This window comes from Salvelinus sp. IW2-2015, linkage group LG12 (assembly GCF_002910315.2).
Source record: "Salvelinus sp. IW2-2015 linkage group LG12, ASM291031v2, whole genome shotgun sequence".
NCBI lineage: Eukaryota > Metazoa > Chordata > Actinopteri > Salmoniformes > Salmonidae > Salvelinus > Salvelinus sp. IW2-2015.
In genome coordinates, this window is record NC_036852.1 from 790,732 (window position 1) to 934,910 (window position 144,179).

The following is a 144,179-nucleotide window of genomic DNA, read 5'->3' on the forward strand; positions in this document are numbered from 1 at the left end:
ATGTTCCGTTATGTTTCTTGACAGAACGGTATGATTTTCATGTACCGTCTCCCTATCTATTTCCGCCTCCAGGAAGGGCGTGGTTACTACTTGCAGACGGGTGTAGGTCCGTTGCCAGTGGTGATGTACAACGGAATGCCGTACCAGCGAGAACAGCTAGACCCAGAGGAGCTAGAAACTGTCACCATGCACAAAATACTGGAGACTACCAGCTTCTACCAACGGGCTGTCTACATGGTGAGTTACACACACAGAAACACACACACACACACACACACACAGAAACACACACACACACACTGACCTCTTGTTGTGTCTTCCTAGGGTGAGCTGGCCACTGATCAAGATGTGGTGGATTTCATCATGACCCAACCCAACGTTGTCCCTCGTATCAACCCCCGAATCCTGTCGACTGCCAGGACGTACCTGGACCTATCTAATACTAGTGAGTTACACACACACACACACACACACACACACACACACACACACACAGACGGAACCATCTTAACCACCTCTCTCTTTCCTGACAGATAACCATTTCATAGACCAGTACGCTCGCTTTCTGTTCCTGGACACCAGAGAGAAGAGCACTGCTGTGGCTAACAGCATGAACTACATGACCAAGAAGGGTAAGATATATATATATATATATACACAGCTACACATACAGACCTTCATCTTATTGAGCTAAACATTATGTGCTCCTACTTTTCAGCCCTAAATCTCTTGTCTATCTATTCTCTTCTTTCTCCTCTGTATGTTTGTTTTTGTTCTGTCAGGGATGGCCCCCAAGGACCACRATGGTAACCCTTATTTCCTTTTCTGCACTTCCTCTCTTTCTCTCTCAACAGACAGTATTACGATCCATAGTTCTGTGAATCCACCATATCTCACTCCTCATCAACATTATCACACCATCTTGCATCTCTGTGAGATGACATGCTTGGATGTGTTTGTGTTTGTTTCTGCCAACTGCCTTTGCTCGAGAGAGTCTTGCTCAAAGACTAAGAATTGAGATGGCACTGCAACATCAAACCGCATACATTTCAGGGTTAAGGAGGTCTGTGACCCTTTACTCTCTTCTCCTCCTCTTCAACTCCCTCTCCCTCTCCCTTCTCTCCTCTAGATGATGGCTACATCCGTCCAGTCACGTTCTGGGTTGTGGGAGATTTTGACCAACCTTCGGGACGCCAGCTACTATACGATGCCATCAGACACATGGTATGATGATGTCACACTGATACGAGCACACATGATGTCACTATAACACGACCCAAAAAATCCACACACAAAAAAACCTACCATCTGACGGATTCTCCTAAATCTGCCTTCAACAGAAAACCAGTAACAACGTGCGATTGGGCCTGATCAACAACCCTAGCGACAGCCCATCCGAGGAGAACAGTCGTGTTGCCAGGGCGATATGGGCCGCCATACAGACCCAGACAGCTAACAACGCTAAAAACTACATCACCAAGCTGGCTAAAGAAGAGACCGCTAAGGCACTGGAGACTGGGGGCGATGTCACACAGTTCACTGTCGGGGTAGAGTCATACACACACATTATACACCGTTCTGTCTCACCCTTTACTATACTGTCCTATACTCTAAAAACAATCCTATTTTTCTCCATCTCTCCAGGGTATGGACGTTGCCTTGTTTAAGAGTGCGTTTGAAGGTCCTAAGTTTGACTTCCTGCTGTCTCACGCTGTCTACTGCCGAGACGTTCTCAAGCTGGGGAAAGGACAGAGAGCAGTCATCAGCAACGGACGGGTGAGTGGGCAACACACACACAACACACACATACACACACACACTAGCACGCTTCCTACTGTGATCGAAGTGTCACAATGGTGTTTCTCTCTCTGCCGACAGCTCATTGGTCCGCTAGAGGATGGGGAGGTCTTTAACCAAGATGACTTCCTCCTATTGGAGAGTATCATTTTGAAGACCTCGGGAGAGCGAATCAAAAGCAAGGTCCAGCAGTTTGGGGTGGAGGAGGACAGGGCCAGTGACCTGGTGATGAAGATCGACTCTCTGCTCTCCTCTCAGCCCAAAGGAGAGGCCAGGATAGAACATGCCTTTGCTGATGACCGATACAGGTACTGTAACTAATAAAACATTTTACTTCATGTTTTTATTCATTGCCTATATACTTTCTGTTTACCTCTGTCTGGTCTATGATTGGTCCACAGTGCTGTAAAGATCCGGCCCGCAGAGGGAGACGTCTACTTTGACATGGTTGCCGTGATAGACCCCGTAACCAGGGACGCCCAGAAACTAGCTCCGCTCCTATTGGTTCGTACCGCTTCAAATAACTGTCACTTAGGAGTTCTGACTCACTCCAAATACTCTGTCTCACGGCCATCTTTCTCTCCATGCTTCTCTTTCTCCACCAGGTGTTGAAGAAGCTGGTCAATGTGAACCTGCGGGTGTTTATGAACTGCCAGTCCAAACTCTCAGACCTGCCTCTCAAAAGGTGAGCAGACCCCAGCTACACTGTTTCACTCCATGCAGGTCATCCTTTTTTAACTGTTGAGACCTCATTTCTGTTGTCTTAGTTTTCTTACCCTGAGAAGTCCCTGATAGTATTTGAGGGTTTTTCCTGTGTGTGTCTCTAAACCATCCTCTCTTCTCCCAGTTTCTACCGGTATGTGTTGGAGCCTGAGGTGTTGTTCCAGACTGACGGTAGTTTCTCCCCTGGTCCCCTGGCTAAGTTCCTGGACATGCCRCAAACTCCCCTCTTCACACTCAACCTCAACACCCCTGAGAGCTGGATGGTGGAGTCTATACGCACTCGATATGACCTGGACAATATCTACCTGGAAGAGGTGTGTTTTCTGTGCTGTTTTGTTTTAGGATTGTGTTATTTATAACACGGTTGCCTTGGCTAATGTTTTCCTTCACCTCTTCAGTTGGAGAGTGTAGTGACTGTGGACTGAGTATTCTGGTATTTGTTTAATTGTTGTGTTAAAGTAGTTTTTTAAAGGGTTAATAATGGTTCTCTATTCTCCCTGTCTAGGTGGACAGTATAGTAGCAGCAGAATACGAGTTGGAACATCTGCTGCTGGAGGGTCACTGTTTTGACGTGAGTACAGGTCAGCCCCCCAGAGGACTCCAGTTCACCCTGGGAACCCCCTCCGACCCTGTCATCGTCGACACCATCGTCATGGCCAACCTGGTGAGTCACCTCTGACGTCTGACTCTGTCGTCATTGCCAACCCTGACCTCTAACCCTAACCTCTGTTGATAGTCAGACACCTTTCTATTCTCCGTTGTTGTGGTTGAACGAGGGCGTTGTGTTGTCGTCGTCCTCAGGGTTATTTCCAGTTGAAGGCTAACCCAGGAGCCTGGATCCTGAAGCTGAGGAAAGGACGGTCTGACGAAATCTACAAGATCTACAGGTACTGAAGATCACATCTCGACATATCACGCCGTCTTCAGTTTAGCACATGACTAGTGGAACCAGGCGTGTTAGTGCTGGGCTGGAACGAAAGCCTGCACACCCTCTTGTTCCTCTCTCTGACCTCACATCCTCTCTTCCAGTCACGATGGAACAGACTCTCCAGCAGACGCTGATGACCTCATCGTGGTGCTCAACAACTTCAAGAGCCGGATCATCAAAGTCAAGGTACTGCTCTGATCCCAGCTGTAGAGTACAGCTTTCATATTGTTGGTTGCTGTCAGGTCCCAATAAAGCTTAGGTTGAATTCAAATTGATCATTAAGTCCATTGCTAAGTAACGTATTGGTCGTGTGTTGATCAGGTCCAGAAGAGGCCAGAGAAGTTCAGTGAGGAGCTGTTGAGTGATGGATCCCAGGAGAACGACTCTGGCTTCTGGGAGTCACTCACCAGGTATCTCTCACTAAGCATCCAGCTCCACCGTTTACATCACTGTCTACTGTTTCATACCTATTTGATCTCTGCTGGATTTGATGGTGTCGTTCTCTTTCTCTCTCCAGAGGGTTTACAGGAGGTGTGAAGACGGAGGAGAGTAAACAGGAGAAGGATGATGTCATCAACATCTTCTCTGTGGCCTCTGGACACCTCTACGAACGTTTCCTCAGGTACTTGTGTGTGTGTGCGTGTGTGGTTTTTCCAAATGTTTGTCTGTTGTAATCCCACAATTTTTTCTCTCTCTTAGGATCATGATGTTGTCTGTTCTAAAGAACACCAAAACACCAGTCAAGTTCTGGTTCCTCAAAAACTACCTGTCCCCGGCATTTAAGGTAGTTAAGTATAAAATAGAAATATTCTCTCCTCTAGGAGTTTACTTTGAATGTGGCGGTATGAATAGGGTTTCCAATATTGAGTTTTCATTGAGTTTACTCCAGAATAAATGTTATTCCCACAGGAGTTTATRCCGTACATGGCAGAGCAGTATGGRTTCCAGTATGAACTAGTCCAGTATAAGTGGCCGCGGTGGTTACACCAGCAGACCGAGAAACAGAGGATCATCTGGGGTTACAAGATCCTCTTCCTGGATGTCCTGTTCCCTCTGTCCGTCGACAAGTTCTTATTCGTGGACGCAGATCAGGTACACACACGCGCGCACACACACACTCTGAATGTCCATGTCTCTGATTTGCATAAAGCTGAGAAGAACTCTCTCTCCTCCTACAGATAGTGCGTACCGACCTGAAGGAGCTCCGAGACTTTGACCTTGAAGGAGCGCCGTATGGATACACACCGTTCTGTGAGAGCCGGAGAGAGATGGACGGCTTCCGCTTCTGGAAGTCCGGCTACTGGGCGAGTCACCTCGCTGGACGCAAATATCACATCAGGTAACTGAGTGTGTGTGTGTGTGTGGTAGAAGGGTGTGTGTGTGTGTACATACTGACGTGTGTGTAACCCTCTGTCTCACCAGTGCTCTGTATGTGGTAGATCTGAAGAAGTTCCGTAAGATAGCAGCAGGAGACAGACTGAGAGGACAATACCAAGGCCTGAGTCAAGACCCCAACAGCCTGTCCAACCTCGACCAGGTGTGTGTGGGGGGGTGTGTGTGTGTGTATTAAAAGTGAATATGGGTGTATAACATTCAGATTTTCCTAACATTTTATATTCCCAAATAACCTTTTGTGAAGTTAAATATGCTCCAACTCTATATTTATTATATTGTCCTATTTTCTCTCTCTCTCTCCAGGATCTGCCTAATAATATGATCCACCAGGTGCCTATCAAGTCTCTACCTCAGGAGTGGCTCTGGTGTGAGACTTGGTGTGACGACAACTCTAAGAAAAAGGCCAAGACTATAGATCTGGTARGAAGTGTGTGTGCAGATTCTAGTCATGTCTGTGTTTTTACACTCCACTCRGTGTTTATTTGGACAGTGAAGCTAAAATGTTTAACCCTTCCTCCAGTGRAACAACCCCCAGACCAAGGAGCCCAAGTTGCAGGCAGCTGTTCGTATCGTAGCAGAGTGGAGCGACTACGACCAGGAGATCAAACGCCTGCAGAACAGAGTCCAGGAGAGAGGAGCAGAGAACCACACCACACAGAAGGACAAGCCAGGTATACATACATACATACATACATACATACATACATACATACATACATACATACATACATACATAACAATGATTGGCAAACATATAGAGTTGACTAATCCCTCTCCTTCCTCCCCTCTCTCTCCCAGATGATACACATACAGAGTTGTGAGACCAGTGGATGGAATAGTGGCTGTAGCAGCAACAAAAGATGGAACCATGTTCGACAATGCTGTTCTCCTTTGGAACAGCATTGACAGAGGGACTGCAAACCAATAACCATTCAATCATTCATTTTCCATTTATTTGTATTTTCTCTGTTGTGAGAGTGGTGAGGATACGGGATAGGGGTGCTGGGTGGGGATGATATGGGGTGACTGTTAGTGGATGATAGAGATGTGTGTGTGGGTGGGTCTGTGAAAAATCAAACATTTTCAACAGTCCCCCCCCCCAATATTTTTGATCCATCCGTGTTTGCACTGATTAGGACACCTTTTATAACAACTGTCTGTGGGTAGAGGTTTGGGCTTAGGAGTTAAATCACACTGATAAATAGCAGCTTAAGTTATGAGATGAGAGTTTTGTCCTGTTCTATGCCTTCTGTTTCTGTGCTTTAGACTTCAGTTGTCCATGGCCTGTGTCAAACTCAGGGAAAGATGGTTTTGGCCAATCGACCCGATTCAAACTCTTAATGACAATACAAAGAGGACTGGAGTGACATTTTATTTAATTTAAAACAGACATTAGTTCTGTCATGTAGTAAAATAGGGATTCATACCTCTACAATTCAATTTACCTGCAACATTCAGAACGTTGCATCCTTGTGAGCATGATGTGGAGTTAAGGGATGTGTGGATGAGGACATATCAGCGACAGACGGCACTGGGAGTTCCATGATCACTCAAATTGATTGTAACAGCGACTTGAAAGGCAGCAGGGTTTTGACTAGAATGCTGTAGTTCAGGGTGGCCAATCTTATCCACAAAAGGTCTGTGGGTGCAGGGTTTTGTTCTCGCAACACACCCATTTCATTTAGTCAGTCTAATGAAGATGATGATTAATGGGCTTGTTGAATCAGACTGCTTGACTGGAACAAAAGCCTGGGTCAGATTGGCCACCCCTGTTGTAGTAACTCCTGTTTTCTCCGCTGTGGTCTGTTCTGGAGTAAACACTTAGTCATCCATTACCAACCGCTGGCTGTTTCCGTTCTTTGTTTTGGCTAAATATGTACTGTTAATTGTGGGAAATCAATATTTTGTAATAAAAATCAAGGAGCCCAACACTGGTCGTTTAGTGACCCCGATCCCTCTTCTGCGTGTTGGTGTTTCCTTTCTCTGTTTGTTTTACTGGTAAGACATTTGGATTATACTCTTATAGACTGTGCCATCTATAAGAATACAGTAATGGCTGGAGAATGACTACAGATTTGCTATTAAAAGGCTGGACTTACACAGGCAGACCAATTCTGGGGTGTGTTCAGTACAGAGAGGAAGAGGCAAAGCGAGAGGGATAACTGGGCCCAAAATCTGTGTTCTCCAGCAGGTGAGTTTTTGTATGGAGGTCAATGAGTGTCAAATTTAATTAACACAAAATGTAATGGCTTATTTGATCTAATAACAGTTTTGAAATGCTTAGGTCCTTGGTTGTTACGAGTGTACTGATATAAGTAGGACACGTGACATCCCGGCGGAAACTTTTAGAAACAACACTTTATATCGGCTGTGCCTGTTGTTCACATTATTATTTTTTTAACCTTTATTTAACTAGGCAAGTCAGTTAAGAACAAATTCTTATTTACAACGACTGCCTAGGAACAGTGGGTTAACTGCCTTGATCGGGCAGAACGACAGATTTGTACCTTGTCAGCTCGGGGATTCGATCTTGCAACCTTTTGGTTACTAGTCCAACACTCTAACCACTAGGCTACGCTGCCACCCAATCTGTCCTCTCATTGGCTAGAATGGTCCCCCACCTGATCTTACGTTCTACTTTTGAAGACATTTTTTTTCATTGTTAGAGCGGCCACTTGAGTATCTTGTCAATATAACTGATAATCTGTGGTTTAATTAAACAAACAGTACTGTACTGAATGGCTGTTGAAGAACGGTGTGTACCGTTTTGGGAAAACGTGTCATTCAGTACAAACCGTCACACAACGTAGCAACCTTTGAAATAACTGAATGCACCCCAGAATTGGGCTGCCTGTGTAAACACATCCAAAGAGTCTCCCCAACATTTGAACTATGCCCTACTTATCTTTTATTCAAAATTCTAGTTTGCAATGCAGATTGTATAACACAGGGGGAACAACAATATACAAATAAGAACATGATTAAAAGCAAAAACATGTTAATGTGAACATCTTCCCCCTCTAGTGACATTTAAAAGCCTAACTAATGACGCTATTGGGTTGCCTGACGACACCCTGAACCTAATTCTGCTGCTCTATCTATCGCTACATACATTGGCTTCATAAAGTATTGATACCACTTGACCACATTGTGTTAGCCTGAATTCAACTTTTTTTTTTTACTTAAAAAAAATCCCGCCCATCTACCGAAAATGAAAAAAGTGATAACATGTTTTTAAAAATGTATTGAAAATTAAATCTCGAATTTACATAATTCACACCCCTGAGGCAATACTTTGTAGAAGCACCTTTGGCGGCAATTCCATCTTTGAGTCGTGTTGGGTATATCTGCATCAGCGTGGCACATCTGGATTTTCTCCCATTCTTCCTTGCAGATTTTCTCAACCTCAAGTTAGATGGGGAGTGGCAGTGAACAGCAATCTTAAAGTTTTTCTACAGATTTTCAATGGGATTCAAGTCTGGGCCACTCAAGGACTCACAGTCTTGTTCTGAAGCCATTCCAGCATTGCATTGGCTGTATGCTTGGGGTCATTGTCCTGTTGGAACGTAAATCTTCACCCCAGTCTAAGGTCGTTTGCACACTGAAGTGAAGCAGGTTCTCATCAAGGATTTGCCTGTATCTGGCTCCATTCATTGTTCCCTCCATCCTTACAAGTCTCCTAGTCCATGCCGCTGAAAAGCATCCACATAGCAGGATGCTGCCATTATCATGCTTCACAAAAGGGATGGTGTTAGACGGGTGATGAGTTGTCCCTGGTTTTCTCCAGACATAGCGCTTTGCATTCAGGCCAAAGAGTAAAAATGATCTTATCATACCACAGAATCTTTTGCCTTATTCTTTCAGTCCTTTTCTGCAAACTCCAGGGGTGCTGTCATGTGCCTTTTTCTCAGGAGTGGCTTCTGTCTGGCCACGCTCCCGTAAATCCCAGATTGGTGAAGTGCTGTAGAGACCGTCGTCCTTCTGACAGGTTTTTCATCTCAGTCAAGGAACTCTAGCTCTTTCAGAGTGGTCATTGGATTCTTGGTCACCTCCCTGACCAAGGTCCTTTTTACCCGGTTGCTCAGTTTAGTCGGAAGGCCAGCTCTAGGCAGTCTGGGTAGTTCCGCATTTTTTCAATTTTCCAATGATGGAGACCACTGTGCTTTTGGAAACGTTCAACACTCTAGAAATTGTTTTATACGATACCCTTTCCAGGATATATGCCTCATCACAATTCTCTCTGAGATCTATGGACAGTTACTTGGACTTCATGGTATAGTTTCTGCTCTGACATGCACGGTCAACTGTGGGACCTTTAGCAAGAAACACACCTGTCTATATAAAGCCACAGGTGGACTCCAATTAAGTTGTAGTGACATCTCAAGGATGATCGAAGGAAATTGGATCCACATGAACTCAAATTTGGAGTGCCATATGAAAGGGGTGTAAATTCTGTATTTCATTTTCTATAAATTTGCTAACATTTCAAAAAACATGTTTTCACATTGTCATTATGGGGTAATGTGTGTAGATGGGGGAGGGAAAAAATCAATTTAGAATTCAGGCTGTAACACAACAGACTGTGGCATAAGTCAAGGGGTATGAATACTTTCTGAAGGCATTGCCAACCTAGAAGTCATTTGTGCGACTTCAAAATGAGGAGCATTGTACAAAACAAATTAATCAGCGATTGGATAGTCTAACAAATCTTAACCATGCAAAGTTGATAACATCATCATGGAGGCTGGCGTTGGGCCAACCCATCGATTTCTGGGATCAATCAGAACGGTCAGAACGTGTTCGTATTCTAGAAATCTAAGGCAAATCCAGACTCATCGTGGAGAAGAAACGTCAGTTGGCTGGATCGATGTAAATGGGAAGCCAGGCAAGGTATTAAGGTATTGGGTTTTGTCTGTAGTGTTCAGTGGTGCATCTGATCTGTAGATGCCCGCCCTGCCCTAACTCCGGGTCGCTGATACCTCATTGGTGGCAGCCAGCTGGAGAATTTGTTTGACCTCTGCAGCTTAAGAGCACATTCCAGACAAACGTATACACTCGCTGAAGGCCGTAGTTGGGAACCTTTCATAGGCATTATTTCAAAGTAGCGTGTGGCCCACCTGATAATCAAAATATCAACATTAAAGCTGCAATATGTAACTTCTTGGGCGACCTGACCAAATTCACATAAATGTGTGTTATAGATCTGTAATTCTCATCGAAATCAAGTCTAAGAAGCGATAGATTTCTACGCTTCCCATTCGGAAGTTGCCCTCTTTTACTTTCGGTTTTGGACACGAGCTGAAAATACATTATTTTTGGTTCTGGAAAATATATTTCACAACCGGTATAGATGGTACAATTGTACACTATCCTTGCTTGTTATGTCACATAAACTGAAATTAAGCGATCTATTAGAATTTTAGCAACCAGGAAAATTGTGGAGCGATATCTGCATTGTGCATCTTTAATACAATATAGCTGACTGCAAATCACCAATGGGGAAGGCCCATAATTGAACAATGACCCCTATTGATAGTATACTATGCTTTTGTTGAAACAAAATATTAAAACACATTTAAAATAAGACTTTTGAAAAAAAAGAAATACTGCTATGCTAACAGTAATACTCAGACTTGTTGTGTATCAGCTACAGTCTGTGGTGGCAATTCCAGGCCACCTGGAGGCGAAAGAACAACTGGTTAGAAATCACACTGGGTGGATTCCTGCAATGCCAAACACCACTTCTGCATTATAGATCGAGGAAATCTGAGACACCAGAGTAGTGCCTCTTCTCGTGACGTTTTCTGTCGCCATCTTGGGAGAAGCGTTGCCCACAGACAGAGCATTGGTATGGTTTCTCTCCAGTGTGAACTAGACTGTGTCTCTTCAATGACTCTTTTCGAAAGAATCTTTTCCCACAGTCTCCGCACTGATGATTTCTCTCTCCAGTATGAACCCTCCTCACGTGTCTCACCATGCCATCTATGCGAGTAAATGTCTTTCCACATTCCAAACAAGGATAGGTTGCTCTTTCTCCAGAGGTATGTGTTAATATATGTGTTTTGTACGATTTTGTATATGCAAAACTCTTCCCACACTCAGTGCAGTGATATGGTTTCTCTCCCGTGTGTACTCGCATGTGTATTTTAAAGTTGTGAATTTCCTTCCCACATATTGTGCAGAGAAATTTTTCTCTTTTTCTCAAATGTGTTCTCCTGTGTCTTTCAAAAAGTCCCTTGTATAAGAACTGCTTATCGCAGTCAGGACAGTGGAGGATCTCTCTGTGTACTAAAAAGTGTGCTTTCCAGTCAACCAGGTCTGAAAACCTTTCCTCACACTTTGAACAGCTGTAACTTTTCTTGTGTGTTAGCTGATGTTTTTCAAGCTGTTCCAATCGGACAAAGCTTTTCACACAGTCAGCGCAGTGGAAATTACGTTCCTCCTTCATGTGTGTTTTTTGGTGTGACTTAACATGATCTAATCGCGCAAAACTTTTGTCACAGTCAGGGCAGTCGTAAGGCTTCTCTCCTGTATGTGTTCGCTGATGTCTTATAAGACGATTCTCTAGTCTGAAGCTCTTACCACAGTCGGAGCAGATGTATGGCTTCTCTACAGTTCTGACACTCTTGGTCCAGTTATCAGAAGTACCTTCAGGATCCTCTTCATTCTCCTGCGTTGTTTGGGATTGTTGCAGTTTTTCTGAGTGTTGATTCTTTCGAACTGAACTTCTGTAAGTGGAGTCTTTGCCTGGCTGTGACTGGACCATTTCCCCCCCTGGTGCACTAGCTCGCATTTTACTCTTCTGCCTGCCTCTGCTGGCTGTTCTCTGCTGTGTGTGCAAACAGTCAACATTCATTTTAGTTTGATGGTTCAGCGTGACATGTTCCTCTTTAATATGGATTTTTTGGTGTAATTTAAGATTATCTAATCGAGCAAAACTTCTCTCACAATCAGGGCAGTGGTGAGGCTTCACTCCTGTATGTATTTCTTGGTGTAATTTAAGTTTYTCTAATCTAGCGAAYGTTCTGTCACAAACAGGGCAGTGGTGAGGCTTCTCTCCTGTATGTGTTCGCTGGTGTCTTATAAGATCCCTCACTTTTCTAAAGCTCTTACCGCAGTCAAAGCAGTAGTGAGGCTTCTCTCCTCCAGGACCGAAACTCTCAATCCAATCATCAGAGTCATCAGTATCTAGGGGCTCCTCTTCCTTCTCATGCATTGTTTTGCTATGTGATGGTGTTCTCTTTCCGGGAGCTCTAGCTCGTATTTTACTCGGCTGCCTTTTACTCTCTCTGACTTTGCTGAATGTTCTCTGCTGTGTGAGCACACGATCTACATTGGATGCACTGCTGGTAGCTTTGAAGGTATTCTCCAGCTGGTGTTTTTCAAGCTTCTCCAATAGGACAAAGCTTTTCACACAGTCAGAGGAGTGAAAAATATGTTTGTCTTTTGCATGTATTTTTTGGTGTGACTTAAGCTTATCTAAACGAGTAAAACCTCTGTTGCAATCAGGGCAGTGGTGAGACTTCACTCCTATATGCATTTCTTGGTGGATCTTTAGCTTATCTAATCGAGCAAAACTTCTGTCGCAATCAGGGCAGTGGTGAGGCTTCTCTCCAGTATGTGTTCGCTGATGTAATTTAAGCTTATCTAATCGAGCAAAACTTCTGTCGCAATCAGGGCAGTGGTGAGGCTTCTCTCCAGTATGCGTTCGCTGGTGTCTTATAAGATCCCTCACTTTTTGAAAGCTCCTACTGCAGTAAGCGCAGTAGTGACGCTTTTCTCCTCCAGGACTGAAGCCATCAGTGTCATCAGTATCTAGGGGATCTTCTGCATTCTCCTGTGTTGTTTGGGGTTGTTGTGGTCTTTCTGAGTTTTGATTCTTCTTCTCTGATTGGCACTGGACATTGGCTGGGCATTGATGCTTTCTATATGAAAGCACACGGCTTTCATTTTCTCTGCTGCTGGCAGCTTTGAAGTTATTCTCCGGCAGGTCCTGTTGCTTTTTCACAATTTCAGTTTGACGAATGCGTGTGACAGCTTTATCCAGTGTTAGTTCTGGGTCCATTTGTAATTGCTTGGACAGTCTTCTGTCAAGTAAGCCTGCGACTAGTCGGTCTCTTATCATCTCACTGAGCAGAGCTCCATAACCACAATGTTCTGACAAACAATGAAGTGCAGTGATAAAATCATCAGCTGTCTCTCCTGCTTCCTGTTGTCTTTGGTTGAATTTAGTTCGTTCTAATATTACGTTCCTCCTAACTACCAAATGTGCATCTTGCTGTTCATTATTAGAACTGTGGAAGTGTTCCTGCTTGATCAGGTTGTCATCTTGCAGGTCTTCTGAGGTGTCCATCTCCTCTGCCTGGAAATACATTTAAAGTTGCATAATTACTAGTAGGCCTAGTGTTCTCTAAAACATTCATTTTGTAATAGATAATATAGCCTACTTTTCGATACGGTTAAAGTCCAAAATAGAATAGATAGCATTCAATAAATAGCTAAACAAATAACTTAGGTCTATACATTTTTACAGTAGTAGCTAGTTCTAATAATTTGAAATACCTAGCAGTATCAACATTATAATGTATTGTTTTTCATTAGGTCTAGAGATCACCATAGCATAGGCTACCCAGCGGGCATATGACATGATAAATACGTCTTTTTCCTGGTTGAAATCTGTTCAGGACGTATTTTTTATGACATCTTTTTGACGTCATGAAAAATACTTCCTATTTGGGTTGAAATCTGATTGATCTACTGACCAGTTATCTAAAGCATGAAACACACTGAGAATCTCACTGCCGATAGATATTTATCACTGAGGGAGACCTTCTCTTGCAAGAACAAAAGCAGTACCTGCTGCGTGCCAACCCGGTAGCGACAAACCTATCGTTTCTACTCGTAGAATCGCAATAATTGTCAGTGGCCAACAACTTGACTTTAACCCAATCAGACAGCATGAACCACCACTTGGGGGACCAACAGGAGTGACAACAAAAAGGAAAGAAAAATAGGAAATTGTCTCCGTACATCCACAGACGAGCCAGTCACACTTCAAATGCAATGGGATGGTAGCTAGCTAAGTGCACAGACACCATTGAATACTTACTGCTTATTACACATCAAATCTCCTATTCGTGGTCAGTATCTTTCAAGCCCAGAGCAGACTTGTTTAGAAAGAACAGTGTGTTAGAAAGAATAAAGTTGTCTGACTCTCTGATGCAGCGGTCCAGTAGGTGCTGAGTAGAATGAGCTGCTTATCAGCTAGCTAGCCAACTTTACATACTATAGAAAACCAAAGCCTTCGTTGACACGAGAGTTCACAGAGCAGACTGTTAATTACAAACAAAACAGAGAAAGCACGGTCGTCGTGGGAAAGAGCAATCGTTAAAAACATTTGTAAACAACTGGTTGCAGTTCAGAGCCAACCTAGATATTAAGGAGATCCTGAAGGAAATCTACGAGTATCAACAGCTTTATGCTATGGAGGAACAACATACTCCATTGTGGAAATTTCCGGCTACCTCACAAACACTGGACAGAGGAACTCTGGCTAGAAGGTCAGAATCCTGGAGTCGCCTCTTCACTGTTGACGTTGAGACTGGTGTTTTGCGGGTACTACTTAATGAAGCTGCCAGTTGAGAACTTGTGAGGCGTCTGTTTCTCAAACTAGACACTAATATACTTGTCCTCTTGCTCAGTTGTGCACCGTGGCCTCCCACTCCTCTTTCTATTCTGGTTAGAGCGCTGTTCTGTGAAGGGAGTAGTACACAGCGTTGTACGAGATCTTCAGTTCCTTGGGAATTTCCTCGAATGGAATAGCCTTCATTTCTCAGAACAAGAATAGACTGACGAGTTTCAGAAGAAAGTTCTTTGTTTCTGGCCATTTTGAGCCTGTAATCGAACCCACAATTGCTGATGCTCCAGATACTCAACTGGTCTAGGCGGACAATTTTATTGCTTCTTTAAAATCAGAACAACAGTTTTCAGCTGTGCTAACATAATTGCAAAAGGATTTTCTAATGATCAATTAGCCTTTTAAAATGATAAACTTGGATTAGCTAACAAAACGTGCCATTGGAACACAGGAGTGATGGTTGCTGATAATGGGCCTCTGTACGCCTATGTAGATATTCATTTTTTTTTTTTATCTGCCGTTTCCAGCTACAATAGTCATTTACAACATTAACTATGTCTACACTGTATTTCTGATCAATTTTATGTTATTTTAATGGACAAAACAATGACATTTCTAAGTGACCCCAAACTTTTGAATGGTAGTGTACATGGAGGAGACTTAACCAAGCTAGTCATCTTGACTATTTTCTTGTCTCTTTCATCAAAAAGTTAAAAAACTTTTAATAGGAGACAGAATGCGATTGGATCATCATCTAATTGGCCTTCACATAACTCTTATAGAATTTCCACGCGGATGGGGATATTGGACATTTTATCAAAGTTAACTGGAGGACAATGTATTTTTAACTAAAACAAAATAATGTATAACTGAATTTTTCCAGTATAAGATAGGTTCAGCAAATCCCCTTATTGTTTGGGATACCTTTATAAATGTACCTTCAGATGTTATTCATGAATAATAAAATGTAAAAAATTAAAAACCTATTCAATATTCATCAATAATAAAAAGCTATTTCTGGCTGAAGAGACAAGACTAACAAGGGAAATACATGATCTAATAGTACAGGTAGATAGCAATAAAAATGATACTACAGAGAAAAACAAAAAGAACTGGAACTTATTCAAGAACGATCTAATGTAATCTATTCCAAAAATAAACCAAACTGGATGGAATATGGAGAAAGATGCACCAAATTCTTCCTGAATCTCCAACACAGGAATGCTAACAAAAACAATTTGCAGAAGCTCGTTACTTAAGACGGAGTCATCTATGACTCGCCAAATTCTATTTTAAAAGAGGAAGCTAAATATTTTAAGCAGATGTTCTCTTTTCCGTCTCATCCTCACCCACTGAATGATGATTATGGTAAAGAATTCTTTCCAGATATTTTTTATTTGTTTTGAAAATTAACAAAATGTACAGAAAGATCAGTGCGAATGCCAAATTACAGAGGCATAACTTTGAGGCTATTAAATCCTTTCAGTCTGGAAAAACCCCAGGGCTTGATGGCATACCGGTAGAGATATATCAAGCCTTTTTTGATAAAACAAGCTAACAATGGAGCTTTGAGTATAACTACTCCTATAGAAATGGTAATCTGTCAGGTACTCAGCAGGAAGGTCTAATTTCCGTTATTAAAACAAGACCCAGGCAAATATAAAGATCCAGTCTAATTAAAAAACTGGAGGCATCTTACATTTCAATGTTGTGATGCAAAAATACTAGTGAAATGCATAGCACTCAGAATTAAAAAAGGTTTTACCAGGTATTGTTCATCCTGGTCAGACAGGTTTTTTACATGGACGATACATTGGAGATAATGTACGACAACTACTGGAAATAATAGAACATAATGAAACATCTAAGAAGCCAGGCCTGGTATTTATAGCAGATTTTGAAAAGGCCTTTGATAAAGTAAGACTGGATCTTATTTATAAATTCCTGGACTTTTTAAATTTCGGTGATTCTCTTATAAAATGGGTAAAAGTAACGTATAGCAACCCCAGGTGTAAAATAGTAAATAGTAGCTACTTCTCAGAGAGTTTTGAATTGTCAAGAGGAGTTAAATAAGGGTGTCCGCTGTCACCATATCTATTCGTTATGGCCATCCAAGGCTTAAAAACAAAAGGTGTCAATGTATGCCGATGACTCAAGTCCGCAAGCTAGATCCCTGCAATGTGTCATTGAAGATCTAGATAACTTTTCTGGACTAAAACCTAATTATGATAAGTGTACAATATTACGTATTGGATCTTTAAAAAAAAAAATTAACTTTTACATTACCCTGCAGTTTACCAATAAAATGGGCTGACGGTGAAGTAGACATACCTTGTACTCATATCACAAAATATATAAATGAGCTCTCCACAATGAATTTCAATAAACTTGTATAAATCTGTATTACCAGTCATGCCAAATCCATAGATTACGGCCCAATGAATTTAATTAAATTGACTGACTAACTCAGTAAAATATTTGAAATTGGTGCATGTTGCGTTTATATTTTTGTTCAGCATATATAAACAAGTGCATAGTGTTTCTGGGCCATGCACCAATTGGATATAAGACACTAGAACCATTACAATTAATACAATTGGAGTAATGTTGTTTTTCAGCAGGGTTTACATGATTCAGCTTAGCACAGTTGGCAAACCACAGCTGAAGGAGCGCACCAAAGCGGATTAGGGTCTCATGGCATACTGTACCCAGTCAACACGCTGGGCTCAGGCATATTTCGTTTGAGACTCGGGGGACTCTGCATGGACTCAGACTCTTCCCGAGTCCGGCAGAATCATATTACTCAGTGCTCCGTCTAATGGTACTCGGGGCGAGTCCACTTAATAGGCCTAGGTCTTTTATTTCAATATCCTACTACAATACACCAGGATTTACAAAACCCTATTTTTAGCGCATTTATTTCCATCAATAAATAAATTATTGCACCTGAATTTTACCCTGAAAATATGACTTTTATATTTCCCCTTAAAGCTTTTAAGCAAATAACAACACATGCAGTAATTTTATTTTAGTAGACAAGTAAGGAGCTAGGCATTTCAGTTCCAGCTAAAACTTGGATTGGAATCACTGCACGCAGGTAGCCTGCCTTGTTCAAGTGTTAACATTCCATATGGCTGTTGGGACAGAGTGCCTGGTAGGCAACACAACAACAGAGCTAGAAGACAACAGTTTTAGAAATTTACACACAAAAATCTTCGAAAAGACTTGACTGCTAAGTGGTAGCCCGTGCTCTCCTGCATTCTTGTTTTACTTTTGTAAGTAAAGTGGCAGTTTGTTGGGGAGAAGAACATCAAGGAAATATTGGCTAGCTAGAGTTAGCTAACTTAACTGGCTAATGACATTTTTACCTGTTGTAGCCATTGGTTGTAGCTAGTTAGCATTGACACCTGTTTATTTAGTGACAGTAAATGTGTATGTTCTCTGTGTGTGTGAGAGAGATGATCACAATAACTTTAGAAAACATTGTCATGTCAGGTAGCTGTCAGGTAGCTGTCAGGTAGCCTCAATAAATAGACAAAGATGTTGTTGAACAAGTCATTGCATGTATTTGGGACTCGGTCCTTGTGACTTGTTTGTGACCCTTTACACATACTTAGTTTTGCATTTACCTTTCTTTTTTTAAGACTGCCAAGCTGTCCTCGAATGGGGGAACCTCTGTCCGGGACAATGTCCTCAGGATTATGGAGCGGTGTGTTTATAAAAAGTTGTTTTAATATTACAACATGTATGAGGAGGTTTAAGCACAACTTTACCCTTTAGAGATGAGTTAAACATTTTCATTATCCAACTACTGTCTAATTTTGATATCCTCTCTTAAAATGTTCCAGACTGATGACCAATGAATGAATGTCCCACGTCAATATGAATGGACAGAGGAAAAAACAAGCCTTTGCTACCCCTCGTGTGTGTTCGATTGTACAGTCGTGGCCAAAAGTTTTGAGATTGACACAAATATTCATTTTCACAAAGTCTGCTGCCTCAGTGTCTATAGATATTTTTGTCAGATGTTACTATGGAATACTGAAGTATAATTACAAGCATTTCATACGTGTCAAAAGGCCTTTATTGACAACTACTTGAAGTTAATGCATAGAGTCAATATTTGCAGTGTTGACCCTTCTTTTTCAAGACCTCTGCAATCCGCCCTGGCATGCTGTCAATTAACTTCTGGGCCACATCCTGACTGATGGCAGCCCATTCTTCCATAATCAATGCTTGGAGTTTGTCAGAATTTGTGGGTTTTTGTTTGTCCACCTGCCTCTTGAGGATTGACCACAAATTCAATGGGATTAAGGTCTGGGGAGTTTCCTGGCCATGGACCCAAAATATCAATGTTTTGTTCCCCTAGCCACTTAGTTATCACTTTTGCCTTATGGCAAGGTCCTCCATCATGCTGGAAAACAGATTGTTCATCACCAAACTGTTCCTGGATGGTTGGGAGAAGTTGCTCTCGGAGGATGTGTTGGTACCATTCTTTATTCATGGCTGTGTTCTTAGGCAAAATTGTGAGTGAGCCCACTCCCTTGGCTGAGAAGCAACCCCACACATGAATGGTCTTAGGATGCTTTACTGTTGGCATGACACAGGACTGATGGTAGAGCTCACCTTGTCTTCTCCGGACAAGCTTTTTTCTAGATGCCTCAAACAATCGGAAAGGGGCTTCAGAGAAAATGACTTTACCCCAGTCCTCAGCAGTCCAATCCCTGTACCTTTTGCAGAATATCAGTCTGTTCCTGATGTTTTTCCTGGAGAGAAGTGGCTTCTTTGCTGCCCTTCTTGACACCAGGCCATCCTCCAAAATTCTTCACCTCACTGTGCATGCAGATGCACTCACACCTGCCTGCTGCCATTCCTGAGCAAGCTACGTCGTGGTGGTGCCCCAATCCCGCAGCTGAATCAACTTTAGGAGACGGTCCTGGCGCTTGCTGGACTTCCTTGGGCGCCCTGAAGCCTTCTTCACAACAATTGAACCGCTCTCCTTGAAGTTCTTGATGATCCGATAAATGGTTGATTTAGGTGCAATCTTACTGGCAGCAATATCCTTGCCTGTGAAGCCCTTTTTGTGCAAAGCAATGGTGACGGCATGTGTTTCCTTGCAGGTAACCATGGTTGACAGAGGAAGAACAAAGATTCCAAGCACCACCCTCCTTTTGAAGCTTCCAGTCTGTTATTCGAACTCAATCAGCATGACAGAGTGATCTCCAGCCTTGTCCTCGTCAACACTCACACCTGTGTTAACGAGAGAATCACTGACATGATGCCAGCTGGTCCTTTTGTGGCAGGGCTGAAATGCAGTGGAAATGTTTTTGGGGGATTCAGTTCATTTGCATGACAAAGAGGGACTTTGCAATTAATTGCAAGTCATCTGATGACTCTTCATAACATTCCGGAGTATATACAAATTGCCATCATGCAAACTGAGGCAGCAGACTTTGTGAAAATTAATATGTGTGTCATTCTCAAAACTTTGGCCACGACTGTAGTTGGTAAGAAAATGTGAGCAGTTGAGACATGACATAGACAACGAGACAAATATTTACACTAGAGGTCAACCGATTAAATCGGAATGGCCGACTAATTAGGGCTGATTTCAAGTTTTCATAACAATCGGTAATTTGCATTTTTGAACGCCGATTATATTGCAATCGACGAGGAGACTGCGTGGCATGCTGACCATCTGTTACGTGAGTGCAGGCAGCAAGGAGCCATGGTAAGTTGCTAGCTAGCATTAAACTTATCTTATAAAAAACAATCAATCTTAACATAATCACTAGTTAACTACACATGGTTGATGATATTACTAGTTTATCTAGCTTGTCCTGCGTTGCATATAATCAATGTGGTGCCTGAAATTGGGTCACTTCTCTTGCGTTCGTTGTAAGCAGAGTCAGGGTTTATGCAGCAGTTTGGGCCGCCTGGATTGTTGCGAACTGTGTGAAGAACATTTCTTCCTAAGAAAGACCGTAATTAATTTGCCGGAATTTTACATAATTATGACATAACATTGAATGCTGTGCAATGTAACAGCAATATTTAGACTTAGGGTTGCCACCCGTTCGATAAAATACAGAACGGTTCTGTATTTCACTGAAAGAATAAACGTTTTGTTTTCGAAATGATAGTTTCCGGATTTGACCATATTAATGAACTAAGGCTCGTATTTCTGTGTGTTTATTATATTATAATTATGATTTGATAGAGCAGTCTGAGCGGTGGTAGGCAGCAGCCGGCTCGTAAGCATTCATTCATAGAGCACTTTCCTGCGTTTGCCAGCAGCCCTTCGCAATGCTTGAAGCACAGCGCTGTTGTCACGTTCCTGACCTGTTCTGTTAGTTTTTGTATGTGTTAGTTGGTCAGGACGTGAGTGTGGGTGGGCAGTCTATGTGTTCTGTTTCTATGTTGGTTTATGGGTACCTGATATGGTTCTCAATTAGAGGCAGGTGGTTTTCATCTCCTCTGATTGAGAATCATATTAAGGTAGGTGTTTTCACATGGTTTGTGGTGGGTGGTTGTCTCCTGTGTCTGTGTTTGTTTGCACCATACGGGACTGTTTCGTTCGTTCGTCGTTTTGTGTAGTCATTTTCCTGTTCGTGAGTTCTTCGTTGTATGTAAGTTCGCATGTCCAGGTCTGTCTACTCCGTTTTGTTATTTTGTTAGTTATCAAGTGTTCTTCGTGTTTTCGTTCCTTGTTTAAATAAATCATGTATTATCACAACGCTGCGCCTTGGTTCAATCCCTGCTCTTCCTCTTCGGATGAAGAGGAGGAGGAACGCCGTTACAGCTGTTTATGACTTCAAGCCTATCAACTCCCGAGATTAGGCTGGCAATACTAAAGTGCCTATAAGAACATTCAATAGTCAAAGGTATATGAAATACAAATGGTATAGAGAGAAATAGTCCTATAATAACAACAACCTAAAACTTCTTAACTGGGAATATTGAAGACTCATGTTAAAAGGAACCGCCAGCTTTCATATGTTCTCATGTTCTGAGCAAGGAACTTAAACGTTAGCTTTCTTACATGGCACATATTGCACTTTTTTCCAACACTGTGTTTTTGCATTATTTAAACTAAATTGAACAGGTTCCATTATTTATTTGAAACTAAATTGATTTTATTTATGTATTATATTAAGTTCAAATATAGTGTTCATTCAGTATTGTTGTAATTGTCATTATTACACATACATATATACACACAAATCAGCCGATTAATCGGTATTGGCTTTTTCTGGTCCTCCAATAAAATCGGTATCGTATCGGCGTTGAAAAATTATAAAATCGGTCGACCTCTAATTTTACACGTTAAGTTTGCTGAAAATAAACGCAGTGAGAGGACGTTTCTTTTTTTGCTGAGTTTAGTACCATGGAAATAGTTTTAGCCAGCTGAGTCTACAAAGTTTATTCAGGAAGTTACTTTTCTAGTTCAAATTGATAAAGTTGTAATGCGCTGATTCTCGTCACTGCAGATCTGAGACATCACACCACTATGCTCCAGATCACCTTCTGTGCTCAGAGGTTCTTGAGGATCCTACCCCTTAACACCACTCTTATTAATCATTAATAAAATAAAACAACGGCCCTTTATATACCCTGTGTCCCAGTCTTCTATGCATGTCTGTGGGTGAATTATTTTTATTTTATTTAACCTTTATTTAACCAGGTAGGCTAGTTCAGAACAAGTTCTCATTTACAACTGCGATCTGGCCAAGATAAAGCACAGCAGTTCGACACATACAACAACAGAGTTACACATGAAATAAACAAACATGCAGTAAATAATACAATAGAAAAAATAAAAATAAAAGTCTATATACAGTGAGTGCAAATGAGGTAAGATAAGGGAGGTAAGGCAATAAATAGGCCATGGTGGCAAAGTAATTACAATATAGCAATTAAACACTGGAATGGTAGATGTGCAGAAGATGAATGTGCAAGTAGAGATACTGGGGTGCCAAGGAGCAAGATAAATTAATAAATACAGTATGGGGATGAGGTAGTTGGAAGGGCTATTTACAGATGGGCTATGTACAGGTGCAGTGATCTGTGATCTGCTCTGACAGCTGGTGCTTAAAGCTAGCGAGGGAGATATGAGTCTCCAGCWTCTGTGATTTTTGCAGTGCGTTCCAGTCATTAGCAGCAGAAAACTGGAAGGAAAGGCGGCCGAAGGAGGAATAGMCTTTGGGGGTGACCAGTGAGATATACCTGCTGGAGCGCGTGCTACGGGTGGGTGCTGCTATGGTGACCAGTGAGCTGAGATAAGGCAGGGCTTTACCTAGCAAAGACTTGTAGATGACCTGGAGCCAGTGGGTTTGGCGACGGGTATGAAGCGAGGGCCAGCCAACGAGAGCGTACAGGTCGCAGTGGTGCGTAGTATATGGGGCTTTGGTGACAAAACGGATGGCACTGTGATAGACTGCATCCAATTTGTTGAGTAGAGTGTTGGAGGTTATTTTATAAATGACATCGCTGAAGTCGAGGATCGGTAGGATGGTCAGTTTTACGAGGGTATATTTGGCAGCATGAGTGAAGGATGCTTTTTTGCGGAATAGGAAGCCGATTCTAGAGTTAATTTTGGATTGGAGATGCTTAATGTGAGCCTGGAAGGAGAGTTTACAGTCTAACCAGACACCTAGGTATTTGTAGTTGTCCACATATTCTAAGTCAGAACCGTCCAGAGTAGTGATGCTGGACGGGCGGGCAGGTGCGGGCAGTGATCGGTTGAAGAGCATGCATTTAGTTTTACTTGCATTTAAGAGCAGTTGGAGGCCACGGAAGGAGAGTTGTATGGCATTGAAGCTCATCTGGAGGTTAGTTAACACAGTGTCCAAAGAAGGGCCAGAAGTATGCAGAATGGTGTCGTCAACGTAGAGGTGGATCAGAGAATCACCAGCTGCAAGAGCGACATCCTTGATGTATACAGAGAAGAGTCGGCCCGAGAATTGAACACTGTGGCACCCCCATAGAGACTGCCAGAGGTCCGGACAACAGGCCCTCCGATTTGACACACTGAACTCTGTCTGAGAAGTAGTTGGTGAACCAGGCGAGGCAATCATTTGAGAAACCAAGGCTGTTGAGTCTGCCAATAAGAATGTGGTGATTGACAGAGTCYAAAGCCTTGGCCAGGTCGATGAATACGGCTGCACAGTAATGTCTCTTATCGATGGCGTTTATGATATCGTTTAGGACCTTGAGCGTGGCTGAGGTGCACCCATGACCAGCTCTGAAACCAGATTGCATAGTGGAGAAAGTACGGTGGGATTCGAAATGGTTGGTAATCTGTTTGTTAACTTGGCTTTCGAAGACCTTAGAAAGGCAGGGTAGGATAGATATTGGTCTGTAGCAGCATTATGAAACAGTTACTGTACGCAGATATGCAAAAAAATAGATTTGTTTTTTCCATTTCTTGATCTATTTGAAATGTAAGAATATGTTGCAGAATTAAAAACTTTAATTGGTGCCTATGGAAACAAATAGAAATATAATGAACAATCCAACTTTCACTATCCAACTTTCTCCAATGAAATACTTTTTACAGTATGTAATAAACTGTAGTCAAGTGGTCATTACCAGGTTATGATGGTCTTAACTATGACCAGTACATAATATAGTGGACAGAATTATGACCAAATGGTCCTATGGTGGTCAGTAAAATACGTCATACCCTGGTCAGTAAAAAGGCGTAACAAAAAAACACATTCAAACAGTGACGTCTTTTCAACCAGGTTTTGCCCACTGTGTAGTGATCTGGGTTAGAGAAGGTTAATTGACAGGAGAAGTATCTTTACCTGTGGATAGTCTGACTTCGTCTCCTTGTGTTTTATATAGCCAGACAGCCAGGACAGTGTGGTGAGTATTTGTGTTTGTATTCCTGATGCTGCATCCCCACTCTTCCCCTTAATTTTCCTCCTCAGTCTGACATATCTGTCTCTCAATTTCTTCCATTTCGTCCTGCAAATCTGTTCTTCTACTCTCAGAGTTTGGGCTATCTCCTTCCAGCTGTTACTGGTTATTGTGAAGTCTTTATAGTCTTTCAATGAGGTGTTGTACAAATTGTTGTACCTTCTGACCTCTTCAATTAGCTTTTCCTCGAAACTTGCGTCGTCTTGCYTCTTGCTTGTCTTAGTGTCATCAGTATAATGGGGCTCATCTTCATCTTGGTTCTCATGCATTGTTTGGTTCAGTCCTTCCTTCTCAAGTTCCGCCATTTTCTCTGATGTGTTATATATCCGAACAGAAAGAGTGCGGATAAAACCAGAGGCTGCAAACCAACGAAGTCTGGTGTGCTATTCTATAAACAACATTTTTGTCTGCTTCTGCAGGTAGCAATTGAAGCTTTGGTTAGATTTGATTCAAAGAAAATAAAAATCCTATCATCATCTCACACGATCCAAGGCTTGTTGTTGCTACTGCATATCTATCCTACTGTCTACGGTATGCTATTCCTCTCTCCACACCAGACGCAGTGTGGTCAGGTTTAGAAAGAACTAGACAAACACAGCAACCTAAACTACCGATTGATAACGAATCTAGCTAACTATTTTCTGCAATCATTGGCACTTGAGAGTTGGCATTTTACATGATCCGATATGCAAATCACATGCACGGCGAAATGTCGTAAAATGCATGCAGACGTTTCACTTTACTTCTCAATGCAGAGTATGGAAAGTCCAAAGGGCCAATAAGTGGGGTCATCACTAGTTACCACAGCCACAAAGTAAAAATGTCTAAACCCCGCCTATTTAAAACATTTATATTTTTAAAATCTGATTTTAAACCTAACCTTAACCYTAACCACACTCTTAACCTTTTGTCTAACCTTAAATTAGCACCAAAAAGTTTTTTTGTTTATCTGATTTTTTACTCTGGACACTTTTGACTTTGTGGCTGTGGTAACTAGTGGCAACCCAAAAAGTGTGCAGAAGAGAAAACTCGGGAGACCGACCCCAGTTGATAAACCTGGTTGAAAAGACCTCAGTATGATGTATTTTTATGAAGTCTTATTCTGGTCGCAAACTGGTTGAAAAGTATATTATTTTTATTATTATTATTTTTTTTTACGACCACCATAATTGTGAACTATCTTACCAGCTGGTCATAATTCTGACCACTATATTATGTGCTATATTATGTAGCCTACTGGTCATAGTTAAGACCTCATCATAACCTGGTAATGACCACCTGACTACAGCTGATTATCAACATTCTTAGAAAAAAGGGTTCTTTGGCTGTCCCCATTAGAGAACCCTTTTTGGTTCCAGGGTGAAGCCTTTTTGGTTCCACATACAACCCTTTTGTGTTCCATGTAGAACCATCTGTGGAAAGGGTTCTACCTGGGACCAAAAAGGGTTCTTCAAAGGTTTCTCCTATGGGGACAGCCGAATAACCCCTTTAGGGTCTAGATGACACCTTTTTTTCTAKGAGTGTACTGTAAAAAGTATTGCAGAGGATAAAGTTGGATATTGAAAACATTGTTCATTAAATTTATATTTGTTTCCATAACCACCATAATCTGCAACATATTCTTACATTTAAAATAGATCAAGCAATGGCAAAAACAAATCCATGTCACAGTTTTTTGCACATCTGCAGTAATTGTTTCATAATTCACCCACAGACACCTACAGACATTACATGCATAGAAATACTGGAACACAGTATATAACGGCCCATTGTTTCAGTTGATTAATAGGAGTGGTGTGATGGGGTAGATCGTCATCAAGGACCTCTGAGCACAGAAGGTGAACTGGAGCGTAGAGTCATGTGACTCTCTTGAAGAGTCATGTGATGGGTCAGATCTGCAGTGAAGAGAATCCTTTTGTGGAATAGACACTGCCTGGAATGCGGTTTTAACCAATCGGCATTCAGGATTAGAACCACCCGTTGTATAAAAAAGGGCATCTAACACCGGATCCGGAAGTTCGAATTTCGTCGCTAGCTAGAGTAAAAGAAATAGTGCTTCGTCCRGTTTTGCTTGGTAAACTAATGTGGCTCCTCAAGACACCTAATGGATATACACTACACAAGGCGGACTTCCTCTCTGGGCGTAACGCAAGAGTCCGCTGCCCCCCAAAACGACTCCACCCACGAACATGCACGCACGTAAACCGTGTAACCACATATAGAGATGTCTTCAAAAAAGAGCAACTTGCTCATACTTTGCATCCTTTTCCACCACTATGGCAGGAGCATATTTGAGGACTCCAGAGGGCCCGCAACACACCAACCTCCTGAGTTTTCATGACAATTACTGTCAGCATAGAAAATAAATTAACTATTGGCATAATGTGGGCATGCCGGACACAACAGAACAGTAACTCACAGTAAAATATTTAAGTCAGAATCTACTAGTGTTGGGCGATTAACCGAAATTTCGTTTTGTTTTATTATTAAACAACTAATTAACCGATGACGCTTCAATTACTTGAATTGCATTTCGTTTGTTTTGTGTATGTGAGCCTAACGCACTGTTTCTCTAATCATTCAAGTCAGAAATCAAGTCAGGATCTGTGGGACGCAGAGTTGTYGTTTTTATTAAGAAAATATTCAACCTWGTTTAACTCAAACGTGGTAAATAACTACAATGACCATAATCAATTTTGATATCTGTTTAGAACATCTTTCCTTGATGTTCTTCTCCAAACATGCCGCTGCTTTACTTACAAATGTAAAACAAGATTGCAAGAGAACAGGGACTACCACAGCAGTCAAATCTTTTCTTAGTTTTGTGTACATTTTGAGAAACAGTCTTTGTTTTCCAGCTGTTTTGTTGTGTAGACTACCTGCGCTCTGTCCCAACTGCTGTWTGGAATGTTGACCGATGCACTCCAGCAAGAAGGCTGCCTGCATGCAGATATCTATTACTGCTAGTGAGGCAAAGACTCCAATCTAAATTACTGCACACATTGTTAATTGCTGAAAAGCTTTTTGGGAAAATATATAATAGTACTATTTTCAGGGTCAAATTCAGGTGCAACTAATTATTTGTGGAAATTCTTACACAGGAACTCAAAGTCAATCTTAAATGAATCCTTGTTTATTTGTCAGCACACTGGAGAGGTTCCAACTAACTCAATGCACCATAGTACACATGTTAATCAGGAGCTCTCCCTGGGCAGTCCCAACTCAATGCACCATAGTACACATGTTAATCAGGAGCTCTCCCTGGGCAGTCCCAACTCAATGCACCATAGTACACATGTTAATCAGGAGCTCTCCCTGGGCAGTCCCAGCAGTTGTCTTATATATGGCTCTACACAGACAAGTTATATTTGCATGATTTAGCATAATTAATTAATCATTGCTGTTTTGTTTCATTCATGTGACCGACCAATAGTGGTTCATAACATGTGACAGACTAACACCTCACGAGGCTTCTCTCTAAACAGAGACATCTTTTGTTTGTTCTCAAAACAAGGTCTGGGTGTACTGCCAAATTGCWGTTACTGATAAGAGGATTTGTTCAGTCAAKCACTTGAAATTGGTTGAACACAGAAATTGGTTTCTAGAACAGCACATAAATAGAACAKAGAAATTAGTTATAAGAAAAGCACAAACATTAAAATTCCCATTACAATAGGGTTTTGTAAATCTTACYCAAGACGACACAAGTTTGGAGGAAAAGGTAATTGAAGAGGTCAGAAGGTACAACAATAGGGTTTTGTAAATCCTAATAATCTGTTAACATTTTAGTTAACAGATTATTAGATTATGTCAGTGTTTAYGTAGGTTCCCACTTCCTGCAATGCCAAACACCACTTCTGCATTATAGATCGAGGAAATCTGAGACACCAGAGTAGTGCCTCTTCTCGTGGTGTTTTCTGTCGCCATCTTGGGAGAAGCGTTGCCCACAGACAGKGCATTGGTATGGTTTCTCTCCAGTGTGAACTAGCATGTGTACCTTAAGTTTCTCTTTTCGAAAGAATCGTTTCCCACAGTATCTGCACTGATGATTTCTCTCTCCAGTATGAACCCTCCTCACGTGCATCACCATGCCATCTTTGCGAGTAAATGTCTTTCCGCATTCCAAACAAGGATAGGTTGCTCTTTCTCCAGAGGTATGTGTTAGTATGTGTCTTTGGTACGATTTTATGTATGGAAAACTCTTCCCACACTCAGTGCAGTGATACGGTGTCTCTCCAGTGTGTACTCGCATGTGTATTTTGATGTTGCGATACTCCTTCCCACATATTGTGCAGAGAAATGTTTCTATTTTACTCAAATGTGTTCTTCTGTGTCTTTCAAAAAGTCCCTTGTACAAGAACTGCTTATCGCAGTCAGGACAGTGGAGGYTCTCTCTGTGTACTAAAAAGTGTGCTTTCCAGTCAACCAGGTCTGAAAACCTTTCCTCACACTTTGAACAGCTGTAACTTTTCTTGTGTGTTAGCTMATGTTTTTCAAGCTGCTCCAATAGGACAAAGCTTTTCACACAGTCAGAGCAGTGGAAATTACGTTCCTCCTTKATGTGTGTTTTTTGGTGTAATTTAAGATMATCTAATCGAGCAAAACTTTTGTCACAGTCAGGGCAGTCGTAAGGCTTCTCTCCTGTATGTGTTCGCTGATGTCTTATAAGACGATTCTCTTGTTTGAAGCTCTTACCACAGTCGGAGCAAACGTAGGGCTTCTCTACAGTTCTGAAACTCTCAGTCCAGTCATCAGGAGRATCTTCAGGATCCTCTTCATTCTCCTGCGTTGTTTGGGGTTGTTGTCCTTTAACTAAGTGTTGATTCTTCCTAACAGAACTTTTGCAAGGCGAGTCTTRGCCTGCCTGTGACTGGACCATTTTRCCCCCTGGTGCACTAGCTTGAATTTTACTCTTCTGCCTGCCTCTGCTGGCTGTTCTCTGCGGTGTGTGCACACGGTCTACATTCAGTTCAGCCTGTTCGATCCYTGTGACATGTTCCTCTTTCATATGTCTTTTTGTGTGTAATTTAGGCTTATCTAATTGAGCAAAACTTTTGTCACAAACAGGGTAGTGGTGAGGCTTCTCTCCAGTATGTGATCGCTGGTGTCTTATAAGATCCCTCACTTTTCTAAAGCTCTTACTGCAGTCGGAGCAGTAGTGTGGCTTCTCTCCTCCAGGACTGAAACCCTCGATCCAATCATCAGAGTCATCAGTATCTAGGGGCTCCTCTTCCTTRTCCTGCATTGTTTTGCTGTGTGTTGGTGTTCTCTTTCCTGGAGCTCTAGCTCGTATTTTACTCCTAACTAGAAAATGTCCATCTTGCTGCTCATTATTAGAACTGTGGAAGTGTTCCTGCTTGATCAGGTTGTCATCTTGCAGGTCTTCTGAGGTGTCCATCTCCTCTGCCTGGAAATACATTTAAAATTGCATAATTACTAGTGTGCCTTCCGTCTCTGTTCTCTAAAACATTKGTTTTGTAATACATAATATAGTCTACTTTTCAATACATTTAAAGTCCAAATTAGAATAGATAGCATACAATYAATACCTAAACAAATAACTTACATTTGTACAGTAGTAGCTAGGTCTAATCATTTGAAATACCTAGCAGTGTCAACATGATAATGATGATTTGTTTGTCATTAGGCCTAGAGATCKCCATAGGCTAGTGATCTAGGCAAGAGAAGGTTCATTGACAGTAGTAGTCTTTACCTTCGTCTCCTTGTGTTTAATGAAGCCAGACAGCCAGGACAGTGTGGTGAGTATTTGTGGTTGTATTTCTGATGCTGCATCACCACTCTTCCCCTTCATTTTCCTCCTCAGTCGAACATATCTGTCTCTCAAGTTCTTCCATTTCGTCCTGCAAATCTGTTCTTCTACTCTGAGAGTTTTGGCTATCTCCTTCCAGCTGTTGTTGGTCATGGTGAAGTCTTTATAGTCTTTCAATGAGGTGTTGTACAAATTGTTGTACCTTCTGACCTCCTCAATTACCTTTTCCTCCAAACTTGCGTCGTCTTGCYTCTTGCTTGGCTTAGCGTCATAAGTATATTGGGGCTCCTCGTCATCTTGGTTCTCCTGCATTGTTTGGGGCAGTCCTTCGTCCTTCTCAAAGTCCGCCATTTTCCTTGATGTGCGTTTTGTATCTGATCAGAGGGGGTGTGGGTAAAACCACAAGCRGCAAACGAAGTCTGCTGTGCTATTTTATACACAACAGCTGTCTACTTTTTCTTGTAACAATTTAAGCTTTTGGTTAGATTTGATTCGTAGTGAAACAAAATAAAAAGCCCATCATCTCACACGATCCTTGTTGTTGCTACTGCATATATATCCCACTGGCTGGTTAGGTAGTCCTCTCTCCACACCAGACGCAGCGTGATGAGGTTTAGAAAGAACAAGACAAACACAGAAAGCTAAACTACCGATTGAAAACGAATCTAGACGACTAGAACGGATATACAAATCACATGCATGTTGAAACGTCAAAATGCCACTTCTTCGGGATTGTGTTAGCGGATCGCATCCAATTTAAGATGCATACACCGCCACCTACTGTACTGGAGTTTGAGGCCATTCACYGCCTYCCTACATTAAATAATTTGTGATATGGTCCTATACAATTTGGGGAGAGTAAAAATTACTCTGCCAACTCTTMTTGTTGTTGTTGTATTACCCTACCAACGGCCTGGGAGGASAGAACACTACCACTCAACACCCCCTGCAACTGGTCTGCAGTAAAACCTTGCAATCCCAAGTATTTATCTGCCGCTGCCACCACAACCTCTATTTTCTGGGACTTTCGATCKATTTCTGCAGTACAATTGACAACCATAGCTACTGTATGAATGACAATAAACCTACCTTACTGAAGCACATATTCTTTCCGTCACTCTCTATTAGTCTATGACCACTCACAGGAATCCTCTCAGGATCCCATTATAGTGAATGGGGAAATGGTCAATATTCGTMTTTTTTTTTTTTTTAAGATAATCATGGTACCAACAATTGCTTCTATTACACAAGATGCAACGTTATGTCCTTGAACCGATTATTTTAATATCGCATATTACAGAATAAGTTATAAAGATAATTTAGTTGCTCCACCAGCTTGCAGTATCCCGTCGGCCATCATCTTGAAATACTGGTTGTGTCCGAATACCGTACTTACCGTACTTGGAAGTGAAATAACATTTTTAAAAAGCCCATGCCTGTGACTTTCCCCACAGTCCAGTTAGGGTGATTTCTCTTGGCTTCCTGGTTTKCACCAATCAGAGTGCCCGAATGCACATTTGGACTCTGACCCCTCCCACTCCAGGACAGAGTGGCCAAAGATTTTTATAACTAAACCAATATGGATCACAGTCCGTCGTTTCAAACAGAACAAATTAGTCATAGTGGGCAGAARAGGCATGGAGATGGGCAAAGCCAAGCACAATCCTATTTGCGCGTTCTAGCATTCATGTGCATATTTCTGTTAGGGAACGCCTACTCTGAAGTGTGCGTGTACAATAACTCAATTTGCCTTTGCACTCCTAAACACAGCAATTTTTTAAAACTTTGGCAAAGGGTAAAGTCTACAAAACGTAATACACTCTGTTCGTAACATATTTTATTTTGGGAACATAAAATTGTATTGAGATCAAATGTTTAATCGATTCGAAAATTAACATTATGTCGGCCAAAATCCATCTCGTTCAATCTTCTCCCACTGCTGGCTACTGGGCTTCCTCTCACTACCATATTTGGTAGTGAGTGGAAACCCAAGCAGATGCTTCACATTTATACATCCAGTGAAATATCGGTCTGTGGAGTGGCTATTTTTTWWTTTTTTTAACTAGGCAAGTCAGTTAAGAACAAATTCTTATTTACAATGACGGTTTACCAAAAAGGCAAAAGGCCTCCTGTGGGGATGGGGGTTGGGATTAAAAATATAAATTAATTAAAATATAGGACAAAACACACATCATGAGAAGAGAGTAGAGTCGCAAAGGGTCGGAAACTTTTGCCGTAATTTTCCAATGGGAAGTTAAGCCCGGGAATTTGGGGAATTTTGCTTAAATTCATCAAAAAAGTTAGCTTATAACAGTGAACCTTTTTTGTGGGATATACATAAGGTAATTCAAGGGTATTGTGGKATATTTTGGTTAAACTATCCCCAATTCAATGGAATTGCAACCCTCTGCATGCACAGTGCATTCCTCCATCACATGTAGAGCTGATTCTCAAGATCTTGCACACTAATGAGACACAACACACACATTAAAGCACCCAACAGGCTGATGTAATAAATATCATTTATTATAACACAAGCATATTGTTATTACATTGTTATAACTAACTTCTTTCCAAACAGGGTTTCTCACAAACTCATAAGCAGATACTGAGACCCACACACACCCAGAGACAGGTGGCTGACCCAAACCCCACATAAACACTGATAAGAAAAAGGGTGCCTGGTACTGCATATCACGAGATAATGAGACACACACACATACCCAAGGACAGAGGGCTGACGCAAACCTTTCATAAACACTGATAAGACAGGAACATCTACGCACACACAAAATCTCCTCTTCAGTCTGAACATTTTACAGAGACACACAGAAATGTCAAAATAGGAACATCTACGCACACACCTAATCTCCTGTTTTAGCTGAACATTTCTGAAGACAAAGAAATCTACTCAGAGCCAATGAGACAGTGATACTAGCCTGAAGGGGACCTCGCCCAACTCATCAGGACCAACCAGAGGACAAGAACTTCCAGACTCAACCTACTTGCTATTCTTTGTATAAAATGTCTATGCACTCTGTTATCTGGCTTCTTTCGGATAGTTCCATTTGAGCTTGATGAAAGGGTCCGTGCACGCTATTTCAGATATCTTACCTCTGAATAAATTGCTTTTAATTAAACCTTATCCACCCTGTCCAGAGTCTCTACTTTGTCTCAGTTCTCCAGTAAACTTGTGATATCAACACTGACCAATACAGGGGTTGAAAAATTGGTGGCCATCCAGGCAAATTTGAAGCTTTTGAGCCTGACAACGAGCCATCCTCAAAAAGTTGGAAAGTGACAGTGAAGATGAGGCCTCAGAGTCTGATGTTCAAGAGGTGGACATTGAGGAGGTCCAGGGAGAAGACATGGAAGCCTGAGAGGAAGACAACCAAAGCTTTAGTTTCTAGACTATCATTTTACAGACATATGTTGAAAACGTTTTTGGGAGATGCGATGGATCATTGGGATCATTCAATATTCCCTTTCTTTTGTTGTTCAGTGAAATCATCCCATGTGAAGAGTCAACTCATTTAATTAAATTCAAACTAAATAGTTTTTAAAAATTTCTATGGAAGGATTTATAATTTTTACAATTGTGTCTACGTATAAAGGTAAAAGGTTTATGTTTCTGTCTCCATATGATATGGTAAATATATCCAATGCAAAAAAACATCTACATTTAAATGACATTATTTTGCATATATTCCCCTTAATTCCCACAGAAAGTTTCCACCTCTGAATACTCCCCAAAATGTGCAACCCTAGAAGAGACAACACAACACTACATAATGAGAGACCTAAGACGACAACATAGCAATGCAGCAACACATGACAACACAGCATGGTAGGAACACAACATGGTAGCAACACAACATGGTAGCAGCACAAAACAGGGTACAAACATTGTGCTGTTGTCTGTGCCCAACAAAGTGCAAGGTAGACAACAATACATCACTCAAAGCAGCCARAARTYTCAGTAAGAGTGTCCATGATTGAGTCTTTGAATGAAGAGATTGAGATGAAACTGTCKKGTTTGAGTGTTTGTTGCAGCTCGTRCCAGTCGCTAGCTGCAGCYAACTGAAAAGACGAGCAACCCAGCGATGTGTATGCTTTGGGGACCTTTACCAGAATGTGACTGGCAGAACAAGTGTTGTATGTAGAGGAGCTGCAGTAGATATCTCAGATAAGGTTTTATAAATAAGCAACCACCAGTGGCTCTTGCAACGGGTATACAGAGATGAGCAGTTTACAGAAGAGTATAGAGTGCAGTGATGTGTCCTATAAGTAGCAAATCTGATGGCCGAATGGTAAAGAACATCTAGAGCACCCTTACCTGCCGATCTATAAATTACGTCTCCATAATCTAGCATGGGTAGGATGGTCATCTGAATCGTTGTCGGCAAATGAAGACGCAAGTTTGGATGCCGGTAGGGTTATCAGTGTGTTTGAGGAAGATTGTTTGTGCATCCAATAAGTGAGTTGTGGGGTTTATTGTATAGAGAGGGTTAATGCTATGTTATGGTGATTGACTGAAAGCAATTAATTCAGGCCTAATTCGGTGGAGGCTGCTGAGGGGAGGACGGCTCTTAATAATGTCTGCAAAGGAGAAAATGGAATGGCATCGAACACATGGAAACCGTAGCTGTGTTCGAATACTCATACTAACTGCACTAACCATACTATTTGTGACGTGAATTGAGTATATAGTATGCTTATTGGTCATAGTTAGTATGCCAAAAGTTCCCGGATGTCGTACTAAATACGCCAAAATACATATTCATTGCTTTATCTAATTATGAAAAATGTTAAGAAAATGTTGAGCAATGTAATAAAGTAATGACTTTTCAAATAAGTTACATTACACATTATGTTGCCTGACAATGTTAGCTACGCTATCCTTACGAACCGCATAGGATTACAGCAGTATGTACCGGTATGTTAGCTAGCTACCTAACGTTAGTTGGCTACTAATACATCAAACTTGCCAGGCAGTATATTAACTATCTAACTAACCACCCAACGTTTATTGACTTGATTATTGCCATTATTCTTCGCTAAGTAGTATAGTCGTTATGTGTGTCGATGGACATTGTTCATTCTGTCTATCTACTCTGATTCTTAAAATGTTAGCTCGTCATTTGTTATGCTAACAAGCAAGCAAGAGGTTGCATAGCAACTGCATCAACTTCCGGTATACAGACAAAGTTCTAGTACACTCAACTGAAACGATACCGTTTGTTTACAGTATACTAAAATAAACTAATAGTATATAGTATGTAGTATATATTCATTACGTATGCAGTATGTTAGTATGGGTATTCGAACACAGCTCGTGTGTTTGATTTATTTTATACCATTCCACTGATTCCACTCCAGCCATTACAAAAAGCCTGTCCTCCCCAATTAAGGTGCCACCAACCTCCTGTGTAATTACATTGTTACATTTGTAGCTGTATAGTACTGCTGCAGCTTATGTACATTTCAGATACTCAATGTCGTTTATAAGTGCTTGTATTTCATTGATTGCATGTGTTTTGCATTAGATGTTATTGTTTAGAGTTGGTCAATTCCTATAGCCTGTACACGCACTTTACCACTGCGTTTTCATAGTTCACGCTAGTGTTAAGTCATGGCCAGAGATTCTAGAACTTTCAGACTGTCCTCAGCGCTCCCGCTACACAGTATAATCTATTACTCTGTGGCACCAGACACGGATCAGAGCTCCACCAGAGTGCCATACATCTCGCCTGTCTAAGTAATTAGTTCTCTCGCTCTCTGCGAGATGTTTATGCATGTGTGCTGTTATGTGAATATCCCTGTAAAGATGCTATGCCATTCTTTCCTGTGTAGATATTCCTATTGCATAGCTTACAACATTATTTGTTCTTACCTTTCAGAACCACAAGTCCATCCTATGCACAAAAATACTTATATGGTGTGTGTGCGCAACTGTGTGGTGGTGACCAAGGTAAAATAAACATTGGATATGCAAATCACATGCATGTTGATATGTCATAAAGTGCTGGCAGACGTTTTCACTTTGTCTGAATGCCGACTATAGAAAGTCCAAAAGTGTCCTTGGCTCCCGCCTGCCTTCATTGCCGTTAACAGAATTGCAGGAAAACTGTGCCCAACAGGCTGGGGCGAAGTACAGTGCACCGGTCGCCCATGCATCTCAGCTAGCGGCCTGCTGTGTACCGGAGTTCTGCTTGCTAGCTAGCGACACCGGTAGACGGTGTCCTTCGCTCCCGCCTGCCCTCACCGTCGTTAACAGAACTCTGATTGGTACAGTCGTTAACAGAACAGGTGGAGGCGAAGGACACTGTCCACCGGTCGTACCCGCCTCCCGCTAGCACAACAAGTGGGTGGCTGGGGCGACACGTGTACTAACTAGCTTGATAGTTAGCTAGCACACGGCATCGCCCCTGCCTCCCACCTGCTGTGTACTGAAGTCTTCCTTATGACAAGCTGGCTAAGCTAGCACAGTGTCCTTTGCTCCAGCCTGCCGAACATCTGCCCTCGCGGTCGTTAACAGAACTAGAAGAAAAAGGTGCCCGACTGGCGAGGGGCGAAGGACACTGTCTACCGGTGTATTGTTAGCTGGCTACCTTTGTCGCCCCCTCCCCTTCTTCTGTGGGGTTTATCGGCGGCTGGCATCCAACGTTATTGTGCATTAATGCCATCTACTGTACTGGAGCGCCCCGGCCTCCCGTAACTTAAAAATGTACCAATAGAAGTATAAAGAGGGGTTCGAACGCCCCGAATTGCAGGCCGCAATTGCACCCTGCTCACGAAGTTCAAGGCCGACGACATTACTGCAGGCTGTTTCCAGAAAACAGTATCCGCCATTATAGTGAATGGGAAAATGGTAATCATGGTACCAAAATTGCTTATATTATATCAGACATAACGTTATGTCCTTGAACAGATTCTTTTAAAATCACACAAAAGAAATTGAGGATAATTTAGTTGCTACCACCAGCCTGCAGTACTCTGGTCGGCCTTCCAGTGAAAATACTGGAAGTGTCTGAATAACCGTACTTGCGTTCTAAATAGTAGGCATTTTGTGTATGCGAGAAAAAAGCTTTATAGTATGTCAAATTTTGAAAATTCCTTGCATACCCAATACCATAGTTAGTTCGGCTTTTCAAAACAGACACTAGATGCAGTAGATGTTCATTAAAGAGCGACTGCCTTTAAACAGCAATGAATCCTTTGAAAACGGTCTGTGTGGCATCCATAGTCAGAAACAGTTATTCTACTGTCAAAATTGACTACAAAGTGTAACTAAGATAGTTTTGGTCATGAAGTCAGTCTGGTCTAAAACGGAGTTTGGAACATCCGTGCATCACAACGGGTACCTGAAGGTTGGGTTTTGATTTGAGGATGTCTATTTGCCCATTAACATGGTGTGAATAGCTGCAGTGATTGCTCTCTAACCAATAGCATAGACAGGGAGACAGACCTGCCAAGCAGTTTTCATAAGACAACTCATCGCGCATTTAACTTGAGAAATACTGCACCAAACACCTTAGTTAGATGGAAAATTGAGCAAATAAACATCCTCTGCAAAAATGTTCAAATGAATTACAGATTTCTGGAGTTAACTTCGATTCATTCTGGGGATTTTGAGGAAGTGAAATAAGCTTCTGCGTCTACAGTGTATCATGGGAGACAAACATGATCCAAACGTGGAATCAGTCAGGAAACGCACATCCAAGACTAAAATCAAAATGTTCTAATGCACAACAGAAAAACACGTGCCAATCGGCGTGTTCAGTGGCTCCTTAATAAAAACATACAAAATGTGAACATTATGGTGGAAATTACAAGCTTATGTTATAATACTTTTATTGCATCAAATGGTTGTTTTATGCAACAGAATAGAGGGTTCTTATAACTATTGTGTCTGTGTGAACTGAAAGTGGGCCTCTGGGAGATAACACTGACAGGAGATTTATGTCATCTTTGGGGATACCACATTCCAGAGCATGAGTTAATGTTTCTGTTCTATACGGTACCAGGGAGACATGGCTCCAGTATGGAGTTGGGGGGCCAGACACTGGTCTCTACACAATGCTGTTACAGCAGATACTGTTGAAAACTCGAAGTATTTTTCATACAAATCTTAACCTTGTGACCCATTCCATACATCTGTTGTGTCATGTAAACTGAAGGAGGATGGACTTTGCTATAAAATGCTGTGGCTCGAACCAACTCGTTGAGTTCTCAGTGATCACCTCCAGGGGTAATTACCGACCAGCTCCATTACTGCACTAATTAAATAATAAAGTTTGATTGTTTTGAAGAAATCTAAAAGTCCCTCCTTTTGATTACAATAATTCCACCACAACATCTACCCCATCTAGTGTCCGTTTAAAAGTCTAACGATGGTATTGGGTTGCCTGACGACACCCCGAATTAAGCAAATTTCAGACAAATGTATAAACTCACTGAAGGTTGTAGCTGTGAACCTTTCATTGACTTGTTTTTAAACTAGCTTATGGCCCACTTGATAATCAAAACAATATAAACATTAATACAATATGAACTAACTGAACCACCAATGGGGAATTACCAACGTTCAACAATGACTGCTATTGGTAGTATACTGTAATATGCTTTTGTTGAAACAAAATATTCAAATACCTTTAAAAAAATATATATATTTTTTTTTAAACAAGGGTCGGAACTGAAATTATTTTCCAATCATTTCGTTCTGAACATGACTTTTTCTTTCTCCACTGTTCCGACCAATTGAATAAGTCAATCCATAATTTTTATTAAACAGCTCTGCCTATTTTCTGAATTACACTTGTTTTGTCATCAGTAGGCTACAGTAACCTATGCATCAGAGGGGAGGGGCAGGTATCCAAAACACACGCACACTGGAATACGTTTCTGAGTGACAGTGAGGGCTTTGCATATGCGCTTTGTCTACGATTTTTGTGGGACTGGAAAACTTTAAATAATGTTATTAACCGGTTCCCATGCTTTTTAAATAATGGTTCTGTTCCGGAACAGTATAGATCACTTTAGATTTCGGTTAGTGTTACTCAAATAATGTAGTTATTTTCCATATTTTAAGTCCGGTTCCCTGAACCACCCTTGATTTAAAATAACCAACTTTTGAAAACAATAAATACTGCTATGAAGACAGTAATATATCAGCAACAGACTGTCTTGTGAGTCTCTTCAATAATCTGTGGTGACAATTCCAGGCCACCAACATTGTAGTTAACAGATTATTAGATTATCAAGTCACAGTGATTAGGTAGGTTCCCACTTCCTGCAATGCCAAACACATTTTACATGACATTTTAGTCATTTAGCACTCTTATTCAAGGCGATTTACAGGAGCAATAAGTGCCTAACCCAAGGGCACCGACAGATTCTTCACCTAGTAAGTTCGGGGATTTGAACCAGCAACCTTTCGGTTACTAGCCCAATGCTCTTAACCACTAGGCTACTGTACCTCCACCACCTCTGCATTATAAATCGAGGAAATTTGAGACACCAGAGTAGTGCCTCTTCTCGTGGCGTTTTCTGTCTCCATCTTGGGAGAAGGGTTGACCACAGATAGAGCATTGGTATGGTTTCTCTCNGGTTGTTTTATGCAACAGAATAGAGGGTTCTTATAACTATTGTGTCTGTGTGAACTGAAAGTGGGCCTCTGGGAGATAACACTGACAGGAGATTTATGTCATCTTTGGGGATACCACATTCCAGAGCATGAGTTAATGTTTCTGTTCTATACGGTACCAGGGAGACATGGCTCCAGTATGGAGTTGGGGGGCCAGACACTGGTCTCTACACAATGCTGTTACAGCAGATACTGTTGAAAACTCGAAGTATTTTTCATACAAATCTTAACCTTGTGACCCATTCCATACATCTGTTGTGTCATGTAAACTGAAGGAGGATGGACTTTGCTATAAAATGCTGTGGCTCGAACCAACTCGTTGAGTTCTCAGTGATCACCTCCAGGGGTAATTACCGACCAGCTCCATTACTGCACTAATTAAATAATAAAGTTTGATTGTTTTGAAGAAATCTAAAAGTCCCTCCTTTTGATTACAATAATTCCACCACAACATCTACCCCATCTAGTGTCCGTTTAAAAGTCTAACGATGGTATTGGGTTGCCTGACGACACCCCGAATTAAGCAAATTTCAGACAAATGTATAAACTCACTGAAGGTTGTAGCTGTGAACCTTTCATTGACTTGTTTTTAAACTAGCTTATGGCCCACTTGATAATCAAAACAATATAAACATTAATACAATATGAACTAACTGAACCACCAATGGGGAATTACCAACGTTCAACAATGACTGCTATTGGTAGTATACTGTAATATGCTTTTGTTGAAACAAAATATTCAAATACCTTTAAAAAAAAATATATATTTTTTTTTAAACAAGGGTCGGAACTGAAATTATTTTCCAATCATTTCGTTCTGAACATGACTTTTTCTTTCTCCACTGTTCCGACCAATTGAATAAGTCAATCCATAATTTTTATTAAACAGCTCTGCCTATTTTCTGAATTACACTTGTTTTGTCATCAGTAGGCTACAGTAACCTATGCATCAGAGGGGAGGGGCAGGTATCCAAAACACACGCACACTTACTGGCAAAGACTTCCAACTGGCAGGCAGACGCTGGAATACGTTTCTGAGTGACAGTGAGGGCTTTGCATATGCGCTTTGTCTACGATTTTTGTGGGACTGGAAAACTTTAAATAATGTTATTAACCGGTTCCCATGCTTTTTAAATAATGGTTCTGTTCCGGAACAGTATAGATCACTTTAGATTTCGGTTAGTGTTACTCAAATAATGTAGTTATTTTCCATATTTTAAGTCCGGTTCCCTGAACCACCCTTGATTTAAAATAACCAACTTTTGAAAACAATAAATACTGCTATGAAGACAGTAATATATCAGCAACAGACTGTCTTGTGAGTCTCTTCAATAATCTGTGGTGACAATTCCAGGCCACCAACATTGTAGTTAACAGATTATTAGATTATCAAGTCACAGTGATTAGGTAGGTTCCCACTTCCTGCAATGCCAAACACATTTTACATGACATTTTAGTCATTTAGCACTCTTATTCAAGGCGATTTACAGGAGCAATAAGTGCCTAACCCAAGGGCACCGACAGATTCTTCACCTAGTAAGTTCGGGGATTTGAACCAGCAACCTTTCGGTTACTAGCCCAATGCTCTTAACCACTAGGCTACTGTACCTCCACCACCTCTGCATTATAAATCGAGGAAATCTGAGACACCAGAGTAGTGCCTCTTCTCGTGGCGTTTTCTGTCTCCATCTTGGGAGAAGGGTTGACCACAGATAGAGCATTGGTATGGTTTCTCTCCAGTGTGAACTAGCATGTGTCTCTTCAGTGTCTCTTTTCGAAAGAATCTCTTTCCACAGTCTCTGCACTGATGATTTCTCTCTCCAGTATGAATCCTCCTCACGTGTCTCAACATGCCATCTCTGCGAGTAAAACACTTTCCACATTCCAAACAAGGATAGGTTGCTCTTTCTCCAGAGGTATGTGTTAGTATGTGTCTTTGGTATGATTTTGTATATGGAAAACTCTTCCCACACTCAGTGCAGAGATACGGTGTCTCTCCAGTGTGTATTCGCATGTGTATTTTCATGTTGCGACACTCCTTCCCGCAAATTGTGCAGAGAAATTGTTTTCTTTTGCTCAAATGTATTCTGTGTCTTTCAAAACTTTTCTTGTGTGTTAGCTGATGTTTTTCAAGCTGCTTCAGTCGGACYAAGCTTTTCACACAGTCAGAGCAGTGGAAATTACATTCCTCCTTCATATGTGTTTTTTGGTGTAATTTAAGATTATCTAATCGAGCAAAACTTTTGTCACAGTCAGGGCAGTCGTAAGGCTTCTCTCCTGTATGTGTTCGTTGATGTCTTATAAGACGATTCGCTTGTTTGAAGCTCTTACCACAGTCGGAGCAGATGTATGGCTTCTCTACAGTACTGAAACTCTCGGTCCAGTCATCAGAAGTATCTTCAGGATCCTCTTCATTCTCCTGCATTGTTTGGGGTTGTTGCAGTTTTTCTGAGTGTTGAGTCTTTCTAGTTAAACTTTTGCAAGACAATTCTTTTCCTGGCTGTGACTGGACAATTTTTCCTGGTGTTTCTGCACGCATTTTACTCTTCTGCCTGCCTCTGCTGGCGGTTCTTTGCTGTGTGTGCACACGGTCTACCTTCAGTTTAGTTTCTTCTGTCTGTGTGACATGTTTCTCTTTCATATGCATTTTTTTGTGTAATTTAAGCTTATCTAATCGAGCAAAATTTCTGTCGCAAACAGGGCAGTGGTGAGGCTTCTCTCCAGTATGTGATCTCTGGTGTCTTATAAGATCCCTCACTTTTCTAAAGCTCTTACTGCAGTCGGAGCAGTAGTGTGGCTTCTCTCCTCCAGGACTGAAACCCTCGATCCACTCATCAGAGTCATCAGTATCTAGGGGCTCCTCTCCATTCTCCTGCGTTGTTTGAGGTTGTGGTCTTTCTGAGTTTTGCTTCTTCTCTGATTGGCACTGGGTATTGGCTGGGCATTGCGGTTTGCTATGTGAAAGCACAACGTCTACATTTGCTGTACTGCTGGCAACTTTGAAGTTATTCTCCGGCAGGTCCTGTTGCTTTTTCACAAGTTCAGTTTGACGAATGCGTGTGACAGCTTTATCCAGTGTTAGTTCTGGGTCCATTTGTAATTGCTCGGACAGTCTTCTGTCACGTAACCCCATGACTAGTCTATTTCTTATCATCTCACTGAGCAGAGCTCCATAACCACAATGTTCTGACAAACAATGAAGTGCAGTGATAAAATCATCAGCTGTCTCTCCTGCTTCCTGTTGTCTTTGGTTGAATTTAGTTCGTTCTAATATTACGTTCCTCCTAACTGCCAAATGTCCATCTTGCTGCTCATTATTAGAACTGTGGAAGTGTTCCTGCTCGATCAGGTTGTCATCTTGCAGGTCTTCTGAGGTGTCCATCTCCTCTGCCTGGAAAAACATTTAAAGTTGCATAATTACTAGTAGGCCTATTGTCCCTGTTCTTTAAAACAACATTAATTTTGCAATACATAAAATAGCCTACTTTGATACAGTTAAAGTCCAAATTAGAATAGATAGCATATACAATAAATAGCTAAACAAATAACTTAGGTTATTTTACAGTAGTAGCTAGGTCTAATAATTTGAAATACCTAGCAGTATCAACATGATAATGATGATTTCTTTGTCATTAGGCCTAGAGATCACCATAGGCTAGTGATCTAGGATAGAGAAGGTTCATTGACAGTATAAGTTGACAAATGTATTTTCACAACAACAAAAAATAGAAATCTATAAATCAAAGCAAGTTGTAGGGCTCATTCAGTAGTTTTTATATCATTAAGTAGAATCATATTGAAAATAATGTTAAAATTATCATTTATATTCCTAAAACATAAGTTGAAATTGATACGGTTGCCGCTTCCGGTTGTCATCAATTTTAGATTTATAGCCCAGTGTCAAAACACCGGTTATAAACGTCCAAAATCATCATCAATACATGCAGAAATAAGTTGTGATATCTTGAAGACCAAACATAACAATAACTCCCTCCACATACGTGTCACACTTGTGTTCAGATTACTTATATTTTGCTGGCTTCGATGCAACCAAGAGTTTTGACATTGTGCACCCTCTTGGTTGCTAATATTTTGATAAATTAATACCTTATAAAACGGCACACAACATTTACCAAGCGGCCACTCTAAACTGGAATTGATTAGCTTGTTCTACTGTAATCAATAGCATGCGTATTCTAGCCAAGGCTCATCTTCTATAACTACTGCTGTAAACACCTTATCTATTCATATACTTTCCATTATGTCTTTACACCATCGTATACAGACACACTGAGGGTACAAAACATTAGGAACACCTTCCTAATATTGAGTTGCATGCACTTCTGCCCTCAGAACAGCCTCAATTCGTTGGGGCATGGACTCCACAAGTTGTCAAAAGCTTTCTACAGGGATGCTGGCCTGTGTTGACTCCAATGCTTCTCACAGTTGTGTCAAGTTGGCTGGTTGTGGATCTCTACTCCGAATAGCTCGTTCCATCTCATCCCACAGATGCTCAATTGGATTGAGATCTGATGACCGGGCAGGCCATTGCAGTAAGCTTGATTCACTTGTGTTCGTGGAACCATTCCTGGACAATCCTAGCCTTGTGGCATTATCCCGCTAAAAATTGTTTTGCCACAGATGGATACAATGCTTCCATGAAGGGATGCACCTGAATGGCAATGATGTTCAGATATCCTGTGGCCCTATTTTTTATCAAGGGTCCCAATGTTCTTTACTGAAAGAAGTGGAACTAAGGTTGTCGGCTACCATACCCCATTCGTGTCAACGTACAACGAGTTGTGCATTCTTTTATGGGTCTTTGGGCAATGTTGTACTGGACTGCCAGTTGACTAACTGTAGCCTGTCGGTTGCTCTGCATAATCCGTGTCAGCCTCCTTTGTCCTCTCATCAATTACCCGTTTTCGATTGGCTGGATGTCCTTTGGAAGGTGAGTCATTCTTGATACACACAGGAAACTGTTGAGRGTGAAAAACCCAGCAGTGTTGCAGTTCTTGACACACTCAAACTGGTGCGCCGTGTTATAGCCCTATTCGGATGGTTATTATTAGAGATGTTGGTTTTGTAATTATTATCCAAGCATGAGTATTATTCCAGAGGACGATTCACACAGGATTKGTTTTTCCAAACTGCCCCTTGTAATTCTTCATTTTTTCAAATTTAATTGACTCATGACGGAAGCCTGGAGGTTTTCATCGTAGGCGTGAAAATATTTCAATGTCATGTCTTGACGATAATAGGCTACACTTTTTATGGATGAGAAGTGTGCATGTCATGATTTTTWAAATGTATTTAACTAGGCAAGTCAGTTAAGAACAAATTATTATTTACAATGACGGCCTAACAAAAGGCAAAAGGCCTCCTGCAGGGGCTGGGATTAAAAATTAAAATATATATATAAATATAGGACAAAACACACATGACAAAAGAGACAACACAACACTACATAAAGAGACATAAGGAAACATAGCAAGGCAGCTACARATGACAACACAGCATGGTAGCAACAACATGGTAGCAGCACAAAACATAGTACAAACATTATTGGGCACAGACAACAGCACAAAGGGCAAGAAGGTAGAGACAACAATATATCACGCAAAACAGCCACAACTGTCAGTAAGAGTGTCCATGATTGAGTCTTTGAATGAAGAGATTGAGATAAAACTGTCCAGTTTGAGTGTTTGTTGCAGCTCATTCCAGTGACTACCTCAAGCTCTAAACCCTCAGAGGTAGTAATCACACCTGTGGGGAGAGGGGCATTCTTCTTACCAAACCACATGACCTTTGTTTTGGAGGTGTTCAGAACAAGGTTAAGGGTAGAGAAAGCTTGTTGGACACTAAGAAAGCTTTGTTGTAGAGCATTTAACACAAAATCCAGAGAGGGGCCAGCTGAGTATAAGACTATCATCTGCATATAAATGGATGAGAGAGCTTCCTACTGCCTGAGCTATGTTGTTGATGTAAATTGAGAAGATCATGGGGCCTAGGATTGAGCTTTGGGGTACTCCCTTGGTGACTGGCAGTGGTTGAGACAACAGATGTTCTGTCTTTATACACTGTACTCTGAGATAGGTAGTTAACAAAAAGGACCAAAGACCGCTCAGAGACACCATTACGCCTTAGCCGACCSAGAAGAATGGAATGGTCTACCATGTTAAAAGCTTTGGCCAAGTCAATAAAAATAGCACCACAACATTGCMTAGAATCAAGGGCAATGGTGACATCATTGAGGACCTTTAAGGTTGCAGTGACATYTTCAWAACCTGAGCGGAAACCAGATTGCATACCAGAGAGAATACTATAGACGTCAAGAAAACCAGTCAGTTGATTATTGACAAGTATTTCCAACACTTTTGATAAACAGYGCAAAARAMYAATAGSCRTATAACAGTTAGGATCAGCTTGATCTCCCCCTTTAAATAAAGMARGAACCYTYGCTGTATTCCAAGCAATGGGAACCTCRCCAGAAAGGAGAGACKYGTTAAAAAGGTCAGAGATAGGCTTGGTGATGATAGGGGCAGCAACCTTAAAGGGTCTGACCCAGATGTTTTTTTGTGGTCAAGTTTAAGGAGCTKTTTTAGCACCTCAGACTCAGTGACTGCCTGCAGGGAGAAACTTTGTAGCASGGGAAAAAGAGGGAGACGCATCGGGGATAGTCACARTAGAAYGGYTGGGAGATGAAGAATGTTYGACGGGCAAGGAGGCATGGCTGAGTCAAACAGGAATCCTGACTTAATGAAGTGGTGATTAAAGAGCTCAGCCATGTGCTTCTTGTCAGTAACAACCACTACATCAACATTAAGGGACATGGGCAGATGTGAGGAGGAGGGTTTATTCTCCAGGTCTTTCACCGGTTTCCAGAACTTCTTAGGGTTAGACCCACAGAGAGAGAAAATGACTGCAGGAATGTTCACCAYAGCTGTTTAGAGAATTCAATGTTCATTTCTCAACCATAAACCACCTCCAACGTCATTTTAGYAAATGTAGCAGTCCGTCCAACCGGCATCAAATCAAATCACATTTTATTGGTCACATACACATGGTTAGCAGATGTTAACGCGAGTGTAGCAAAATGCTTGTGCTTCTAGTTCCAACTGTGCAGTAATATCTAACAAGTAATCTAACAACCGCAGACCACGTGGAACCACGCCAGCCCAGGWCCTCCACATCCGGCTTCTTCACCTTTTATTTCACCTTTATTTAACCAGGTAGGCCAGTTGAGAACAAGTTCTCATTTACAACTGCGACCGTGCCAAGATAAAGCAAAGCAGTGCGACACAAACAACAACAGAGTTACACATGGAATAAACAAARGTACAGTCAATAACACAATAGAAAKATTCTATATACAGTGTGCAAATGGCATAAGGAGGTAAGGCAGTAAATAGGCCATAGTAGCGAAGTAATTACAATTTATCAAATTAACACTGGAGTGATAGATGTGCAAGTAGAAATACCGGTGTGCAAAAGAGCAAAAAAGTAAATAAAAACAATATGGGGATGAGGTAGGTAGATTGGATGGGCTATTTACAGATGGGCTGAATACAGCTGCAGCGATCGGTAAGCTGCTCAGATAGCTGATGCTTAAAGTTTATGAGGTAAATATGAAGTCTCCAACTTCAGCAATTTTTGCAATTCGTTCCAGTCATTTGCTGCAGACAACTGGAAGGAAAGGCGGCCAAAGCAGGTGTTGGCTTTGGGGATGACCAGTGAGATATACCTGCTGGAACGCGTGCTACGGGTGGGTGTTGCTATGGTGACCAGTGAGCTGAGATAAGGCGGAGCTTTACCTAGCAAAGACTTATAGATGGCAATGTTCAACTTCAATTAACTGGCACTATGAAGAATAGCTTGGCCGTACTCATTGATAGCCTAATGTATACTTTAATATACTTTTGGTGTATGGGCTTTGGTGACAAAACGGATGTCACTGTGATAAGCTGCATCCAGTTTGCTGAGTAGAGTGTTGGAGGCTATTTTGTAAATGACGTCGCCGAAGTCGAGGATCGGTASMATAGTCAGTTTTACGTGGGTATGTTTGGCAGCGTGAAGGAGGCTTTGTTGCGAAATAGGAAGCCAATTCTAGATTTCATTTTGGATTGGAAATGTTTAATATGAGTCTGGAAGGAGAGTTTATAGTCTAGCCAGACACCTGCGGGAATGTCTGAGTGTAGTGTTCACCCACTAATTGGGAACGTGAGCTGTGTTTAGACCGTCGTGAGACAGGTTAGTTTTACCCTACTGATGATGTGTTGTTGCAATAGGTGTTGTTGCAGGGTGTTGAGGAGTATTTCTGTCTGTAATAAAGCACTTTTGTGGGGGAAAACTAATTATCATTGGCTGGCCCTCAAGTGATTGGGCCTATGCCCTCCCAGGCTCACCCGTGGCTGCGCCCCAGTAAAAATCAATAGATTAGGGTCTAATTTATTTATTTCAATTGAGTGATTTCCTTATATGAACTAACTCAGCAAAATRTTTGAAATTGTTGCATGTTGCTTTTTGTATTTTTGTTCAGTATAGCTGGTTGATAAACTGAAGTCAGGTTAATTACAACTGGGGTTGAAGCGGTCACCACTCTGGACGGTTCTGACTTAGAATACGTGGACAACTACAAATACCTAGGTGTCTGGTTAGACTGTAAACTCTCCTTCCAGACGCACATTAAGCATCTCCAATCCAAAATTAAATCTAGKATCGGCTTCCTATATCACAACAAAGCATCCTTCACTCATGCTGCCAAACATACCCTCGTAAAACTGACCATCCTACCGATCCTCGATTTCGGCAATGTCATCTATAAAATAGCCTCCAACACTCTACTCAACAAATTGGATGCAGTCTATCACAGTGCCATCCGTTTTGTCACCAAAGCCCCATACACTACCCACTATTGCGACCTGTACGCTCTCATTGGTTGGCCCTCGCTTCATACTCGTCGCCAAACACACTGGCTACAGGTTATCTACAAGTCTCTGCTAGGTAAAGCCCCGCCTTATCTCAGCTCACTGGTCACCATAGCAGCACCCACTCCTAGCACGCGCTCCAGCAGGTATATCTCACTGGTCACCCCCAAAGCCAATTCRTCGTTCGGTCYCCTTTCCTTCCAGTTCTCTGCTGCCAATGACTGGAACGAACTGCGAAAATCACTGAAGCTGGAGACTCATATCTCCCTCACTAGCTTTAAGCACCAGCTGTCAGAGCAGCTCACAGATCACTGCACCTGTACATAGCTCATCTGTAAACAGCCCATTTATCTACCTCATCCCCATACTGTATTTATTTATCTTGCTCCTTTGCACCCCAGTATCTCTACTTTCACATTCATCTTCTGCACATCTACCATTCCAGTGTTTAATTSCTATATTGTAATTACTTCGCCACCATGGCCTATTTATTGCCTTAACTCCCTTACCTTATTTGCACATGCTGTATATAGACTTTTTGTTTTCTTTTTTCTACTGTATTATTGACTGTATGTTTTGTTTATTCCATGTGTAACTCTGTTGTTGTATGTGTCGAATTGCTTTGCTTTATCTTGGCCAGGTCACAGTTGCAAATGAGAACTTGTTCTCAACTAGCCTACCTGGTTAAATAAAGGTGAAATAAATACAAATCCTACAGGAAGGTAACTGTCCAGGGTTGGAGAACCCTGACCTAGGGCATCAACCACCAGCCAGGGATTCATTTCATACGCTTTATACACTACTTTTTATTGCACATTTAGACCAAATTAAACTGGTGCATTTGGCAATGTTCAACTTCAATTAACTGGCACTATGAAGAATAGCTTAGCCGTACTCATTGATAGCCTAATGTATACTTTAATATACTTTTGGTGAATTTACGAGGCATTGCTAGATACATATTACCACGATATAGCCTATATGCACGGTTCTGACTGTCTCTCTGCCTGCCCGGATCCTCTCTCTAGTGTGTGTTTGTGTCTTCGGTCTGTAGCGTGTAGAATAGCTCAGCATACTAATTAATAGCCTCTACCTTGGTGAACTTGCGCGAGACATTGCAAGCGAAGAAATGGTGAAATACAGCATTGCGATAGCCTCTAGCCTACATCTTTTGATTGCCGATACACAGTTGACTGGCCAACATGTCGACCTATGCCCCTCCGCCTTGCTCTTTATGTATTTGCTGTGGAAGATGCGAGAGTTTGTTCTCATAGTAGAATAAGTAAAATCGTTTCCTGCGTTGCAAAAATACTGAATCTTAGGAGTGATGCCTAGCGGAATCGATGCTTGACACGCAGAAATTGGAGCCGAATAATCGATTATTTGAGTCGACTCCCCACTACTACCAGTGTGCATGGGGCAGCCTGAACGTTCGACGTTCCTAGTAGTAGTCTTATTTTTGTACCTTCTTACCTCTTCAATGTGCTTTTCCTCGAAACTTGGGTTGTATTGCATCTTGATTGGCTTAGTCATCGGTATCTTGGGGCTCCTCTTCATCTCGGTTCCCCTGCATTGTTCGGGGCAGTGCTTCGTCCTCAAATTCCGCCATTTTCTCTGTGTTTTGTATACCAAACGAAAGGGGTGCGGGTAAAACCAAAAGCTGAAAACCAACGAAGTCTGCTGTGCTATTGTATACACATCCGTTTTGTCTGCTTGTCTTTCACTTAGATTTGATTCAAAGTTAAATAATGTTCTTTAAAGCCCATCTCACACGATCCTTGTTGCTACTGCACATCTATAACACTGTATGAATCGCTATTCGAAACCAGACGCAGTGTGTTGAGGTTTATAAAACAAGCTTAACTGGTTAGCTAGCTAAACTACTGATCGAGAACGAATCTGGCTGACTATTTTCTACAGTCATTGTCACTCTATAATTACAATTTTACATGACCGGATGCAAATCTCATGCACATCGAAGTATCATAAAACGCTTGCATACTTTTCACTTTACGTCTGAATGCGGAGTATCGACAGAGAGGAAGAGGCAAAGCGAGAGGATTTATTCCTTCCAAAATATGTCCGCGAAATAAGCCTTTTTTGTATGGTGGTCTAWGAGAGTGTTGAATTACGTGAGGCTTATTTGATCATTCGTTAGGCTTTTACAACTGAATTTATGTGGATGCAGGTGGCATTCCGCAAACGACTCTAGCCTTGTTCACTTTGGCAGTTTGAAGTGACACAAAAACTATTTTTTCGCATATCCAATTCGAATCGGCTATTTCAAGCCACATACAAAGGTGGTTTGAAATCAGATACAAATCATGTGACTTGTGTCTGAAAGGTCAAATCTGATTTATTTAAAGGGAGTCCAAATTGAGCAAGTTCCCCATTATAAGTACATGGGATTTTGATTCAAGATAAGCTCTCTTTTAAAAACACACATAGAAAAAAAGCAGAGAATGTATATTGGTTTATTTTGTAGAAATACACCCTTCCTCACTTTGGAAAGAAGGAAGATTGTTCAAGCAACACTTCTCAACGCCATCCCATGTGATGACAGATTTCCACGGTGAGTCAAACTACATTTGAAAAAAGTAAATCAACTTAAGGGCATTGTCATTTTTCACCCAACTTTTAACCTAAATCAATGACATGGTGAAATGTTTTGTTGATTTCACATTAGTTGACAACTCAATCAAATGTAAATCAAAACTAGACATTGAACTGAAGTCTGTGCCAATGGCGGTCGGTCCTATTTAAGATGAGAGGATGATAAAATTATGATCATGGCCTTATTTCTATTACAGCATATTGGATGACAGTCATTCATATTCCATTCACCCAGTTCAATGTAGCATTGATAGGTTGAGGCTACTACATGATACTTGAAAAAGTTTCCCTGTACCCATCATGAGGTTGCTACAGTGAAGTGAAGAGGTGACTCCGGGATGCTGGCCTTCTAGGCAGAGTTCCTCAGTCTAGTTTCTGTGTTCTTTTGCCCATCTTACATCGTATTTTTATTGGCCAGTCTGAGATACGGKTTTTTCTTTGCAACTCCAGCATCCCGGAGTCGCCTCTTCACTGTCCACGTTGAGACTGGTGTTTTGCGAGTACCATTTAATGAAGCTGCCAGTTGAGGACTTGTGAGGCGTCTGTTTCTCAAACTAGACACGAATGTACTTGTCCTCTTGCTCAGTTGTGCACCAGGGCCTCACACTCCTCTTTCTATTCTGGTTAGAGCCAGTTTGCGCTGTTCTGTGAAGGGAGTAGTACACAGCGTTGTACACAGCGTTGTACACAGCGTGTACACAGCGTTGTACGAGATCTTCAGTTTCTTGGCAAATTCTCGCATGGAATAGCCTTCATTTCTCAGAACAAGAATAGACTGACGAGTTTCAGAAGAAAGTTCTTTGTTTCTAGCCATTTTGAGCCTGTAATCAAACCCACAAATGATGATGCTCCAGATACTCAACTAGTCTAAAGGCCAGTTTTATTGCTTCTTTAAAATCAGCACAACAGTTTTCAGCTGTGCTATCATAATTGCAAAAGGGTTTTATAATGATCAATTAGCCTTTTAAAATGATCAACTTGGATTATCTAACACAACGTGCCATTGGAACACAGGAGTGATGGTTGCTGATAATGGGCCTCTACGCCTATGTAGATATTCCATTTAAAGAAAAATCTGCCGTTTCCAGCTACAATAGTCATTTACAACATTAACTATGTCTACACTGTATTTCTGATCAATTTTATGTTATTTTAAATGGACAGAAAAATGTGCTTTTCTTTCAAAAACAAGGACATTTCTAAGTGACACCAAACTTTTGAATGGTAGTGTACATATGAGATGAGTAAAGCAGTATTTTAAACATTATTAAAGTGACTAGTGTTCCATTATTAAAGTGGCCAGTGATTCCAAGTCTATGTATATGGGGCAGCAGCCTCTAAGGTGCAGGGTTGCGTAACCAGGTCACAGCTGACTAGTGATGGTTATTTAACAGTCTGACGCCCTTGAGATAGGTGTTTAGTCTCAGCTTTGATGCACCTTTACTGACCTCACTTTCTGGATGATAGCGAAGTGAACAGGCCATGGCTCGGGTGGTTGATGTTGTTTATGATCTTTTTGGCCTTCCTGTGACATCGGGTGCTGTAGGTGTCCTGGAGGGCGGATAGTTTGCCCCCAGTGATGCATTGGGCAGACCACACCACCCTCTGGAGAGCCCTGTGGTTGAGTGCGGTGCAGTTGCCGTACCAGGCGGTGATACAACCCGACAGGATGCTCTCGATTGTGCATCTGTAAATGTTTTAGGGGCCAAGCCAACTTTCTTCAGCCTCCTGAGGTTGAAGAGGTGCTGCTGCGCCTTCTTCACCACACTGTCTGTGTAGATCATTTCAGATTGTCTGTGATGTGTATGCCGAGGAACTTGAAGCTTTCCACCTTCTCCACTGCGGTCCTATCGATGTGGATAGGGGCGTGCTCCATCTGTTTTTTTCCTGAAGTCCACGATCAGCTCCTTTGTTTTGTTGACGTTGAGTGAGAGGCACCACTCCGCCAGGGCCCTCACCTCCTCCCTGTAGGCTGTGTCGTCAATGTTGGTAATCAGGCCTACTAATGTTGTGTTGTCTGCAAACTTGATGATTGAGTTGGAAGCGTGCGTGGCTACGCAGTCATGGGGGAACAGGGAGTACAGGAGGGGGCTGAGCACGCACCCTTGTGGGGCCCATGTGTTGAGGATCAGCAAAGTTGGTGTTGTTTCCTACCTTCACCACCTGGGGGCGGCCCGTCAGGAAGTACAGGACCCAGTTGCACCGGTGATATGATCCTTAACTAGCCTCTCAAAGCACTTCATGATGACAGAAGTGAGTGCTACGGGGCGATAGTCATTTAGTTCAGTTACCTTTGTTTTCTTGGGTACAGGAACAATGGGGGACAGCAGACTGGGATAGGAAGATTGAATATGTCCGTAAACACTCCAGCCAGCTGGTCTGCGCATGCTCCGAGGACGCGGCTAAGGATGCTGTCTGCCTTGCAAGGGTTAACACACTTAAATGTCTTACTAATGTCGGCCACGGAGAAGGAGAGCCCACAGTCCTTGGTAGCGGGCTGCATCGGTGGCACTGTGTTATCCTCAAAGCGGTCGAAGGTGGTGTTTAGCTAGTCCGGAAGCAAGATTGTGTCCGCAACGTGGCTGGTTTTTCCTTTGTCATCCATGATGGTAAATAATGTAATGACAATTAAATTCTACTGTAAACAAAATAATCTGAAACAATTAAAACGGTGCTGTTGCCTTGCTATGTTGTTGTCTTAGGTATCTCTTTATGTAGTGTTGTCTCTTGTCATGTGTGTTTTGTCCTATATTTATTTTATCCCAGCCCCCGTCCCCGCAGGAGGCCTTTTGGTAGGCCATCATTGTAAATAAGAAGTGTTAACTGACTTGCCTAGTTAAATAGAAATAAAAACGAACTGCAAATCTATCCTACAAGTTTGTAGAGTCACAAGCTTTGATGTAGTCATTGCGTGCTAGGAATATGGGGCCAAATACAAAACTTTTCACTACTTTATTTATAAGTATGTTTAGGGGTGTAAAAAATGTTGACAGCTACCTTTGAGAAAAAGTATTACTTGTTAAACAAAATCTTCCTGAGCAATTGTATTAGTATAAAATAATTTTACCCATTTTTTTTTGCATTAAATATTTTTATTTATTTTACCAGGCAAGTCAGTTAAGAACAAATTCTTATTTTCAATGACAGCCTAGGAACAGTGGGTTAACTGCCTTGTTCAGGGGCAGAGCGACAGATTTTAACCTTGTCAACTCGGGGATTCGATCTTGCAACCTTTCAGTTACTAGTCGAACGCTCTAACCACTAGGCTACCTGCCGCCCCTGAAATATAGCTCAGTATTTGAGTTATTTATTTTATATAGTTATTAGACTCCACTGTATGTGTAAAGAATGTTACAATTATCAACTGAGAATACACAAGCTATCACACACGGGTAATGGTTAAAACACTCAAGGAGCAAGACAACCAAAACGGACCAACCAAACCCCTCTCAGCAGTGAGATATGTTTGAAGGGCTTCAGCTCCATCAGTTCTCCGTAAATAGATGGAAAACATCACAGGAGCAAACATACACATTTGTTTCACGTGCAGAAAAACCTCTCCATAAAGCTACTTTTGAATATAACCAGAAATTTCACACTGGAGCGAAGACCAACGCTTAAGGCTGTTGTGGAAAGAGATTTATTACAAAACAACCTCTTACAATACATGTGTTGATCAATACAAGTGAGAAAACCACACAAGTGCAGTGATTGTGAGAGACTTTCTACTAATCAGTTATATCAAAAGGCAAGTCCATGAGAGAAGCCTTTCAGCTGTGACGTCTGCGGGAGAAGATTCAGCCAAGTCATTCATGTCGCAGCCAACATTCAAGTGCACACAGGAGTCAGACCATACTCATGCAAGAGATGTGGAAAAGGCTTTTAGAATTCAAGACGCTTCAAAAAAAAATATCTAAAAAATAAACTGTCAGTAGCTACGGTTATCTTCTGACCGCTCTTTCAGAGGTGAGGAGTACATGCCAACCTAAATAACATGGACATCTAATAACTGTTCACCAGTTTGAAAACTGAGAAATTTTTATTTTCAATTGGATTTCCCAAATGATTCCATACATCTATACATGATTTATACTCTGATGATCACATCACTGATATTCACACCTTGGTTCTAATAGCCCATGTTTACTACAGTTGCTGTAATCTTTGAAAATTGTATTTTGGGTAGTTTAACTGGGCAAATAATTACCCATTTGGTTGTTTGGCCTTACGGAATGCTTTAGGTGCAGGCGAGAATTGATGAATCCCATTTATGCAGGGTGGAAACTAAGAGAGTGATAAGATATTTAAAAAATGTGGTTTATAAAATAATGTTTACTATTAGTAAAAACTTAAATTCTGCAATAAGACAGTGATACTGTTACTATATTGCATTTGTGTCTCTGTTGTAGTCCTTTCTTATTGAGTGTCTCTGTGATTTTGCCTTTCAGACTGCAGAATAGAGGTCGTCTCCTCTCCAGAGTGTTGCCTCTTCTGGTGGCGTTTTCTGTCGTTAATTTGAGAGAAGCTTTGTCCACAGTCTGAACAGTGGTACGGTTTCTCTCCAGTGTGAATTCTCATGTGTATTGTGAGTGAGTTCTTTTGGAAAAATCTTTTTCCACAGCAGGAGCACTGGAAAGGTCTCTCTTTATTATGCACCCTTCTCACATGAGTCATCACGTCACATGAACGAGAAAAAGTATTTCCACATTCCGAGCAAGGATAGGCTGCTCTTTCTCCAGAGAGTTTGAACTTGTGTGCTTGCTTGTGACACTTAAATGTTTTTTCAAGTGCAAAACTCTTCCCACAATCAGTGCAGTGGTATGGTTTCTCTCCAGTGTGCATTCGCTGGTGCCTTTCCAACCGTTGCATATTTGTAAAACCCTCCCCACAGTCAGTGCAGAGGTATAGTACACTGTCAGTGTGTGTTCTTTGATGTCTTTCAAACTTTGCCTTGTTTAAGAAACACTTTCCACAGTCAGAACAGTGGAGTGCCAGGTCTCCAGTATGTACTGGAAGGTGTGATCTTAGTTTTGCCATGTCAGGAAATCTTTTATCACACCTTGAACAGTGGTAAGGTTTCTTTCCTGTATGAGTTTCTTGTGGAAGGTATGCCTTTTCTCCAGTATGTWCATGCATGTGTGTTTTTAGATCTTCTGGTTTGGAGAAAAGTTCCTCACAATGATTGCAGCGGAAGTATTTCCCTTTCATATGCTTTCGTTGGTGGTGTCTTTTCAAATGATACGATTGAGAATAACTTTTGTCACAATCAGGGCATTGGTGAGCCTTCACTCCTGTATGTGTTAGTTGGTGTGACTTAAGACGATCTAATCGACCGAAACCTCTGTCGCATTCGGGGCAGTGGTAAGGCTTCTCTCCAGTATGTGTTCGTTGGTGTCTTTTAAGATCCCCCACTTGTCGAAAGCTCTTCCCACAGTCGGAGCACTGATTCATTTCAGAGCAGTGGTAAGGCTTCGTACCTGTATGAGTTTCTTGCTGAAGGTATGCCTTTTCTCCAGCATGTACATGCATGTGTGTTTTTAGATCTTTAGGTCTGGAGAAAAGTTCCTCACAATGATTGCAGTGGAAGRATTTCCCTTTCATATGCTTTCGCTGGTGGTGTCTTTTCAAATGATACGATTGAGAATAACTTTTGTCACAATCAGGGCATTGGTGAGCCTTCACTCCTGTATGTGTTAGTTGGTGTGACTTAAGACGATCTAATCGASCYAAACRTRMMTCYCAWTCGGGGCAGTGGTYAGGCTTCTCTCCAGTATGTGTTCGCTGGTGTCTTATAAGATCCCTCACTTTTCTGAAGCTCTTACTGCAGTCAAAGCAGTAGTGAGGCTTCTCTCCTCCAGGACTGAAGCCCTCAATCCACTCATCAGTGCCACCTGTATGTTGGGGCTCCTCTCCATTCTCCTGTGTTGTTTGGGGTTGTTGTGGTCTGTCTGAGTTTTGATTATTTTTCTCGGATTGGCACTGGGTATTGGCTGGGCATTGCGGTTTGCTATGTGAAAGCACACTCTCTACATTTGCTGCACTGTTGGCAGCTTTGAAGTTATTCTCCGGCAGGTCCTGTTGCTTTTTCACAAGTTCAGTTTGACGAATGCGTGTGACAGCTTTATCCAGTGTTATTTCTGGGTCCATTTGTAATTGCTCGGACAGTCTTCTGTCACGTAAGCCCATGACTAGTCTGTCTCTTATCATCTCACTGAGCAGAGCTCCATAACCACAATGTTCCGACAAACAATGAAGTGCCGTGATAAAATCATCAGCTGTCTCTCCTGCTTCCTGTTGTCTTTGGTTGAATTTAGTTCGTTCTAATATTACATTCCTCCTAACTGCCAAATGTCCATCTTGCTGCTCATTATTAGAACTGTGGAAGTGTTCCTGCTTGATCAGGTTGTCATCTTGCAGGTCTTCTGAGGTGTCCATCTCCTCTGCCTGGAAATACATTTAAAGTTGCATAATTACTAGTAGGCCTATTGTCCCTGTTCTTTAAAACAACATTTTGTAATACATAAAATATAGTCTACTTTCATTATGGTTCAAGTCCAAATTAGAATAGATAGCATATGCAATAAATAGCTAAACAAATAACTTAGGTCGATACATCTTTACAGTAGAAGCTAGGTCTAATCATTTGTATTACCTAGCAGTATCAACATGATAATGAGTTGTTTGTCATTAGGTCTAGAGATCACCATGATATAGCATATTGATTGCATTGGCTTGTGATCTAGGCTAGAAAAGGTTCATTGACAGTAGTACTAGTAGTGGGCATTTCCAAGTAAAAAGCCCCATGAGCACTAGCATGTGAAGTGCCAAATGAAAGTTAAAAGCCTATATTTCTGAGAAATTAAGGCATATCAAATGTTCAACCATTTTCCATCCAAAAAATTAGGAATAAGGAAAGGCTTTGATTTTTGGTGTTGGATTCTAGCTTGAAATATACTTATTACCGTACTAGAATGTATTTATTACTTTACATGTATAAGAAATGTAAATGTTTGGGGTCAATGAAGGGTGAATAGGAACACTGTGTGTATGGAAAGTTAGTGTTACAAGGGGAAGTGTAGTAAGTTCATATTCTGTTCAAACATGTTGTTGCTGAATATTAAAATTTGTGAGCAAGGAGGTAAAGTGCAACAGTCTAGTTTGGGTTCCTGATAAGGCAGGCCAGTTGCTTTGGAACTAGGACCATGAGGAATGTGGAACACAACTCGAGATAAGGTCAACAGTTGAAGAGAGGACACTGCTGGGAGGGGGGCTACAGGGGCCCACCCAGAAGACCATCTGATTACAGTCCACACACACACACCACTTACATGAGGATCATAGACTTAGGCAAGCCATGCCAATACCAGTAAGAGGAATCTACTGTGTTTCTGCCTAACAGAGAAGGATTGTTTATCTTAGACATGCAAGATGACACCACCATGTCAAAAGGTATAAATATATGCTTGTATGTTGTGTCTGCAACCCAGTGGGTTGAATAAACTTGGTTTGAGCTTAATCTAGTCGTCCGTTTGAGTTTCTACTCTGTTAAGAACCTAACAGTTGGTGTTGCTAGTGATTCACCACGATTTACAGCCGAACTGGAGAGTCCGAATCAGTTGAGCTGGAGCCGGCACCAAAAACAAGGTAGGCACAGTTCCTAGACCTGTTACCACTCATTCTGACATCTCTGGGAGATGAGTCATAGGCTGAACACAAATTATAGGATACGGACCTAGGAAACCTGAGTTTCTTCAGTAGTCCCATTGTGTTACGAACAATCATAGATATATGGTGTAGGGTAGGTTCTGCAAGGATAGGTCCAGAGTGGAGTTGGGTCCCTGCGAGATCCGTGGGCGACCCCACGGTGAAGGGTAGATTCCGTGTAGGATAGGTCCCAGGTGGGGTTGGTTCGAAGGTCCCAGGGGGGTGAAAGCCCCAGCCGTGGTGGCCATAAAGTGTGTGTATGGATAAATTGTCATTCTTGTATACTAGTACAGTAAGTTGCAGAGAAGTAGTCCATGTAGAAGGAGAAAGGCACGAAGTGCACTCGGTGGAGAATAGAGGATATCTGTGCTTAGAGATTAAACATTGTCATTGTCAGTGAGTGGGAATGTGGATGGTGATAGGTTGCCTGTAAGTTCTGGAGGGCGGCCCCCTCCATGGTGAGTCATCCACAATAGTCTGTGGTGAATTGGCATACAACACAACACAGTGTCATCCAGCACCAAAACTGTTAGGACGAGTGACAAAATAATTAAGCGCCTATACTGTTACTACTCTCCGGGGGAGTGGGTATCACACCGTCATTAATAGAAGGTGAGTGTTAGAACCGTGGGTACAGAAACCTAAACACCGTTGGGGGTGGCGCGGAGCCAATAATACCCGATATGGCGTCCGGGAGGGGTGGAAAGGGAGAATGTTACCAAAGCATTAGAAGCGCTGAAAAAAAGGCATACGAACAGCACCAAGAATCAAATAAGTGGTGAGGAAAGTTAGCCAAAATTGGTACACATCCCGTCGATGGACAGTTTAAATCCAGCCAAGAGTGTATGGATGCCATCGTATTGTGGAACACTGCAATCAAAGAACGGCCCAGACCACAATACACCGGTATCCTAACCACGGCACTTTATCAGCAAAGGATAAAAATGGAAAAAAGGTTAAAAAAATAAAAACCTGCCAGGTAAAATGGAGCAATAATATGACAAAAAAAACTAATAAAAAACTAGGCATATCCGAAGGGCGTGTGCACAGATGAGATTAACAGAAGCAGGAATTGGCTAATGCGTTAGAAAAGAGTAAAAAGGAAATCAGGAATTAGAGGGAGCCCTTGAGGATAGACAAAAGCAAATAAAACAAGTCATGGTTTCGCTTCAACAGTATCAACATACTTGTATATGCCATTGCCACTCCTCCGCCGTTCGCCGCCAGGCTACAAAGTGAAACAGGTACATCTAGTGTACCACCGTTATACCCTTCTCTTAAGAGGAAAAATAGCGATATGGGTTGCGAGATGCGGAGGACGGGCACATTACGAGCCCGGACATAGTAGTCCTGGATAGTGGATCAGCATGATCCAGGTAATCATAGAGATGTGTGTCCAGTACGAACGCATGCAACCTCGGTTATGTATCATACGAGACAAATAGTCCCAGTGGAGGATAATCCTATCCCAGCTGACGTGCAGCCCCAAGTTCAGCATCACCATCAGCCACTGAGAGTGAGTGAAATGTGTACTATTATGAAAGAAGCACCAGACCCAGTAAAGGAAGGACAAGAATCTATCAGTTTCTTGAGGAAACAGGGTAGAATGAGTGACCCAGCAACCACGAATGACAAAACTGAGGGATTCATGACAGCAGTTGGGAATATTTTGTTATATAAAGTACCAGTCAAAAGTTCACACCACTATTATTCTACAATAATAGGGTGTAGAAAATACTGTAGAAAATAGTAAAAAAGAAAGAACCTGGAATGAGTAGGTGTGTCCTAACTTTTGACTGGTACTGTATATCTGGCCTCTGCAGTCGATTGTGGTTCAGCAAGATACCGGTTTCTATGTGGCAGGAGATGTAGGAGGCTACGTCAAACACAGCTTCCTGGTAGATACAGGCGCTCAAATATCACTAATTGCTTACGATGAGAAATTAGCTAAATTTGCGACAGGAAAAAAAGTACCACATTCAGCGGGGTAACGGGCGGAATCGAAAGCGATACAACTATTATCCATGTCCTATATCATAGGACCAGTAACAATACCATGCTAATTTTACATGGCGACGGGAACCAATGTTGGGGTTGGATAATCTCTGCGAAAAGCCAGGGGAGTGGATTCTCAAAAGGTAACAAATTAACATTGGAAGTACAGACGGTGAAAGCCGAGCAATTGTTGTTTCAGGGTCATCCCCTATGGGCAAAAGACGCATTAGATTGCGGTCTGATTGAAGGCTGCAACCCTGTTGTGGTGGAGGTACATCCACTGCCAACGGTAAAACAATATCCTATTAAACCGGAGGCTGAGAAATCGGTGGCAATATTACTAGAGCGAGGAATTTCTTCTTAACTGACTTGCCTAGTTAGATTTTTTTTTWATTGCATTACGAGGACCAGTCCGATGCAACAGCCCTTTATTTCCAGTAAAGAAAGGACTAAAATGGCGTTTTAAAGTGAATTTTCACGGCATAAACAAACATGCAGTGAAAATCACACCAGTAGTAGCGGATTTGGCAGACCTATTGGCATCTATTCCCTCACTGTTACAGCATAGTGCTGGGCGATATGGCCAAAATATCATATCATGGTATTTTTCACATTTTGGACGGTATGACGGTATTTTATGTTTTTGATTAATAAAAGTTCTACATTTGCTTTATGCGTAGTGCGTGATCCTAGGATGGCAACACATATATTCTAAATGATTTCAAGGGGTCTTTCTCCATTCTGATTGGCTTATACTGTTCAATTCAACTTCAACCCAAAATCATGTCCATCAATTTCTGCATTTCCATCAATTTCTGCATTTCCTGCACTCATTTGAGATCATTTCCACACTGCCACGATATGGACAAAAATACTAGGCCTTATTTTTAACCAAATGTTGCAATTGCGATTAGATTAAAACACTTGGGTGAACTTTTGGAATCATGGAAATGTTTATTATGTTTATTATAATTCTATAGTTAGAATATAAATAATAGTGGGCACTTTGAATACAGTGTTGTTTGACATGACAACGAATGAAAATGCCATGGACAAGTTATTGTGACAGTGTAGGAACCAAAGTGATGTTCCATGTTTCCTAGGGTAGCCTATAATCTTTAGCTAGATTAAATCTTTATTCATATAGCCAACATATTCATGCTTCGCCTATTCCTCTTTGATTTATAAGATACTGTTGCACAAACAACATGCTGATTTAGGCCTCCACCAGCACTGGTATCAGGCTGTATTAGCTAGCTACGTTTGCTCTGACTCAGTACTAGCTAGTTAGCCAGCTAACTAGAGATTAGCATTATTGGCTAACACGATTTAGCTTAACTTGCTAAGAAAATACTAACTAGCTGTTTGCAGATGTAAGAAACACAAACTAATATTGTAATTATAGAACACTTGGATTTATATTAAGATCAAATTGTGTCAAATGGCGCCGGAACAGAAGGCAGACGTTTTACGTGTCCCCAACCGATTGTTTTTTTGTTTGTTTATCTGCGTTGTTTGTAACTTATTTAACTATTTTTGTACATAATGTTGCCGCTACCATCTCTTATGACCGAAAATAACTTCTAGACATCAGAACTCTGATTACTCACCACGGACTAGCAGAATCCTTTTTCTTCTTTCAAGACTCTGACGAGCCCGAGACGGAGGATATACGGCTCCCTTGGGAACAGACCCCGACCCCAGTGATCTGCGTGAAGAGGAGGCGGAGAAAGAGGCCGGAAGTCGGGCTGCCTTCTGAGGAGGAGGCGATCGAATAAACCCTCACTCCCCTCAATTCTGCTCGCAAACATGCAATCTTTGGACAATAAAATGGACGAGGTATTGGGAAGATTAAACTACCAACGGGACATTAAAAACTGTAACATCTTGTGCTTCACGGAGTCGTGGCTGAACGACAACAATATCAACATACAGCTGGCTGGTTATATGCTGTACCGGCAGGATAGAACAGCGCCGTCTGGTAAAGACAAGGGGCGGTGGTCTACATATTTTTGTAAACAACAGCTGGTGCATGATATCTAAGGAAGTCTCGAGCCATTGCTCGCCTGAGGTAGAGTTTCTCATGATAAGCTGCAGACCACATTACCTACCGAGAGAGTTTGTCTATATTCTTTGTAGCTGTTTACATACCACCACAGTCAGAGGCTGGCACCAAGATAGCATTGAATGAACTCTATTCCGCCATAAGCAAACAAGAAAACGCTCACCCAGAGGCGGCGCTCCTAGTAGCCGGGGACTTTAATGCCGGGAAACTTAAATCCGTTTTACCACATTTCTATCAATATGTTAAATGTGCAACCAGAGGGAAAATAACTCTGGACCACCTATACTCCACACACAGAGATCCATACAAAGCTCACCCTCGCCCTCCAATTGGCAAATCTGACCATAATTCTATCCTCCTGATTCCTGCTTACAAGCAAAAATTAAAGCAGGAAGCACCAGTGACTAGATCAATAAAAAAGTGGTCAGATAAATCAGATGCTAAGCTACAGGACTGTTTTGCTAGCACAGACTGGAATATGTTCTGGGATTCCTCCAATGGCATTGAGGAGTACACCACATCTGTCATTGGCTTCATCAATAAGTGCATCGATGATGTCGTCCCCACAGTGACCGTACGTACATACCCCAACCAGAAAACATGGATTATAGGCAGCATCTGCACTGAGCTAAAGGCTAGAGCTGCCGCTTTCAAGGAGCGGGACTCTAACCCGGAAGCTTATAAGAAATCCCGCTATGCCTCCGACGAACCATCAGAGTCAAAGCGTCAATACAGGACTAAGATCGAGTTGTACTACACCGGCTCTGACGCTCGTCGGATGTGGCAGGGCTTGCAAACCATTACAGACTACAAAGGGAAGCACAGCCGAGAGCTGCCCAATGACACAAGCCTACCGGACGAGTTAAACTACTTCTATGCTCGCTTCGAGGCAAATAACACAAACATGCATGAGAGCACCAGCTGTGCCGGAAGACTGTGTGATCACGCTCTTCGCAGCCGATGTGAGTAAGACCTTTAGACAGGTCAACATTCACAAGGCCGCAGGGCCAGACTGATTACCAGGACGTGTACTGCGAGCACGCGCTGACCAACTAGCAAGTATKTTCACTGACATTTTCAACCTCTCCCTGTCCGAGTCTGTAATACCAACATGTTTCAAGCAGACCACCATAGTGCCTGTGCCCAAGAACACTAAGGTAACCCTGCCTAACTGACTATCGACCCGTAGCACTCACGTCTGTAGCCATGAAGTGCTTTGAAAGGCTGGTCATGGCTCACATCAACACCATCATCCCAGAAACCCTAGACCCACTCCAATTTTCATACCGCTCCAACAGATCCACAGATGACGCACTCTACACTGCCCTTTCCCACCTGGACAAAAGGAACACCTACGTGAGAATGCTGTTCATTGACTACAGCTCAGCGTTCAACACCATAGTGCCCTCAAACCTCATCAATAAGCTAAGGACCCTGGGACTAAACACCTCCCTTTGCAACTGGATCCTGGACTTCCTGACGGGCCACCCCCAGGTGATAAGGCTAGGTACCAACATTGCCACGCTGATCCTCAACACAGGGGCCCCTCAGGGGTGCGTGCAAAGCCTCCTCCTGTAGTTCCCGTTCACTCATGACTGCACGGCCAGGCACGACTCCAACATTAAATTAGCCGATGACACAGTGGTAGGCCTGATCACCGACAACAACGAGACAGCCTATAGGGAGGAGGTCAGGTCACACCTGGCCGTGTGGTGCCAGGACAACAACCTCTCCCTCAACGTGATCAAGACAAAGGAGATGATTGTGGACTACAGGAAAAAGAGGACCGAGCACGCCCCCATTCTCATTGACGGGGCTGCAGTGGAGCAGGTTGAGAGCTTTAAGTTCCTTGGTGTCCACATCAKCAACAAACTATCATGGTCCAAACACACGACAGTCGTGAAGCGGGCACGACAAAACCTATTCCCCATCAGGAGACTGAAAAGATTTTGCATGGGTTCTCAGATCTTCAAAAGGTTCTACAGCTGCACCATCGAGAGCATCCTGACTGGTTGCATCACCGCCTGGTATGGCAACTGCTCGGCCTCCAACCGCAACGCACTACAGAGGGCATTGTGAACGGCCCAGTACATCACTGGGGCCAAGCTTCCTGCCATCCAYGACCTCTATACAAGGCGGTGTCAGAGGAAGGCCCTAAAAATTGTCAAAGACTCCAGCCACCCTAGTCATAGACTGTTCTCTCTGCTACCACARGGTAAGCGGTACCGGAGCACCAAGTCTAGGTCCAAGAGGCTTCTAAACAGCTTCTACCCCCAAGCCATAAGACTCCTGAACATCTAGTCAAATGGCTACCCAGACTATGCGCATTGCTGCCCCCTCCCCTCTCCACACCACTGCCACTCTCTGTTGTCATCTATGCATAGTCACTTTAACAACTCTACCTACATGTACATACTACCCCAACTAACCAGTGCCCCCGCATATTGACTCTGTACCGGTACCCCCCTGTATATATTGTTATTTTTTACTGCTCCTCTTTAATGACTTATATCTCTTATTCATATTTTTTTTAACTGCACTGTCGGTTAGGGGCTCGTAAGTAAGCATTTCACTGTTGTATTCGGTGCATGTGACTAATACAATTTGATTTGATTTGAAACATTGTGGTCATCAACATTGTTGCATGTGCTGCATTGACCCTGCAGACTGAAGGAAAGTGGCTCGTGGTCAAGCAACAACAAATGCTCTCCTTGAGTGACAAGGGGTGGGACTAAGTCTGTGTGGAAAGTGGCGTGGAGAGTGAGAGCAGAGAGGGATGACTCAAGTAGCGGAGTAAACTATAAAAATGGACGTTACATTTGTGTACATTTGAGGGTTCCATCTGGTACAGTACATAGATGATTTGTTGTTGGTGTCAAAAGACAGAAACTCATATGCGAGACCTTACAACAATAGTAAACTATTTGGCAGAGCAGGGTCACAAAGCATCACGTAAGAATTGGCAAAATAGGAGTTAACATATCTGGGGGTTTCGATTTCAAAAGGCACAAAGCACATTACACGCGATCCAGTAGAGACAATGAGTTCTCTGGCACGACCAAACACTCAGGAAAACCATAGGGCTTTTCAATTTTGTTAGACATTTTATTCCGTCATATTCTAAATTCAAAAAGGCACTCGCACATCTGAGCTCTCCTTTTTGCAGGTGCATGGTAACAGTAGAATAAAATTAGAAAAAATAAGAAACCCACACTGCTCTTGATAGGATCATTGCTCTTTAATAAGCTTTACATATCGACCTCACAGCCTTCACTCTGATCGAATACAACAGGTGTAGCATTGACAGGACAGAAATATCTAACTATTAATATCAAACAAATCAGGTAAATATGTAATTTCTCTCTCGCAGTTTGAGTTAACTTCTCTACGATAGGGGGCAGCATTTTCACTTTTGGATAAATAGCGTGCCCAATTTCAACTTCTATCTACTCATCCCCAGAATATAAGATATGCATATTATTAGTAGATTTGGATAGAAAACACTCTGAAGTTTCTAAAACTGTTTGAATCATGTCTGTGAGTATAACAGAACTTATGTAGCAGGCAAAACCCCGAGGACTAACCATTCAGAATTTTTTTTTTTTGAGGTCACTGTCTGTTCAATGAGTTTATTGGGATACTAGATTTCTAAGGGACTTGTTTGCAGTTCCTACCGCTTCCACTGGATGTCACCAGTCTTTGAAAATTGGTTGAGGTTATTCCTTTGTGCAATGAAGAAGTACGGCCATCTTGAATCAGTGTAATGTTATGTGTACTGTTTGAGAGTTGCGCAAGACTAGAAAAGTAGCGTTAGTTTGTTGTCCTCCTGTATTGAAAACAGATAGACCCGTCTTCAATTTGATCGATTATTAACGTTTAAAAATACCTAAAGTTGTATTACAAAAGTAGTTTGAAATGTTTTGGCAAAGTTTACACGTAAATTTTGAGATATTTTGTAGTGCGCAAATTGGAAGCTGTTTTTTTCTGGATCAAACGCGCCAAATAAATGGACATTTTGGATATATATGGACGGAATTAATTGAACAAAAGGACCATTTGTGATGTTTATGGGACATATTGGAGTGCCAACAAAAGAAGCTCGTCAAAGGTAAGGCATGATTTATATTTTATTTCTGCGTTTTGTGTTGCGCCTGCAGGGTTGAAATATGCTACACTCTTTGTTTACTGTTGTGCTATCATCAGATAATAGCATCTTATGCTTTCGCCGAAAAGCCTTTTGAAATCTGACATGTTGGCTGGATTCACAACGAGTGTAGCTTTAATTTGGTATCTTTCATGTGTGATTTAATGAAAGTTTGATTTTTATAGTAATTTTTATAGTAATTAATTTGAATTTGGCGCTCTGCATTTTCTCTGGCTTTTTGTCAAGTGAGACAGTAGCGTCCCGCCTAAACTCAGATTTTTGGATATAAATATTAACTTTACCGAACAATGTATTGTGTAACATACATTACACAATACAACATACATGTATTGTGTAACATGAAGTCCTATGAGTGTCATCTGATGAAGATCAAAGGTTAGTGATTCATTTTCTTTATTTCTGCTTTTTGTTACTCCTCTCTTTGGCTGGAAAAATTGCTGTCTTTTTCTGTACCTTGGCTCTGACCTAACATAATCGTTTGGTGTGCTTTCGTCGTAAAACCTTTTTGAAATCGGACACTGTGGCTGGATTTACAACAAGTGTATCTTTAAAATGGTGTAAAATACTTGTATGTTTGAGGAATTTAAATTGTTGTTTTGAATTTGGCGCCCTGCAGTTTCACTGGCTGTTGACGAGGTGAGACGCTACCGTCCCACATACCCTAGAGAAGTTAATTAATTTGATTAATATTATGGTGTTTCTATTCCAAGAAAAACAAAAAACCCTCGGTTTCTGTTAGGATGGAACGGAAACTATGGCGCTGTACAACATGACGGTCGGGAGTAGGCTACAGTACTGGGCTATTTAGCTAAAGAATCCCCATGTTGTGCGGGCACGCGGGAGACCGGGGTTCTATTCCCAGACGGGGAGGAAGGAGTAGGCTGTCCTTGTAAATAAGAATTTGTTCTTAAAACTTTAGGGATAGGGGGCAGCATTTTCACTTTGGATGAATAGCGTGCCCATAGTGAACTGCCTTCTACTCTGTCCCAGATGCTAATATATGAATGTGTATATTATTATATTATTAATATGCATATTATTATTACTATTGGGTAGAAAACACTCTGAAGTTTCTAAAACTGTTTGAATTATATCTGTGAGTAAAACAGAACTCATTTGGCAGCAAACTTCCAAATAGGAAGTGAAAATTCTGAAAATGGGGCTCTGTGTCAGGGCCTGCCTATTCAACTGGCTTATATTTATGGATCTGTATGCACTTCATACGCCTTCCACTAGATGTCAACAGGCAGTTGACATCCGCTCTTTTGTCAGTATTCAACTGCGCAGCAGGGAACCTCACATTGTCTTCTGAAATGCGTTAGGTATACACGACGAAATGCTCCGGCTCTGATTTTATTGGATACATATGGGAAAAACATCATAAAGTAGGATTTTCAACCGAGTTTGACCAGTTTATTCGACGTTTATTGGGACTTTTGGAATTTTTCGTTCCATGCGCTAAGATTTCTTGGACATGTGCCCTCCACATGGCTAGCCAAAGTTGCTAATTCGACAGAAGAAATGGACATTCTAAAACAAAACAACYATTTATTCTGGAACTAGGACTCCTTGCACAACATTCTGATGGAAGATCACCAAAAGTAAGAGAATATTTATGATSTTATTTCGTATTTTTGTGGTTTGTGTTGGCTCCAACAAGGTGGAGAATTGTTGGGCGCTGTCTCACAATATTGCATGCTGTACGTTGTACTAAAGTTATTTTTTTTAATCTAACACAGCGGTTGCATTAAGAACCAGTGTATCTTCCATTTGCTGTACAACATATAACATGTATTTTTTAGTAAAGTTTATGAGGAGTTTTTTGGTTAGATTACGTGACTGTCCAAAATTTCTCTGGACAATTTGGTGCATCATGGCTACGTATTCACAATGTAAAACCACGATTTGTACCTCTAAATATGCAGATTTTCGAACAAAACATAAATGTATTGTATAACATGATGTTATAAGAAGTTGTCCAAAGGTTAGTGATTAATTTGATCTCTATTTGTGGGTTTTGTGAAAGCTATGTTGGCGGTGAATAAATGGCGTTGTGTGTTTGGCTATTGTGGTGAGCTAATATAAATACATATTGTGTTTTCGCTGTAAAACATTTTTTTTTAAATCGGAAATGATGGCTGGATTCACAAGTTGTTTATCTTTCATTTGCTGTATTGGACTTGTGATTTCATGAAATTATATTATATGATATCCCTGTCGCGTTAGGCTAGGCTATGCTAGTCAGCTTTTTTGATGAGGAGGATCCCGGATCTGGGAGAGAGAAGCGGTAGAGGTTAACTGACTTGCCTAGTTAAATAAAGGTGTAAAAAAAAAAAAAGCCACAATCGGTGTTCAAAAATACCGATTGTTATGAAAACTTGAAATCATCCCTAATTAAATCGGCCATTACGATTAATCGGTCGACCTCTAGTGTGAACATATAAAACGTTGTTGGGGCGTTGTTTGGGCTGTGTTTCTGGGCCTAAGAAAGGCTTTTGATACTGTTAACCATGAGATTCTCATCGCAAAATTGTCCAAGTTCAACTTTTCTACCGATGCCTTGAGATGGATGAAATCATACCTTGAAGGCAGAACTCAGTGTGTCAGAGTGAGCAATGAGCTGTCGCCCACTCTTAGCTATGATGTGGGCGTGCCCCAAGGGTCAATACTGGGACCCCAAGGGTCAATACTGGGGCCCCTCCTGTTCAGCCTGTACATTAATGATCTGCCTTCTGTCTGTACAGGGCATGAAGTTCAAATGTATGCAGATGATACAGTGATATATGTGCATGCAAAGAGCAAACAACAAGCTGCACAAGAACTCACTACTGTAATGGACCAGGTTACAAGGTGTCTCAGTGACTCGTGTTTACATCTCAATGTGAAAAAAACTGTCTGCATGTTCTTCACAGAGAGGGCAACAGATGTTACTGAGCCAGATGTCTGTGTATCAGGGGAGAAGCTCCCGGTGGTATCTGATTAACTACTTTGGCATCATATTTGATTCCAACCTCTCTTTTAAAAAGCAGGTGAAAAAAGGTCATTCAAATAACCATATTCAACATAGCTCATTTCCGATCTATACGAAATTGTTTGACTACAGAGGTAGCAAAACTGTACTTCAAATCTATGATACTCCCCCACATCAAATACTGCTTGACTAGTTGGGCCCAAGCTTGCTGTACAACATAAAAACCCATTCAGTCTGTCTACAAACAGGCTCTCAAAGTGCTTGATAGGAAGCCCAATAGCCATCATCACTGTTACATCCTCAGAAAGCATGAGCTCCTGAGTTGGGAAAATCTTGTGCAATACACCGACGCATGTCTTGTATTCAAGATCCTAAATGGCCTGGCTCCTCCTCCACTCAGTATTTTTGTTAAACAGAAAACCCAAACATATGGCAGCAGATCCACAAGGTCTGCCATGAGAGGTGACTAGTTCCCTTAAGGAAAATCACCTTTAGTCAATCTGCTTTCTCTGTGAGAGCTTCACGTCTGGAATACACTGCCATCAGACACACATAACGGCACCACCTATCACACTTTCACAAAAAAAATGGCTAAAGGTCAATCAGATTTGTGAACATAATCCCTAGCTGTGTATTGCCGTTTTCCATGTTGTCTGTAGCTTGTGAGGTGTGGAAACACTGTTGCGTTTATGGATTTTGTCTTGTTGCTTTTTGTGCTATGTTGCTCTGTCTGCATGCTATGTCTTGCTTGTCCTATGTTGCTCTGCGTGTGCTCACTGCTTATTGATTGTCTGTATTGTAATTATTAAAAACAACCTGCCCAGGGACTGCGGTTGAAAATTAGCAGGCTGGCTAAAACCGGCACTTTTACTGAAACGTTGATTAATGTGCACTGTCCCTGTAAAAATTAAATATAAAATTAAAAATTAAAATAATGTGGGAATATGAATAATGTTTTAGTTTCTGTTCATTTATAAGTAATGTCAATGTTTATATTAAATGTTAAACAGTATGGATATACTACTCAAAAAGGAGACTGTTGGATTCGAGCTTGAAATATACTTATGTTACCATACTAGAAGTTATTACTTTACATTACAACGAAGGGTGAATAGGAACGCTGTGTATAGAAAGTTACAAGGGGTGACAAAGGGAAGTGCAGAAAGTTCATATTCTGTTCAAACATGTTGTTGCTGAATATTAATATTTGTGAGCAAGGAGGTAAAGAGCAACAGTCTAGTTTGGGTTCCTGATAAGGCAGGCCAGTTGCTTTGGAACTAGSACCATGAGGAATGTGGAACACAACTCGAGATAAGGTCAACAGTTGAAGAGAGAAGACACTGCTGGGAGGGGGGCCACAGGGGCCCACCCCGAAGACCATTTGATTACAGTCCTATCTCACATACACACACTTCCACACCCATGAGGATCATAGACTGAGGCAAGCCATGACAATACCAGTAAGAGGAATATACTTAGGAAGAAACTAACAGAGAAGGATTGTTTATCTTAGACATGCAAGGAGATGACTTGCCTAGTCGGAAGGTATAAATATATGCTTGTGTGACTTGTATGTTGTGTGCGCAGCTAAAGCACCCAGTYGGTTGAATAAACTTGGTTTGAGCTTTTTCTAGTCATCCGTTTGAGTTCTACTCTGTTTGTTCAGAACCTAACACTGGTCAAACAGATGGAAAAGGGGTCTTAGAAAACATCTAGCAGAAATAGTCTTAAAATATATTAGAAATACATCAAAACACAATCATGTGTAAAGACAACTGACAACTAATATGAACATTTAAATGTAGTTTTGCAGAAATGATTTGCCTTCTGTAAATGTAAGTAATTCTGTTACCAAAAACCCACATATCTTTAAGATATTTTCTTAGTTCACAGAAGTAACAAGTAAAGCTAGACCTACTTTCTCTTTCTGTCAGGTGGTGGTCAAACCCCTCCCTCTCCAGTTAATGTTAACTACCCCTGCGCTTACTGACACCTACACATTACATTTATTGTAATCAGCATCCTCCCCCACTGAGTGCCAGCCGACCCTGAATGTTGAACAGTAGTTGAAATTTGGGAGGTCCAAATCTGAACTAATCAGAAGTCTTTCACAAGTTTGGACAATACAGTAAAATAAAAGTAGGGCAGAGTATAGTCCGGTACAATAGAGTACTGTACAGTAGAATTTAGTACACTAAAGTTCAGTATAATTTATTGTGTACTCTACTGAACTATACTCTACCATGCTGTACTTTAATGTCCAAACTTGTTTAACATAGATATTTATGATCAGTACAGATTTGTTCTGGTCCAGACAAACCAAACTTGGTCTTGTTTGGGGACAGACCTCAGAATAATAGCCAGTGTGTAGAATATCCAAACATGCAAAGGAGGTTATTACATTTCTCTACCTTTGTGTACTCAGAATACATCACCATGAAGAGAATAACAGTCATAGTTATGGATTTCTGTACAGATCAGGGACCCATAATGTAATTATATTACCATCATTCTGTTACTGGGTGTTAATCCAATTCACTTACTGTAGCTCAATATGCAAAATTTCTATGTATTTTTTTTTTTTACTTGAGTCTTCATAGCTAACGCCGCATTCTTTCTGCCGACATCTTTGAATCTTAATTCGGAGTAGAGTTTTTGGAAAACGTGGTCACAAACTGATGGAGATTATACTGTCATTCTGTTAACAAACTATATCTGTACTGTTCGAGTACATGTGTTTTTGTAAAATCTTCAGTGGAAATTGTTAAAAGTAGTTATTGTGCAAAGAGTTGTATGGTTTGTTTAACTTTGCAATCAATGGTTTTTGTTTGGCATACTTTTGAAGTGAAAAATCGGTGTCTCAGCGTCATTATGTTACCTTTGAATTGCCCGGCTCCTCTTCATCTCGGGTCTCCTGCATTGTTTGGGGCAGTCCTGCGTCCTCAAGTTCCGCCATTTTCAATGGTGTGTTTTGTATCCAAACAGAAGTGTTGCGGGTAAAACCAGTGGCTGCAAACCAACCAAGTCTGCTGTTCTATTCTATACACAATATTTTTGTCTGCTTTTGCAGGTTGCAAATTGAATTATGGTTAGATTTGATTCAAAGTGAAAATAAAAATAAAACAATCTCACAGGACCTTTGTTGTGCTGCTGCACGTCTATCCACTGCTGGTATTCCTCTCTCCACACCAGAACGTGATGCGGTTAAAAAAGAAGAAAAACGCAGCAAGCTAATCTACCCACTGAGAACAAAGTGTCGTAAAATGCTTCCAGACGTTTCACTTTACGTATGAATGCAGAGTATTAATGTTCTAAAACCAGAAAAATCGCGAGACTTCCGGGAAAGCATGCGAAGCAAACTGACATGACAACTCCGGGGTTTGTCGGGTTTAAGGAAGGCAATGAGAGACAGTGTTGATTTTAACTTGTAAATCTTGGTGGGGCAAACCAACAAAAAACATTTTTGATGCATGCCAGCAAAGTCACTACACAACACTAAGCAATATATTCATTGCATTATAACGGTGACAAACGGTGCCCACAAACTTAAGGCCTACATAAAGCTGTCCCAACAGCAGACCTTTCCTTCCAGCACCATGGAGTGAATCCTTACCACCGCTACACCTGGCTATCAGCGGAGCCTTTTCTGGCAGCGAAACAGTTCATTCAGCCTCATTTACTGCCTTTTTAAAAAACATTGCTGATAGAATTTGTTCTTAACTGACTTACCTAGTTAAATAATTGTTAAAAAATATGGCTGCCTTGCTTAAAAGGATCCGACCCTTTTTTTCAATGTTTCACCTAAAATTACATACCCAATTCTAACTGCCTGTAGCTCAGGAACTGAAGTGTTTTTTTTTGTACCATCTTTGAAACTCAAGAGAAAGGCCATAATATATTATTACACCCTAGGTGCCATTTAGATTTTGGCCAGTAGATGTCAGCAGTGTATGTGCAAAGTTTTAGACTAATCCAATGAACCATTGTATTTCTGTTCAAAATGTCGTATCAAGACTGCCCAAATGTGCCTAATTGGTTTATTAATACATTTTCAAGTTCATAATTGTGCACTCTCCTCAAACAATAGCATGGTATTTTTTCCAATGTGTCAGAGGAAACACTGTCAAACTGACGACCAAAATTAACTTGCAGGCGCCCAGCCCGCCACAAGCAGTCGATAGAGCACAATGAGACAAGGACATCCCGGCTGGCCAAACCCTCCCCTAACCCGGACGATGCTGGGCCAATTGTGCGCAACCTCACGGGTCTCCCGGTCACAGCCGGCTGTGACACAGCCTGGTATCGAACCCGGGGCTGCAGTGGCACCTTAGCACTCATTGTTGAATTTGCGATTTCCAACTTATGTAATGTTTATGTCTAATGGCCAATGAGCACCGATACGTTTTATCTATAATTTCTCTTCATGACAAGGTTTGAAAAGGATTTGCCAAAAGATTTTGAAAATGACTGCCTTCTAGCTTGCTAGCTAAGATTTTGAAAGTATGATGTTGACATGATCAGTCCAATCAAAGCTACGCTAGTTATAACGTGGTTTGACCAATGACCTTGAACCTTCTTGGACGGGCACTTCTAACGTAAGTCTATGGCAGCACCCAACGAGCTTGAGTTTTCGAGCTCTTCCCGTAGATTTTGCGGTGATGTATTGTCCCCATGAGTGACAGAACGCTGAGCCAATCACAGTGCAACTAGAGAACATTACCAACCCCTACGCTCCATGTTTTCCGCTGGCTGCCCCACCACCACAGAAAGCACTGTGCTAGGATGAAACACTTGCATTTTGGAGCTGCCRTACTCAAGAAAGCAAAAAAGAGAACATGTTTGTATGCAGCTTTATTAACTCAAGTATTATTATTTTTTTACATTGTTTGCAAACTGATATGTGGTATGTATTAATGCCAAAATAACATGCAAAACAGGCAAAAAAGAAAAATCCTAAACAGGTGGGTCTCAAAACCTGCCCTGAATGAAGCGTCACCTCTGATGAGAGAAGTGAAACATTCTTCCTTAGTAGTTAATGCGAGTGGCTGTAGGACTGTACTATACTCCTTGAGAAAAGCAATCTCACAAGGATGTAGTTTGCTGCTCACACCCAGGTCTTAACAGATTTGCCCCAGCTGGTCATCTGTTAGGGCTACGAGTTAGGAGATGGCACGGTACTCTGAGCTCCATCTTGTCACACATGGTACAATTACTTTCATGCTTGCAATGTTCTCTATTGCCTCTGAAGCAAATGTGAACCTGTGTGCTTTGTTCCAAATGCTGTAACATTTTGACTTTGCACTTCTGTACAATTTCCGTGATGGACCTTGGGATGCAGCTTTGTCCACCTCATTGGTGGCAAGGAGGTTGAGGGTGTGTGCCACACAAAGTTGATGTGAAGGGATAAAACAATTAAGTTCTTGAGGAGGTTGAGCAAGAATCGCACCCACATCATCAAACCTCACTCCATCATCCGAATTTTAAAGTCTGCATGTATTTCACTTATCTTGGCAGCAATCACGTTGTAGGTATGACGTCCTCTCAGTCTCGCACAAGCCAAAGCAGCCGACTTCCTCTCCAAGGTGTCCTTTTTTCATGCTGAAAAAGCTTCTGTTATGGGCAGACCAGATGTCTGCTGTGGTGCAGACTGACTTTACACTCTGGAGTTTGGCGGAGAGAGCTTCTTTCACGGACTCAAATTCCCTTTCAATTTGTTGAATCAAAAGTCTTTCTACACATGACCTTTCTCCCACCACTGATTCCTTCTAATAGCTTGCGGAATGAAGGCACCTCTACTAGTGAAAAGGGTTGCACATCCTCTATGATGAAGTCAAATACCAGGTGATTAGTCCGGCTTTGTGATGTTTGTTGCGGCCCTCCTGGTTCTAGTTTTGCTTGTTTCAATGGTGTACAAGATGTCCCTTTTTGGCCATCTGTAGATGGCTGTGCATCGCTGTTATGAGAATTTTGTTATCAATGTTCATAAACTTCAATTAATCTGCTCAGTCTGCACCCAGAGTTTGTAAGATTCTGGTTGAATGAAGCAGACAAGAGTCTCATCTTACAATAGTCCAAATGTTTATTCACTAGAACGTTCTGACGTCCAAATACAAAAACATCCATTTTATACTGGCTTCTTACGCACATACCTTCACACAAACAGTAGATATCCTACGCACATACATACACACAAACAGTAGGTCAGTTTTATCCGTCTCCATAGTTTTCACCACTGCGTATCACTACCAAACCGACAGTTCCATTCCCCCGAGATTAGAGAAACCTTGAGAAGTACTCCCTGTCCTATCATAAGTCTCTCAGAGTTCTAGCCAGGTCGGTTCAAACACAGTTTAATTGTTCTTCGGTATTTTCTTAGGCACACACATACAAGTTCAAATCTTAAGCTACGCCTTGCTCAGACAGTCTGTGTTTTTCCACTATACAGATACATTGTTTAATCTGCAACAAGTTTCATAATTTTATGCAAGCCTAACAGTTTCTCCCCTCCACGGGTGGAGACAAAATGTCCTGGAAACCATGTTGGATGTATTTGATACCATTACACTTATTCTGCACACACAAAAATTGCACACCTCTTTAAAAGGAACCTTCACTAGTGGTCTACAAGCGTGGCCACAATATTGGGGACAGCCTAGTGAGATCTGACCTGCCCCCTGAGCCCACTCAGACAATCTTGGCACCCATTCAAAATGGGAATTGCAAATGTGGCTCATGTGTACAGTGCAACAGCACTATGAAAAACATCCTTCTTCAGACACCCACACACAGGTRGAAAAATCCCTGTTAGCGATGTCATTTCATGTAAGACAAAAGGAGTAATCTATCTCATCACCTGTGGAATAGCCAACGTAGGATCATTGAAAAGACAATTAAAACAACGCATAGCTGAACACRGCAACGCAATCAGGTGTAAGAACACTGACTACTTGGTAGCAGCTCACTTTGTTGAAGCTAACCATTCTATCTCCTCCCTCAAATACACAGGTATCGAGCATATTACTCTACCAAGGAGGTATCGAGCATATTACTCTACCAAGGAGGTATCGAGCATATTACTCTACCAAGGAGAGGAGACCCTACTATTGAGGGAGACCTACTGAATGTCCTATCTAGAAACACTGACCCCTAGTGGTCTGAATATTGACTTTGTTCTCAGGCCCTTTTCATGAACAAGTCCCCTTTTTTATGAACAAGTCCCCTTTTATATGAACAAGTCCCCTTTTATATGAACAAGTCCCCTTTTATATGAACAAGTCCCCTTTTATATGAACAAGTCCCCTTTTATATGAACAAGTCTGTCAAATGAACACATTCTTTCCAGAGCTTATCAGCGTGTCCCAAGATGTTACGTTTGAACCAAAAAATGACATGTGACAAAGATCAAATGGAAACAATGAAATAAGTATATGAAATGAAATAATGAATGTTGATGTTAATACTATGTAAAATATCTAATCATGTTGCAATATGATAATGAAAACAATACCCTCATATATTCAACATGCTGTAAACTTTTTGCTTTAACAGTTTCACTTTTCATCTTCATCACTGTAATTACTATGACACAACCCCTCACTATTGTCATTGGTTGCACTAATTACACAGTTTGTCTACATAACCTGGTTCATGCATTCATGACATCACCCTGAAGAAGGCACAGGGATGCTGAGACGTTGGTGGTTTACCCAATAAACAACTGGGAACCTTCATAAAGTGTTCACTCCCCTTGACTTTGTCCACATAGTGTTGTGTTACAGACTGATTTTAAAATGGATTACATTGAGATTTTTTMGTCTCTGGTCTACACATAATACCCCATAATGTTAAAGTGGAATTATATTTTTTCAAAATGTTTACAAATTAATTAAAAATGAAAAGCTGAAATGTCTTGAGTCAATAAGTATTAAGCCTGTGTTATGGCAAGCCTAAATAAGTTCAAGAGTAGAAATGTGCTTAATAAGTTGCATGGACTCACTCTGTGTGCAATAATAGTGTTTAACATAATTTTTGAACGACTACATCATGTCTGTACCCCACACATACAATTGTCTGTAAGGCCCTTCAGTCGAGCAGTGAATGTCAAACACAGATTCAACCACAAAGACCAGGAAGGTTTTCCAATGCCTCGCAAAGAAGGGCACCTATTGGTAGATGGGTAAAAATAAAAAAGCAGACATTGCATATCCCTTTGAGCATGGTGAAGTTATGAATTATGCTATGGATGGTGTATCAATACACCAGGTCACTACAAAGATACAGGCGTCCTTCCTAACTCAGTTGCAGGAGAGGAAGGAAACCGCTCAGGGATGAGGCCAATGGTGACTTTGAAACAGTTACAGAGTTTAATGGCTGTGATAGAAGAAAACTGAGGATGGATCAACAACATTGTAGTTACTCCACAATACTAACCTAATTGGCAGAGGGAAAAGAAGGAAGCCTGTACAGAATACAAAGCATAGTAACCAGGTTTTTATGAACAACCAATTTGACAGATCTTGAAGAATTTTGAAAAGAATAACAGGTAGATGTGTGGAAAGCTCTTAGAGATTTACCCAGAAAGACTCACAGCTTTAATCGCTGCCAAATGTGCTTCTACAAAGTATTGACTCAGGGGTGTGAATACTTGTGTATATGGTTTGGAACCGGTGTATGCTATGGCCATATGAAATGTAAATAGAGCTCTTTGGCCATCAAAAGTTTGGGTTTGGCCTTCAAAAGAACAATGCATATGCAGAAAGTATCTCATCCCTACTGTAAATAAGGTGGTGGATCTTTGATGTTATGGGGCTATTTTTGCTTCCACTGGTCCTGGGGCCCTTGTTAAGGTCAATGGCATCATGAACTTTACCAAGTACCAGGACATTTTAGCCAAAAACCTGGTTACCTCTGCCAGGAGGCTGAAACCTGCCCGAAAGTGTATCTTCCTTCCAGCAAGACAAAAAAAACTAGGCAAGTCAGTTAAGAACACATTTTATTTACAATGACGGCCTACCCCAGACGACGCTGGGCCAATTGTGCACCACCCTATGGGACTCCCAATCACGGCCGGATGTGATACAGCCTYGATTCGAACCAGGGACTGTAGTGATGCTACGCCACTTGGGAGCCAAAATACAAATACCCCAAGCACACATCAAATTCCACAAAGAAATGGTTAATTGACCACAAAATCAGTCTCCGGAGATGAACACCATTGAAAATCTTTGGTTTGAATTTGAGAGGGCAGTCCATAAGCGCAGACAAAGGATATCAAGGATCTGGAAAGATTCTGTATGGAGGAATGGTCTAAACTCCCTCCCTATATGTTCTCCAATCTCATGAAAAAAAAAGTATATTTTTTATCTGTAGGACAGATTTTTTTTTAAATACAGATTAAAAATAAAAAATAAAAAAATAAAAACACTGCTCAGACATCAGACCAAACTTTTTAAACACCAGGTTTGTCCACCGATTCTTGCCTTCAAATTCACTGGTAGGCTAGATTTCATAACTTGAAATGTATTTTCTACTGCTTTCCTGTGCCTACCGCTCTTCTGTGAGCTGCTCCACAACCAGTTGTTTGAAGGCTGCACGCTCTCGCTGCCCGGTGATATTCCGCTCAAAGTAGGCAGTGTGTGGCACAGTGTGCTAAATAATCTACATAACGAGCTAACAGCTTCAGGAGTTTTTTTCAAGGGTTTCCAAAACCTCCCGGGACCAGTGGGAAGCCCTGTAAGTCGAGCCCTTCACCCTATTCACTATATAGGGGTGCCATTTGGGACACAGCCATACAGTTGTTGCTGGTACAATTTTGTGTTGTGTTGAAAGATGGCTGTCAAACCAGTCATTTACTGTAGCATAATGCCTGTATATTCCTCTTATCTGTAGTGCTGCAGAGGCTTACAGTAAAGCGACAGAGACTTCTTCTCTTCTTCTCTCTGTGGGAGACTCATGTGAACTGAATACAAAGCCCTCATTTAGAGACACTGAATCCAAGGGTGAACCAATGAGAGCTGTTGTTCCAGAGGAAACAGACAGCGGGAGAGGCAGTCATGCAAAAGAAACAAGCAGCCGTACTGCTAATGGCACAGAATCCACAGAAAACAGCCACGGAATACAGCAGAGCAGTTCCAAGCTGAGGAAACCCTTCAAGTGTGACATATGTGAGAAGACCTTCCACGCGAACTGTCTGTTGAAACGCCATATAGCAGTTCACAATAAACCGAAGGGGCCCTATAAGTGTGACTTTTGTGCGAAAACCTTCCGCCTGAGCTGTATCCTGACTCAACACATGCAAACTCACTCAAAAGAGAAGCCTTTCAGTTGCAAAGTTTGCGGAAAGAAATTCCGTAGTAAGACAAATCTGAAATCACATGAGTTTGTTCATGCAGAGGTGAAACCGTTCACCTGCCTCACTTGTGGACGAGGTTTCGCCTCAAAGTACATGCTTGACGTACACCAGCGAGTTCACACAGGTGAAAAACCATACAGCTGTACCACGTGTGGAAAGAATTTCAGTATGTCTCAAAACGCATATTAGATCTGTACATACAGAACGCCCACACCCATGCTCCCACTGTGACAAGACCTTCTGGCGTCCTGTCGAATTGCAGGAGCACCAGGTAGTTCACACAGGGGAGAAGCCATTTAGATGTGAAATATGTGAAGCTACTTTCAGCTTTAAGGAGAACCTTACYAGACACCATCGAATTCACARGAAGAAGAGGCCGCACACATGTGAGGCGTGTGGAAAGACATTCATTCAGTCCACCAACRTAAAAGCTCACATGCTAGTTCATGGGYCATTAAAACCATTTATGTGTGACGTTTGTGGAAAGACTTARCTTTACAATTATCAACWGAGAATTCACAAGCTATCACACGTGGCTGATGGAGAGGGGCACTCAAGAACCAGAAAGAACAAGGCCAACCAACAAAAACAAACCGATCAACCAAAACCCTTCAGCTGTGAGATATGTTTGAAGGGCTTCAGCTCCATCGGTTCTCTGAAAACACATGGAAGAATTCACACAGGAGAAAACATATACACTTGTTCCACATGCGGAAAGACTTTTCTCCATAAAGTTACTTTTGACTATCACCAGAAATTACACACTGGAGAGAAGCCCAATGCTTGTGGTTGTTGTGGAAAGAGATTTATTACAAAACAATCTCTTAAGATACATGAGCTGATCCATACAGGTGAGAAACCACACAAGTGCAGTGATTGTGGGAAGACTTTTGGATTTATCGGTAATCTCAAAAGACATGAGCGAGTCCACACGGGAGAGAAGCCTTTCAGCTGTGATGTCTGTGGGACACGATTCAGACAAGCCAATCATGTCAAAACCCACATGCAAGTGCACACAGGAGTCAGGCCATACTCCTGCAAGAGATGTGGAAAAGGCTTTTCTGATTCAAGACACTTCAAAAAGCACAACTGTGTCAGTAGCTAACGCAAATCTTCTGATCGCACTTTCAGAAGTAAGAAATGAGGATTACATGCCATGATGTTACAATCTCAATAACGTGGATATCTAATAACTTGAGTCAGATGTGTATGAGTCTGAATGCTGAAAGACAGTTTTTTGTTGTTGTGGATTTCCAAAATTATACCATAATCTTGGCATGTAAATTATTTCTATACTGTGATGATTACATCCCTAATATTCATTGTCCAGTTAGACTTTTATTCTAATAGACAAGTCCATTTATTAACTACACTTTTTGTTATTTGAAATAGCCTTAACTATTAGGTTGTCTGGCCTTATGGGATGCTTTAGGTGCAGGGGAGGATTAACAAATACCATTTATGTAGGGTAGAAACTAGGAGAGTGACGAGATAACCAAACAAAAAAACAGCAGTCATTTGTGAAATAAACTTGACTGTTGATACAAGATTATTTCAAGGATATGACAAATATAAACCTGGAATAAAGATGGTGATACTGTTACAATATTGTATTTGTGTGTTGCTGTTGTAGTCCTTTCATATTGAGTGTCTCTGACTGTGCCTTCCACACTGTAGTATAGAGATCAAGTCTCCTCTCCAGAGTGTTGCCTCTTCTGGTGGCGTTTTCTGTCGTTCATTTGGGAGAAGCTTTGTCCACATTCTGAGCAGTGGTACGGTTTCTCTCCGGTGTGCATTCTCATGTGTATTGTGAGTGAGTTCTTTTGGAAAAATCTTTTTCCACAGCAGGAGCACTGGAAAGGTCTCTCTTTATTATGCACCCTTCTCAAATGACTCATCACATCACACGAACGAGAAAAAGTATTTCCACATTCCGAGCAAGGATAGGCTGCTCTTTCTCCAGAGAGTTTAAACTTGTGTGCTTGCTTGTGACACTTAAATGTTTTTTCATGTGCAAAACTCTTCCCGCAATCAATGCAGTAGTACGGTTTCTCTCCAGTGTGTGTTCGCTGGTGATCTTCCAACTGTCGCAAATTTGTAAAACCCTCCCCGCAGTCAGTGCAGAGGAATGGTATTTTTCCACTTCCAGTGTGTATTTTTTGGTGTCTTTCAAACTTTGCCTTGTTTAAGAAACACTTTCCACAGTCAGAACAGTGGAGTGCCAGTTCTACGGAATGTACTGGAAGGTGAGATCGTAGTTTTGCCATGTCAGGAAATCTTTTATCACACCTTGAACAGCGGTAACGTTTATTTTCCTTGTGTGTTAGTTGATGTTGTTTAAGCCTCTCCTTTCCTGCAAAGCTTTTGTCACAATTAGAGCAGTGGTAAGGCTTTTCTCCTGTGTGTGTTTCCCGATGTCTTTTAAGATGATATCCGCGAGTAAAACTCTTATCGCAGTCGGAACAGTGGTGACGCTTTTCCCTTGGTGAGATCTTCTCTGTGTGTTTTCGCTGGTGCTTTTTCAACGACCATAACAGTTTGAATCTCTTCCCACAGTCGGGGCAAAGGTGAGGCCTTTCTTGACTATGTACTTCCATGTGTACTTTTAGTTCTCCCGGTTCAGAAAAGCTTTTATCACAGTAAGGACAATRACCCTCTTTCTTATGTGTCCTCTGGTGACTTTTCAGAAGATCTGAGCGGGTAAAACTTTTCCCACAYTCAGGGCAGTGAAAATGTTTCTCTCCCGTATGTGTTCGCTGGTGTAGTTTAAGTTTATCCACTTTAGAAAAACTTTTACCACAATAAGAGCACTCAAGAAGCCCCAAAGTATGTTTTTGTTGGTGCATTTCAAATGCATTTAACAACTGGAATCTCTTCCCACAGTCTGGGCAAAGGTATGGCTTTTCTCCAGCATGTACATGCATGTGTCTGTTCAGATCTTCTGGTTTGGAGAAATGTTCTTCACAATGATTGCAGTGGAAGTATTTCCCTTTCATATGCTTTCGCTGGTGGTGTATTTTCAGATCATACGACTGGGAATAACTTTTGCCACAATCAGAGCASCGATGAGGCTTCTCTCCCGTATGTGTTCGTTGGTGTCTTTTAAGATGATAAACTCGTGTAAAGCTCTTCCCACAGTCGGAGCAGTGGTGACGCCTCTCACCTCCATTAGAACTCACAATAGGGTCATCGGAAGTATCATGAGGCTTCTCTCTGTTCTCCTGAGTTGTTTGGGGCAGTTGTCTTTCTGGGTGCTGATTTTTCCCAAGTTCAGGCACACTGTCTACATTTGCTGCACTGCTGGTAGCTTTGAAGGTATTCTCCAGCTGGTGTTTTTTAAGCTTCTCCAATAGGACAAAGCTTTCCACACATTTAGTGGAGTGAAAATGATGTTTGTCTTTCGCGTGTATTTTTTGGTGTGACTTGAGATTATCTAATCGAGCAAAACTTCTGTTGCAATCAGAGCAGTTGTGAGGCTTCTCTCCAGTATGTGTTCGCTGGTGTCTTATAAGATCCCTCACTTTTTGAAAGCTCCTACCGCAGCAGGCACAGTAGTGAGGCTTTTCTCCTCCAGGACTGAAGTCATCATTATCTAGGGGCTCCTCTTCATTCTCCTGCGTTGTTTGGGGTTGTTGTGGTCTTTCTGAGTTTTGATTCTTCTTCTCTAATTGGCACTGGGAATTGGCTGGGCATTGCTGTTTGCTATGTGACAGGACACTGTTTATATTTGCAGTGTTGCTTGAAACTTTGACGGTATACTCTGGCAGGTCCTGTTGCTTTTTCACAAGTTCAGTTTGACGAATGCGTGTGACAGCTTTATCCAGTGTTAGTTCTGGGTCCATTTGTAATTGCTTGGACAGTCTTCTGTCAAGTAAGCCTGCGACTAGTCGGTCTCTTATCATCTCACTGAGCAGAGCTCCATAACCACAATGTTCTGACAAACAATGAAGTGCAGCGATAAAATCATCAGCTGTCTCTCCTGCTTCCTGTTGTCTTTGGTTGAATTTAGTTCGTTCTAATATTACATTCCTCCTAACTGCCAAATGTCCATCTTGCTGTTCATTATTAGAACTGTGGAAGTGTTCCTGCTTGATCAGGTTGTCATCTTGCAGGTCTTCTGAGGTGTCCATCTCCTCTGCCTGGAAATACATTTAAAGTTGCATAATTACTAGTAGGCCTATCGTCTCTGTTCTCTAAAACATTCATTTTGTGATAATATAGCCTACTTTTCATTATGGTTAAATTCCAAATTAGAATAGATAGCATATACAATAAATAGCTAAACAAATAACTTAGGGTCTTCAAATCTTTACAGTAGTAGCTAGGTCTAATAATTTGAAATACCTAGCAGTATCAACATGATAATGATGATTTGTCATTAGGTCTACAGATCCCCATGATATAGCATATTGATAGCATAGGCTATTGATCTAGGCTAGAGAAGGTTCATTGACAGTAGTATTAGTAGTGGACATTTCCATGTAAAAAGCCCCATGATCACTGGCATGTGAAGTTCATGGGAGCACATCAAATTTGGTGCTTTTTCAAACAGTTTTGTTTTTTACATTTTTCAACCATTTGTTCCATCCTAACATTTTGAATAAGCCAAGGCTTATGATTTCTGGTCCCAAAAAAAGAGTAAAGTCGTGGAGGTAAATATGCACCGACACCAATTAAATTTGACAATTTATGCTATTTCTAAGAAATGTGACAGTAGCTAGGTTTCCATTCCAATTGGCGACAGATTTTAATGTGAATATTCTAGAATCCGCATAAAGAAACTATGCGCATTTCCTCATCAGTGGTATGTTTCCACCAAATGGACTTGTTGCAGATACAAATCAGTGCGTGATGACATACTGCACAGAAAACATCTAGCCGAACAAGTCTTAACAGGTATTAGAAATACAGCACCAGTCAAAAGTTTGGACACACCTACTCATTCAAGGGTTTTTCTTTATTTTTACTATTTTCTACATCGTAGAATAATAGTGAAGACATCAAAACCTTGAAATAACACATATGGAATCATGTAGTAACCAAAATAATGTTAAACAAATCAAAATATATTTTAGATTCTTCAAAGTAGCCACCCTTTGCCTTGACAGCTTTGCACACAGCTTTGCACACTCTTGGTATTCTCTCAACCAGCTTCATGCGGTAGTCACCTGGAATGCATTTCAATTAACAGGTGTGCCTTGTTCAAAGTTAATTTGTGGAATTTCCTTCCTTCTTAACGCGTTTGAGTAAATCAGTTGTGTTGTGACAAGGTAGGGTTGGTATACAGAAGACAGCCCTATTTGTTAAAAGACCATGTCCATATTATGGCAAGAACAGCTCAAATAAGCAAAGATTAACGACAGTCCATCATTACTTTAAGACATGATGGTCAGTCAATCCAGAAAATGTTAAGAACTTTGAAAGTTTCTTCTAGTGCAGTCGCAAAAAACATCAAGCGCTATGATGAAACTGGCTCTCATGAGGACCGCCACAGGAAAGGAAGACCCAGTTACCTCTACTGCAGAGGATAAGTTCATTAGAATTACCAGCCTCAGAAATTGCAGCCCAAATAAATGCTTCAGAGTTCAAGTAACAGACATCTCAACATCAACTGTTCAGAGGAGACTGCGGGAAATAAAGCTTTCATGGTCGAATTGCTGCAAAGAAACCACTACTAACGGACACCAATAAGAAGAGACTTGCTTGGGCCAAGAAACATGAGCAATGGACATTAGACCGGTGGAAATCTGTCCTTTGGTCTGATGAGTCTAAATTTGAGATTTTTGTTTCCAACTGCTGTGTCTTTGTGAGACACAGAGTAGGTGAACGGATGATCTCCGCATGTGTGGTTCCAACCGTGAAGCATTGAGGAGGTGGTGTGATGGTACTTTGCTAGCGACACTGTGATTTATTTAGAATTCAAGGCACACTTAATCAGCATGGCTACAACAGCATTCTGCAGCGATACGCCATCCCATCTGGTTTGCGCTTAGTGGGACTATAATTTGTTTTTCAACATTTCAACAATGTTGAAGTAAAGACCCCTGCCAACTAATATTAACATTTAGACTTGCAGAAACTATTTCCCTTCTGTAAGTTTAAGAAATATTGCTTAGTGTCTTGGCATTTTGTTACCAAAAACCCACATCTACAATTTATTAAGTGTTAAAGTGCATCAATATGTTGCCAAATCAGTGAAAGAATGACAAACAAAAAAAATCTGTAACAGAATGACTGCAACTGAATTAGCTACAATGGGAATTCATAGTAGTCACAAACTGTCCTCCCTTCCGCTGGCATACTGTTATGTTCAGCTCATAACTGTTTACTTTCTCTTTCTGTCACCTGATGGTCAAAGCAAGTGTGAGAGAATCTGGACAACCCCTCCCTCTCTCTTCTCTCTCCAGTTAATGTCACTTCTCCCGGCTCTTAATGACACCTACCCATGAACCCCCTTTCTTTCAAATGACTGTAACCAGCCCTCTCACCCACTGAGCACCTTCCAACACCGGACATCCATGGACATTTGAAAAGTAGTTAAATTTGGTCAGTCCAAATCTGAACCAATCATAGACTTCTGTTTCACAAGTTTGGACAGCACAGTACAGTAAAGAAAAGTAGAGTATAGGACAGTACAGTATGGTACTCTACAATAATTAAGTACACTAGCGTACACTAGAGTAGAGTACATTTAAAATGTACTGTATTTTACTCTTCTGTGCTATACTTTGATGTCCAAACWTGTGAAACATAGATGTCTATGATTGGTACAGATTTTTTTTTAAAGCACTTTATAAAATACAATTGATTGATTTGGTCCAGACCAACCAAATGTCCTTTTGTTTGCGAGCTCATTAGTATAATAGCCCGTCTGTAAAATAATACCCAAACATGCAAAGGATGATATTACATTTGTCTACCTTTGTGTCTATTCAGCAGCCATGATYTCATTATGTTACTGGGTGTTAATCCACTTCACTTACTGTAGTTCAAAAACACGCAGTATTTCTGCAGACCTCTTTGAATCTTACTTTGGAGTAGATATTTCAGTTTTTGGAAAATGCTGTCACAAAAAAACGCAGGGAGATTTTACCATCATTCTGTTACTAACCTTTACATCTGCACTGTTCGAGTAAATGTGTTTTTGTACAATTTTCTGGGTATTATTAAAAGTAGGCCTTGTGCATAGAGCTGTATGGTTTGTTTACCTTTGCAATCAATGGTTATTGTTTGGCATACTTTTAAAGTGAACAATAGGAGTCTCCGCGTCATTCTGTTACCATGGAATTGCCCGGCTCCTCTTCATCTCGGTTATCCTGCATTGGTTGGGGCAGTCCTGCATCTTTTTCAAGTTCCGCCATTTTCTCTGACGTGTTTTGAATGACAACAGAAGGGGTTCGGGTAAAACCAGAGGCTGCAAACCACCGAAGTCTGCTATGCTAATCTATACGCAATAGTTTTGCTTGTAGTAATTTAAGCTTTTGGTTAGATTTATATTCAAAGTGAAATAAAAATAAAAAGCTTATCTCACAAGATCCTTGCTGCTGCACGTCTATCCGCTGTCTGGTTAGCTATTCCTCTCTCCACGTGTGTGTCGTGAGCAACATTAGCGCGAGCAACAATAGTGTCATCCGCGGTTCGTTTTCAAAATATCAGTCCCTCATTGAAACTGATGRAAACTGATAAACATTTTGAAAACATGCCACAATTGGACAACATAATGCTAAGCAAGGTTGAAATGTTATATAAATTCTCAAAACACATATAATTGGTTCATTTGAATGAGGTGAAATTGCTGTATTTCAATGTATTTGAATTCAGAATTGCTTTGGGGGCATACATATAATATATGCACTGTGCACCCTAAGGTATGTAATGTGCACCTATGAAATGGGGTATCAGCCTACTCAGTGACACCCACAGAACACAACTATGTAGAGTTCCCACATATTAGCGTCCTACCTCTTATTACAGGACATTGACTGTGGGAAATCATCATCCCAGTCAGTCTATTGTGTATTGGGCATTCATATCGCACTGTACAGCCTGAGCTACGAATTGTGTACCCATGAAATGGGGTATCAGCCGACTCAGTGATACCCACAAAACAAGGTTTGAATGTTATATAAATTAAACAAAAGAAAATTATTAGGTAATTTTGACYAAAACAACTCAAAATCTGTTGAAATCACACTGTGGATGTATTTGAATTCAGACTTGTATTGGGAGCACCATCCCACTTCAATATACACAATAGACTGACTGGAAAGGTGATTTCCCACAGTCAAAGTCCTGAAATAAAAGCTAAGATGCTAATATTTGTGTAAACTCATAGTTATGGCCGTAACGGGAGTACATTTTAAGAGTTTTTCTGAGCAACTCCATATTTGGTCAGTAACAAATGTATTTTGATAACGCTTTCAGAGCTGTCTACGGGAGTGAACGTTATTTATAATAAGAATTACATGGAAAATGGCTGGCCCTCCCTTCGGCAAAATATATTTTACCTAAACCCTCCCTGACCCTCCCCTATACCCCAAATAATAATTAAAACAAAGTGGATAGCAGAGAACATGTCTACCYTTTACCCTCACTTCTTGGACAGACCAGAGCCTTGAATATGCAGTTTTAGAAACTGTTCTTTGTCTTGCAAGCATTATATGGCAACACAGGAATATTGATAGTGCAAAGGGCTGCAGGCCAGAAGGTTGTGAGTTCGCAGACTACCGTGGACAAGAGTAGGGGTGGAATTAATCTGTTATTGTATTTGCTGGGCTGAGGAAAAAATAGCCTTTTAAACTCAGCTAAAAAAGAAATGTCCCTTTTTCAGGACCCRGTCTTTCAAAGAGAATTCGTAAAAATCCAAATAACTTCACAGATCTTCATTGTAAAGGGTTTTAACACTGTTTCCCATGCTTGTTCAATGAACCATAAACAATGAATGAACATGCACCTGTGGAACGGTCGTTAAGATACTAACAGCTTACAGACAGTAGGCAATTAAGGTCACAGTTATGAAAACTTAGGACACTAAAGAGGCCTTTCTACTGACTCTGAAAAACATCCAAAGAAAGATGCCCAGGGTCCCCGCTCATCTGTGTGAACGTGCCTTAGGCATGCTGCAAGGAGGCCTGAGGACTGCAGATGTGYCCAGGGCAATAAATTACAATGTCCCTACTGAGATGCCTAAGACAGTGCTACAGGGAGACAGGACAGACAGCTGATCGTCCTTGCAGTGGCAGACCACGTGTAACAACACCTGCACAGGATTGGTACATCGGAACATCACACATGCGGGACAGGTACAGGATGGCAACAACAACTGCCCGAGTTACACCAGGAACGCACAATCCCTCCATCAGTGCTCAGACTGTCCGCAATAGGCTGAGAGAGGCTGGACTGAGGGCTTGTAGGTCTGTTGTAAGGCAGGTCCTCACCAGACATCACCGGCAACAACGTCGCCTATGGGCACAAACCCACCGTCGCTGGACCAGACGGGACTGGCAAAAGTGCTGTTCTCTGACGATTTTGTCTCACCAGGGGTGATGGTCYGATTCTCATTTATCGTCGAAGGAATGAACGTTACACCGAGGTCTGTACTCTGAAGCGGGATCGATTTGGAGGTGGAGGTTCCGTCATGGTCTGGGGCGGTGTGTCACAGCATCAACGGACTGAACTTGTTGTCACTGCAGGCAATCTCAATGCTGTGCCTTACAGGGAAGACATCCTCCTCCCTCATGTGGTACCCTTCCTCCAGGCTCATCCTGACATGACCCTCCAGCATGACAATGTCACCAGCCATACTGCTCGTTCTGTGCATGATTTCCTGCAAGACAGGAATGTCAGTGTTCTGCCATGGCCAGCGAATAGCCCGGATCTCAATCCTATTGAGCATGTCTGTGACCTGTTGGATCGGAGGGTGAGGGCTAGGGCCATTCCCCCCAGAAATGTCTGGGAACTTGCAGGTGCCTTGGTGGAAGAGTGGGGTAACATCTCACAGCAAGAACTGGCAAATCTGGTGCAGTCCATGAGGAGGAGATGCACTGCAGTACTTAATGCAGCTGGTGGCCACACCAGATACTGACTGTTACTTTTGATTTTGACCCCCCCCCACTTTGTTCAGGGACATTATTCAATTTCTGTTAGTCACATGTCTGTGGAACTTGTTCAGTTTATGTCTCAGTTGTTGAATCTTGTTATGTTCACACAAATATTTACGCATGTTAATAAGTTTTCTGAAAATAAACGCAGTTGACAATTGGAAGACGTTTCTTTTTTTTGCTGAGTTTATAAACATTTCATGCAATTGTACTTCATTTTTACATATTAGCAGAATATTTTTTTTAATACCACACAAATTACAGAAATAACAAGGTAAGAATGGACAGAGAGATGGGCATATGTATTCATCGTATTTTTCCAATGACAAATCAGTATTTGCAACAAAACTGTCCCTGTTTGAATTATTTGCAATCTGAGACGTCATTGGGCATCTGAGCATGGTACTTTCAAAAGTTAGGTCTACTCTGTCCGGGGTGGAACGGTAGTCCTATCTACGCAGAAAGATGTAAACTTTAACTGCTGGCTACTTTTCTTCCYTGGCTTAACCCAACGAGATAAGGTCACAGGTGTTTCCTTAAAGCTGTCTGGGTTTAAACATCTGCTATTGTACAGAAAGTAAATAGCTTAATCAATTGATCACTTCCCAATCAAAGTATTTTTTGTGACTATAGAAGGCTATAACTCAGCCTTTGAATGTCTCTGGTACACAACAATTATATTTCCATATGCATCGGAGTCACGTCTTTCCTGTGTATTTTACATAAAGCATTGAGGACCAAAGTGCTGTCACAGATCACTGTAAATAATCGGATCCATTGTATTTTCTTCAATCTTAAGCTAACAAAGGGTAGGTCTGTGCTTTGACGTTTTCATTAATATAAGGTAGGCCTATGGCATACCCTTTCATACCCCCACAATTCGAGTCTTTGTTTTAATTTAGCCTACCTCTGTGTCAGTGGGCTGTTATTTAAAGGAAGCATGGTGGGTGGAGGAATTGACCTACAAATCTATGGATATAGCAGCCTATAGCCTAATTTCGTCTGTTAAACAGGTAAACCTACCTCTTATTTCTTAAATAGGAAGAAATAAGCTTCAACACAAAGCCCACTTGTTATTAGTAAAGTTTAATTAAAATGAAGACTGTTAAGGACCTCCCCTTTTTTTCAATTTTCGCCTAAAAAGATTGCCTGTAGCTCAGGACCTGAAGCAAGGATATGCATATTCTTGATACCATTTGAAAGGAAGCACTTAGAAGTTTGTGGAAATGTGAAAAAAAATTACGATAATATAACACATTAGATCTGGTAAAAGATAATACAAAGAAAAAAACTTGCGTTTGTTTTGTACCATCATCTTTGAAATGCAAGAGAAAGGCCAAAATATATTACATTTACATTTAAGTCATTTAGCAGACGCTCTTATCCAGAGCTATTACTAGATATTATTAGATATTACTCCAGCCCAGGTGCAATTTAGATTCTGGCCAGTAGATGGCAGCAGTGTATATATGCAATGTTTTAGACTGATCGAATTAACCATTGCATTTCTGTTCAAAATGTTGTATCAAGACTGCCCAAATGTGCCAAATTTGGTTTATTAATACATTTTCAAGTTCATAACTGTGCACTCTCCTCAAACAATAGCATGGTATTATTTCACTGTAATAGCTACTGTAAATTGGACAGTGCAGTTAGATTAACAAGAATTTAAGCTTTCTGCCAATATCAGATATGTCTATGTCCTGGAAAATGTTCTTGTTACTTACAATCTCATGCTAATCGCATTAGCCGTCCCGCGGGGGACCCACCGATCCTGTAGAGGTGAAGATGAATTAGATGAAGTAGATGAATTATGCCCACTCGAATTTGCCTACTTTCAGCACCATCAGCTGTCCATTTCCAATTGATTGTGCTGCAGCTGCTGCTTCAAATTTCAGCACCACAATGAAAGTTACTCTAATCTGGCTTATTGTGAGGTCAATAACTCTGATAAATACATCATGAGCAAGAAACACATGTTTTTAATAAAATAAATTAGAATCATATCATGCTATCAACCTCCGGTCCTCCTGATCTTCAACACTCTCCTTCTCAAACTGGACAGAACATAGGCGTATGTTTGGGAAGAAGCCTTTGACTCTCCTCCTAAACTGCCACCGCAGGCCTACACAACACAGCTATTGTCTAGGCAGCACACAAAAAAAGTTTTTGATCAGCAAGAGCTGAGCAGGCCGGGGCTCAGTGTTGGAACATCCATTGCAGTGTGTAATGCAGCCTAGTTTTATTTACACCATCAATACATAGCCTAATAAGCAACTCATTCCAAAACACAGAAATATAAAAATGTCATCCATTACAAATTACATGACCATCCCCTGGTCTAGATTTGAAAAAATGATATATACTAAACCCTCCCCTTGACTGAAATTGAAAAAGCATGACCCTTSCCATTTTCCTCCAGGTACCAATTATGTACATTTAGATCCATCCGTAATGGGAGTTTGAATCTGAGCTTCCTGGGCCTTGGCTAGGAGACAAGTCATACTCGGTCGACATCTCAGATACTGATTCAGCTGTACTGGTTAATTTAGCCATTTAAAGTTTAAAACAAGCTACCTTATATTCGTTTATTTTTATTTAAACAGTGCATGGATGTTAACTTCTATCTCATCTGAGGTTAAGATAAAATACTGAGAAGGTTTAAATACAAGACATTGTATTAACTAGTATGAATATTTTAAATACAGAGGATGTATTTACAGTACTTTCTAGTATTTTACAGCATCTGACTGTATTTTTCATGTTTTGAAGAGGCTCAAATGTTATGGTCCCAAAGAACGTCTAGAAGGCGGCCGGCCATGCAACCAGGTCAGCAGTTTCACTGTGATAGCAAGAGCGGGTGCTTTTGATGTTGACAATTTGCTGAAAAGCACCCTGAAAAGTATGCACAGATATTGCATAGACCATTGAATTACAATTACTAGAAGGGGCATAGGCCCTTAACCATGGCTATAAAAGGTGCACAGCTTTGGGGGTGAGGGGGGAGATTTCTCAGGCTCAATATAATTTTGTCTCCAAGTTCGAAAAAAATCATTGGGCCATTTTTGTGGGGTCTCCATCTCAAAATGCACATACAAGGATAACAGGTGTTGGGAAAAGAGAATACTTGCTGTTCACCCAAACCAACACTGTTTCGAATGGGAATGTCTGTTTTACTCATTTTAATTATACTGAACAAAAATATAAACGCAACATGTAAAGTGTTGGTCCCATGCTTCATGAGCTGAAATAAAAGATCCCAGAAATGTTCCATATGAAAAAAGTGTTTCTCTCATTTTGTTCACAAATTTGTTTTACATCCCTGTTAGTGACCATTTCTCCTTTGCCAAGATAATCCATCCACCTGACATGTGTGGCACATCAAGAATCTGATTAAACAGCATGATCATTACACAGGTGCACCTTGTGCTGGGGACAATAAAAGGCCACTATAAAATGTGCAGTTTTGTCACACAACACAATGCCACAGATGTCTCAAGTTTTGAGGGAGCCTGCAATTGGCATGCTGACTGCAGGAATGTCCACCAGCGCTGTTGCCAGATAATTGAATGTTAATTTCTCTACCATAAGCCGCCTCCAACGTCATTTTAGAGAATTTGTCAGAACCTCCAACAGGCCTCACAACCGCAGACCATGTGTATCGTGTCATGTGGGCAAGCGGTTTGCTGACGTCAACGTTCAATGTTGTGAATAGAGTGCCCCATGGTGGCGGTGGGGTTATGGTATGAGCAGGCATAAACTATGGACAACAAACACAATTGCATTTTATTGATGGCAATTTGAATGCACAGAGATATCCTGACGGGATTCTGAGCTCCATTGTCGTGCCATTCATCACCATCACCTCATGTTTCAGCATGATGATGCCTGGCCCCATGTCCCAAGGATCTATCTGTACAGAATTCCTGGAAGCTGAAAATGTCCCATTTCTTCCATGGCCTGCATACTCAGCAGACATGTCACCCATTGAGCATATTTAGGATGCGCTGGATCTACGTGTACAACAGTGTGTTCAAGTTCCCGCCAATATCCAGCAACTTCACACAGAAATTGAAGAGGAGTGGGACAACATTCCACAGGCCACAATCAACAGCCTGATCACATCTATGTAAAGGAAATGTATCGCACTGCATCAAATCAAAATCAAATCAAACTTTATTTGTCACATGCGCCGAAAAAAACAAGTGTAGACTTTACCGTGAAATGCTTACTTACAAGCCCTTAAGCAACAGTGTAGTTCAAGAGGAAGAAACATTTTACCAAGTAGACCAAAATAAAAGTAACACAATAAGAATTACAATAACGAGGCTATATACAGGGGGCACTGGTACCGAGTCAGTGTGCGGGGGTACAGGCTAGTTGAGGTAATCTGTACAATGTAGGTGGGGGCGAAGTGACTATACATAGGTAACAAACAAACAGCGAGTAGCAGAAGTGTACAAAATGGGGGGGGGGGGCGTCAATGTAAATTGTCCGGTGGCGATTTTATGAATTGTTCAGCAGTCTTATGGTTTGGGGGTAGAAGCTGTTGAGGAGCCTTTTGGTACTAGACTTGGTGCTCCGGTACTGCTTGCCGTGCGGTAGCAGAGAAAACAGTCTATAACTTGGGTGACTGGAGTCTCTGACAATTTTATGTGCTTTCCTCTGACACCGCCTATTATATAGGACCTGGATGGCAGGAAGCTTGGCCCCAATAATGTACTGGGCCGTTCGCACTACCCTCTGTAGCACCTTACAGTCAGATGCCGAGCAGTTGCCATACCAGGCGGTGATGCAACCGGTTAGGATGCTCTCGATGGTGCAGCTGTAGAACCTTTTGAGGATCTGGGGACCCATGACAAATCTTTTCAGTCTCCTGAGGGGGAAAATGTTTTGTGGTGCCCTCTTCACGACTGTCTTGGTATGTTTGGACCATGATAGTTCGTTGGTGATGTGGACACCAAGGAACTTAACAATCAACCCGCTCCACTAGAGCCCCGCTGATYTTAATGGGGGCCCACCTTTTCCTGTAGTCCACGATCAGCTCCTTTGTCTTGCTCACGTTTAGGGAGAGTTTGTTGTCCTGGCACCACACTGCCAGTTCTCTGACCTCCTCCCTATAGGCCATTGTCGGTGATCAGGCCTACCACTGTTGTGTCGTCAGCAAACTTAATGATGGTGTTGGAGTCGTGTTTGGCCACGCAGTCGTGGGTGAACAGGGANGGTGATCAGGCCTACCACTGTTGTGTCGTCAGCAAACTTAATGATGGTGTTGGAGTCGTGTTTGGCCACGCAGTCGTGGGTGAACAGGGAATACAGGAGGGGACTAAGTACACACCCCTTTGGGGCCCCAGTGTTAAGGATCAGCGTGGCAGACATGTTGTTGCCTTCCCCTACTACCTGGGGGCGGCCCATCAGGAAGTCCAGGATCCAGTTGCAGAGGGAGGTGTTTAGTCCCAGAGTCCTTAGCTTAGTGATGAGCTTCGTGGGCACTATGGTGTTGAACGCTGAGCTGTAGTCAATGAACAGCATTCTCACATGTTTATTTCACTTTTGTTTGTCCTTTTGTCCAGGTAAGAAAGGGCAGTGTGGAGTGCGATTGCATCATCTATGGATCTGTTGGGGTGGTATGCAAATTGGAGTGGGTCTAGGGTGTCCGGGAGGATGCTGTTCATGTGAGCCATGAACAGCCTTTCAAAGCACTTCATGGCTACCGACGTGAGTGCCACGGGTCGGTAATCATTTAGGCAGGTTACCTTCGCTTCCTTGGGCACAGGGACTATGGTGATCTGCTTGAAACAGGTAGGTATTACAGACTCAGTCAGGGAGAGGTTGAAAATGTCAGTGACGACACTTGCTAGTTGGTCAGCGCATGCTCGCAGTACACGTTCTGGTAATCCGTCTGGCCCAGCAGCTTTGTGAATGTTGACCTGATTAAAGGTTTTGTTCTCAACAGCTACCGAGAGCGTTATCACACAGTCATCCAGAACAGCTAGTGCTCTCATGCATGCTTCAGTGTTGCGTGCCTCGAAGCGAGCATAAAAGGCATTTAGCTTGTCTGGTAGGCTCGCGTCACTGGGCAGCTCGTGTCTGGGTTTCCCTTTGTAGTCTGTAATAGTTTTCAAGCCCTGCCACGTCCGACGAGTGTCAGAGCTGGTGTAGTAGGATTGAATCTTAATCCTGTATTGACGCTTTGCTTGTTTGATGGTTTGTCTGAGGGCATAGCGGGATTTCTTATAAGTGTCCGGATTAGTCTCCCGCTCCTTGAAAGCGGCAGTCCTAGCCTTTAGCTCGATGCGGATGTTGCCTGTAATCCATGGCTTCTGGTTGGGATATGTACGTACAGTCACTGTGGGGACATCGTCATCGATGCACTTATTGATGAAGCCGATGACTGAGGTGGTGTATTCCTTAATACCATTGGATGAATCCCGGAACATATTCCAGTCTGTGCCTGCAAAACCGTCCTGTAGTGTAGCATCCGTGTCATCTGACCACATAAGGTCACACCAGATACTGACTGTTTTTCTGATCCCCACCTCAGCCTTTTTTAAAGGTATCTGTGACCAACAGATGCATTTTGGTATCTCAGTCGTGAAATCCATAGATTAGGGTACAATTCATTTATTTCAATTGACTGATTTCCTCATATGACCTGTAACTCAGTAAAATATTTGAAATTGTTGCATGTTGCGTTTAAATTTTTGTTCAGTGTAGTAAACTTAAAGACAAAAAGGGAAGCATGATGTAAAATGCGAACTGATTTTAGACTACTAAAGCCAATAATTTACCTCTGCGCAACGGAGTTCTGATTAACAGTGGAGATAGAAAATGTCAATCTGATAATCACACGCTGCTATTTATCGTTGACCAGTAGATGTCCCTAATTTTCATTGTGAACAGATAATGACTCTCCGATGAATGAACCGTTTTTAGGCGCCGAAACCTTCAGAAAGCCTTGTCAGATATATGTTTATTTATTTTCCCTTTTGTAATGTAACTATTTGCACATCGTTAAAACAGTGTACATAGCCATAATATGACATTTGAAATGTCTCTATTCCTTTTAAACTTTTGTGACTGTTTACTGTTCATGTTTTGTTTATTTCACTTTTGTTTGTCTATTTCACTTGCTTTGGCAATGTAAACATTTGTTTCCTATGCCAATAAAGCCTTTAGAATTTAATTTAATATTAGAGAAAGGAAAAGATAGGAATGCCATTGGTCAATTAATGGGGGAACGTTTAACGCCCCACCCAGCAGACTGTTGACCAATCGCGTTCACGTTGTCATGCTACGTCAGGCGGTTSCTAAGCGAATGTTGGGTTTCTGAGCTAGCGCCATTCACTCCATTTCCCCATCTCCTAAAAAGGATCAATTCAATTCAAAGGGCTTTATTGGCATGGGAAACATGTTTACGTTGCCAAAGCAAGTGAAATAGATTAGGTATATCTGGCCTCGTTTAGGTGTCAATGGTGGAAACCGCTCGGGCTGATCTTCTTCTTCGTTGGGGTTTAACGGAGATTGGCATCCAATATTACATTGCATTACCGCCACCGCGCGGGCTGATCGATGTTGAATCAATTACCTCATACTGCAAACGTGCAGACGTTTCTCTCCATTTTTCGTTTTACGTGTTAGGGTTTCGTCCAATGAGAATGCTGAGACACAAAACACTTCCGATATGCTGTCTCTTTTCTAGGGTTTCACTATATAGCACAGCCACAAAGTCAAAATTGGCCATATTGCAAAAAAAATAATGAAAACAAAAAATGTATTTTTGGTCTTAATTTAAGTTTAGGCATAAGGTTAACCACACTGATAAGGTTAGTGCTAAGGTTAGGTTGAAAATCACATTTTAAGTAAATTAATTGAAGAATTAGGAGGGGTTATGACTTCCTGGCTGTGGTAACTAGTGACGACCCTTTTCTAGTTTCGCTGGATGTGGAGCAGTGTGAACAAATTCCAACCAAATCTAGTTTCGTAGATAGCCGACCAAAAATAGACCGAAATCAAGGTGATATGAACATATAGCTCGCTAAAGACATATTTATTTGGTTATATTTCGTACTTGCGATATGTTTCGTTTTATTTTAATAAACAATAACGTTACTTGACATAGCTAGCTAGTTGGCTAGGTAGCATGCTGACAAGCAGAATGAATGGGACCGTTCCTTACTAGCTAGCTACCTAGCTACCTAGCTAGCTACCTAGCTAGCTACCTAGCTAGCTACCTAGCTAGCTACCTAGCTAGCTAGCTAGCTACCTAGCTAGCTACCTAGCTAGCTAGCTAGCTTCTCCACATGTGTTTTAGCCTGTTTGCTAGTTAGCTGTCTTCTAGCTATGCAGTTGGTTAGCTGTGCCAACTGGCACGTCTGTCTTTTCAAATTAGGTTGTCGTTTGTGTCAACTTGAGTAGCTAGTAGGCGTTGAGCCAGCGATATGAAACCGGGAAGTTATCCGAGATAAATGACTGTTAGCTAGGTAGCTATGTGACAAGTCATCGCAGGGTATAGATTGCTGTCTGTATTCTTTGCCAGAAGTATTCCAGACGCAACTACACACGACGGGGTCTAATTCAAGGCAACTGTGTGGCATTGCAAACCCAGCCTTGGTAGTGTAGTAAACCATTGTAATCCGTACAAAAACTAGTSACATGTCGTTGTCGGAGTAAAAGGGAACAATATGCACACGGTTTCCGAAATTGACCCCTGGGGTGTGAGAGCTGAGTCTGATAGAGTTGTCAGCCATGTAAAAATGTAATGTTGATATTAAGCATGTCCCATAATTTAGTTGTTTGGTTCAAGAGCATGAAGTGTTTAATTCTATTTCTAAATGTTTTGTTGCAGATGCCTCCAAAGAAGGGAGAAGGACCAAAACAACCACCGCTGATTGGACGTTTCGGGACTTCTTTGAAGATTGGGATTGTGGGATTGCCGAATGTTGGGTATGGACATGACTACAATTTAGTTTCCCATAGTTGTAAAGGTAGGGCGTTGGAGAATCATTATCATGATTCACACTATAGGGCCAACTAGGATTGCACATTTTGGGGAATATTCAGAGATGGAGACTTTCTGTGAGAATATCAAATCAAACTATATTTGCCACATGTGCCGAATACAACAAGTGTAGACTTTACCGTGAACTACTTACTTACAAGCCCTTAACCAACAGTGCAGTTAAAGAAGAAAATATTTACCAAGTAGACAAAAAAAAAAGTTATAATAAAAGTAACACAATAAGAATTACAATAACGAGGCTACATACAGGGGACACCGGCTATATACAGGGGGCACCGAGTCAGTGTGCGGGGGTACAGGCTAGTTGAGGTAATCTGTACATGTCGGTTGGGGCAAAGTGACTATGCATAGGTAACAAACAAACAGCGAGTAGCTGTTGAGGAGCCTTTTGGTCCTTGACTTGGCATTCCGGTACCGCTTGCCGTGCAGTAGCAAAAAAAACAGTCTATAACTTGGGTGACTGGAGTCTCTGCCAATTTTCTGTGCTTTCCCCTGACCCCGCCTATTATATAGGTCCTGGATGGCAGGAAGCTTGGCCCCAGAGATGTACTGGGCCATTCATACTACCCTCTGTAGCAACTTACTGTCAGATGCCGAGCAGTTGCCATACCAGGCGGTGATGCAACCGGTCAGGATGCTCTCGATGGTGCAGCTGTAGAACCTTGTGAGGATCTGGGGACCCATGACAAATCTTTTCAGTCTCCTGAGGGGGAAAAGGTTTTGTGGTGCCCTCTTCACGACTGTCTTGGTATGTTTGGACCATGGTAGTTCGTTGGTGATGTGGCCACCAAGGAACTTAACTCTCAACCCACCCACCTTTTCCTGTAGTCCATGATCAGCTCCTTTGTCTTGCTCACATTTAGGGAGAGTTTGTTGTCCTGGCACCACACTGCCAGTTCTCTGACCTCCTCCCTATAGGCCGTTGTCGGTGATCAGGCCTACCACTGTTGTGTCGTCAGCAAACTTAATGATGGTGTTGGAGTCGTGTTTGGCCACGCAGTCGTGGGTGAACAGGGAATACATGAGGGGACTAAGTAGGGGAATTAATGGAAATGTATGCAAATTAATATTAATACCATTTAAATGTAGATGTTTTTTGCATTGGATATATTTACCATATCATATGGAGACAGAAACATAAACGTTTTACCTTATCATAAGTAGACATAATTGCAAATGATAAAATCCTTCCAATAGAAATAAAATAAACTATTTAGTTATGAATTGAACTTTAATTAATTGAGTTGACTCTTCACATGGGATGATTTCAATGAACAACAAAAGAAAGGAAATATTGAATTATCCCCAATGATCCATCGCATCTCCCAAAAACATTTTCAACATGCATCTGTAAAATGATAGTCTAGAAACTAAAGCTTTGGTCGTCTTCCTCTCAGGCTTCCATGTCTTCTCCCTGGACCTCCTCAATGTCCACCTCTTGAACATCAGACTCTGAGGCCTCATCTTCACTGTCACTTTCCAACCTTGTTGAGGTTGGCTCGTTGTCAGGCTCAAAAAGCCTCAAATTTGCCTGGATGGCCACCAATTTTTCAACCCTTGTATTGGTCTGTTGGCCTGTTGCGTGCTTTTAATTTTTTCCCCTTTTATTTAACCAGGTAGGCCAGTTGAGAACAAGTTCTCATTTACAACTGCGACCTGGCCAAGATAAAGCAAAGCAGTGCGACACAAACAACAACACAGAGTTACACATGGAATAAACAAACGTACAGTCAATAACACAATAGAAAAGTCTATATACAGTGTGTGCAAATTAAGTAAGGAGGTAAGGCAATAAATAGGCCATAGTGGCAAAATAATTACTATTTAGCAATTAAACACTGGAGTGATAGATGTGCTGAAGATGAATGTGCAAGTAGAGATACTGGGGTGCAAAGGAGCAAAATAAATAACAGTATGGGGATGAGGTAGTTGGATGGGCTATATACAGGTGCAGTGATCTGAGAGTTGCTCTGACAGCTGGTGCTTAAAGCTAGTGAGGGAGATATGAGTCTCCAGCTTCAGTGATTTTTGCAGTTCGTTCCAGTCATTGGCAGCAGAGAACTGGAAGGAATGGCGGCCGAAGGAGGAATTGGCTTTAGGGGTAACCAGTGAAATATACCTGCTGGAGCGCAAGCTACAGGTGGGTGATGCTATGGTGACCAATGAGCTGAGATAAGGCGTGGCTCTACCCAGCAAAGACTTACAGATGATACTGGAGCCAGTGGGTTTGGCGACTAACCTGAAGCGAGMGCCAGCCAACGAGAGCATACAGGTCGCAGTGGTGGGTAGTATATGGGGTGGTGACAAAACGGATGGCACTGTGATAGACTGCATCCAATTTGCTGAGTTGAGTGTTGGAGGCTATTTTGTAAATGACATCGCCGAAGTCGAGGATCGGTAGGATAGTCAGTTTTACGAGGGTATGTTTGGCAGCATGAGTGAAAGATGCTTTGTTGCGAAATAGGAAGCCGATTTCTAGATTTCATTTTGGATCGGAGATGCTTAATGTGAGTCTGGAAGGAGAATTTACAGTCTAACCAGACACCTAGAATATGTGGACAACTACAAATACCTAAGTCAGAACCGTCCAGAATAGTGATGCTGGACGTGCGGGCAGGTGTGGGCAGCGATCGGTTGAAGAGCATGCATTTAGTTTTACTTGCATTTAGGAGCAGTTGGAGGCCACGGAAGGAGAGTTGTATGGCATTGAAGCTTGTCTGGAGGTTAGTTAACAGTGTCCAAAGAAGGGCCAGAAGTATACAAAATGGTGTCGTCTGCGTAGAGGTGGATCAGAGAATCACCAGCAGCAAGAGCGACATCATTGATGTTTACAGAGAAGAGTCGGCCCAAGATTTGAACCCTGTGGCACCCTCATAGACTGCCAGAGGTCCGGACAACAGGCCCTCCGATTTGACACACTGAACTCTGTCTGAGAAGTAGTTGGTGAACCAGGCGAGGCAGTCATTTGAGAAACCAAGGCTGTTGAGTCTGCTGATAAGAATGTGGTGATTGACAGAGTCGAAAGCCTTGGCCAGGTTGATGAATACGGCTGCACAGTATTGTCTTTTATRGATGGCGGTTATGATATCGTTTAGGACCTTGAGTATGGCTGAGGTGCACCCATGACCAGCTCGGAAACCAGATTGCGTAGCGGAGAAGGTACGATGGGATTCGAAATGGTCGGTGATCTGTTTGTTAACTTGGCTTTCGAAGACCTTAGAAAGGCAGGGTAGGATAGATATAGGTCTGTAACAGTTTGGGTCTAGGGTGTCTCCCCCTTTGAAGAGGGGGATGACCGCGGCAGCTTTCCAATCTTTGGGGATCTCAGACGATACGAAAGAGAAGTTSAACAGGCTAGTAATAGGGTTTGCAACAATTGTGGCGGATAATTTGAGAAAGAGAGGGTCCAGATTATCTAGCCCAGCTGATTTGGTGTGTGTGTTCCCAAACAAGGACCATTTGCACTCTGAGGTGGCTGATGTTGGTGGGATTTGGAGGATGATGGCGGCAACAGGGGAAAGAGCCTCAGATCCACAAAGTCCCTTCCACCAGGTGGCTGATGAGAAATGTTGACACGACTGCCATATAGTATCTCCATCCCAAAGCCCTTGCTTGAAAGTGTACTTCGCCAGACTGCCAATAACCTTGCTCTCATCCATGCCAAGGTGGCGAGAAACGGTAGTGAWGACACCATAGGCCTTGTTCATCTCTGCACCAGACAGGATGCTCTTGCCAGCATACTTGGCAGAAGTCTTCATGCTTTTTGATGTATTTCAGATCTGTAGTTTCCTCTGCTTGGAGCAACAGTGAAGTGGCCAGGGCAGTATGGATTTCTTCTCTTACATCTGCAAGCAGAGTCTGAACATCAGACAGGATGGCATCGTCTCCCTCAATCCGTGGAATGGCTACTGCAATAGGTTTCAGGAGTTTCAGGCTGCTTACCACTCTCTCCCAAAATACATCATCCAGGAGTATCCTCTTGATGGGGCTGTCCATATAGGCAGACTGTGATGTGGCCATTTCTTGGAGAGACTCCTTCCCCTCTAGGAGACTGTCAAACACGATGACAACACCACCCCCAACGGGTGTTGCTGGGCAGCTTCAATGTGSTGCTCTTATTCTTCTCACTTTTCTTGGTGAGGTAGATTGCTGCTTTAACCTGATGACCCTTCACATACCTAATAATTTCCTTGGCTCTCTTGTAGAGTGTATCCATTGTTTTCAGTGCCATGATGTCCTTGAGGAGCAGATTCAATGCATGAGCAGCACAGCTAATGGGTGTGATGTGAGGGTAGGACTCCTCCACTTTAGACCAAGCAGCCTTCATGTTCGCAGCATTGTCTGTCACCAGTGCAAATYCCTTCTGTGGTCCAAGGTCATTGACTGCCTTTAGCTCATCTGCAATGTAGAGACCGGTGGGTCTGTTGTCCCTTGTGTCTGTGCTCTTGTAGAATACTGGTTGAGGGGTGGAGATGATGTAGTTAAAATTCTCAAAATTCCCAGGCTTAACTTCCCATGGACAATTTCCGGAAAAATTCCGGAAATTTACAGGAAAGTTTCCGTCCCTTTGCAACCCTAGGGCCAACCCAACCTGTGCTGTTCTGGCTTTCCAGCAACTGTGGTGGCTGCATGTCACTACAGTGCAAATTAGACAAATGTATCTGCTTTTGTTGTTCAGTAGACCTTACCATGCAGATGTCTTGGGCTGTAGAATAGTGACAAACTTTGTCTCGTAATTTTTGTCTACAGGAAGTCAACATTCTTCAATGTGCTGACCAAGAGCCAGGCCGCAGCAGAGAATTTTCCCTTCTGCACCATCGACCCCAACGAGAGCAGAGTACCCATCCCTGACGAACGCTATGACTACCTCTGCACCTTCCACAAGCCCCTKAGGTAGGGTTGTGTTTGTGAGCAGAGTGCCCATTCATGTAGAACGTTACAACTACTTCTGCYCCTTCCACAAGCCTTGGAAATGTGTGTATGAGTAAACGCTCTGTACATCAAGTTTGTGTGTGTGTAACTTCTCTGTCTCATTGGACAGTAAAGTCCCAGCGTTTCTGAATGTGGTGGACATAGCTGGGCTGGTGAAAGGAGCTCACGCTGGACAAGGACTGGGCAACGCCTTCCTGTCTCACATTAGTGCCTGCGACGGCATCTTCCACATGACACGTGAGTTTAACACACACTCGCAGAAACGCACACACATACACCCAAACACACACTGTAATCCTGGTGTACATTTCGCATTAAATCCGCAAGCAAGGGATGCTTCCATTCTAATCAATGGGGCACTCAAACCTACTCGGTGATAGCACAGTTCAGATGTGCATGAACAACAACAGTATACTCCATTCCTATTTTAGCAGCTTTGTGAAGTCTAGCACCATTGCGTAACCTGGACATAAATGTGTGTTTCTGTTTGTGTAGGTGCGTTTGAGGATGAGGACATCATCCATGTGGAGGGTAATGTGGACCCAGTGAGGGACATTGAGATAATCCATGAGGAGCTACGGCTGAAGGATGAGGAGTCTCTTGGACCAATCATAGATAAGTTGGAGAAGACCGCTGTCAGAGGAGGAGACAAGAAACTCAAACCTGAATACGTGAGTAGAGTGTGTGTGGGGTGGTTGATGAGTGCCCTATTGGGTCTGAGACTGAGGTCTGAAGTTGTGTATGTGGGCTTGATTCAAGCGCTTGAAACACTTTTCCATGCCCTCTCATAGATTGTTTGAGACCCACAGGCGTGCCTAGGGAGAAGGGGCCACAGATAAAATCAGAATTCAGCATTTGTTTACTCATGTTCTCTCCTTTCATTCCCTTCTTCCCTCATCCCTCACTCAGGACATCATGTTGAAGGTAAAGAACTGGATTTCGGAGGAGAAGAAACATGTCCGCTTCTACAATGACTGGAACGAGAAGGAGGTACGACTATGTGTGTGTGCTCACAAAAGAGAGGGAGCAGAGTACCATTAGTTGCATGGGCCTGTATACCAGCACACACATCTAACCCAGTGTGTGTGTGTTTATGCAGATCGATGTGCTGAACAAATACCTGTTCCTCACGTCCAAGCCCATGATCTATCTGGTCAACCTCTCAGAGAAGGACTACATCAGGAAAAAGAACAAGTGGTCAGTGGGTTCTCTTTCTTAATTCCTTATTTCCTGCTTTCTAAATCTTACGTTATTTGGGTTGTGATGCCTGGCAACCATTATCTGAGGAGCTGAACTGCTACTTTTTGAGGGTCTGAACTTTGCTTGCAGCAGGGGTTTATTTTGTGGTTGTGGCATTTTGTGCAGAATAAACACTGACAGTTTTGTATGCGCAAAAAACCCTGATAATGTTTGGTTTATTAAAGAGCAACTTCAATCAAAAATCAACTTTGTTTTTCTAATGTAGAGGATCTTTTCTCTATGTAAATACATAGGATTGTTTTCTCTTAAATATACATTCTCTCCCAGGCTAATTAAGATTAAGGAGTGGGTCGATGCCCATGACCCAGGAGCTATGGTCATACCAGTGAGTGGAGGTCTTGAGGCCAAACTACAGGACATGACCGACGAGGAGAAGGACAAATACTGTGAGGAGGCGAAGACTCAGAGGTACACACACGGACAGATCAAACACAATGAACACATTTTATGATATTGCAAGCGGTTAACTTAATAACTGTACATGTGTGTGTATTGCAGTGTACTGACTAAGATCATTAAGACGGGCTATGCAGCTCTGCAGTTGGAATATTTTTTCACAGCGGGACCAGACGAGGTTAGAGCGTGGACTGTCAGGGTAAGAGACACACAGTTTGGTTATCTCTCTCCCACAATGAGGTGTGGGTGTGACTATCAAAGCGTTATGTATTACTCCTCTCTGTCTTACAGAAAGGCAGCAAGGCGCCCCAGGCGGCAGGGAAGATCCACACTGACTTTGAGAAAGGTTTCATCATGGCAGAAGTCATGAAGTTCCAGGACTTCAAAGAAGAGGGCACCGAGAATGCTGTCAAGGTGTGTMTGTGTGTACTTGTCTGAGGCTGAGAGATACTGTCATGGGTGTGTGTGATGGCATGCCATAAGTACTTGTCAAAAGTTTTTTGGGGCGTTTATTTTTCCTTTATTTTCACGAAGTGTATCCGTTGTCATTTCTTATAACCGACAATAACTTTTGAACATCATATCAGCAGTTACTTAGCCCAATTCTGGCTTCAACTTCGACTCATCTGCTGTGGGCTCTTAATGTAATTCCGCCTCAATTTTCCGGGTATCCAAGAGGAAATGTTGGCTTTACAGAGGGGGAATCCTGGTGAGATTAAGGCGAAGGGAAAAGCGGCCACCTCTTCCCTCTATTCTGCTGGCCAATGTACAGTCACTTGATAGTAAAATTAATGACCTTAGACCATGGATTTGCTACCAACGAGACTTGTAACTGCAATATTCTCTACTTTTCTGAAACATTGCTTTTTGGACAAGATACCCCCCATGGCTATCCAACTGGATGAATTCTCCATTCACAGAGTGGACAGGACAGTAGATTCAGGAAAATTAATTGGGGGAGAGGTGTGCCTCTTCATCAACAATAAATGTTATTCTGACTCGAGCGCAAGCACGCCACCATCCACATCGACAGGGCTGCGGTGGAGCGGGTCGAGAGCTTCAAGTTCCTCAGGGTCCAAGTCACTAAGCACTTAATGGTCCACACACATGCGTAGTCGTGAAGTAGGCGCCCTTGTATTTATTCCTATGCACACTCACAGGACACTCCAGCACACAACATTCACACACATTTTTATACTGACTCTATACACACTCAAATATAATATTAATTTACGCTGCTGCTACTCTATCATACATCCTGATGCCTAGTCACCTTACCCATATACATATTTACCTGTATCGCTCCAATTTCCCTGCACGTTGTAAGTATGGTATTGGAACTGACCCTGTATATAGCTTCTTACTTTCTTGTGTTCTTATTTTTATTTGTGTGTTCTACCTTATTTTTTAGTACTATATTGATCACTGCATTGTTGGGTTTAGAGTTAGCAAGAAAGGCATTTCACTGTACTTGTGACATTAACTAAACTTGCTAAATTACTTTGTATAAAGTTTTTCTGYTTTGATTTGTCCCATAGGCTGCTGGGAAGTACAGGCAGCTGGGCAGGACCTACATCGTGGAGGACGGAGACATTATATTTTTCAAATTCAACACACCCAATGCACCCAAGGCGGCGAAGAAGTGATGGGACCAATGCGACCAGTACAATAACACAGGGTTCTTGTGTCCCGTCTCAATTTGTCCTCGAGGGCCACAGTGTCTGCTGATTTTTCTCCCCTCTCCCTGGTATTATGAATGGGAAGATAGAATTAGAATGATTGATTAATTCTATGCATGGTAGGATGAAAATCCAGTGCACACTGTAACCATTGAGGTCCTGACCAGGTCCTAAAGTGTTTTCTGGTCAGGATATTTTGTCAGGAAAAACTCTGGGCCCTAGTCAGGACTGATCGGAACATGGAGGGACCATTATTATTATTTTAAGTAAAGTAGGCATCTCTGACCGTGCCTGACCAGAAACCACCTACGTGACTTTTAGCTTGGGACCCTGATTATCGCACCTACCCATACACTATTATATTAAATCAATATCTTTGCCCACCAGACATCGCAGCCACATTGTGAATAAGAGGAAGATATAAATCAGTCTTCTGACACCCCTGGCCACATATTTGTGGAGGTGAATATTGCTTTCGTTACAAAAGGAAAACATAAACTAGCTAGCTTGCTACTTAGCTTAACAATGGAAGGTGCACAATCCATGGCTACACAGCTAGCTGGCAAATAAGCTACCTACTCTTAAGTTAGCTTGACGTGCTAGAAATTGATAGAAGTTGAGAAAAAAGTTACTAAAATAAATGTTTTATCTTCTGAATCCATTTCTTTATCCTGTATTGAATGTAGAAGTTCTAGTTTAATCTTCCTCCCAAAAAACGCAATCTCTGAGACAGTCAGTGAATCAGGTTGTCTCCATGGTACCCAGACAATATCTGCCATACAGTACATGCCTTCAAACTACCATAAAACCCATTTAAGTATGCCCTTACCTACGGAAATTGTTCGAGGGACTCTATGTAACACTCCAATTCCCTTAGGCAAGGGGAAATTATACGTTTTATGCAACTGGGCCCAGGCCTGACAACCATTTTCATGGAAACGCATGTACTGCAACCACAAAATGGGTCAACAATACACTCAATAAAACAAGACAACAGATTCCGTTGTGTTCAAATGTGTCTTAATTGATGGGTGTTCATGTGCGTGTATTTTGATGGGGATGCTTGTAACAGGCTGGGGGAACATGCTGATACTGCAAAATAAATGACATGCACAGTGACATACTAGTCTGCGTCTTGGTTCATGCAAAAAATATTCCATGTTGCAATGACTATTTCCCAGCACGTACACTTGAACATTTTCAGCATAACTGAAGCAGTTCCTTACAAAAAGCAGAGGCAATGAGCAACGTCTTGCTGGCAGCCTCACAGAACAATGTAGCCAAGATGTTCACGATCACCGCACTTAAATATAACAGAGCTTGGTTGCAATGTTAGCCAGCTAGTAGTGTAACAAGGTGAATATGCTGATACATTAATATGAAAATAAATATTGCTGCAATTACATTTGCCATTTTCCCAACACTTCCTGCTCTTCAATTTCAACCATAGATTCCCAGATATGAGGTTCTTGTCTAAAAACAAACAGGAAACAGATATCCCATAAAAATGACGGACATATCGCTTGGCCATAGAAGTCTCACCAAACCCCAGAGTTAACCAATCAATTTTGAGAAGAACGGCGGGACTTCCTGTTACGTTGCTAGCGCCCCCCTTTTTGTGTTTCCCTCACTGTCAATCAAAATAGAAAAAAATCGACCCGAATTCACCGATCAACACAAGCCCGCCTTTGATAAAATATAATCATGTTCGGAGTTTAGTTTATCAGATAATCTTTCGATTATTACCATTCACGATATGACTGGTACATAACATTTAACCCATCAACCAACCGGTGAGTTTGTACGTTACAACCGATAGCAAGGCAGGCGTCTTTTAATCTTTTGCAGGAGACCTATGCTAGGTAGTTAGCTAGTTAACAAAAGTAAACATTCAATCTGTGTCGAAATCAGCCTTGAAACCTTGTCGCAAAGTTAAGGTTTGCCGTTTATTCTTCATCGACTGAAGTTTGTTGTCTCTTTGCAGCCTTTTAGGAGCAGAAACATGTGAGAAATGTAGTGTTTTGCTAAATTTTCCTTTCTCTCCATGCTAGCGCCAGAGCAACATTTGAAACAAGAGGAAATGGCTACCGCGGACGTGGAAGGCAGTCAAAGCGAATTCCTACAGCACGGCGGAGCCTCGGAAAACCAGGTACCCCAACATATTCTATCTCGTATTTCGACTCCTCCGAGCTACTACTGTGTGATGTTTTTAGCTAGCTAGAAGTTCACACGTTTTAAATGTTGCAGGGGGTGTAAAGCTAGTATACTTCCGCTGCTGTGTTCCCCGCTATAACGGCCACCCACTTTACCCCTCTAGAACCCGCCCATAGTGGGTAGGACACAGCCCGTCACTTGGTCAGGTCGCCGATATTTAGCTCGTCTACCTGGGGCTAGAGGGGTACAGTGGGGGAAAGGAGGGGTGAGTGGGGAAACCGAACAGAGAATGTGGGAGTCTGCACCGGACTACAAAATATCTCCCCCCACGCCCATGTTGTAGCGATTACGTATTTTGTCTAGCCATACTAGCTGTATTCGTTGGATGATAGAAGGGAGTCTTCGATGATTTTTGTCTAGTTGTGGTGACTAACTCTCGAAAACCCTTCTCCCTATGTAGGCTGTTCAGCTGTTACTTTCGCCCACATTTGGCTCCACAATTCCGAAGCTGTGTTTTAACATTTAGAAACGCCAAACATTGCTTTCAAAGTGGTTTTCAAAACATATGCTGATATCCGCCTTAATTTCCCCCTGATGTGAAAGATATCTTTCAAATAAAAAAATATATACTAACTGTAGCAGTTTTGCACAGATCGACAAACTGTGTGCCTCCAGTTGATGAACTACACTTCATCCCCAGTTATGCATACACACGTGTTCGGAACTCGCTAATTAGCGTTCGGAACTCGCTACTTCTGTCTTTGTAAACAAGCGATGTAACATGGAGAAATGGCCGTGTGGGAACACTAATCCTATAAAATGTGTGTAGTAATTTAACCTTTTTGTTCAAAACCATAAATAAAAAGTCTTCCTGATATGAAAGATACTGTACGGAACGTTATGTTTCCAAAAACGTACCGCAAGCGATGCATGTTAATGTTTAGGGCTCTTGACAAAACTCTCCTGTCAGAATATACTGTGCTGAATTGGGTAGGTGCGTTACATGCTTGAGGAAGTGTAGATCCTTTCTTATCAAACCACCTAGCTAAGCCAAAGTCTGTATAGCGGATTCAGAAATATTTAGGTTCATGGTTGATTTCTCATGTTGTGACATTTTTGCCTTAGTAAGTGAAATGTCTTGATACTACTGTATTATTACTAGTCCAATGTTGCAGATACCTATAATATAGGATATCTATTTTAACAAGATCCACAATAATTGTCTTGTCTACTGACACTGTATTGTGATATCAAACCATACTGCATGTCATTTTGCCCTATTCACAGTGTGGAGCCTACACCCTGGTATCTGTCTCTGTACCTCCAGCTCTCGTCTCAGATAGTACAGAAATGTAATTTCCAAATCAATATTTTGCTTCATATTCTTTGTGAACTACAATGCAACAGCATAAGACTTATGACCAATGCCTTCTACATATCTGTAACTAGATCAACTTTTTTCATTCCTCAACAGTGAATCTGAATAATAATTTATGAATGTGTGTGTGTGTGTCTTCTCTCTGTCAGACCACAGACATGACCGCCATCCAGCTAACAGGTTCAGACCGTTGGGAGTTGTTAACCCCGGTCTCTACKGGGAAGGATGCGCAGCAGGGAGTCGTCCACATTCCTAACTCTGGCATGATGACCTCTAACGGCCAGTATGTTCTCCCTATCGGGAACATGGACAGTCAGCCCATCTACGTCACAGCATCTGGAAACGACGGCTCAGCCAACGGAGTGTCCAGCATACAATACCAGGTAGTGTACTGTACACACACACACACACACACATATGGAGATACTTTTGGCCATGTAGTGTATGTGGACATCCCTTCAAATTAGTGAATTCGGCTATTTCAGCCACACCCATTGCTGACAGGTGTATAAAATCGAGCACACGGCCATGCAATCTCCATAGACAAACATTGTCAGTAGAATGGTCTGTAGTGAAGATCTCAGTGACTTTCAACGTGGCACCGTCATAGGATGCCATCTTTCCAACAAGTCAGTTTGTCAAATTTCTGCCCTGCTAGAGTTGCCCCAGTCAACTGTAAAAATTGTCTGTCCTCGGTTGCAACACTCACTACCGAGTTCCAAACTAACTTTGGAAGCAACGTCAGCACAAGATCTGTTCGTCGGGAGCTTCATGAAATGGGTTTCCATGGCCGAGCAGCTGCACACAAGCCTAAGATCACCATGCGCAATGAAAAGCGTCAGCTGGAGTGGTGTAAAGCTCGTTGCCATTGGACCTTGGCGCAGTAGAAACACGTTCTCTGGAGTGATGAATCACGCTTCACCATCTGGCAGTCCGACGGACGAATCTGGGTTTGACTGATGCCAGGAGAGCGCTACCTGCCCAAAAGCATAGTGCCAACTGTAACGTTTGGAGGAGGAATAATACTCTGGGGCTGTTTTTCATAGTTCGGGCTAGGCCCCTTAGTTCCAGTGAAGGGAAATCAACGCTGCAGCATATGATGACATTCTAGGCGATTCTGTGCTTCCAGCTTTGTGGCATCAGTTTGTGGAAGGCCCTTTCCTGTTTCAGCATGACAATGCCCCCGTGCACAAAGTGAGGTCCATGCAGAAATAGTTTGTCGAGATTTGTGTGGAAGAACTTGTCTGGCCTGCACAGAGCCCTGACCTCAACCCCATCGAACACCTTTGGGATGAATTGGAACGCCGACTGAGAGCCTGGCCTAATCGCCTAACATCAGTGCCCGGACTCACTAATGCTCTTATGGCTAAAACTGCAGCAAAGTTCCAACATCTAGTATAAATCCTTCCCAGAAGAGTGGAGGCTGTTGTAGCAGCAAAGGGGGGGACCCACTCCATGTTAATGCCCATGATTTTGGAATGAGATGTTCGACAAGCAGGTGTCCACATACCTTTGGCCATGTAGTGTGTGTGTGTATATACATGCACATATCTGCAAGTACACTCACACACATGCACACCTCTGTTAGCGGAATGTCCATTACCAGGTCGATTATCATGTTAGCCCTTACACATAATATTTTCTACACACAAATGCTGAACTCTCTCTTCTATGTCATCCCTCAGATCCACAACTCAGATGGAACTCTGGCAGGCTTCTCTGCGCAGGGATTGGACGATGGCTCGGGCCAAATCCAGCTCATCCAGGACGGTAGCCACGGCAATATTGGAATCAGCGTTGCCACAACGACAACCTCTGACCTCCTAACGCAGGCTGGGCATATGCAGCAGATTCAGGGCGTGTCATTGGCCGGAGGCACGACCTATAGCGGCGCGGTTCCCATGGGGCTGTCGGGGGGTAACATAACTTTCCTCCCTATCAACAGCATAGACCTCGAATCACTAGGGCTTGCCGGCGCTCAGACGGTTCCCATAGCAACGACGACCGATGGTCAGCTGATCATGGGCAGCCAGGCGCTGGAGGGGCAGGAAGGTGGAGCCAAACAGCTAGCGACCCTAGTTAGTGAAGCTAACGGTAACCCAGACCTCTACGTGCCAACAACCTCATCATCCCAGCTGCCTGAGACCATCGACGGGACGGGGGTTCTGACCCAAGCTACTGCCGTGTCTGCCGGGGTTTCAGACCCATCCTCAGAGAACTACAACTCCCACAACCACCTGCAGCAAATACAGGTCAGTCATATGACATAATTCCCTAGGCTTCATTCCCAGCGCCCTACACATTTACATTACATTTAAGTCATTTAGCAGACGCTCTTATCCAGAGCGACTTACAAATTGGACCACATATAACAGTCATATTACGGTGAGCCATGATACAGGAAAAAAGTTACTAGTCTTGTTTAACTTGTCTTCAGCAGGTCATATCATATTACTATGTACGTTGCTGTAGGTCCTCCTCGGGACACTGTTCTAAGAGCATGGCTGAAAAAAATACCATGACTGAATTAAGTCTGTTTCATCCAGGTGTCCACCTCTAATGCCTCGTCCTTCTCCCAGCCCATCCTACAGCTGTCGGGGGACAACCAGGGGGCCCAGGGACAGGATCTATCCCAGTCTGGGCAGACGCTCCAGAGTGTCCAACTAGTCAACCCTGGAACGTTCCTCATCCAGGCCCAGACAGTCACTGCTTCAGGACAGATACAGTGGCAGACCTTCCAGGTAGGTTGTGTGGGTGTGTGTTTATCTGTTTGACTACCGTACGTAGGTGTGTGGGATCATACATGTGTGTAACTCTTTCTAACGCGCTCTCTCTCTCAGGTCCAAGGGGTCCAGTCTCTGCAGGGCCTCCAGCTCCCTCAGGCCCAGGGGGGCCAGCAGCTGACTCTAGCCCCAGTCCAGGGCCTCTCTATGGGTCAGGGAGGATCCATCACCCTGCCTAACCTCCAGACTGTTACAGTCAACTCTATAGGACAGCCAGGGATTCAATACACACAGGGAGAGGAGGCCGGCAGTCCTGCAGGTAGGAACATGCATACGTTATACACACACAAACTCCATCTTTCTATTTCTTTCTCTCTCTCACTCACTCACACACAAATTCTAACTCTCTCTCCCCACAGACATCCAGATAAAGGAGGAGCCGGACTCTGAAGAGTGGCAGCTGAGTGGTGACTCCACCCTCAACCCCAGTGACCTCAACAACCTGCGTGTCCAGATGGATGACGAAGACATGGACATGTCCACCGGGGAGGGCAAGAGGCTGAGGAGAGTCGCCTGCACCTGTCCCAACTGTAAAGAGGCTGGAGGGAGGTGGGTTGGAAAGACACAACCACACACACACACACACACACACACACAATATATTAACACAAATGTATATAAAAAGGGGGATCCTAGGCTTTAGCTCAGTGGGTTAATGTGGTTGAACCGGGTTCTATACACAGTAGGGTCAGTTTCAACCACGACAATTGAAATTCCAATGACTGCATGAAGTTGACTTTGTGACCCCAACCCTCTCTCTTGTCACCCCTTCCCCAGAGGGTCGAGTCTAGGTAAGAAGAAGCAGCATATCTGTCACATCGTGGGCTGTGGAAGGTGTACGGTAAGACTTCTCACCTCAGGGCTCACCTCAGATGGCACAGCGGAGAACGGCCCTCGTCTGCAACTGATGTTCTGTGGCAAGCGGTTTACCAGGAGTGACGAGCTACAGAGACACAGACGGACACACACGGGTAGGAATACACACTAACACCATCTTCAGTACAATAACACAACCTTTACCCTCATCACACTATTCTTTTCATCACTCTCTACCTCTTTTTCTCAATTTCTCCTCTTTCTCTGTCCAGGAGAGAAGAAGTTTGTGTGTGCACAATGTTCAAAGAGGTTCATGCGTAGCGACCATCTGGCCAAACATATAAAGACTCACCAGAACAAAAAAGGTGTGGCTTCCTCCTCATCGTCTCCGCCCCCCAGCGACACCATCATCACAGCAGACGGAACCACCCTCATCCTTCAATCAGCTGCTGGCGGCCACGACCTCCTAGGCAATCAGGAGATCCCTCTGCAGCTGGTCACCGTGGCGCCCGGTGAGGTTATGGAATGAGGGCGTGGCTTATAGACTGGCCAATAAACAGGGACCGTGTGGGCTTTTTTCTCCCCCCCTTTGTTTTTTGTTTTTTATTGTTTTTTTTATATATGAATATATATACGTAAATATATATGACAAATATATATATATATTTTAAGTAAGAGTTATCATGACTTTATGTTTGTTATTTGCAGTCTTTTTATAGGCAGGCAAACAAATTACATTCAATGTTGTCACTATGTACACACACAGACACACACACTCTCGCAAACATGAATACTCACTACGAAATGCCTTATTTTGTATTATACTGTTGTATAAAATGCTGGAGATGCATGTGTTTTTTAAGCTTTTGCAGATCATGTAATTGTGTTAGGATGCAGGGAATAGGAAAAGTGTAGTAGCCCTCTCTCTAGAGCGATTGATTGAAATAATTGATTATATTGAATCATCAGTCGCTTTCTCTAGAGTGTGGGTGTCTGTGTATTAACTCTTCACCTGAAGCGACAAGCGTAACACCCTTTTAAGACCTTGTGAACACTGTCATAGCCATGATATAACACTTTTTTTAAAACATTTTTATTATAGAACACTATGACAGAYTTTATAACAACCAATATCTGCATAATGTCAGACCTTTGTAGTATTAGAGTTGGGCTTGCACACTGATTCTCCAACACATACCTTTTATTGGTTAACAACGTTCTGATAAATTCATGTTTGGGTTGATTGAAACGTTGCTAACCAATAAAGGTATGTCTGTGTGGACACTTATTTCCATGTAGATTTTTTTCCAGCCCTGTACCTCATGAAAGTGATGTGACCTCATGCTATTAAAGCTTGTGTCATGTGACATGCCCTGTGGTTTCAGGTGAAGCATTATTAGCGGTTGGATTGATTTGGTGATAAAAGTTGGCCATACATGCTGATCTAGGGTCAGTTTAGCGTTTACCCCCTTAATGTTTGAGGTTAGGATTTAGAGAGGGTAAGCTGATCCTAGATCTGTGCCTGAAGGAAACTTTGACCCACAGCAGAATGTTTTGGTCATCACTCTAGCCAACATGAGCACACTTGCAGTGCTTACTCAAGTCAAATGTGTCTTCAGTTAACTCGTTTTTTAATTTGTTTTTATTAAAAAAAAACTTTTTGTTGTATAGTCACATTTTATATTCTGTTTCTATGACTAGCTTAGTRTGGGACTTGTCAGAAGGAAGCATCTCAGATCGGTTTCTACCCATGGAATTAAAATGAGTTAAAGGACACAGGTCTGAAAATCGACTTGATTTCTCAATTGCCCACCCAAAATGGTGACAACATTTTGAACTTGCCATTTTTGCATTTCTGGAACAGTTGAGGTTCACTGACCAGTACATTGAACATTTCAAATGGTACATCAAATATGGCCGCCAGGGCACGCAAAACATTTAGTGCAGTCCAATTTTCTACCCTTCTCCTGAAGTGTGTACTCGTTCACTCACCCGCATGGATTTAAATGGAGTGGATTATGGTGGAAACTTCCTCCAGACATTTTTCTACCAATCCAATGCACACATCTGGGTGAAGGGTAGAATCTGAATCGCAATATTCAGTTCTACTCATTCTAATTCTATAATGTTCCCACTCTCTTGCTAGTTTGCTACTCATTGTAAAGGAAACAATCATGCCATTATTATTTCTAAATGTTATTGTAATCTTTCCTGTCAGTATGTGCATGRCTTAGCGTCCACTTACCTGTATATTATCTTCTATTCACATTGTTTATAGAAGCCATTTTCTTTAGATAAATAATTTTGTTGTATCAAAAGCTTATTTTAATTGTTTTTTTAAAAGAAAGTGTAAAATTTGAATGTTACTTTTTGTAAAACCTTTTTTCAAATGGATCATAATTAAAGTCTGATTCCTTCCAATGACAGACTGTGTGCCTGTGTGTGTCATACTAGTTATTGTATGATAACAGCAAAGATTATTCTTCTCTGGTTACAGCAGTCTTTGGTTGCAGTTCTTCTGAAAACAGTCTAACCAGACACTTGCATTTAAGAGCAGTTGGAGGCCACGGAAGGAAAGTTGTATGGCATTGAAGCTCGTCTGGAGGTTAGTTAACACAGTGTCCAAAGAAGGGCCAGAAGTATACAGAATGGTGTCGTCTGCGTAAAGGTGGATCAGAGAATCACCAGCAGCAAGAGCGAACTCATTGATATACAGAGAACAGAGTCGGCCCGAGGGTTGAACCCCGTGGCACCTCCATAGAGACTGCCAGAGGTCCGGACAACAGTCCCTGCGATTTGACACACTGAACTCTGTCTGAGAAGTAGTTGGTGAACCAGGCGAGGCAGTCATTTGAGAAACCAAGGCTGTTGAGTCTGCTGATAAGAATGTGGTGATTGACAGAGTCGAAAGCCTTGGCCAGGTCTATGAATACAGCTGCACAGTATTGTCTCTTATCGTTGGAGGTTATGATATCGTTTAGGACCTTGAGCGTGGCTAAGGTGCACCCATGACCAGCTCGGAAACCAGATTGCATGGCGGAGAAGGTACGGTGGGATTCGAAATGGTCGGTGATCTGTTTGTTAACTTGGCTTTCGAAGACCTTAGAAAGGCAGGGTAGGATAGATATAGCAGTTTGGGTCTAGAGTGTCTCCCGCTTGGAAGAGGGGGATGACCGCGGCAGCTTTCCAATCTTTGGGGATCTCAGACGATACGAAAGAGAGGTTGAACAGGCTAGTAATAGGGGTTGCAACAATTGAGGCGGATAATTTTAGAAAGAGAGGGTCCAGATTGTCTAGCCCGGCTGATTTGTAGGGGTCCAGATTTTGCAGCTCTTTCAGAACATCAGCATCTGGATTTGGGTGAAGGAGAAATGGGGGAGGCTTGGGCAAGTTGCTGTGGGGGGTGCAGGGCTGTGGTAGGGGTAGCCAGGTGGAAAGCATGGCCAGCCGTAGAAAAATGCTTATTGAAATTCTCAATTATCGCGGATTTATCGGTGGTGATAGTGTTTCCTAGCCTCAGTGCAGTGGGCAGCTGGGAGGAGGTGCTCTTATTCTCCATGGACTTTACAGTGTCCCAGATCTTTTTGGAGTTTGTGCTACAGGATGCAAATTTCTGTTTGAAAAAGCTAGCCTTTGCTTTCCTAACTGCCTGTGTATATTGGTTCCTAACTTCCCTGCAAAGTTGCATATCGCGGGGGCTATTCGATGCTAATGCAGTACGCCACAGGATGTTTTTGTGCTGGTCAAGGGCAGTAAGGTCTGGAGTGAACCAACGGCTATATCTGTTCCTGGTTCTACATTTTTTGAATGGGGCATGCTTATTTAAGATGGTAAGGAAAGCACTTTTAAAGAATATCCAGGCATCCTCTACTGACGGAATGAGGTCAATATCCTTCCAGGATACCCGGGCCAGGTTGATTAGAAAGGCCTGCTCGCTGAAGTGTTTTAGGGAGTGTTTGAAAGTGATGAGGGGTGGTCGTTTGACCGCAGACCCATTGCGGACGCAGGCAATGAGGCAGTGATCGCTGAGATCCTGGTTGAAGACAGCAGAGGTGTATTTGGAGGGCAGGTTGGTTAGGATGATACCTATGAAGGTGCCCGTGTTTACGGATATGGGGTTGTACCTGGTAGGTTCATTGATAATTTGTGTGAGATTGAGTGCATCAAGCTTAGATTGTAGGATGGCCTGGGTGTTAAGCATGTCCCAGTTTAGGTCACCTAACAGCACGAGCTCTGAAGATACAGTTGAAGTCGGAAGTTTACATACACTTAGGTTGGAGTCATTAAAACAAATTTTTCCACCACTCCACAATTTTTTTTTAACAAACTATAGTTTTGGCAAGTCGGTTAGGACATCTACTTTGTGCATGACACAAGTCATTTTTCCAACAATTGTTTACAGACAAATTATTTCACTGTATCACAATTCCAGTGGGTCAGAAGTTTACATACKCTAAGTTGACTGTGCCTTTAAACAGCTTGGAAAATTCCAGAAAATTATGTCATGGCTTTAGAAGCTTCTGATAGGATTAATTGACATCATTTGAGTCAATTGGAGGTGTACATGTGGATGTATTTCAAGGCCTACCTTCAAACTAAGTGCCTCTTTGCTTGACATCATGGGAAAATCAAAAGAAATCAGCCAAGACTGCAGAAAAAGAATTGTAGACCTCGACAAGTCTGGTTTATCCTTGGGAGAAATTTCCAAACGCCTGAAGGTACCACGTTCATCTGTACAAACAATAGTACGCAAGTATAAACACCATGGGACCACGCAGCCATCATACCGCTCAGGAAGGAGGCGCGTTCTGTCTCCTAGAGATGAACGTTCTTTGGTGCGAAAAGTGCAAATCAATCCCAGAACAACAGCAAAGGACCTTGTGATGATGCTGTTGGAAACAGGTACAAAAGTATCTATATCCACAGTAAAAACGAGTCCTATATCGACATAACCTGAAAGGCCGCTCAGCAAGGAAGAAGCCACTGCTCCAAAACCACCATAAAAAAGCCAGACTACATTTTGGAACTGCACATGGGGACAAAGATCGTACTTTTTGGAGAAAAGTCCTCTGGTCTGATGAAACAAAAATACAACTGTTTGGCCATAATGACCATCATTATGTTAGGAGGAGAAAGGGGGAGACTTGCAATCTGAAGAACACCATACCAACTGTGAAGCACGGGGGTGGCAGCATCATGTTGTCGGGCTGCTTTGCTGCAGGAGTGACTGGTAATCTTCACAAAACAGATGGCTTCTTGAGGAAGGAAAATTATGTGGATAAATATTGAAGCAACATCTCAAGACATCAGTCAGGAAGTTTAAGCTTGGTCGCAAATGGGTCTTCCAAATGGACAATGACCCCAATCATACTTCCAAAGTTCTGGCAAAATGGCTTAAGGACAACAAAGTCAAGGTATTGGAGTGGCCATCACAAAGCCCTGACCTCAATCCTATAGGAAATATGTGGGCAGAACTGAAAAAGCGTGTGCGAGTAAGGAGGCCTACAAACCTGACTCAGTTACACCAGCTCTGTCAGGAGGAATGGGCCGACTTCAACTGTAGATGAGGGGCAATCAATTCACATATGGTGTCCATGGCACACCTGGGGGCAGAAGGTGGTTRATAGCAAGCGGCAACGGTGAGAGGCTTGTTTCTGGAAAGGTGGATTTTTAGAAGTAGAAGCTCAAATTGTTTGGTCACAGACCTGGATAGTAAGACAGAACTCTGCAGGCTATCTCTGAAGTAGATTGCAACTCCGCCCCCTTTGGCAGTTCTATCTTGTCAGAAAATGTTATAGTTAGGGATGAACATTTCAGGGTTTTTGGTGGTCTTCCTAAGCCAGGATTCAGACATGGCTAGGACATCCGGGTTGGCAGAGTGTGCTAAAGCAGTGAATAAAACAAACTTAGGGAGGAGGCTTCTAATGTTAACATGCATGAAACCAAGGCTTTTACGGTTACAGAAGTCAACAAATGAGAGCGCCTGGGGAATGGGAGTGGAGCTAGGCACTGCAGGGCCTGGATTAACCTCTACATCAGCAGAGGAACAGAGGAGTAGGATAAGGGTACGCCTAAAGGCTATAAGAACTGGTCATCTAGTACGTTCGGAACAGACAGTTAAAGGAGCAGGTTTCTGTGCACGGTAGAATAGATTCAAGGCATAATGTACAGACAAAGGTATGGTAGGATGTGAATACAGTGGAGGTAAGACTATGCATTGAGTGACAATGAAAGAGATATTGTCTCTAGAAACATAATTTAAACCAGGTGAGGTCACCTGGAGGTGTGGGAGGTGGAACTAAAGGGTTAACTAAGGCGAATTGAGCAGGGCTAGAGGCTCTACAGTGAAATAAGGCAACAATTACTAACCAAAACAGCAATGGACAAGGCATATTGACATTAGGGAGAGGCATGCGTAGCCGAGTGATCATAGGGGTCCAGTGAGTGGCTCGGTGGGCTGGAGACATGGCGATTCAGGCAGCTAGCGGGCCGGGGATAGCAAGCTAGCAGAAGGGCCTTAGAGGGACGTCGCGACGGAAGAAGTCTGTTGAATCCCCCTCGTACCGTGAAATGCTTACAAGCCCTTAACCAACAATSCAGTTCAAGAAATAGAGTTAGGAAAATATTTAGAAAATAAACTAATGTGAGAAAAAAACATCTAAAATTAACACAAGAAAATGACATAACATTAACAAGGCTATCTACTGAGTCAATATGGTTAGTCGAGGTAATTTGTAAAGTGACTAGCAGCGAGTAGCAGCAGTGTAAAAACGGGGGGTGAGGTCAATGTAAATAATGGCCATTTGATGAATTTTTCAGCAGTCTTATGGCTTGGGGGTAAAAGCTGATAAGGAGCCTTTTGGTCCGAGTCTTGGCGCTCCGGTATCGCTTGCCGTGAAAAAACAAACAAGTGACCCTCCCCTATACCCAAAATAATAATTAAAACATCAAGTGGATAGCAGAGAACATGCCTACCGTTTACCCTCACTTATTGGACAGACCAGAGCCTTGAATATGCAGTTTTAGAAACTGTTATTCGTCCTGTAAGCATTATATGACAATGCAGGAATTTTGATAGTGCACAGGGGCTGCGGGACATAAAGTTGTGGGTTCGCAGACCACCGTTGACAAGAGTAGGGGTGGAACAAAAATATAAATGCAACATGCAACAATTTCAAAGATTTTACAGAGTTACAGTTCATATAAAGAAATCAATAAATTAGGCCCTAATCTATGGATTTCACATGACTGGGAATACAGATATGCATCTGTTGGTCACAGATACCTTAAAAAAGGGGTAGGGATCAGAAAACCAGTCAGTATCTAGCAGTGTTGCCAAATTAGCGACTTGGTCACTATTTTTTCGCTGGTGTACATTCCTGCAGTCAGCATACCAATTGCACTCTCCCTCAAAACTTGAGACATCTGTGGGATTGTCTTGTGTGCACATTTTAGAATGGCCTTTTATTGTCCCCAGCACAAGCTGCACCTGTGTAATGATCATGCTGTTTAATCAACTTTTTGACATGCCACATAGCAGAAATGCAGGGATGTAAACACATTTGTGCACAACATTTTAGAGAAATAAGCTTTTTGTGCGTATTGAACATTTCTGGGATATTTTTATTTCAGTTCATGAAACATGGGACCAACGCTGTTGCGTTTATATTTTTGTTCAGTGTAGATCAGAATCGGTTTACACTGGCTTTGCAAATGCCAGCACTCTGTTCAGAGGTGCTAAGTAGGTCTACCAGACAATCCTACTGGTCTGTCTGTGCCTTAAGGGATACTTCGGGATTTTGTCAGAAACCCTTTATCTACTTCCCCAGAGTCAGATTAACTCGTGGATACCATTTTATGTCTCTGCGTGCAGTTTGAAAGATGCTATGTCACGCCCTGACCTTAGTTATATATGTTTTCTGTATTATTTTGGTCAGGTCAGGGTGTGACGTGGGTGGGTATGCGTGTTTTGTGTCTAGGGTTTTTTGTAGATCTATGGGGMTTTTGTAAGTCTAGGTTATTGTAGGTCTATGGTGGCCTGAATTGGTTCCCAATCAGAGGCAGCTGTTTATCGTTGTCTCTGATTGGGGATCCTATTTAGGTTGCCATTTTCCATTTAGGTTTTGTGGGTTATATTCTATGTTTAGTTGCCTGTTCTGCACTAGCCATATAGCTTCACGGTCGTTTTGTTAGTTTGTTTAGTGTTTATTTTGTTTATTAAAGAAGAATGTATTCTAATCACGCTGCGCCTTGGTCTCATCGTTATGACGAACGTGACAGAATAACCCACCAAAAAAGGACCAAGCAGCGTGTTAATTAAGGAGGAATGGACATGGGAGGAAATTTTGGACGGAGCAGGATCCTGGACGCAGCCTGAAGAGTCGCCTAGGAGTAAGAGAGGACAGCAACGACGTCGGGGAGGTAGGCCACAGAAACCCCAAGAATCTTTTTTTGGGGGGGCACATGGAGCAGTTGGCGGAGCTGAGGAGTGGACCAGAGCCAGTCTGGGAGAAGAAGGAGAATTCGGAGGAGAGAGAAATGGGGGAGTTGTTGAGTTGGTGGAGGATGCACGGATTTGGAATAAAGGAARGTGTTGTCAGTTCGGTGCCACCTGAGTCAGCTCCCCGTACTCATCCTGAAACGTGTGTTAAAGTTCCGGAACAATTGATGCCGGATGTACACACCAGGTCTCCAGTATACCTTCACAACCCTGTGCGTCCTGTGCCAACTCCTCGCACTCTCTCTCAAGTGCGCTTTCCCAGTTAGGTGTGTCCTGTTCTTGCTCCTCGCACTCTTCCTCAAGTGCGTGTCCCCAGTCAGGTCCGTCCTGTTCCTCCTCGCCCTGAGGTGCGTGTCCTCAGCCCGGTACCACCAGTTCCGGCACCACACACCAGGCCTTCAGTGCGCCGCCAGAGTCCAGTACGTCCTGTTCCTCCTCCCCGCACTCGCCCTGAGGTGCGTGTCCTCAGCCCGGTACCACCAGTTCCGGCACCGACGCACCAGGCCTTCAGTGCGCCGCCAGAGTCCAGTACGTCTGTTCCTCCTCCCCGCACTCGCCCTGAGGTGCGTGTCCTCAGCCCGGTACCACCAGTTCCGGCACCACGCACCAGGCCTACAGTGCGCCTCGGCAGTCCAGAGCGTCTGGCGACAGTCCCGGTCCAGAGCTTCCGGCGACAGTTCCCCGGTCCAGAGCTTCCGGCGACAGTTCCCGGTCCAGAGCTTCCGGCGACAGTTCCCGGTCCGGAACCTCCTGAGAGCTCTACGGTCCGGAACCTCCTGAGACGCTCTACGTCCGGAACCTCCTGAGACGCTCACGGTCCGGAACCTCCTGAGACGGTCTACGGTCCGGAACCTCCAGCTCCATGGTCGGAGCCTTGCCCTGCGCCGATGCCCAGTCTAAGCACGGCGTCCAGTCCAGCTCCAAGGCCAGAGTCTTCTTCTATGTTGGTGCCCAGTCAGGCACAGTGTCCAATCCCGCTCCATGGCGGGAGCCTTCCCTGCGCCGATGCCCAGTCCAGACAAAGTGTTCAGCCTGGGTCCATGGCTGGATCCGCAGGATGAGCGGGTACTTCGTCCCGCACCAGAGCCGCCCCCGATGCTGGCGGATGAGCGGTACTTCGCCCCGCACCAGAGACGACACTAGACACCCCCTAATGCTCCCTTTTTTTTTCAGGTTTTGCGGTCAGAGTCCGCACCTTTTGGGGGGTGGGGGGGGGTACTGTCACGTCCTGACCATAGAAAGCCTGTATTTTCTATGGTAGAGTAGGTCAGGGCGTGATTAGGGGTGTTTCGTGTAGTTTATTATTTCTATGTGGGGTTCTAGGTTTATTTTTCTATGTTTGTGTATGATTCCCAATTAGAGGCAGCTGGTAATCGTTGTCTCTAATTGGGGATCATACTTAAGTTGCATTTTTTTCCACCTGTGGGTTATGGGATATTGTCTAGGTATAGTTGCATGTGAGCACTACTCTGAGCTTCACGTTTCGTTTGTTCGCATTATTGTTTTGTTCTTTTAGTTTCTCTTCCAAATAAAAGGATGGAAACATACCACGCTGCATCTTGGTCCACTCCTTATAACGATCGTGACAGTAAGATTGGTTACCAAAGTGATTCACTATCCAGAGGATCAGAATCTAATTTAAAATGTATTAAAATCTGATTGCTGAAATCTGATCAGAAAATATTTTTAAAACTGGACCCAGGAGATTGACGTGACATGACCAGGAAAAACTCTTGACCATAGTTCGGGAATAAGTCAGTTGTCATGTTCCAACTACTGGCTTTTGAACCCAACAAATATCTCACTATTAAAAGTTGTCTGTTATTGTGTCTTAACCTTTTACACTTGTGGGAATTGGCCTATATGGTTAGGGCTAAATTTAAATGTTTCATACAGAAGAAATATGCAACGCATGGTAGAAATTGGACTGGAACAGTTTGGAGGTTATGGGAAAGTTATTAGACCAAAGTTGAGGACACAACAGTTCACCTGACACAAGACTGAATCCAAACACTACACTGTTGATTTTGTGCATTTGACTGTACTTTTCGCCGCATTTGTTGATAACAAAATCTGAAAATATTCTGGAGACATTCAGTAGTATGATAAGAATATTCCTGGAAAATGTGTGGTAGGTGCAACATAAGACAAAAAATTACAAGGATTTGAGTGAGAGGACCAAGTGGCCACACACCTCTCCAGTGTGCACAGTTCCCAAGTCATTTCAATGCACTTTTATGACTGGAAGAGTCTTTTTTGAGCAAGCACAAAAAGATCACAACCCTGCATCCCCGCNAGTGTGCACAGTTCCCAAGTCATTTCAATGCACTTTTATGACTGGAAGAGTCTTTTTTGAGCAAGCACAAAAAGATCACAACCCTGCATCCCCGCCGTCACACAATTGTGTTGTTGGTTACCCAAAACAGTCCATTATAAATCGAATCTGGGTCAGGTGGAAAGCTTGTTCTATTGCCTACATGACTGTCTAAGTTATAAAATATGATCTTAGTGTTAGGCTTTCACAGGGCAATTCAGATAAATGTTGGTGCAGATAGAAAGGAGTCATGAGTACGTTCAGGTGCGTGTTCTGAAGCCAATTTTCTTCACAATAGACAAACAGTCTAATTCTGTTCAGAACAACCATGACGCCGTGTCATTCTTGTAACTACATCAAGCATAGTGATCATAAACGTTGACACTGTATATGACATGAGCTTTGTGATATGGAAATGCGAAGTGCACATTTGGACGTTTGGATGTTTGGTTTGCTTGTATGACATCAAAGCGGTATTTGTTATAATCCTGAACATCTCATCTTTCAAAATATAGACTCCTTAATTTACAGCATTTCCCTCACTACGATAACAAGAAATGTGCAAAAGTTMCCCAACTAGCGGGAGGGTTGGTGGCAACTTTGTCGTGTGCGGTGCTGAAGTTCAGAGCGGCTTTCAGTCAAAACCCATACAGCGCTGTGAAGCACAGAGCCTGAGCTCTGATGTCATTTATAGCATGTTACTGTACAGCCACTGCGTTACATTTTCAAGCCGTATACAGGTACGAGTGTAAATGGTTAATAAATCACAGTGGGAGCACATCAAAGTTATGAACAGGTATTCATCATTTCTTTGTATTTGATCTTCTGTCATGTTCTATCCAAAACAGGACTTCATCAGAGGGCAAGGATATCATCAACCAGAGGATAGGGCTGCTCCTGGCTATTATCCTCAAGACTAATGCGTCTACCTGTAACTTTGTCCAGTCCTTCCTGGGATGGGAGTTTTGGAGACAGGGCTGTCCTGAAAGCACGTTTAAAACCCACTACGCCCTGGGGGTGACTAGTTCCATGTTGCCAGAACTGCAGCAGAGAGACTCCTGTCTGGGAGGACTATGGAGGAGAGTGGAGAGGATGAAGATGAGGTAAGGTCAAACCAGGGCCCCTTTCCATTCTAAATGAAAGGGACAATTCACTCAAGTTTTCATGTCACCAGGCAGTAGATTCCTGCCGGTTATGGTTCTAATAAGTCTGTGGTCTGTCCCTGCAGGACTCCTCTTGTGGATCTGAGGAGAGTCTGAGTGCTTCTGAAGAGTCTCCCAGTTCTTCCCCAACCCACTCTCTGGCCTGGCCCTATGACCAATCCCACTCCCAAGCTCACTCCAGAGAGAGGTGAGAACCACTTCCTGGAGTTGTGGTAACAGGGGTTTCTGCGCAGTGAAAACACCTGCTTCTATTTCATCACTGCTGAACGTGCTACCCTAGAGGCTCACTGCTGAATGATTCCATGTACAATGAATGAATGTAGATAAGTGATTGGTGTGTTCTCTCTCTCTCTTCTCTTTCTGCCCTCAGGTCCCGATCCCACTCAAAGTAAGAACAGTTCTCTGGTGCACTGATCTCTGTGTTATGTTAGATCAGATTAGCGTGTGTGATAGTTTTCTATCCCCTCAGGTCTGCACTATTCCCATTCCCACCGCCAGAGTTCTCAACCCACTCCAGGTGAGAAGTGCTCTCTGGAGTTTTGAGTCACCTTTGTTTACAACATTGATTGATATCAAAACTGGATATTTTKTATTAACCCACCAGAGCAAACGCAACACATTAGAATTTTTGTTCTCCATCTCCAGGGGTCTCATTTATCAACTGTGCGTACATTACAAATGATTGGGATTTATCAAACTGTTGATCGCAACATATACACGTTTTCATTGATAAATCAGAGACATACTATATTTGTGCGGTCATGGACTAGCATTACAACCCCACCTGGAAAACACCCTCCATTCACCTTTTATGGTAACAAAAATACCCTAATATGCTGTATGATTTGGAAATGTTGGAACTGGGCCATGACAGTTCCTAAAAGAAAGAGCAATGGCAAATTTGATCACACTTCTGTCAATCTTTTGCAATTACTTTTTCATACTCAACATGCATGCGAGTTCCAAACACTGGCTGCACATTCTGCAAGATTGATTGTCTATTCAAGTAAATGCTACAGCCCACAAGTGTATGCAAAAGAAAAACTGCTGTTCAATGTTTTTTTATCGATAGATGATTGTGTTTTTATCTCCTGGCATGATTTAGGCTCTGAGATTAAATAGGCTATGACGTTGTATACCTATTGCACAGATATTTATCATTATGTTTTTATTCACATTATTATGAATGATTCTATTTCCCCCAAATAACAATATTTGCTGGCAATGCCATTCTTCAAACACTAGAAGTTGTGTGTACGCAGGGTCTGAGCTGTGCGTGGAGATACGCACCCTTTCCGTCAAGTTCAAATTTCATGAATACCAACCTTTTGCAGGAAAACTGGCACACACAAGGGTTAGTGGTTTTTGTGCTTACGCACCTTTGGTAAATGAGGCCCCAGAACTCGTTCCCACAGAAGCTCCCGCAGGCACTATTCTCGCTCCCGTTCCCACCACCGGCATTTCCGGAGCTGCTCCCACAGCCCGGAATACCGTTTGCGTCGGAGCCACAGCCATTCCCACATGTCCAACCACCACATCGGCAACAGGGTACATGTACAAACACACACGCACTAAATGTTATGAGTGTAGTTGATGTGATGGTGTGTGTTCCAGAGTGCGGAGAAAAGAATGGAATCAGACAGAGGAAGGAGATGAGAAGTTTCCTCCACCACTGAACCATCAAACACAGACCAGAATCCAACCCAAGGCCCTGAGATCTCCAGTCCACAACCCCCTCAGCCAGACACAGACCCCACCCCCGGGACCTCTGACCAACCGAAGCCATTAGTGTCTTTTAAATAATGTAAAAGCTTGCCTGTATAATGCAAAAATTAGCTACAGTTGAAGTCAGAAGTTCACATACACCTTAACCAAATACATTTAAACTCAGTTTTTCACAATTCCTGACATTTAATCCTTGTAAAAATTCCCTGTCTTAAGTCAGTTAGGATCACCAGTTTATTTTAAGAATGTGAAATGTCAGAATAATAGTAGAGAGAATTATTTATTTCAGCTTTTATTTGTTTCATCACATTCCCAGTGGGTCAGAAGTTCACATACAGTCAAATAGTATTTGGTATCATTGCCTTTAAATTGTTTAACTTGGGGTCAAACGTTTCAGGTAGCCTTCCACAAGCTTCCCACAATAAGTTGGGTGAATTTTGTCCCATTCCTCCTGACAGAGCTGGTGTTACTGAGTCGGATTTGTAGGCCTCCTTGCTCGCACGCGCTTTTTCAGTTCTGCCCACAAATTTTCTATAGGATTGAGGTCAGGGCTTTGTGATGGCCACTCCAATACCTTGACTTTGTTGTCCTTAAGCCATTTTCCACACCTTTGGAAGTATGCTTGGGGTCACTGTCCATTTGGAAGACACATTTGCGACCAAGCTTTAACTTCCTGACTGATGTCTTGAGATGCTGCTTCAATATATCCACATAATTTTCCTCCCTCATGATGCCATCTATTTTGTGAAGTGCACCAGTCCRTCCTGCAGCAAAACACCCCCACAACATGATGCTGCCATCCCTGTGCTTCACGGTTGGGATGGTGTTCTTTGGCTTGCAAAGCCTCCCCTTTTTTTTCTCCAAACATTACGATGGTCATTATGGCCAAACAGTTCTATTTTTATTTCTCCATGTTTCTCTTTGTCCCCATGTGCAGTTGCAAACCTTAGTCTGGCTTTTTTATGGCGGTTTTGGAGCAGTGGCTTCTTCCTTGCTGAGCGGCCTTTCAGGTTATGTCGATATAGGACTCGTTTTACTGTGGATATAGATACTTTTGTACCTGTTTCCTCCAGCATCTTCACAAGGTCTTTTGCTGTTGTTCTGGGATCGATTTGAACTTTTCACACCAAAGTACGTTCATCTCTAGGAGACAGAACTTGTCCAGACTTGTGGAGGGTCCACAAATTTTTTTCTGAGGTCTTGGCTGATTTCTTTTGATTTTCCCATGATGTCAAGCAAAGAGGCACTGAGTTTGAAGGTAGGCCTTGAAATACATCCACAGGTACACCTCCAATTGACTCAAATGATGTCAATTAGCCTATCAGAAGCTTCTAAAGCCATGACATCATTTTCTGGAATTTTCCAAGCTGTTTAAAGGCACAGTCAAAGTGTATGTAAACTTCCGACCCAGTGGAATTGTGATACAGTGAAGTATTAATGAAATATTCTGTCTGTAAACAATTGTTGGAAAAATTACGTGTCATGCACAAAGTAGATGTCCTGACCGACTTGCCAAAACTATAGTTTGTTAACAAGACATTTGTGGAGTGGTTGAAAAACGAGTTTTAATGACTCCAACCTAAGTGTATGTAAACTTCCGACTTCAACTGTATATGAGATCAGAATTACCCAAAATGTTCCTAACCTCTCATGAATTGTATAAAAGCCTCACGCGTTGGTTCTGCTTTTAACAATGAAGATGCTTTTTTATTTAGTTCCATTGTCCTCATGCACCTCAGTTGATAAGAGAGGTAGCGGAAGATATCCCTTCCCTAATCCCTCGTGTCCATTTAGCAGAAACATACAGTACCAGTCAAAAGTTTGGACACACCTACCCATTCAAGGGTATTTCTTTATTTTTTACTATTTTCTACATTGTGGAATAGATATTTAAAAAAAATAAAAACTATGAAATAACACAAATAGAATCATGTTGTAACCAAAAAACTGTTAAACAAATCAAAATATATTTTCAATTTTATATTATTCAAAGTAGCCACCCTTTGCCTTGATGACAGCTTTGCACACTCTTGGCATTCTCTCAACCAGCTTCATGAGGAATGCTTTTCCAACCATCTTGAAGGAGTTCCTACATATACTGAGCACTTGTTGGCTGCTTTTCCTTCACTCTGCGGTCCAACTCATCCCAAACCATCTCAATTGGGTTGAGGTTGGGTGATTGTGGAGGCCAGGTCATCTGATGCAGCACCATCACTCTCCTCCTTGGTCAAATAGCCGTTACACAGCCTGGAGGTGTGTTTTGGGTCATTGTCCTGTTGAAAAACAAATGATAGTCCCACTACGCGCAAACCAGATGGGATGGCGTATCGCTGCAGAATGCTGTGGAAGCAATGCGGTCAAGTTTACTACATGATTCCATGTGTTATTTCATAGTTTTGATGTCTTTACTATTATTATACAATGTAGAAAATAGTAAAAATAAAGAAAAACCCTTGAATGAGTAGGTGTCCATACTTTTGCATGGTATTGTATGACGTTCTGCATTTGACCAACCACAACGTGCAAAGACAGAGGCTACTACCGAGGACAGACGTCAGTGTTTGGTGTTTAATAATCTTCTAGTCCTCCAGATGTCTTATGCTTATAAACTAAAAAATATGTCTTGCTCTCCTCATATGCAGGGCCCAGAGTTGTTCCTGCTCATGAGTAGTGCCCAGAGTCTTTCCTTGACCACATGACTTGACCGGGAAAACCGTCTGCCCATGTCTCACTGTTCCCCCATGTCTCCTCAGGACTTTGCTGGCCCATTGGAAAACACCCGCTGATGAACCAAAGCCTCCAAAAGGAAAGACAATAAAGAAACTTGCTCAAACATCCCAAAAAAGAACAAACAATGAACCATCTCAGAAGCGCAAAACACAACAGGCAAAGAAATCACACTGTAGTTGCAAGCCCAAGAAGAGGAGGATAAACAAAGCTGCCAAAATATAGACACAAACAAAGAATTTGCTCAAATACCAGCCACAAAGATTTTCCTCAAACGCCAGACACAAAGAAGTCTCAAATGCCCCCAATTAGGTAAGTGAAACATGGGACGCAGCGAACATTCTGACCTACCAGATTCTGATTCTGTTTCTATGGGTTCTCTCTCGCTTACTCACACACACACCAGTGTGCAGTACACAAAGACTCCTGTTTCAATATTTTTTTACTCAAAATTTTGCTGAAGAAATGTTTTCTCTTTATTTGTTGTTTTTCTTTTGTAAAGTTATGTTGGTGAAGAATGTTTCATAAAACAATGTTAGATTTCAGAACCAAGAGTTGTACATAGATACTGTATATCTACATTTGTTTTCTATTAAAAAAGTCTCTCAAACAGAGGTTGTTCTCTACTGGTTAAGACCATGGTCAGTTGTGGTACGTTGGTATCAGTTTTAAATGTATTCAAACGTATTTTCTTAGTTTGACTTCCTGGTAAATGCAACGACTTGGGACTGTTCAACGTGCCTGCACTCAAGCTGAACATGCAGAAAACCTGAAATTTTTGATTATCAGTTCACTTTACATGATTACATCCTGAGCATTGCCCCTGTCGTTTAATGAAGGGTCAATCATGTTAATCCAGCTGGAAAAACTAACATTTTGTATAAAAACATTGTAAATATTTTTGTTGTTTAATTATTTATTTTGTATAGTTTATCTCTGGATCAACACATTTGCTATCCGGGATCCTTGGGACGTCCCTACCAAAGATTATGGATATACTGATAACGGTCTCTCCACAACAATGTCGTCGTCCACAAAGCGGCACGGTGGGCTGTCTAGCTCCCGCCTTTCTTTGGATTGGTGGAGAGGAGACATCTCATTATTGTAATCCGTTTTTGATGAGGGTTTTTGATGTCAATTTCGGGTATTCAATGGCGGGACACTCTATGCTACTAGCCTTATAACATGAATATGCATAGCCATCTCCGATATAAAGTGTTTTTTCTCAAAGTTTCTGGGCTGTCACGTGACCTACTTATATCGGTACACTCGTAACAACTTAAGCATTACCAAACTTCTATTCGACCAAATAGACCTCAGGTAGCAAATTAGCCATTCATTGCCCTCCACACAAAACTCCTTGTTTGGTGGGCGAAACAACGAAAAAACTGCCATCCGTTGGAGGGAGACCGTTTTTCCGCCAAATTGAGCCACTCTTCCTATCTGGTTTAGACCTTACCGTCTACTCACTGTGGTTGTACAAGCGTCACATCCGCTTTTGACTCAGTGAATACGGCTCTAACGAAACGGAGGCGAGCAGCAGTGTTTCGCTTCACTTGATAACATTATTAGTTAACTAAATAAACCAGATAATTATCTATCATTTAAGTTTCTATCGACAAGAAATGAGCGACAACGAAAAGGATTTTGGCGAGCGGGTGCGTATTATCAACCACGAACTACCGAAGATATATTCTTGCCCTAAAACGAGCAGACTCAACGACGCCATTTTGCCCTAGCCTAACTAGGCGGCTAACGCTAGTTAGCACAAACATGATGTAGTTAAGATCATTGATTTGCATCGACTGTATGGATTTTGTACCGTTTTATATTTTCTAATTGAATTTCCATTTACTTATTTATGTTAACATTGTTGTCTTTTCAGTGTATTTTGTAATTTAAAGCTAACATTAGTTAGCCCAATTAGGCCAAGTTGTTTGCAGCTATTTTAACGTTAGTTAATTCACATCAAGTACATTTTGAATTAACGAGTCTACTGAGACTGCTGGCGAGAAACAGTTACCAATGTACATTTACTCATCATTGCAGGTGAATGCAACATATATACCTAACTATAGATTAGTAGCTAACTGGCGAAGTGGTTTACGGCTAGAATGTTTAACTTCGTCCTCACTTACTGCTGCAGTCACCTCGCTAGCTAATTACAGATTGTACGCCAGATAATGTGACATGACATAAAAATGGTGGATACATGAAGATGGTTCACTCAGGCCGTTTACCATAGGGGGGGGGGGGGGTCAGTTCCGGTCAATTTAACTGGGTGTCTCCCATAGACACCAATAGACGGGTTGGTTGTTTTTGCGACAAAACTGACGCGTGCGCAACTATGGTGCAACATATAATGTGTTGGCTTAATTAAGGCTMGTTTACAGTTGGTCTATCGACATGTATGTAGACAGTTGTTGCAGTGACATCATTAACATCCGATTGTTGTCTGACATCAAACTTGTTGTCATTATGAAAAAGTATAAACGCAAAAATGACAGGCTGCATGACAACAATCACAATAATGACAGGCTGCAAGACAGCAGCTGCCTGGTGGCCCAAAATAGCATAACTGCTGTATTTTAACACCAATAAACCCATCTGTTTAAAAATGTGATGCAGTATATTTCAATCTAGCAAACCAAGCAACTAAAAGTAACTTTCTAAACAATGTTTTCCTTAGTTTCTAGCTTGTTAGCTAGCTGGCTAGCCAGTTCAAATAATGACCATATCATAGCTGTCAATGTCTTAAATAAAGCACATTTTTGTTAATTATTTAGGGTGTACATCCATAAAATTATTTTATTCAATGTTTATTGAAAAGATATGCATTCTATAGAGAATTGCATCAATAGTCCGAACTCTGTTTCTACCATATCGTTCACAAGTTAGTTTTGGTCGCACTATATAATGCGCTGTCATCTATTTCTACACATGGCCGCGTTGCATAGAAACTACTAGTTTCTGCAAAGATGCTGGGAAATCCTAGATGTGCGGCAGCTAAGCTGGCGAGGAACCATCTTGCGCGGTATAGAACATGGATTTATTATCTTTTGAGTTTTCGCTGGTTTTTGTAGAGCCGCCGGCAATTCAAAACAGGCTTTTTAAAGATAGTTCTTTGTTCTCGATTCAGGGGAAAAGTATCACCAAGAACAGGTTAGTTGAAAAACCTATGGCTGCGGTTTACATGGGGCCTTTCTCTATTGCCCAGTAATGGACACCAACAATCTTTGGTTATATCACATTATCCGGCGTAAACTCTGTAGCTATTCATTAGCCAGTTATAATGTATCAAGCTCTTCCACATGGCACCACCCATGTGAGAGTACTGTCTCTTTTCTAAAGTTGTTAGTCCTATATTTAGTTGCACTGTAATGGTCCTGCAAAAGCCATTTTTGTTTTAAATCACACATAAACAAATGTTATACTGAGTGGGGCATTGACAGGAGTAGCTAATTTACTTTAAACCCTTACTCAGATGTACTATAGCAGTTCTTCAATCTTGGTCCAKGGGCTTGATAAACCAYATGTGCTAGTACTGGCTGGAACAAAAGCCTGCACWRCTTGTGTGACCCTCGGACTAGGATTAAAGAACACCATYATTTMKTAACWTTTCWAGTCTTCATTCATCATATTCTGATGTTGTGCARTTCAGAGAAATCAATATACATATTTCCTTAACATTGCTTTGATTTAATGCTTTTCAGGTGAGACAACTTATTTAGTCTGATTTGAGTGTTACGAGCCTGGTTTTTGCACATTTTGACCTCTGTAGCTCTTATAAAAATTTAAAAAACCAACCCTTTTTATCATCCTTGTCTGTTTTTTGTTAAGGTTGAGTTGGGAAGAAGCAAAATGGCGGAAGAAGTTTCAGATATGAAGTTTGAAGTTGTTAAAGGGCATATTTGATGAAGCTGATGGTGTTGATGCATGCTAATGTAAAATGAAGCTGGCAGAAGCGAGCGGCCACGCTGTCCACTGGTAGAGTGATGTAATGGCAGAAATCAAATGGGAGGAAGGAAGTGGGGGAAGAGGAGAGAAAAATGAAGTCAGAAATGGTGTGAAACGGAAGAAAGAAGAAAAGAGATGGTTGTTTTGAAGTTATGAAGTTAAAGAAGTGATGAAGTTATGAGAAGTGTTCGGGGGTATGGTTAATTCCCTATAGCCTGCTATGTTATATTACTACAATCCTATTTCTCTCTCCCTCTCTCCTTCTGTTTTCTAAAGCAGTGTTTCCCAAGCCATCCCTCAAGGACCCCCCATCCCCCCACCATTACACCTGTTTGTTCTATTCCACCATTGGTACACCTGATTCAACAAAATCTCAAGCTCTTTCTCAAATTGAATCAGGTGTACTAAAATGGAAATGTGCAACAGTTGGGGTCTCCCTGAGGGATGGCGTGAGAAACACTTCTTAAGCATGCATGCCAACTGCTCCTCCATCTCAGACACATTACCTAGTCCTCAACACGCAAGGTTAAACTCTGCTACGCTGCCTAGAGTGTAAGAGAACAATCCGCTCATCATAGAACTGTGTTAAGATTAAACTAGATTAACACCTCTACTTTAAGCCTATATGATTTCCTCTGGTCGCCTGTAACAGGCAGATCTAGTTACAACAAATACCTGTTGTTAATGAAATGTTATTTATTTATTTTTTTACTACTGGAGCTGAAATATAAGAGGGGCCTGTAGCAGGTTTGAGCGAGGTTCCTTCTGTACCTCCTCTCTCTCTCTATCCTGACCGTTTCTCTATTTTTGATTCTGACCTGTATTTCTGTGTATCTGGCCCGTTCAGGACTCGCGGTCCGCTTCCAGGAGTGTGAGCCCAAGGGGTTCTGGGAAGTCTGCCAGCCGCTCCCTGGCCCATTCCCCAGCCCGCTCCAAAGATGGCTCTAGACACTCCAGGTCTAAGTCCCACTCCCGATCCCGCTCCAAGTCCAGGTAAGAACCCCAGCTCCAAGGAGGCTTTAAGTTTGTTGGTGACTCTTTTAGGAGCTGCTGGGTAGCGTAGTGTGTGTTTTTGTTCAGGTCCACATAAAGAGCTTGTTGTTTTTGTGTTATGGCTTTATTCATGTTGTTTTTATTTCTAAACTCTTTAAATCGGGGACCATCAACTAGATTCTGCCGTGGGCTGATTTGTCTTTCTTGAGCGGATGGTCAGGAGGCCGGAACATAATTACAAAACATTTGTAGACTGCAAATTGACCGCAAGCAGTCRAAACAAATGACACATTTCTATAAGATCACATATACAGTTGAAGTCAGAAGTTTACATACATTTAGGTTGGAGTCATTAAAACTTGTTTTTCAACCACTCCACAATATTCTTGTTAACAAACTATAATTTTGGCAAGTTGGTCAGGACATCTACTTTGTGCATGACACAAGTCATTTTTCCAACAATTGTTTACAGACAGATTATTTCACTTATAATTCACTGTATCACAATTCCAGTGGGCCAGACGTNGAGATGGTTGTTTTGAAGTTATGAAGTTAAAGAAGTGATGAAGTTATGAGAAGTGTTCGGGGGTATGGTTAATTCCCTATAGCCTGCTATGTTATTACTACAATCCTATTTCTCCCTCTCTCCTTCTGTTTTCTAAAGCAGTGTTTTCCAAGCCATCCCTCAAGGACCCCCAGTCATTACACCTGTTTGTTCTCTTCCACCACTGGTACACCTAATTCAACAAAATCTCAAGCTCTTTCTCAAATTGAATCAGGTGTACTAAAACGGAAATGTGCAACAGTTGGGGTCTCCCTGAGGGATGGCGTGAGAAACACTTCTTAAGCATGCATGCCAACTGTTCCTCCATCTCAGACACATTACCTAGTCTTAAACACGCAAGGTTAAACTCTGCTACGCTGCCTAGAGTGTAAGAGAACAATCCGCTCATCATAGAACTGTGTTAAGATTAAACTAGATTAACACCTACTTTAAGCCTATATGATTTCCTCTGGTCGCCTGTAACAGGCAGATCTAGTTACAACAAATACCTGTCGTTAATGAAATGTTAAAAAAAAAAAATCTTACACTACTGGAGCTGAAATATATAAGAGGGGCCTGTAGCAGGTTTGAGCGAGGTTCCTTCTGTACCTCCTCTCTCTCTATCCTGACCGTTTCTGTGTTTTGATTCTGAACTGTGTTTATGTGTATCTGGCCTGTTCAGGACTCGCGGTCCGCTTCCAGGAGTGTGAGCCCAAGGGCTTCTGGGAAGTCTGCCAGCCGCTCCCCGGCCCATTCCCCAGCCCGCTCCAAAGATGGCTCCAGACACTCCAGGTCTAAGTCCCACTCCCGATCTCGCTCCAAGTCCAGGTAAGGACCCCAGCTCCAAGGAGGCTTTGGGTTTTGTGGTTACACTTTTAGGAGCTGTTGGGTAACATAGTGTGTATTTTTGTTCAGGTCCACATAGAGCTTGTGTTGTTTTTGTGTTATGGCTTTATTCATGTTGTTTTTGTTTCTAAACTCTTTAAATCAGGGACCATCAACTAGATTCTGCCGTGGGCTTTTCTTTTTTGAGCGGATGGTCAGGGGGCCGGAACATAATTACAAATAATTTGTAGACTGCAAATTGACCGCAAGAAGTCCAAACAGAGATTATATATTTCTATACGATTACGTATACATCTCTATTATGCGTGGGAATACTTTGGAACAGATTTCCAAAATTAAAATCACTTGGCGCTGGTGTTTTTACAGTCTTATGTTGAATTTTTTTAAATAATAACAAACAGTTTTATTTTTACTTGGGGTGGCCAAATAAAATCAGCCACCAGTTGGAAACCCTGCTTTAAATGTTCTTAACATGTCCTTTATTTTATTTTCCCCAGGTCTCGTTCCCATAGAAGCTCCCGCAGGCATTATTCCCGCTCTCGCTCCCGTTCCCACCGCCGCCGTTCCCGTAGCCGATCCCGAAGCGGGGAATACCGCCGCCGTCGGAGCCACAGCCACTCCCCCATGTCCAACCGCCGCAGGCACATTGGCAACCGGGTACATATATATACACACACACACACCTCTGGAGACGAGACGCTCTTAGGCAAACCCCACACARAAACTCTATCCTTCTCTATAGGCCAACCCGGACCCAAACTGCTGCCTGGGTGTGTTTGGTCTGAGCCTGTACACCACAGAGAGAGATCTGAGAGACGTGTTCTCCAAGTACGGCCCCCTGGCTGACGTCAGCATCGTCTACGACCAGCAGTCACGACGCTCCCGCGGCTTCGCCTTCGTCTACTTCGAAGTCCGAGAGGACGCCAATGAGGTAGGAATGCAGGGAGGGAGGAAGGGGATATTGCAGGGGAAGAAGAGAGAAGAATCAGAACTTGAGTGAGCATGGTGTTGAAGGGGAATACTATTTTCTAAACATCTTTGTCCCACTCCTCCACCCTCCCTCTCTGTTTCAGGCTAAGGACAGAGCTAATGGAATGGAGTTGGATGGACGGAGGATCAGGGTCGATTTCTCCATCACCAAACGACCACACACTCCTACCCCTGGGATATACATGGGACGGCCCACATAGTGAGTGACCGTCTCCCTTAGACTCACGCATCTGGGATGGCCCACGTGATGCACACACGTTCTACATTTAGTCAATCCTCTAAACGTGTGTTTTCCAGTGGTGGCGGTGGCAGCGGCGGCGGCGGCAGCAGCAGCGGGGGCGGTGGAGGAGGAGGAAGTGGCGGCCCCAGCTCAAGCTCATCTCGCCGTAGCTCGAAGGATTACGACCGCGGCGGTGACCGCGGCGGTGACCGCGGCGGTGACCGTGGTTACGACAGAGGTTACGACCGTGGCTGCGATCGCTATGACGACCGAGAGTGCTACAGGTCTTACAGGTGAGACACCTGGCCTGGATCTTATAGTTAGTGGTTGCTAAGCAGGACTGTGGCAATTGGTTGGTGGATGCTTATTGTGTGTTGTCTCTCCAGACGCAGGTCTCCCTCCCCATACTACAGCCGAGGGGCCTACCGGTCTCGCTCACGCTCGCGATCTTACTCCCCACGTAAGTCAACCAGACTTAGCACCGCTTAACATGGTTAACTTGACGGCTAATATACTAGTGACGCAGTGGTTGGGCCTCAATGTCTAAGTGTCTCCCTCCTGTCTCCACAGGCCACTACTGAGCAGAGGGAGAAGAGGAGCAAGATGATACTTTGTTGGGTTAGGGCCAGGGGTGGGGTGGGGTGCATATCTGGGGAAGTTAGGGAAATGGTAAAGGATGTAATTGTGAACTTGATAAACAGTCATATTTTTTGTTTATTTTAGTTCAATTTATTCAGTAGGTGGATTTCTGTACATGAGCTTATTTCTGTCAGTCTTGCCCATTGTGTTTAGAGAAGCTGTCGATTTGTTAATCCAGGGTTCTCCCCAGGATTTTTTAAGATGGTGGTGGTGCTGCTGCTGAGTACAGCGAACACCTGTAATTCCCATTTCCTGCAATCTAGAGCAAATTTAGGTGGGGTTGTTTTTTACATCGTGGCGCAGCCAGTCCACCCCCCCTGCAGCACCCCTCTTACATTCTTTGGGGAGAACCCTGTTTAATCCATCTGATCTGTATTTTGTATCACCAGGCTCCTTTTTAATGGGTAAATGTGTTGAAGTACAGTGATATTTAGTGCACGATAGGCTCTAGGGGAGAAGGCTCAAGGTAAATGCAGCTCTAGGATCTGATTACCTTACCCCCAATCCTAACCTTAACCTTTAGGTTGATGAAAAAATCTCACCCTTTATCAGTGGTTAGGGGGTAACTTCTTCCTGCTGTATGTTCGGGAGAAGAGCCAAGAGCTAGAAGCTCTACCCTAGTTCAATGCTGTGTGTATGGGTGTACCATGATTTTAAGTCTGCAGGATTCCAAGCAATAATAAAACTGCATCTTTTCAATTTTTTGGTCCGTCAATACTTTCTTCATGTCTCCTGTACTTAGTGTGTGGCAAACTGGTGAACATTATGTGAAGAATATGTAAGGCTATAGGAATTGGTAAACCTTACTACAGAGAAGGGTCTTGTTACAAACAAACAAAATGGCTAAAATGTTTAGAATGATGGTGCTATATTTATGGCCCACACATCCACAGGACCCCAGCAAAGGAAAAAGGGAGGTATTGAGATCATTGTTCTTATTTTTCTTATTCAAGAATGACCATGTTTACATCGCATCCCATTTATTATAAAAGTGGTATGACATAGCCAGTTAACTGCTCCCCGGGCGCTGATGACGTGAAGGCAGCCACCAGCACCTCTGATTCAGAGGGGTCAGGTTAAATGCTGAAGACATTTCGGTTGAATGCATTGTTGTGAAACTGACTAGTTATCCCCTTCCTCGAGGAAGAGCTACCTTTGTTCTAATGTAATTGGTTGGATGAAAGTTTGCTCAATGGGCGCTTACAGTGAGTGGGTCCAGGATGTCTAAACTACTTAAACAGCAAGAGTGGAGTTTAAGATCTAATCGCTGTACAGATATAGGTTCTTAATTTGATCACCCTGTTGGAGGGAATTTTTAACTTGGTGTATTTGAGGTTTAAAAAGGCTTCTGAAGTTTGTAATTTCCACTTTGAAATGTCAGACTTGATTTTCCCTTATGAAAAATGTATCAACCCCTACAAAAAAATTCCATTAAATACACATTTCCTGTTGCTGAAGGATTCTTTTCCTGCTGTAGCAAACTGTCTAAAATTTAAACCCTTCATCTGTACTGACAGGGTCATTTAGTGTATACGACTTGAGTGCAAATTCCGTCAAGAACCGAGCTGTCCCCAGATGCAAAATGTGTACATCCGGAATCAGGTTGCCATGCAGCAGGTCACTGGTTTGAATCACATTGGCAATTTCTTCCTATCAGTGGGCAAAGCTTAGTGATTGGTGTATAGATGAGTGAAATCAAGACACCTCTCTGTGGAAGTAGGTGAATGGAGGACATAAGTCTTTCCATGATGTAGGTCCCTGGTTCAAATGCTGGTGGGGAGGGTGTTCTAAGGCCTGGATTCAATTCATAGTGCAGCACACTGGACAGCCAACAATGCAGCTTTTACAGGCATTTTCCCCAATGTTTGCATATATTGAATTCAGTGGAAACACTGCACATGTCGACTCAAATCATTAAAATACCTTCAAGTCAACTTTAACTAGCTGCTCAAAAGCGCTCATTCGAATTGACTCGCTGCCTAAAAGGCCAGGATTCAATCTAATGCCCGTTATAAAGCAGCACATTAGAACAGACTTAGGTAATTTACGCTTGACCCGACATGGCCAGTGTTTACCCTGAATACAAACGCCAGGAACAATGCCTGTAAAAGGTGCATTGTTGGGTGTGCTGTTCTTCTGTGTAACACGCCTTGAATACCGGCCTGTTTTCTAGCACAATTATCAGTGGGGTGGAGCTTATGCCTCGATCACACCGACAGCATCATTGCATTTTGGTACACCAGAAGTGCATTCATTTCCAATGGAACGCTGCGTTTGCCTTGTAGCATTGCCTTGCAGTGCGTTCTGTGTGGGGCATACGTTGGGTTTATCGAACGTAGGCATCAAACTGTATGTGTAGACCACTTGACGGAAATGGTAGCAGAGGGTGAATGTTTAACTTTTGTTGCGCACATATCCAGATCATGCTGCGGACCATGACACTGTAGGTGTGATCTAGGTGTTAGAGCAGCAGGTGCCGCCTCGATCAGACCGACAGTAACATTCCATTAATGCTAGTTAATAAATTCTGCAGTCAAACATTTTTACTGAATGTGTGCAACAAAAGTAAACAATTCACCTTTTTGCTACTATATCTATCAAGTCTATGCATACAATTTGATGCTTACGTTGGATATACACCACACAGAACGCACCACTGCAAACACAGCATTCCATTTGAAATGAATGTACTTCTGCTGTACCAAACCCAAAGACACTGTCGGTCTGACAATTGCGCGAAATGGTAGCATCATCTGGATACCATTTCTGTCAAGCTTCCACGCATACAATGATGCATACAGTTGAAGTCGGAAGTTTACATACACCTCAGCCAAATACATTTAAACTCAGTTTCACAATTCCTGACATTTAATCCAAGTAAAAATTCCCCGTCTTAGGTCAGTTAGGATCACCACTTAATTTTAAGAATGTGAAATGTCAGAATAGTAGAGAATTATTTATTTCAGCTTTTATTTCTTTCATCACATTCCCAGTGGGTCAAGTTTACATACACTCAATTAGTATTTGGTAGCATTGCCTTTAAATTGTTTAACCTGGGTCAAACGTTTCAGGTGGCTTTCCACAATAAGTTGGGTGAATTTTGGCCCATTCCTCCTGACAGAGCTGGTGTAACTGAGTCAGGTTTGTAGGCCTCCTTGCTTGCACACGCTTTCAGTTCTGCCCACAAATTCAGGGCTTTGTGATGGCCACTCCAATACCTTGACTTTGTTGTTCTTAAGCCATTTTGCCACAACTTTGAAGTATGCTTGGGGTCACTGTCCATTTGGAAGACCCATTTGCGACCAAGCTTTAACTTCCGACTGATGTCTTGAGATGTTGCTTCAATATATCCACAATTTTCTTTCTCATGATGCCATCTATTTTGTGAAGTGCACCAGTCCCTCCTGCCAAAGCACCCCCACAACATGATGCTGCCACCCCGTGCTTCACGTTTGGAATGGTGTTCTTCGCTTGCAAGCCTCCCCCTTTTTTTCCTCCAACATAACGATGGTCATTATGGCCAAACAGTTCTATTTTTGTTTCATCAGACCAGAGGACATTTCTCCAAAAAGTACAATCTTTGTCCCCATGTGCAGTTGCAAACTGTAGTCTGGCTTTTTTATGGCGGTTTTGGAGCAGTGGCTTCTTCCTTGCTGAGCGGCCTTTCAGGTTATGTCGATATAGGACTCGTTTTACTGTGGATATACAGTGAGCACCATAATTCATTGGATAGTGACAATTTTTATGTTATTTTGGTTCTGTACTCTAGAACTTTGAGTTTGAAAGGATACAATGACAATGAGGGTGAAGTGCAGACTGTCAGCTTTAATTTGAGGGTATTTTCATACATATCGGATGAACCGTTAGAAATAACAGCAACTTTTGTACATGGTCCGCCCCATTTAAGGTACTACAAGTATTTGTTGAATTGGCTTCACAAGATGTGTGTCGTTGGGCAGGTGTATTCATTTGTGTCATTAGTGAATGCAGGAGAGCTGTTGATGAATAGCATTGATTCTAGACTTTGCTATTGCCTTTGGAGGTTGTTGTTGGGGTGTGACAATATGAGGAAGACAGCAGTGTCGATGCAAATGAAACTGGCCGTCATAAGGCTCAGAAATGAAAATCAATCAATCAGGAACATTGCAAAACCCTGGGAATGCCCAAGTCAACAGTTTGGTTCATCATTAACAAAAAAACAACCGGTGAACTCAATGTCAAAAGACCCGGTAGGCTGAGGAAGACCACTGTAGTGGATGACTGGAGAATGCTCTCTATGGTGAAGAAAACCCCCGACAACCCCACTAACAGCCCAACAGTTCAAAAACACTCTCCTGGATGCAGGTGTGTCAAAGTCTACCATATGTAGAAGACTACACCAGCAGGACTACAGAGGGTACACTACAAGAAGCAAACCACTGATAAGCCTG

General features: G+C 42.3%; 8 protein-coding genes, 1 long non-coding RNA gene and 1 pseudogene across 11 annotated transcripts in view; 5 read left to right on the plus strand and 5 right to left on the minus strand.

The window, feature by feature from the left end:
* The window catches only part of LOC111970841 (UDP-glucose:glycoprotein glucosyltransferase 1), a 14,045-nt gene extending 7,843 nt beyond the window's left edge, over positions 1–6,202 (plus strand). The window contains exons 8-30 of the mRNA XM_070445862.1: positions 73–237; positions 325–445; positions 534–632; positions 783–806; positions 1,130–1,224; positions 1,341–1,547; positions 1,645–1,776; positions 1,879–2,105; positions 2,199–2,301; positions 2,403–2,482; positions 2,645–2,834; positions 3,026–3,184; positions 3,322–3,407; positions 3,550–3,634; positions 3,770–3,858; positions 3,966–4,070; positions 4,148–4,232; positions 4,358–4,540; positions 4,627–4,787; positions 4,871–4,985; positions 5,147–5,263; positions 5,364–5,514; positions 5,642–6,202. Of these exons, the coding sequence (XP_070301963.1) occupies positions 73–237; positions 325–445; positions 534–632; positions 783–806; positions 1,130–1,224; positions 1,341–1,547; positions 1,645–1,776; positions 1,879–2,105; positions 2,199–2,301; positions 2,403–2,482; positions 2,645–2,834; positions 3,026–3,184; positions 3,322–3,407; positions 3,550–3,634; positions 3,770–3,858; positions 3,966–4,070; positions 4,148–4,232; positions 4,358–4,540; positions 4,627–4,787; positions 4,871–4,985; positions 5,147–5,263; positions 5,364–5,514; positions 5,642–5,664 (2,802 nt within the window). The 3' untranslated portion in view covers positions 5,665–6,202. The remainder of the gene's footprint in view (positions 1–72; positions 238–324; positions 446–533; positions 633–782; positions 807–1,129; positions 1,225–1,340; positions 1,548–1,644; positions 1,777–1,878; positions 2,106–2,198; positions 2,302–2,402; positions 2,483–2,644; positions 2,835–3,025; positions 3,185–3,321; positions 3,408–3,549; positions 3,635–3,769; positions 3,859–3,965; positions 4,071–4,147; positions 4,233–4,357; positions 4,541–4,626; positions 4,788–4,870; positions 4,986–5,146; positions 5,264–5,363; positions 5,515–5,641) is intronic.
* Positions 6,203–10,491: 4,289 nt separating this feature from the next.
* Positions 10,492–25,101, minus strand: LOC111970842 (zinc finger protein 420-like). Its single transcript, XM_023997556.2, has 2 exons — positions 24,290–25,101; positions 10,492–13,205 (listed from the first exon to the last, which is right to left on the minus strand). The coding sequence occupies exons 1-2, from the start codon at positions 24,707–24,709 to the stop codon at positions 10,593–10,595; spliced, it is 3,033 nt and encodes a 1,010-aa protein (XP_023853324.1). The 5' UTR covers positions 24,710–25,101; the 3' UTR covers positions 10,492–10,592.
* A 2,768-nt stretch (positions 25,102–27,869) lies between these two features.
* On the minus strand, positions 27,870–30,894 carry LOC111970844 (zinc finger protein ZFP2-like). The gene is made up of 2 exons (XM_023997557.2): positions 30,118–30,894; positions 27,870–29,811 (listed from the first exon to the last, which is right to left on the minus strand). Exons 1-2 carry the CDS (start codon positions 30,523–30,525, stop codon positions 28,267–28,269), a joined length of 1,953 nt encoding a protein of 650 aa, XP_023853325.1. The 5' UTR covers positions 30,526–30,894; the 3' UTR covers positions 27,870–28,266.
* Positions 30,895–40,680: 9,786 nt separating this feature from the next.
* On the minus strand, positions 40,681–50,837 carry LOC111970845 (uncharacterized). The gene is made up of 2 exons (XR_011480661.1): positions 50,221–50,837; positions 40,681–43,211 (listed from the first exon to the last, which is right to left on the minus strand). It is a non-coding gene; the product is annotated as an uncharacterized lncRNA (long non-coding RNA).
* Positions 50,838–54,984: 4,147 nt separating this feature from the next.
* Positions 54,985–73,474, minus strand: LOC111971051 (zinc finger protein 271-like). Its single transcript, XM_070445897.1, has 2 exons — positions 73,139–73,474; positions 54,985–57,804 (listed from the first exon to the last, which is right to left on the minus strand). The coding sequence occupies exons 1-2, from the start codon at positions 73,214–73,216 to the stop codon at positions 55,777–55,779; spliced, it is 2,106 nt and encodes a 701-aa protein (XP_070301998.1). The 5' UTR covers positions 73,217–73,474; the 3' UTR covers positions 54,985–55,776.
* A 6,137-nt stretch (positions 73,475–79,611) lies between these two features.
* LOC111970847 (zinc finger protein 271-like) lies at positions 79,612–88,216 on the minus strand. Of its 2 annotated transcripts, XM_023997561.2 has the most exons (3): positions 88,143–88,216; positions 87,892–87,977; positions 79,612–84,750 (listed from the first exon to the last, which is right to left on the minus strand). In XM_023997561.2, the coding sequence occupies exons 2-3, from the start codon at positions 87,970–87,972 to the stop codon at positions 82,297–82,299; spliced, it is 2,535 nt and encodes an 844-aa protein (XP_023853329.1). In that variant the 5' UTR covers positions 87,973–87,977; positions 88,143–88,216; the 3' UTR covers positions 79,612–82,296. The 2 variants fall into 2 exon arrangements, with proteins under 2 accessions (XP_023853329.1, XP_023853330.1); XM_023997562.2 differs by lacking the exon at positions 88,143–88,216 and having other exon boundaries at positions 87,820–87,978.
* On the plus strand, positions 80,267–81,750 carry LOC139028451 (zinc finger protein 235-like; annotated as a pseudogene).
* A 10,402-nt stretch (positions 88,217–98,618) lies between the features above and the next one.
* On the plus strand, positions 98,619–109,119 carry LOC111970849 (obg-like ATPase 1). Its single transcript, XM_023997564.2, has 11 exons — positions 98,619–98,728; positions 99,560–99,657; positions 104,483–104,626; positions 104,775–104,902; positions 105,161–105,336; positions 105,575–105,655; positions 105,765–105,862; positions 106,193–106,333; positions 106,424–106,520; positions 106,613–106,735; positions 107,860–109,119. Exons 2-11 carry the CDS (start codon positions 99,560–99,562, stop codon positions 107,965–107,967), a joined length of 1,194 nt encoding a protein of 397 aa, XP_023853332.1. The 5' UTR covers positions 98,619–98,728; the 3' UTR covers positions 107,968–109,119.
* A 492-nt stretch (positions 109,120–109,611) lies between these two features.
* On the plus strand, positions 109,612–117,557 carry LOC111970848 (transcription factor Sp3). The gene is given in 11 exon segments (XM_023997563.2): positions 109,612–109,793; positions 110,052–110,149; positions 111,682–111,915; positions 113,218–113,784; positions 114,079–114,273; positions 114,373–114,574; positions 114,675–114,864; positions 115,093–115,145; positions 115,148–115,220; positions 115,222–115,286; positions 115,404–117,557. Coding segments are annotated over 10 exon segments (1,905 nt in total). The 5' UTR covers positions 109,612–109,793; positions 110,052–110,080; the 3' UTR covers positions 115,661–117,557.
* A 15,509-nt stretch (positions 117,558–133,066) lies between these two features.
* Positions 133,067–139,945, plus strand: LOC111970850 (transformer-2 protein homolog beta). Of its 2 annotated transcripts, none has more exons than XM_023997565.2 (8): positions 133,067–133,218; positions 136,365–136,510; positions 138,398–138,557; positions 138,643–138,831; positions 138,974–139,089; positions 139,188–139,403; positions 139,497–139,570; positions 139,681–139,945. In XM_023997565.2, the coding sequence occupies exons 1-8, from the start codon at positions 133,186–133,188 to the stop codon at positions 139,689–139,691; spliced, it is 945 nt and encodes a 314-aa protein (XP_023853333.1). In that variant the 5' UTR covers positions 133,067–133,185; the 3' UTR covers positions 139,692–139,945. The 2 variants fall into 2 exon arrangements, with proteins under 2 accessions (XP_023853333.1, XP_023853334.1); XM_023997566.2 differs by lacking the exon at positions 136,365–136,510 and adding an exon at positions 137,737–137,882 and having other exon boundaries at positions 133,097–133,218.
* Positions 139,946–144,179: the final 4,234 nt, after the last annotated feature.

Bases quoted from the DNA above. Each gene is read 5' to 3' on its own strand.
- LOC111970850 (XM_023997565.2), top strand. From the start codon at position 133,186: ATGAGCGACAACGAAAAGGATTTTGGCGAGCGG. The intron at 136,511-138,397 runs GTAAGAACCCCA...TATTTTCCCCAG, and splicing joins CGATCCCGCTCCAAGTCCAG to GTCTCGTTCCCATAGAAGCT. The intron at 138,558-138,642 runs GTACATATATAT...CCTTCTCTATAG, and splicing joins GCAGGCACATTGGCAACCGG to GCCAACCCGGACCCAAACTG.